Source organism: Triturus cristatus, chromosome 4_1 (assembly GCF_964204655.1).
Source record: "Triturus cristatus chromosome 4_1, aTriCri1.1, whole genome shotgun sequence".
NCBI lineage: Eukaryota > Metazoa > Chordata > Amphibia > Caudata > Salamandridae > Triturus > Triturus cristatus.
Genome location: NC_140585.1, coordinates 1,240,702,164 through 1,240,846,342, shown reverse-complemented (window position 1 = coordinate 1,240,846,342; position 144,179 = coordinate 1,240,702,164).

Sequence of the window (144,179 nt, the reverse complement as noted above, 5' to 3'; positions counted from 1 at the left end):
TGCCAGGTGTGCTGTGCAGTCTCCTAGAGACTGTGGGGTATATAATCAAGAATGGCATTACAATTATCGCTGCTTTAGCGGCAGATAATGGGCTTGATAATATGCCCTTGTGAATTCCCATAGAAGCTCAGGTTCACACCAGAACCTGGGCTGTTATGTGAATTCACAAGGGCATATTATCAAGCCCATTATCGGCGCTTTAGCTGCAGTTTCCTGCCACTAAAGCGGCGATAATTTTAACGCCGTTCTTGATAATATGCCCCTGAGCTTGTGTATTGCTAGGATGGAACTTATCGTCCCGCTAACGTCCCTTTACAAAAGTACATGCGTCACTGCATTGCTGTTTCCTTCCTACGGAAGGCTGAGGAGATCTGTCAGTGTAAATTATGTATTCATGCTGATCTATAGGCATTATTTCATTCAGGAGAGGATATTCTTGTTCATAATGCAGGAAGGCCTGTGTTTTTAATGTAGAATCAAATTCGTAGTCTACATCTGTTGCAGTGAAAGAATTGGCCCATTGTATTCATTGTGGATGCAGTGCTTTAGTGTTTGGAACACTTGCTTTTGTAACAGCCTCTAAGGTTGGTACTAGAGTCAAAACAATTATATGTTTCCCCTGAGCGATTGCTCTTTCTCTCACTACAGCAGTCTGTACTGCTGTTAGCATTTTTTCTGTTGATGCAAAACACATTTCAGCGTTTGTGTACAATAGGGATTTATGTGCAATAGGTACAGTTTCGCCTTCATTGAAGGTTAGGTAAGTGTACCCGGATAGACACACTATTACAAAGATCACCAGATTTGTGGAGTTTACACGTGTGTGCAAGTGTTTGGAAGCTATCATGTCAGCTTGTACAGAACAAAGAATTTCTGTGTGTTTCCGTGTCCAATGTCGAACTGAGAAATCAGGTCTAATTAAGTCGTAGAAAGATTTTACTTTTTCTGCGTAATCCAAAATTTATGTTCTGCCAAAATGAAGGAATCCTAAAATGGATTGTAAGTCTTCGAAGGTTGGAGCAGTGCACATTTTTCTAAAAAAAATAGCTGCTAGGCTTTCCCTTTCACCTGAGAGCTCATATCCTAAAAATAGGACATTGAGGTGGGCAATTTTTTATTTTTCAAAGTTAAATTTGTAGTCCTCAGAGGCAAACCCCAGAATTATGTTGTTCACCCTGTGCAAGTGATCCAATAATTCATTGCCCGTCAGAAAAATATCATCTACGTAGGACAATGCCTCCTCATCACAATTTTGCAGTAAGTCTGATACTCTCACAGAGAACAACCTTGGGACAGTCTACAAAATTGATGTTGAGAGCCTCAAATATCTGCTTTCAGGTGTATATTTTTGCAAAAGAATCCATTTGAGATCTCTAATGTTGTTTTCCATTTCTTCTGCACAATGTTTTCATCAAGGCGGCACCGTGTGCATTTTGTACTGCAAGTGTTTTCGTGAATGTGCTCAAATGCCTGTAGTCTAAAGCTAGATGGAATGAATTGTCGGGTTTCATTGCCAGAAACAAAGGGTTATTCATCGAAGAGGTGTGATTTTCAATAACACCTTGGTATTCAAGTTGATCTAAGATCTCCCTGACCTGCTTTTTGTGTCATGTTTTATTGGGTACTGCCTGTGTGGCGTTGGAGTAGTTTTAACTAGGATTTTATGGTGAGGTGACTCAGCATCCCACCCTACATGATTGTGGTATAATGCAGGAGCTAGTGCTACCGCCCACTCCTGAGTGTATGTGTGTTTAAGTGATTCTGGAATGAGGTCAGAGAAGGCCGGTAATATTATGGCTTTTCCTCTTGGGCATTCTATAACGAACTCAGGCGGCCAATCTTTTTCAGTCAAAAGGATATCGTATCAATAAGTCAGGTTCTCCCAAAACAGACCTTTCACTTTTCTTGGTATGCCCCCCTCCATTTGTAGAGTTATTTCATATAACTGATGTTGGACCCTAGTATCGGGGGTTTCCAAAGTGATAAGTTCATTCAATGCTGCTGTCACCAGAAATACCATCAGGTTCTAGCGAGCTATTGTTACTTCTGCTGCGCTGTCTAGCATCGTCAGAGCCCATTCGCCGTTCAGAAGTTGAGTCCTCAGTAGTCTGGACATTTCTTATTTTAAGGCCAGCTACCTTCTTCTTCTTTTTAAATTGAGGTTTTGATTTCTGTTTATCTTCTTTTTTGATAAGGTAGTCTGAAGTGCGATGTGTGTCTCTTGGTTTTGCTCGCTGTTCTGATCGGCGTTCTGACCGTCCCTCCCTCTCTGAGTTTTTGGATGAACCCTGAAGGGAACATGGGAACGTGTACCTGTCAGTTTTTTTTAAAATATTGTCACGGTTTCTAAGATTAGATTTCCTGTCAGAGGGCTCATGTTGAAGAGACCCACCCAGTGATTGTGATGCATTCTGCTTGTTTTTTGATTGTTTATTATCCCATTTCTTTTTAGAAGAATCGGGTGCTTGCTTTGAGTTGTCCTTTTCACGATTACCCATTAATTGTGGGTTCACAGGTCTAGCTCTCAAATTATCTCTACCCAGCGAAGCATAAGTTTCTTCGATAATCTTAGGTAGTTCTCCCTCCTGTTGAGCAGGAGTGCACTCCCTCAGGTGTTGGTGTATAGCCACCACTGCTGCCTCCTCTTTTATGTTGGCTAACGTAATTGTGGCTAAATGTGCAAAATTGCCTATCAATTTCATCCCTAAGTCAAGGGCTGGTTCTGCCTAAGTCCGGATGGAATTCGAGTAGCCGCGCAACGTGAACCTACGCAGAGTTTCTTGTTCTGCATGCTCGTGCATGCTCGTGAGACTTTTCTGACGTTCGGCAACGCGGATTGCGTGTTCGGGGGGAAATATCGCCCGAACTTCACCACGCAGTCGCCAATGGGCGAGGCCATCTTCTTTTTCTACTCTTTGCATGCTTTTGGGGCCTGTTTTTTTATCCCTCTCCAATATTTTCAATCATTTGCTTCTTACACTGTTTTTCTGATCTTTTTATTTATTACCTATCCCTCTCTCTCCCTGAGTGTATATTCTGCGTTTTATTTCTACGTTTGCTGCATTTTTTGTACTTTTTCTATTATTTAATTTTTATTTTTTTTACTTTCCTACTTCTTCTCTGGACTTCATTTTTTACTTCTACATTTTCTTTTCTGCCCCCCGCCCCTCCCACCCCCCAGAACCACGGCTAAGGCTAGTAAGAAGGGGAAGGCCAAGCTAGTGCGACCAGGAGTTGCCTTCCTTGCGGAAGACGGCGCCCAGAAGGGGTGCAGCCCCGGACCCTGTTCTACGAGTTGGAGGTGGCCACACTTGTGTTTTTTTTGTACAGTGCCACCTTCCCTTAACCTTGGCAGCAGGCGGCAGGCCTGGCTCTGGCTATGGTACCCAGGAGCGCCACTGCCGGTCGGTGAGGGTGCGCTGAGCAGTGTTTCACTGCTCTGAGGTCCGGCGCACCCACAACCAGCTGATTCACCGGTGATCCGACATCTTGGACCTGGAGCGGGACCTGCTGGACCTGCTAGGTGTTGAGGTCGTGGGGCTTGGTGAGTAGCTAATTATAGTACTATTGTGTGTTCTGTTCTGTGTTATTTCAAATATTTTTTTTTTTCCAAATAGCAAGAATGCTGCTGCTTACATGCAGGTAAGTTACGTTTAAAAATCTTATATTATGTGATTGTTATTCTTCTAGACACTAGATAGGTGCTCAGCGCTACTAATCGTACTTGTTTGCAACTTTGCGCTTGCTTGGGCTGATTATGTAAGAGTGTTAGAGAAGTTAGGTAATGCTAGAGAGACTCCTTTCCTTTGTCCTGTCACTAAGATAGTGGTGGTAGGTAGGTAGTTTAGTTATAGTATTAGTTGGTAATTTTTTGACGGTCCGCGTGACGCGTCCTCCGTCACGTGCTGCTGACTCCAGTCCTTAGTAGAACCTTTTGTAGTTTGTTAGTGAGTGAGTAATATAGCAACTCATCAGCACATTAGCAGCAACCAAACAACAATTTGGTGTATGCAATATGCATGCATCCATCTATGCATTTTTGAGGACTCAAGTAAATGGAAATGCAGACTTAGTGAACAATTGGCCTGTCAAAGGGGGTTGATTCATTGATGATTTTGAATGAGATTGAAACTTAGAAGAAGCAAATATATTTTTGGGGAATTCATTTTCAATTTCTTTGGAATAGGCGGGCTAGGTGGTACTTAGGTTTAGGATTCTGGAATTGGAATGGCACACTTGATTAATAAATAATAACTAGACGGTCCGCGATACTACTAGTCAATCAGATTAGATAGGTCAATTTTATTGCAATTGTTGTTTCCTGTCCAAAAATGTTTTAGAGCGTTTAAAAAAATATTGTATTTGTTTCACACCAATCACTTTTTGTCTCTTTATTATATCTTACATGATTGGCATCCAGGGGCAAGAAGACGACTGGGTCTGAGGCGGGAGCTGGAGATGCCTCCCGGGGCCAGATTCGCTCCTCTACCGAGGGCTCTGCTGGTGGCCCCAGTAAGTCCTCCTGTTGTTAATATTAATAACAGCCACAACAATCTGCACAAGGCACTTATGTCCCTAGCAGGGGGACATGCACGCTGCACTTTAGTGCAAGGACTTCACTGCCCAGAAGCCTCAGCGCCTTGAGGCGCTATCGTCACTTCCTTGCCTCCCGGTGGTGCTTAAAATCACTGAGGGACTACCGCTGCACTGGACGCCAGCCACAACAATCTGCACAAGGCACTTTTATCCCTGGCAGGGGGACACGCACGCTGCACTTTAGTGCAGAGACTTCACTGCCCAGAAGCCTCAGCGCCTGGAGGCGCTCTCGTCACTTCCTTGCCGCCCGGTGGCGCTTAAAATCGTTGAGGGGCTACCACTTGGAACATTGAATCGAGCCTGTTGCACACTTGCCAGTAACTGGTATCGTATTTGGGGTATTCATCGTGATTATTGTGTTTTGTGGTACCTGGCTGCACATGACTTTCTCCCTAGTGGGGCAAAGAAATAAGAGCGAGAGGGAGATTACGGGGCTGTCTGGGCGGTGTATAAAGACTATTTGAAGTGTCCTGCTGTATTAAGCTCTTTAATTTCTCCTATCAGTGAGGAACTGTATTCCTTTTTATAATTACTTATAACAATTTTAGTTGAAGCACTTAGAAGATGGGGAAAAGGAAGAATCTCGATAAGGCTCAGGGCTTGGAAAATTAAAAAAAAAAGAAGTTGCTTGGGTCAGTCTGTCATGACACTATGGATAGAATTGAGTTAATATTATTAGAGTGTCAGGAAATAGTGGACCAGGCTCCATCAATTTCCCAAGCTAATGTGAATGATGATGACAATCCTGTACTAATACAGGTACAAAAAACTCAAGATTGGGTAGTGCCCAAAGATAGTACCCCTGGGGAGTCCCGTACTAAATGTATTCCCATTATGTTCACGCAGGGGAAGAAAAGGAATAGAAGAGCTCGGGAGTCCCGACAATTATCACCAGAAAATGATCAAGAAATACAAGCCCAAAAAGGACAGGCAAATGTGACACTAGACTTAGCCCAGACAATCACGGTGGAATGTCATAACTGATTTGAGTCGCTATGAACGACAGACCCAGAGTCCTTGGAGGTGGCCGCTATTGTGTCTGAGCCCTTACATAATATCCCTTCACTAGAACTAACAGCACTAAAACAATCTATTGAGACCCTTAGAGATGAGGTTGCTGCACTCAGAAAGGAGGTTGCCTCCCTAGCTGTAATGAAAATGGTACCATCCAGGAAAGAAGTCTGTCTTGGTCTGCCTGGAGCCCCTCAATTATTGACATATTCACAAATGGCCAATAGGAAGGAAAGGGTACCTGAGAGAGGAAGAGTGGAGGAACTAATTACTGAAACTAACTCAAGGGGTACTTATTATACATCAACAGAGAGGTTTCCCCGGGTCTCGCACATATAAGCCCCTCTATGCTGAGAACCCAAGACATGCACCGTCAGGTGCCTGTGTTGGGAGTAACTTAGGGGGAATGGATAATAACAAAGCACTACTAGATGGGAACATTGCACTGAGGTCGGTGAGATATGGGATCTACATGAAGCATAAAGATCACTGTGATGGGAATGTGATCTATCTTACAAATGTACCAAAGCTTGCTCGGGTGGGGACCGAAGGCCTTAATTCTGGAAAAAACAAGGTCATACATTGGTGGTGAAAAGGATAGAAAGTGACCATCATGCTCTTGCCCTCACCCTACTAACAGAGGGCATTTTCCAGTCAACCCACAGGGTACATCCTGATGTGGGTTTACTAACTGCGGCAAATAATGAGGAAGCTTTAAAATGGACCTGGGTAGAGAAACATCCAGAAGCCTTAGAAGTAGTAAAAACCAAAGCAAGGCAGCTGATTAAGGATCTGAGTGGTCTTTGCCCTAATGATGCTATTACAACTCTGGGGCCCACCCATGAACTCTTTTTCAGCGAAATAAGGTGTGTACTGAGCCAACCATTAAAAACTAGGAGCAATGAGGGTCAACATATTGCCCTAAAGCATGATAACGAGAGTTCCTGGTTTAACCAGGACTGTAGGAAGGCAAAGGGGACACTCATTGGGGCAATTAAAAGAGGGGTCCATGTAGAAAATTCTACCTGTAGAGCTGGATACAAAAAGGCCATTGATAAAGCAAAAAAGGAGTGGGAAGACTCACTCTGGGAATCTCTGCATGTGGCCCTGTCGGAAAGTGACCCCAAAGGGTTCTGGAGACAAGCGGCATACTGGTTAAAAGGGGAAGGACCCACACTGGAGTAATTCATACAACCGGAGGAGTGGGTTGCGCATTTTGGTCCTCTCTTTGGAGATGATCCTTATATAGCTAGTAACACATGTGTGGACATGGATCTCTCCAGGGGGCATGAAGAAGGAAATTTGGTCATCTCACTAGAGGAAACATTAACAGCAATATCCTCTTGTGTGTTGGCACGTGCCCTTGGTCTAGATAGAATCCCTAATGAATTATACAAAGAAGATAAAATGCTATGGTGTTTTTATATAAATTTGATATCCAACCTGATACTGGCCGGTGCCCCTATTCCTGCCTCCTGGCAGGTAGCTGAAATAGTGCTCATTTTTAAAAAAAGGAGATAGAGCTGTTCCATTGAATTATAGGCCTCTCAGCCTTATTGACTCCCTTAAAAAAAAAATTGCAAGCAGGTCTTAGGAAGGGTCCAAAATTGGATAAGGGAAGGACAGATTTTAAGTGATTTTCAGGCAGGTTTTGTTCTAAAATCAGTACGCTGGACCAGGTGTTTCGATTGATTTGTATTTATTGGAAGGAAGTGGTTGTAAAAGGTGGAAGGCCCTATGTGGCTTTTGTGGATCTGCGTACAGCTTTCGATCTTGTTCCACGAAAGAAACTATGGGAGGTGTTACTAGGGATGGGCGTCCCCAAAACTATTTTAAACATTTTAATTCGCACAGGTTAGATGGGGTGCCAGTAGTCAAGTCACTGAAACCTTCCCAGTTAAGCGAGGAGTGAGACAAGGGTGTGTGCTCGCTCCGACACTTTTTACTTTATTTATTAATAGAGTGGTAGAGTACTTAGATAAAGATGGCTGTGACGCACCAAAAATAGGGTTAGGTAGAGTCCCGGCATTGTTATTTGCAGACGACACTCTTTTAATTTCAAAATCACCTCAAGGATTGCAGCAACTCTTAAACGATTTTTTAAAGTTTTGTAAAGAAAGAGGCCTCAGCCTAAATGAGACCAAGACTAAATTTATGATCTTTGAAAAAGGCAAAAATGTAGCAAAGACCAGACCAATGTGGGCCAGTAGCACTAAACTGGAGGGGAAGGTCGAAGCTTTTGACTACTTGGTTATTCGCCTTACCCCTTCAATTAGCTGGAGCCCACAGCTAGAAAAAGCAAAACTCCAACTGATTCAACAATGTGTTCACATAAGTAAGATACACAGGAGGACAGAATCCAGGCAAATAGCCCCCGCTCTCCATATTTACAATACTAAGGTTTTGGGCGGGGTCCTTTATGGGGCAGAACTTTGGGGTGTTAGTTCTCTGGCCTCTTTGTCTACAGTTGAAAATCGATTTGTAAGATCACTTGTAGATCTCCCTGCTAGTTCCCCTCTGACTCCTTTTTATTTTGATATTGCTCATAAACAGATAAAGCATAAAGTAAACTACAAAAAAATATCATTTTGGTTTAGACTTTGGACAATAGACGAGCTGGATCCCTTTTGGGATGCCCTAAGGGACCTTCTAAGATTCCCTCAGGCTGCATCTATAAGGTGGTTTTTCCACTTGCATGATCTACTAGGGAAACTGGGGATGGGCAGCTTCTGGTCTAGCCCAGGAACCATGAGCATGCTGAAAAAGATGTACTGGGAAAAAACAGTACAATTGGAATTGACAGAACATGTCTCAGGCCTAACCAAAGATTTTTTAACTTATAAACATGATCCACGTTTTGAAGCGGCAATAGACGAAATTACCCCGCCGTTGGCCCGCAAGCTCTTTTTGCAGTTCAGACATATGACCTTACCGACTAATCTTTTCTTCTCAAGATGGTGCATGTATCCACCTGTAGTTGATTTATGCCCTGCGTGTAAAACCTCTACAGAATCTATTATTCATCTACTCTTTTAATGTCCCTATTATGCACTATTGAGAAAAAAATGGATAATACCATTATGTAGAGCTGTTGGTCCAGGTCACTATCTTGAGTTCCTGAGGCTGCTGTCTACGGATACCTGTAGATCAGGGGTCTTCAAAGTATGGGGCGCGACCCCCAGGGGGGCCGTGAAGTGATGGAAAGGGAGTTGCGCATTCCCGGTCACACTTCTGCCCAGGTCCATCAGGCAACAAGGGATTCAGCCCCCCTCCTCCCCCGTAGTGTGTCACAAGTCGAGCTGCTGTGGGCTCCGCTGGGCTGTGTCTGCAGTCTTATCTCCAGCACAGCCCGGCACGCCTGAGTTTTTCACAGGCCGTTAAAGACCATTTGCATGTTTACATACCTTTTGTAAACTGGTTACTGAGGCTTAGTTTTTTTTTCTAGTTCCAGTACCCCCTGGGCCCCAACTCTGCCTTTTCCTTACATTTGTATTTTACATTTACTGCAGTATTGTGTTACAATGCATTTCATGATAAGAAATATAAAGTAGGGTTGCATGAAGGAAAATACCAGCCATTTGATGTTTAAAGAGCCTGCAAAGGCCTCCTCTTGACACTAAATGGGATTGTAAATAAAATCATATTCATTCAGTCGTAATGTGACTTTTCTGTCTTTGTTCCCTTTAATTATCAGTCATGGATCATTGAGGCAGCCCTAGACCACAATTAAAAGTGCTTTCTATTTATATTTGCTGTTCCAAGTACGCACAGATGAGTGCTGAAATATACAGCTTTAGGTGATTGCTTATTTTTGTACAGTCTGGGACATCACAATAATGAGCAGGCAACCCTAACCATAGGACTGGAACTGTGTTGCAGGATCAGCATATTATTTATTTCCTCCACCCTCGAGCCCTGATTAATGTCATAATAGCAATAGTTTAACTTATATCTTTAAACCCTACACTGCCGTCAACAATATGCTGAGTTACTTCAAGTGTCTGGGAATGCACCCTGCATTCAGAGAACTCACTTGTCATTCTCGCACTTCACTTTCACGCTCACCCTGCACTCACAGCGATCACAATGCACTCACACTGATCACCATGCACTCACATCATTCACCCTCTCACCCTGCACTCACAGTGATCACTCTGCAATCACAATGCACTTGCGTTGTTCACCCTGTACCTCAGCCTGCAGTCACACTACTCATCTGCACTCATGTGACACCTCATTCACCTGCCCCCTCACTGCTCAATTTGCAACTCGCTCAAACAAGCCCATAAATAACCATGCATTCATTCGTCCCACTCTGCACTGACATCTGCACCCGAATTCATATGGTCACCTCACTCACCCTGCAGTCACTCTTCTTTCCCCACTCTCACACTGTTGCATCGCTCACCGTGCACTCACATGGGCACTCTTCTCCTCCACAGAGTGGAGAGGGTTAATGTGCCTGCTACAAAGAACATGTACTATGCAGATAACAGAACTGAGTGTGAGTAAACCATGAGTAGCACTATAAAAAAAAATGTTTGTCAGAAAGGTGCTACAGAGAGATCAAGGGGCATATTATCAAGACAGGCGATAAAATTATCGCCGCTTTAGCGGCAGAAAACGGCCGTTAAAACGGCGATAATGGGCTTGATAATATGCTCTATGGAATTCCAATTGAAGCCCATGTTAGATGTCCTTCACATCTAACATGGGCTTCAATTGGAATTCCATAGAGCATATTATCAAGCCCATTATTGCCGTTTTAGCAGCAGTTTTCTGCCGCTAAAGCGGCGATAATTGTATCGCCTGTCTTGATAATATGCCCCGAGGTGCTTTGTTGGTGAGTGGAAGTGAGGGAATTTATGGAGAAGGAGGAAAAGGGGGATGGGGCACCAAAAAAGACTATTGCGCCGTGTGTGACCAGTGCTATGGCCAGCCCTGCCTGGGAGTGTAGGCCCCCCACGAAGGTTGGGTCTAGTGGCTCCCATGCTTCTGCCTATTACTATTATTATTTACATTTGTAGTGCGCTGCTGTTACCAAAAGGTGTGCTGGGGCTAATAACCATCTGCTGCCTGAAGGCAAATGAGAAACATACAGAAGGGGAAGGAGAACCAGCCAAATGGGGTGACCTACAGAGCATAGAGCCAGGTTTTTATATCTTCCTAAAGGATAATAGATTCTTGGTGGAGTGAAGCAAAGGAGGGTGCACGTTCCATAACTGTGTGGCCTGCACCAAAACAGCAAGACAGACAATTCATGCCTTCCTAAATTAGGGAACAATAAGCAGAGTGGCACAGACCAAGAGGAGCATATGGGTCCAACCTGTGTGCTCGGTGTGGAGAGATGAGGATGAGAAAGGACAGCAAGGGAGTGAGAGAATTTGATTGAAGAGGTCAGGGATGAGGAGAAATGTGAAGTGCCGAAGGGAAGTGCGGACACGCAAGAAGTGAGTGTGAGGGAAAGTTGAGGGCACAGAGGTGGGCTACTGTCAAACTGTGAGAGAAGATAGCTGAGAGATGATCTGTGACCTAAAAAGTAATTTGATGCGACAGGGGTGAGAAATAGCAGCAATAGGGGAAGAGAGGGAGTACTGGAGTGGGTGCTGAGCAGTGATTAATTTGTAATAAAACATGTGCCAGGGCCCTCACTTTGCCTGTGCGGACAATGACAATACCTATGCAACTACCAACCATAACGCTGTACAAGTGTGACTATTTCAAGCCCCCAAAGCTATAAGAATGGCATGGATGTCAGGAATTTATCGTTTTTAATGTATATTGAATTAATAAACAGCTGTTCTGCTCATCTCTAAATTACACAGACAGAGCCACCATGTGGCAGACAGTCATAGTGCCAGTGTGCACAATTAGGTGCCAGTGCGGAGCACCGGAAACCACCTGCTCAAATTAAGCACTGGTGCTGAGGTAACAGGGGAGAGGGACATTGGTTCAAGAAGGTGTGAAAAAACAAAGGAGAGATGTGAAAGATGAATGGGGGGACTGGAGAGGTGTAAGATACAAATAGACAACAATTTGAATGGAGAGACTTGAGGTGAATGAGAAGTGCGGATGGGCACGGGAGGTGACGGGGCCAGAGAGGCCATGAGGTAAATGCAAGAAACTGTTAGAGATGAGGGCAGTGAAAAGACAGAATGGCAAGAGGTGATTAAGGGTGAAGTGAGAAGTTGAATGGGGAGAGTTCAGAGTTGTAAAAAGGGGTGAAAGAAAATGGCCTGCAAAGTGAGAGAGGGATCCGGGATTGGGAGAGGAGGGGAGAGAGGGATGGAAGGGAGGGGTGAGAGGAAAGCGGCATGGGTAAATTGCTTAACTCTGCACAAGACCGCCAGGGTTTTAAGGGACCCCTGCTGCTTCCGGCCAGGGCCAGGTGAACTTCTAATGTGGCAGCACGTATTCCTGCGGATTGAAAGGCCCGTCACAAAGGTTGACTAGACATCTTTCTGATGTTAATTGCTGTATTTTGGTTATAAACTGGTACTGATGGGGTGAAATCTTTCCTCAGTGTTACTGTGTGCAAAAAATGTCAAAATAATGAAGCAATTCTATCCCAAAATAAGGCGGCATCACATAACATTATTTACATTTTCTTCCCACACAGTTTAGTCAAGCCTGTCGTGTAATTTGGTCCTCACCTGCCTCGTAATTCCAGAAGCCCTGCCTACAGGTTTAGAAATGTTTGTCAGGAGGGGGTCCTTACGACTGAAAATGTGGACAGGGGGTCTCGGCACCCAACAGTTTGAAGACCTCTGCCGTAGATTGATAGTCTTTGGTATCTCTCGCTTTCTGTATGCTATGTGGGTCAGGCGGAGGAAGCTAACACCCTGATTTCTGCTTTTTTATGCATAAACTTGTGCTTATTGTATAATGAATTGCTTTAACGTGCACTGATAATCCTTCTTTTAATGATTCTATTCTATGGTTTTATTGTTCTTTTTTTTTTAGTGGAACTGGTGCTGTGATGTACTTTTTTGAATCTCTGAGATTGTAATAAAGTTTATATGATGATGATGATTAATAATTATATTTCCCTAACTTTTACTGCACCTTATTTTTCCGAACTATTATTTCCGTTTCCTAATTCTATTTTTTACCAAATCTTTAAGGGTGGCGACAATTTCCGTTCCGCTCGCGGAAAGTGCGAAATTTCAACATTTTCGCGTTCCGCGCGGAACTCGAAAATGTCGAAACTTCTGCGATCCGCGGGGGAACGGAAATATGCAGGGCAGGATTCATTCTGGCACGATGCTCCTGTCATTTTAAACCTCAACAGGAAGCACAAACAGATTTAAAGCAGGTGCCGAGTTGAAGGTCACTTTCAGTAACGCATTAATCAGCACAAAAGATTCGTGAGCACGGAGGAGGCTAGGCAGGTGTGCTTTCTCCCCATATCTACCGTCAACAATTTGCTGTAATCCTTGATGGAGGTCTGTGCATCCATGAGTTTCTCGAGCGCAATCCCCGTGCAGTTCTTGACACCAGGAGATTCTGTCTCCTCATTTGCTGCTCTGGTCGGTCTCTGACCCTTTATAAACAAGAGGCATGTTAACTGCATAAAAGCCCTGCCGTTTGGCCCCAGCCCACACACCAGTGGTGTGCAACGTCTTCCTGCCCTTTCCCCACTATGATGGACAGCTCAGTCGAGGGACCCCGGCGCCCATCGGCGCAGTGGCAAAACTTACAGACACACATGGTCGCTGGAGACAACTCTTCTGGCCCTTTACGCAGCTGTAGTGTAGGAAAAGCACTATACATTTCATTACCCACCGAGGTAGCACTTACTGATTATTAGCCAGTAGAAAGTACTCCAGTTGAGTATTGCACAAAACAGTGGCATCTTCTTGTATGCAGGGCAGGATTCCTTCTGACACGATGCTCCTGTCGCAAAAATTAAACCGCAACAGGAAGCACTTACAGATATAAATAAAGCAGGTGCCCGAGTTGAAGGTCAAATTCAGTAACGCATTAATCAGCACAAAATCTCCGTGATCACGCGAAATTTCGCGTGATCGCAGAGATTTTTTGCCGTTTCGCGATATTTTGCGAAAGGCACTGTTGCAAATTCCGCCCACCCTTACAAATCTTCTTCGATCTAGCTGTTTCTAAATTCTTGTTATCCCTGCATTACCTACCTACTTAGTTATATTATTTTCTAGTGTCTGTTTTTTTGTACATCAATCTGACTGCCTCTGACTCTGTACTACTATTAGTCTGTTTGTAGCTTGCCCAGTTGGCCACTCTTTATTTTTTTAAAGTTTTAAAACTCATATTCACCAATAGCTCTAGCCACTGAGTCCAGTCCTTTGGGTTGTCCTCTTTTTAATCTTGAGAGGCTTTTCGACAATTGCCACCAACAAAAGGCCAAACCAGATGTTTTACTATTTTTGATAGGATAGGACATACTACTATCTACTCTACACTAGTACCTGATTTGTACTAGTGATGTATGTAGTGTATGTATGTATTGTATTTTCAATCTTGCTAGTAAAACAAAATAAATAGGGGGAGGCATATATGACATCTACAAAATGTGTAATGTTTTTTCTAGGCGTACCGCCCACCAGTGCCGGGGCTAGCGGCGGGGCAGGTGACGCAAGCCAGGAGGAAGCAGATGCGGCAGCTGCTACAGGGGAGGGTGAGCCAGCAGCAGTGGAGGCAATGGTAAGTTATACTTATATTCCTTACTTATTGACAATAGTTACACACTTGCTGCAAGGGTGTACACTGTACTGTTGAGAGAGACTAAGTTGTTGCGAAAAACGGTTGAAGAATACACCCTTTACTTACATTAGCAATAGCATTAGTGGCGGGAACTAATGGCCTCTTCTATCTGACTTCAACTCAGCTGGGGAAGTTTTATGAAGAAGACTAAGAGTCAGATGACCTTCATGGATGGGTTGAATGAAAAGGGAAAGAAGGATGGAAGGAGGAAGGGCGGGCGACATAAAATATATGACTGGCAAAGAAGGATGCATGGGATGCATAGATGGCTGATAGGAATCGGATGTATGGATGGTTGAAGGATGGGTGGAAGGTGAAAGAAAGGTGCCTGCCTGGGATGGTGAAACTGTACGGGTGATAGGAAGAACCCTCCAGGGAGTTTCATGGGTCAAACTCAAAGGCAAGCAAGAAAGGACGCATGGGTGGTGGTTTAAAAAAAATTACATATATTGTTGGTGAAAGCTTTCTTGAGAGATTAAGAAGAATGATGGCCATGTTTACTTTGAATGGATGGATGGATGGTATTCAATCATCATAGCATAGGTGGAGACTGACACTGGATGAAGACAATGTAAAAGAAAAATTACCGTGCCAGAGTAGCAAAGCCAAGGAGAATAGAATAAGATTAGAATTAAAAAATATATAATGCTAGAAGAGCAATTCAATGATAAATGGAAAAATCACTGGTAAGAGAAACAAGGACTGTTTTTTTTCAAGGTTTTTGATTCAAGGTTGTATTTCAGAATTCTCCCTTGACTTACAGTAGTTTACAAGTACAGCATATATATTGTGTATGTATGTACCCATACCCACCCATTATCAAACGCCTTCCTCCGACTCTGAGGCCCACTCCCTACCTATGTCATTTTCAACGGTGTCAGCATGCCATGGGTGGCCCATCGGCTGCATGGTTACACAATCAAGCAATAGTACCTCACGTCATCCCATATATAATCAATTACCATTTGGATCAGATTTCATCTGCCTTGTTGTAGTAGTCAGGGTGAAAGTGAAATTGAGCAGGTGCCATTGATATAACAGAGTATGGCCAAAATAGAAAAATAAGATAATTGTGTAGTTGTAGACTACAGCTGCCCCACCTGCAGGCAGTAGTAAATGAAAATAACACAAGTCTGTGACACAAGTATGTCTGTCTAGGGCACAAGCTGACTGAGCTGGCATGCCTACCTCAAGGTTAATTTAGCTAAACAAGAGAGAGAGAGAAGAAGACTTGTCTACTCCATAGTGCCTAGTAGTAGTAATGCCTGAAACTCCCACAAATGTTAGAGGCCGATGAAGTGGGAGGATACCACAAATGTTATGTACTGTGCTTGCTAGTGCTACTGTGCCACTATGTGTAGAATTAATTTTGTGTTACTCTTTTGCTAAGAGTATTGGTTACAATTGTCTTTTTTCTTTCATGATATAGCTACTCCTTCCCAACCAAAAGCACAACCAAACAGGAAGGAGTTAACAGCCATGGCCCGGCGCCTGAAGCTGGAGGTTATCTGCACAGAATATCAGCGGCTGGTGGCCTTGGCGGAAGAGGAGGAGGAGGAGGTAGAGGAGGCAGCAGCAGCTGCAGCCTCATCCAATGCCCCGGGCCCCAGCCAGGCCCCCCCAGTGGTATGGCGCCGCGGTCTGGCAGCCGCCCGCCGCACTTCATTGAACACTGCTGCCCCCGTGGATGCAACTGTAAAGCATTCAAGCGCCACATGCTCCTCCGTATGGCGCACCTAGAGGAACGGATGAAGGTCCTGGAGAGTAACCGGTGAGGCCGCCACTAGAACTCTGTCGCCTTGCCCCTTTTAAAAAAAATGTTGCGTGGGTGGGAATAGGGCGTTGGGGAAAAGTTGGGGTTTATATTTATGGACATGGACCTTGGACTCTTTATATTTGGACATCGGTTGGGGTTAGGGACAGGGGTGGGTCAGGTGTTGTGGGTTTTTTCCATTAGTTTATTTTGCTTGGGAAATAAATTATTTATACTTAAAGTTTACATACGATGTAAATGTTTTGTGGGGGGGGGGGGGTTACTCTTTCATTTCACACGGTTTCCTTTGCTGCTGCAGGGCTGCAGCCAGTTTTTGATTGAAATAATCTGCTGATAGTGTAACACACCAACAGATAGAAGCGGTACCTTCACTTGTGACTTCTCCTACTAGTACTGTCAGTCTCCCCTCTAGTCTATGCAGCCTGCAACTGGACTTGGAAGGGTGTGGGTGTGTGAGTTAATGAATTAATTTCCATATTGTTAATTATGCCTCCCCCAAACTTTCTTCTCTTACCCGTGATTGATGTTTATTTATACTTAGGCAAAGCGATGGCTGCATGGTGCTGAGGGTTTGGTTTCCCAAGATGCCATGGTGGTGGTGGTAGTAGTATTAGACACTGACAGTAGCATTTGTGAAAAAGAAAACGAGACAGTCAGTCGCCTGAGGGAGACTCGGGAATGAGTAGTAGAAGTACAGTACACAAGAAGACTGCCAAACAAGAAACCATGATGATGATAAGCGATGCTAAAGACATAATGATCGTGGATAGCCTAGTACAAGTTACACATTGAAGTTGACTTTACCTATGAAGTGGACACGCGTAACCTTTAGTGCTGGAAGGATGATGAATCGATGCCGCAAGTAATTATGATGGATTATGTTCCTCTGGAAAAATAATTGACTTGCGAATACTGAGCATGGGTGGGCATGCAGAAGAAGTTCCTCGCCCTGCCTTGAGTTAGTGTTGCTTTCACCACATCCGCCCAGCAAGTGTGTGATCAATTACTGGTGTAAATTTAATTTAGTCACACCTCAATATAAATCACACAGCCCAGGGGAAGAGGGTAAGGGTTTGATGAATGGTTGGGAAGGGGTGTTTGAGGGAAAGGTTTGACAAAGACAAACATTACACATGGACAACACACAATCTTGGCAGACGACCATCATAAATCTGTTAAGGAAGAAAAAGAAAATGCATGCATGATGATGACTTGATGAGTAGTACTACAGCAGAAGTACAGGGCAGTAGTACATTATTATTATTATTAAGTAATTGCCTTGCCTGCCTGCCCCCAGAGAGACCCAAGTTACAGACATTTTATGTTCTGCTGTTGTACCGGGCTTCTTTTTAAAGCTAGCAAAGAAAATTAAAAAATATCTGTAGGGGTCAAATATAGGCAAACATAATAAACAACAACACGCACAGTCGTAATGATTGAAGACAAAAAAAAAATAATCAAATGAAATGATACTATAACTATGTTGTGGTGAAATTGGGAGTTGTATCTCAGCATTCCTCTTGCTCCTTCCTTCCATGGACTCTCCATCTGTCAATCTTGGGTGCCTGCCTGGCAGATGTGGATTGGTAAGGTAAGTGTGAGTAGTTTTTCCCAGTATAGCTCAGGGTAAAGGCCGGCCTGTAAGTGTAGATGGAAAAACAAAAGGGATATTGAAAAATCAAGGAGAAAAGTAAAGTTAACTGCATAAATTAAGGAGGAGAACAACAAGAAAACTTTCAGAGGCGGCATGGCTAAATCATGTCTACTCTGTTTCCAGCATTTACCTACAACAACACAACAGGAGCAGGCCCACGGCGCCCACCCAAGCTCAACTTAGCTCAGATTTGTTTTTTGAGCCAGACAGCACTGACAACACATACACAGCAACATAGCATTTTCTTAAATTAAGTAACTAAATCAATGCACCGCTGACAGTCATACCATTATACTCGCCTCCACCACTACAAAGACATGTAGGTTTGGTCTGGTGTTGTTGGTGTTGTTTACCTTTTAGGCCACTTCATGAAATGCCACAAGTTATTTAATCAATCATCTCTGATCCTACTGACTGACTGCGAGTATGGTATGGTAATCATGGTATCCAACTCTGTAGTGTACCGAGTGAGTCCAGAATCAAAAATACAATGGATCGGCCTGCAGCAGTACAATTTTATTATTGAACAACAAGAAGGGAAACATTGACTTGAGTCACTTTTTTGTATGTAGATTAAATACTAGTAGACATGCACAACAACAACACAAACACCATTCACTCAGAGTCAGCGTCCAATGCATGCCATAATTTACCTGTTCTTACGGGGCAGTCTCTCCAAGCTTGGTAAGGAGTATAGCTATAGTCAGATTCTTTGGAGGGACTCGATGAGGCAGGCACACGTTTCACATTTCTTGTACTATTCTCCATCTAATGTCTGGCTTGAGCGAAATGGATTTAGGGCGAGTCAGGACTGGAGCAGGACTTGGAGGAGTGGACTTACTTCTTCACTGAGTGCACACAGTTGCAACTCCAATCTGGCAATAAAAGAGTAAGACAATGGTAATGGATCTGTTGTGATTCGAACCAGAAAGACAGTGACACACACAAATTATAAAAGTAAATAATATTCCTTAGCTGTATCTTTTGGGAGGGCTTTTTTGGGGTGTCAAAGCAAGAAAGAAAGTAAGTCGAAAGCCTAGTTGTTGTCAGGGAAGTAGAGCTCGTCCTCAAACTCTGGTGGTTCACCCAGAAGTAGGTAATCTAATACACTACTTCCATGACCTAACTCTCTGTCATCATCTTCCTGCTATGCTATATCAGGTATGGTGTAATCCGGTGGTATAAAGTGCTGATTCATTTTGATCATGGTTAACCTCTCCACATTTTGGGGCGAGAGACTGGTCCTTCTCACTGTCAGAACAGCACCAGCAGCACTGAAAACATGCTCAGAAGAGACACTTGCGACAGGCCATGCCAGATAGTTTATCGCCAGCCTGCTGAGCACTGGCCATTGTCGCCTTTTCCCATACCAATACAGCAATGGGTTTTGATCAATGTATACCTCTGTTGGGTCATCCAGATAGGCATGGACCATCTGTTCAATGCTCAGGTATGCTCCGCTTTGCTCTGCCTCTTTTGCCTTTGCCTCAGCACTGGACCTAACAAGCCCTTGCTCTAGAAACCATTTTTCTGCCAATTTTGGTGAGGCTGGTGTTCCTGTTCTTGTTGTTGTTGATGTTGTTCTTGGTGTTGTTGGTGGTTTTGGCTGCTGTGAGCCAACCGCACTGCCCTCAGGCTCTGAAGTTGAACTTGATGCCAGCTGCCCTGCAGTACTTGTTGTGGCCTGGAGTTCTTTTTCTAAGCGACTGGCTTCCACAGCTATCCATGTTTTCTAGTTGGCAACATCCCCTTATGAAAAAGGAATCAATGTGTTCATTTCTGGTTTGTACCGTGGTTCCAGATTTGTGGCACAAATGTAATGGCTGCATGACACAATGCCTCTTTGCACCCTTGTGTTTTCAGATAAGCGAAGGGTTAAGCTCTCCACCAACTCATATGCTTCTTTTATTCTTCCACACCTGCGTACATTGCAGACACCCCCTTCAGCTGTTTCTGTACCATGTGCAACAATGGGATACCTTGGCCCATAGTACAGTCCTCCTTGCTGACTTCACGTGTAAAGAGCTCGAAAGGAAGCAGCATCTCTGTCAGGCATTTAACTAGGCCACATTGGTCCATCTCAATGATCATGCCTTTCACAGTTTCTTTGTGTGACACATTCATTGATTGGTCTGTACTGCTCAAGCAGACGTTCAAGCATGCAATATGTTGAGTTCCAACGTGTTGGCACCTCCTGGATGAGTGCTTTAACTGACATTCTATGCTCATGTTGAATGATCCTCAGCTGCCTCCGGCTTTAAAAGAATGGCTGAAATGTGTTTAGATTCTTCTGCAGGTGGTCAGTAAGTTGCTGACTCGGACTTCCTTGTTCAGAAAATCTTGAACAATGATGTTAATGCAGTGAATCAAACACAGGACCCTGAAATAGCCACCATCGGCCATGCCCTTAACTATATTACTGCCATTGTCCGTGGCAACAAAACCACTGGTAAGCCTTCTTGGTCGCAGCCATTCAAAGACCTTGCTGTCAAAGTCTTCCAAAATGTTTGCAGCAGTATGAGATTTCTTCATGGCAAACATGGCTACAGTTGCATGTTTCCGAGTGGCATTACAAATCTCAGCAGTGTCAACAACACCTGCTGCAGATATCTTTTCTCTAACCCCCACAAAAGAGATCCAGTGTGCAGTGATGCACATGTAATCAGTGGCTTGGCAACTGGTCCACATGTCTGTTGTCAGGTGGATAGTGCGAACAGCACTCTGCTGCAGAGCTTGTCCAAGCAATTCCAGCACGTCGTGATGTAGTGCTGGAACAGCAGCTCTGGTGAAATAGGACCGGCTGGGAACCTTCCATTTTAGGCAGATGGCTGTAACAAATTTAAGAAAACCCACCACTTCCACAAAAGAAAAAGGGAGGAGGGCCAGCGCTAACATTTTAGCCAGCTTTGCATTGTACAAACGTGCCGTTGGGTGGTTTTATTCGTACTGCCCCTCTGACCTAAACATACTAAGAATGGTAGCCTGGATTTTTTTCTTTTCTGGTGCCACTGATGCAGGTGACATCTTGACGCCAGATGTTGTTAGGCTCAACGCACATTTTTTCGTTGCAGTACTCTCTTGCCTGGGACCCCTTGGTGTCTCAGCTTGACTCTTAGTCTTGTGCCACTGCGATGTTGCTGATGAGGATGTGGGCAGTACCACTGCACTGCTGTGGACAGGGCTACTTTGTGTACCAGAGAAAATGTCTCCCTCTTGTTCACCTTCCACCGTGATTGGATCTTCTCCTTCTTCATCCCCACCAACAACAATGGGTGCAGTTTTTAGGGCCGCTAAGGTGCGCCTCCCACTGGATCAAGTGGTGTTTTTTCAGATGGGTTGTTTGGCCTCCGGTACCATAGTTTGTACCAAGCTTACCCCGACTTGCATTTTGTCCACAAATGGAGCATATAGCAATGTTCACCTCCTTCCTGCTAACAGAAAAGAAGTCCCAAACTGGGGAGGTCAACTTTCTGGCACTGCTGGTGCCACTTGCAATGCCGGATGAACTGGTAGGTGGGCGTGAAGTTTGACTCTCTGCAGTACCTACTTCTACTGAGGTGGCTGTGGTGGATGTAGGTCGCTGCAGGCGAAATATGGAAGCTCGAGGTGGTGTTGGTGGCATCATCTGTGTTGGTGGTATCAGTGCCACATCCTTCACAGCAATTTGGGATGGGGTAATGTCGGTCTCCACTGGGGCGGGACTAATGTCCATGATGACTGGCTCGTCATCATCATCATCCTCTTCTACATATACCTTCAGAACTCTAAGGCTTTCTGGAGCCCTCATTTTTCCTAGCCTTGTCTCGTGGGTGTGGCGTGTCTCCAACTCAGACAGAGGCGGGATCCAAGTGGTGTCTAGATCATCAGAAAGGGGGCTTGGAGAAGAAGTTGATGGACTAACCCTCCTTTTCCTTGCTAGGGATCTAGAAGATAATGGATCTTCTGAAAGAGTGGCTTGCTCTTCTTCTTCCTCTGTAGGAATCTAGATCTCCTGAACTGCCCCTGCTTCGGGAGGAACAACTACTATTGGGGGTGGTTGCTGCTGTTGTTGCCCACTTATCTGAGTTTCCTGCATTGATTGGGTACTACTTTGCGATAAGTCCATTTCAACATCACTGCTCGTCGGCGTTGGACTCGTGGTTAGACTGGCTGCCTCTGCAACAGACATGGGCTTGGGCCTAGGTTGGTGGGGTAGGTCCACTGATGCGGGGGTGCTGCTCCCAGCTGCTGCAGGCGCAATTTTTGTTTTCCCAAAAAAGATCTTGGGCGACATACCGGTCTTGGTAAGTGACAGTGCCTTCTTCTCATTGGCAACTTTCTTGGTATTGGACCTGGTACCTTTCTTTGGGGCCATCTTGAAGATGTCAGGAGCACGCAGTGGCACAAGTTGAAGAGATATCTGTGGTCACACGTCACGTGATGTCGTGCGCAGCAGGAATTCTGTCTGTCAGAACAATGGGTGATGACGTCTCCTCCCCTTTTGTGCACCTAAAAGGAAAGAAGCAAAAAGAACATCAGTGAAACGCGACATTCATTGTTGTGGTTCAATTACTACTAGTACAAACAAACAAATATAATATATAACTTAGTGTGTGGTCACAATTGTTAGTGTTATTAATATTATAAAATGTATTACGTAAGTTAAAAAAACATAGCAATACACTGTAGAGATGTGTGAGACTTTGACAAAAACACGGGCTTTCATGTTTGGAGTACTAGTGCACAGTACACTGAGGAAGGATAGGAAAAAAAAAGAACAACAAAAATACAAATGAAACGGACCCGGTTTGGCATTGTGCATCACATGGGATTCAGCATTCGGGGAGCTGCAGCTGACAGTGGAGAGAAGCAATAAGCCAAGAAGAACAAAGAAAAAACATGCAGGCCTAATGCAGAAGCACACTAGCTGCCTTCACAAAATGGCCGCCAGCCACATGGCCAGGCAGGCCACCCACAACAAGAAGCAATAAGCCAAGAGGAACTAAGGAAAGAAGACATGCAGGTCTATGGCAAAAGCACTATTACCACCACAAAATGGCCACCAGCCACATGGTCAGTCACTCACAACAGCAGCAAGCAGGAGGCCTGGAAAACAATGAACTCAAGCAGGCCTATATGGACAAAAACTTTACAAAATGGCCCCTGGCCATACGAGGAGGCTCAGCCAAGACAAATGTTGGCCCACTATTACAAACACACTCACACACTGGCCAGACAAAGGAGGCATGCAAAACAACACAGCTTTAATACAACAATGTCAAAAACGAAAATCCACAGGGCTAAAAAAGGTTTGCAAGTTACCACACACATCCAACGAAGGCATTTATTTAACACAAATGAAAAAAAGTGAAATACCCAAAAAAAACACATTTAGCATTTCAATCTAACACCATCCATGCCCTAAATCATGTTTACATTCAGCAGACACCACAGAAACAATTGATTCATGCACCCATGATTAGCTCTGGGCATACTGGCTGAAAGGCCTATTGGCAGACTACTGGGCTAGTGAATTAAATAAATATTGCAAATTGATTTCAAATGTTGTATAAAATGTAGTGAACTGTGCAACATGTTTCCTTTATAAAAGAAGACAAATTACTTACAATGAAACAACTAGGCCCCTACTGAAACTACAGGTCACCCACCACAATAAATTTAAAAAAACAATGAAAAGTACAAAAAAACAACACCAATTTTCCAACTTACTTGTGAAGTCTCAAATTCAAATGTCCTCAAATCCAATTATATATGATGCAGCAGACACAAAGAGGGATCCTTCCGGCTTCAAATGAAAAGTGAACAGTAGATAGACAAAACACTGGGAGGAGTCTGCTGGACAGGAACAGGAAGTTGGAGACTCTGGGACACTTCCTCTTAAAAAAAAGTAAAAAAAGAAAAGGGACTCCTTGCACAACAAAATACAACCAAATGTCAATCTGAGGAGTTTTTTTTTATCCAAATCATCATTTCGAGAAGGTTTTGATGCTGCTCGTGAGAAATTCTTCTCCAGATTTCAAATTCTACGTGTTTGGGATCGCGATCTTCACAAAGCTTAGGCTGTAAGTCCGATGACGCGCCCAAATTACGTGTTCGCGATCGCACACTCTCGCGGGACTGTGTGGCCGGCTATCAAATCTCGTGGCGCTCGCATAGGGATGGGAAATCTGGTTGGCGATCACAAGCACCAGGTAAGTCGCTCCCGCGCTCGCGAAAACACATTTTGGGTGCGCAAACACAAAAAACTCCGCTCCGGTGTGGAGCACGGAGTTTTTGGTAACTCCACATTCTATGTGGGACGTGGAGTTACCAACAATCCGCAAACTCTGCGAGCGGAGCAGAGTTTTACACCCAGGGTTAGTTCTGCTCCGTACTCATTCTGTGTTGGTTTCAATACTTCTGGTATGACTGCTAGTGAGGGGATACCATAAGTCCTGGTATTAATGGCAGCGAAAACTGTACCCCAAGTGGTACAATCCTCTATCAGGGGAGCTATCCCCATTGGCAAGCAAATTTTCAGTATTCTGTGTTTTTTTCTTGCGGGCCAGTGTGTAGAAAAACTGCCTCAAGCTGTGCTATTTTCGGTGCTATCCAGAATGATATTTGCTCACGTTTAGTGGGCATTCTTCCCATAATTGCATTCAGCGTTTGTGGGGTGATTTTTGTTGAAGTTGGTCTGTGTGAGTGACCCTTTTAGGTTGGTGTGAGTGTTCGCATTACGAACTGTGTAAGATTTCTGTAAAGTTTTATTATTTCTTTGTGAAGTGGGCATAAGTCTGCTGCTGGCAATGTGTCAATCTCTGGATGTGGTGTGTAAGCAGCTAGAACCGGCTAAGTTGCTCCGTCTCTGCTGAGCGGACCGAGTCTCACTTTACCAGTGGTATAGGGAAGGGCACCTTTAAACCAATTTATATGTTATATGTTAACAGGACTTCTATGTCCTTGTATGGAGAGTATTCATCTGGTATTTCATCCGGAGTGTAAAAATGAAATGTATTTGTGTGTGCATCTGCAGGTGGGAATTTGACCCAAGAATAGAACACCTCTGTTCTGTACACCTTGTGTGCCTCACTCACGAAGGTAACAGTCCCGCATAACCCCGGGAGACCAAAATATTCTAGTTTTACAGCAATTGCATTTCTGCAATCGTCTGAAATGTTTATAGCCCCTTCCTGCTCAGCTTCCCCTCTACTAGCACTAGCATTACTACCACCATCAGCGTCTGCGGGTGGAGACATTATGGGTAGAAGTTCTATGGAAAGAGAGATGAGGTTTTGCACAATGTGAGGCACTATATCCTTCAAGCTTGAATAAACCTACAGCCAATACATAGGGTATACCTATGCATCTGTGGCAAATGTTCCCTCCCCACTCTAGACGTCTCTGGGTAAATGTGAGTAGGGGTCCCTGAGAAAGCACAACTGAACTACTCAGATTTGACCGTTAAATAAGAACCAAACCAACGTTGGCGGCGCCATGTCGTGTAGTTACTACAAATCTATATAGGATCTGTGAGTTTAAACAACATAAACTTTGGGATTGGTGTCCAGACTTATTCCAGACACCCCCAAAGGATATTTTTACCTGTAGACCAGCAAGCTCACAGTGCCACTATAAACCCCCAACCTTAAACAGGAGTGAATAGTTTCTGGCAACTTTTTCGATAAGTATATATTGAACCAGCATCATTCTAGTATAAAATACGTATGCTGCAACAACCATTAGACAGAAACAGATATATACGATTACAAGCACCAACAGAGTAAATAAAAGGTAGAATTCAACCATGGTGCCAAAACAGTGAATATATGCACGCATATAGATACATGTCAGTAATCAGGTGTCCTCCTAAGATACAAACACTATAACTAAGTGTACCTAGCGTGTATGTAGTTGTGAAGCCAAGAATCCCCCTAGGATAGAGCCAACCACATTACCTAATGGGAGAAAACGAAGTACCCCATTTTGGTCTCGAGTTGGAAACCCCCAAGGGATGTCAGACCACTGCGTGTTGGAGTGTCTGCGTGCAGGGACTTCAGCGTCTCGTATCAGCATGGTATCTTCGCCTCTGGTTTGCCCAGCAAAGATGTGGTACTTATATACCCGAGGTGTAGCCTCAGGGGTTCTACCTAGATGTGTCATAGTACAGTGGGCCTGTCGTCCAAGGATGACGATAGTGGTGACTTTAATGCACAGTTAATATACAGAAGATGGTAATCCTGCTGTGATACTAAAAATCCTCATGCATAATAAATTAGGCTAGTTTTTTAAGAAAACCAACCGACATTTATTCAGCATCTAACTAGGTAATAGGTCAGCACCAGAGCCGTTATGAAGAGCAAGGTAGGACATATGTAGGTAAAAGGTTGTTTAGCTGCCAAGGCCTATATTGGGGTACATTGAGGATCATAACACCCTTAGTTCCCTAGCCATGATTCTGTAAGTGCATTTTTTCACAGAAATAAAAATGTAAGGGTAATTTACTCAGTTGTGTTTACAACACTACAAGTCCCAGAATACCTTCAAAAATCAGCATTCCAATAGCTTTAATGATGCATAGACTTTATAAGTATTTCAGCCATTACTCTGATAATGTGAAAGTTGACAAAAGAAGACACATGATGGTACATCTCTCTCACCACTCACATCATACTTCAAGACACATAATGCAGTTCATGCGCTTACCAAGTCTTTGCTACACACTCCTCCAAGTGAGCATGGAGGGTCGGCCAGGCTGTCTTCAGGACCCTCCTGTACAGTTGGATCATGCGGGGTCGCCGGGGTCAGGTGGATATGCTCATGATTTCCTGGGCCATAATCCTGACCCAGCTTCTCAAGTCTTCTCAAGCCAGTGCTTACTGGCCCTGTTGCTGGTACACACCCAATTTATTAACTCGGGCGGAGATTCCACACTTGTGCCGGAAAAAATGAACATACACAGGAAGTCACATACATGAAATAAAAAACAGGAAGTTGAATACAGGAAGTTGCAGGCAGCCATTTTATGGTCATTCTGTGCCATCCTCACCTCATAGCAACATCTTTCGCCATCCTGCTACTCTGTTTCTCAAACGTGCCCGCAACATGGCTGTGGGACTTGAGGACAAGGCATCCCCTTTCAGTGAGACTGAATGAAACACCCTAACTGAGGGGGTGTTTGATAAGTACCCTCAGCTTTATGGGGGCCCTGATGAGCAGCTGAGTAATTCAGCGTACAACCAAATCTGTCAAGATATTGCTGCGTGCTGCAGAGCAGTGGGTGTGTACCAGTGGCGGGGCAAGATTTGTTGTAAGCACTGGGAGGATATGTTATGTCAACATTAGGAACTCAAAGAGTGCCAGCCACTCCTTTTTTTTAAATTAATTAATTAATTAATTTTTTATTGAAAGTGCAAAAGCTAATACAGAGTAGAAAACAACAGAGTTAAAACCCCTCCACCCGTCCCCACCCCCCACGATGCAACAACAGCAAAAATAATTTGTGGTGATGAAAAGTTCAGGTTGGTACAGACACTTTCCAATTATTACCTATATCAACAGCGATAAAAGGATAAACATATGAGAACTACATTGTACCAATTAAAAAGTTTGTAAACACAACTGTCAAATTCCTTATTAATACAGTTAAGTAATACCCGGCCTAGAGCTATTACCAGAACAATTCTCCTATCGAGTAGTTCCCAATGGTCTAATAACAACAGACTTTCCTATCCCCTGATATCTTTAGATAGCACACACGTGCAGGATCCGAAAAATCAATAGGTCTGAGTCAGAGCGCCAGGGATCGCTAGGTATTAGAAAGGATAAAAACACATAGGTCAGTGCCTATTATTTAGGAGTCCCATGCTTTATGTCTGTCCGAGCCATATGGTTAAGGGTTCCCACATTTCGAGGCCCTTCTTTTCCCCCGGTTACCCTTCTTAGAGAATATGGCCTTTTCCATATGACAGGTCGATATCAATCGGACTAGCCAATGAGAAAATAATGGTGGATTCGGATCTTTCCAAGATGAGGCTATACAGATACGTAGTATAGTCATAGCCACAAATATGAGTTCTCCTCCATTCCTTCTATTGATTTTATCTTGCATTCCTAACAGAACAGTCAAAGGGGTTAGCTGGATATCTTGAGCAAGGACTTTAATAAAGAAGTCTTGCACCTGTTCAAGTAGGGGTGCCAATTGGGGACATATTGCAAACATGTGTATTGAGTCTGCACTAAACTCTTGACATCTAGGACAGAGTGTTCCAGTCCCCGTCCCCCATTTTGCAACTCTACTGGGTGTAATATATAAGAAAAGGCAGTCTTATAAAATTGCGCTTGCAATTTAGCAGACAATGAGTCGCTCTTGGAATATTGCACAGCCTGATGAAAGATGTTACAAGACATGTTTAATTTAGCCTGCCATTTGTTAGCTATAATAGGCATGTCATCGGGCAATAAGCTAATTAATGTGGCATAAATGTATCCAATCCGAGGTATGGTGGAATTTTTAAATTTGTCAATAAGATCCACCTTTGAAAATCCCGCAGGCCCCCCAGTCTTTCGGGTCAAAAAGTCTCTAATAGCGATTTACTTGAAGGTCTCTTGTTCCCTCAGATGATATTCAGCTCTGACTGTCGAAAATGTTTTTATACCTCCAATGGTTATCAGATCACCCATTTTTTAAATCCCCATTCTATACCATTCCTGAAGATAAGAGGTCCCAAAAATCTCTGGCAGATTAGAGTTATTTTTGATGGGGGAATAGTAGTTCTGGATGTGTTCTGTCGTGCTTTTTTGGGGGATGAACCCATGTTGCCACTGCGAGACCAAGGGCTCTATTCTTAGGGACAATCTCATTGCAAACATTTTGGCATACATTTTTTAATCGCAATTTATCAAAGTAATTGGTCTAAAGGATCCCATTTCAAGTGGTGACTTGTCCTTCTTAGGGAATATTACAATTCTAGTGTTAGACCAGGAAGCAGGTGGAGATGCCCCATTAAAAATAGAGACTACGAGTGATGTAAAAAGGGTTTTTAACAGAGGGGCGAATATTTTGTAGAACTCAACCGGAATGCAATCATTATCGGTCCCTTTCCCATCAGGTAAACTTGCTAGTGCTTTGTCTATCTCATCCCATGTTGGAGGATTCTCTAATTGATTATGATCTTCTGTACTGAGTTCTGCTAGAGTGATCTGGTCGAGATATGCCAAGCTTTCTTCCTCTCTCACATTTACTGGCCCCACATTATCTTCAGAGTAGAGATTCTGGTAGAATTCACAGAATGCCCTCCGGATTTTCATTGGATCTTTCGTAACATCCCCTGAATTAAGTTGTATAGCTAGGATTTCACTAGCAGACATCTGCTGTCTAATTCTGAGGGATAATTGGTGACCAATACGATCCCCACACTCATATATCTTCTCACTGGCAGAAGCCCATTTGGCCACAGTTTTCTCCGCAAAGATAGACTCTATTTGAGCCTTACTGGCTATTACTTCCAATTGAGCAGTTTCAGTATCGACACCCAATTTAACTGCTAAGGTTAACCTCTCCACTGCCATTTTCATCTTGTCTTGAAGCTTCAAGAGTTGCTCTTTCTCTTTTCTGGTCTTCCTTATGGAGTACCGCAAAGTCTCCCCTCCAATGCCCGCCTTCAATGTGTCCCATACCATTCTCACTGTTGCGGACCCTGTATTAAACTCCAGAAACTCTCTGATCCATTCCTGCATATGAATTCTATATCCCTCGTCATAGAGCAAAGCTTTTTCAAAATTCCAGTTTGAGGTTTCCCCTCTACTACCCAGCCCACTAATAGTTAGAATGATAGGGTTGTGATCTGACATGAATCGAGGGGAGATCTCTATAGAACAATCTTGGAGTATGGAGGAAGAGACCAAAAAATAATCTAGTCTCGCAAGGGAGAGGTGCGGAGCTGAAAAGTATGTATAACCCGGCTGAGTAGGTTTCAAGGTAGCCCACACGTCACTAAGCCCATGGGTTTGCATTAGGTTAAGTAAGGCCTGATGTACTTTAGGTTTCCTACATATATAGGGCTAATGGTCATTTGCCTTCCAATTGCTGGGTAAATTGATGTTTAAATCACCACAGATGATAATTGGAAGTGGCCAGTGAACTAGTTCTCCTGTGATCCAATTGATGACCTCAGGATCATCAGAGTTACTTCCATATATAGAGCATAATGTAAAAAACGAATTGGGAGGAAGACTGCACTCCGCAATGAACCAGCTAACTAGGGAGTCAGATTTCACTTTATTTGAATTTAGTGGATGTCTATTTTGTAGGAGAACCCCTACCCCTCTTATCTTGGAACCCTGTGTTGTTCCTCCAAAAACCCTATATCCCGGAGAGTTCAGCAGGTGCTTCTGGGAGCCCTCCACATGTGTTTCCTGAAGAGAAATTAATTCCACCCACAATAGACGCAAACCCTGGGATACTTTTTGTCTTTTAAGGGCATTATTTAGACCACAGATATTTAGTGACCCAATTTTTAACGGGTGCTGTTTATTCATATTGGATATTTTTTGTTATTCTCGAGTCAAACCGGAATACCCCTTGAGTGTCCCCTGTTGTTATTATTTTGTTTTCTATATAGAAATATCCCAGAAGATTCAATGACCTCCTGTCTGCTGATGCCGTTTATCTGGTACATTTCTCTTTGTCCTTTTCTCATTCACTTTATTTTATTTTTTCCTTTCTTTTTCTGTGTTATGGCATATCCTAGTGGTATTGCCTTTTCAAACTCCGTGATCCCCCCACCCCTGAGCACCAACCCACTCGACCCCACCCGTCCCACCCTCCCCCCAAAAAAGAGCAATCAGGGAGACCCTGAATGATGGTTATCAGTTAGCGCACCTAGCCACTTAGCCACATCATACCTTTCAACAAAAGGAGATATCGGCTTACATTCTTAATAACCTGTGTGATTAGACCCAAAAGAAGGGAAGGAAAGAAAGAAAAGTGTCAACAACTAGCATCTCCTTATATGCCATAGGGAAAGAAAAAAAAACACATTCCATTGAGCAAGTGCTTACTCTCTAGAGGAGGAACTTCCCTTATTCAAGTATATTTCCTCTATTCTTCACTTGTTCCCCTTTTAGCCTTGACCTTCTCTAGAAAATATCCCCTGCTTTAACCTCAGATAGAAAGACCCGGGTGGATCCGTTTAAAATAACTTTCAATCTGGCGGGGTTCATTAAAAACACTTGGGCACCTAGTTGTTGGAAGGGGGTAATTAGTTGACGTAAATGCAATCTGCGCTCAACCGTTGTGTGGCAAAAATCCGGTTTGGCAAAAAACATCACACCATTAACCCCCTTCAATGAATTCAGATGGGCCTGATCATATACAAATTGTCTAAGGAGAAAGTTCCCAAAAAACACAAGAAATGCCCTGGGTTTCTCTCCAAATGCGCCACTACCGTTTCGTCGCTGTTTCAGATTAAAAGGGAAACGATGTGCTCGTTGGACTTCTTGATCCCATTTCCAGTTCGCTTGATCTGGGAACGATTCACTTAGAAGTTTCACGATGTAGCGCCTTGTATCGTCTCCTTCGATTCCTTCTGGAATGCCTTGCAGGCAGAGATTATTCCTGCGCTGGCGATTTTTCTGCACCTCCATTTTCTGCCTTATGTCCATCAGGCAAGCGTCATGATCCGACCCTTGATCTTTTAGGGCAGCTACGTCCATTTCTAGATTCTCTGCATGGCCTTCAATCATGCTGACACGATCACCAATATCAGTACAAATTTTATTTAGCTTGCGCAGGCCCCCTTGTAGCTTTTTTGCAACCCCCTTAGCTGCTTGGTTATCGGAGCGAACCTCTGCATGAAATTCTTTGATAGAGGCTAGAATTGAGGTTAAGGATGGTTCTGCCATAAGTTCGGTTGCTGATCTGGCACTCACACCTGCTAAGATCTGTTCTCCTCCTTCACAGTGGGAAAAAGACATTTGTGAGTCGGAGTAATCCCATTTAAGTTGACTGTGCCTCCTAATCTGCTTCTTGACTTTCTTCTGACGCTGCACAGTTCCAGTGCCCCTAGAGAAATCCATGCTGATATCTTCACTTGAGCTGGTTTGGTCTCCTTCAGAGGTTGTCAGAGATCCATCAGATACAGAGTAAAAGTTCTCGCTATGGACCTCTGGGGTCCTGGGAAATAATAAGCCGGAATTGGATGCAGCGTTAAAATTACCATCCCTAGTAACTATTACTTGGCAGTACGGTCTCATAGCAGATTCAGCTATCTGTAAGGTAGAGCCGGAAGTTAAAAAGGCTGAAGAGGCTGAGTCCAGTGATGGCATTAGTGGAGAGAATCATAAAAGGTAGATTGACAGAGGTTTCCTCTAGAACCGGCAATCCCTCCGTGCTACTACTTTGCCCTTCTGGCTGCTTGCTAGGGTGATGGATTACCTCGTTTAACCCAGGGGAGCCACATCCCTTTAACACAGTAGGCTTTAATTCAAGATGCAGGTCTCATTGTATTTCTGCAAGCGAACTGTCTAAATCAAGCGCGAAGGGGGGTGTAGAGCCTACCACAGTGTCTAATGCTGGTGGAGGTGCCTTGGACCCAGAAATTATTGTGGCTATAGTTGGTTGCAAGCCCTCTTTAGCAACCCCACCACTCCCACATCCCCGTGCTTTTTTTTAGCCTGTTAGTCTCTCGTTTACCTTTAGCCAGGCTGTCCGATGTTGCTGTTTCCCCAAGAGCAGTGTTAGCTTGCACAACTTGGGCTGCCTTCGGTTTGTAGTTTTTCGTACGTTTGGCGCCTCTGAAGGCCATACTTAACCTCCGTCGCCGTCTCCTTGCTGGTAGCAGAAGTGTGAGGGAAACTAGAGCAAGCGTGGCGGAAACAAAGTAGCACGAAATCCACAAGCACAGAATGAAATGTAATGCTCTTCCTAGAGCGACAAATCCACTGAAGTTAATCGTGTCAGATCGCCTCTGGTGGTTTGCAAGCAGAGCCGAATTGCTTGCATCCTATTCTTCCCCGAGGTCGGCATCACAGGGCAGTCCGCATAGCCGATGGTCGATCATGCGCGGTGTGCGCAGCTGAGCGGTGTAGGTTCGCGCTCATGCTGACACCATCTTTGCCCCTACCAAGTGCCAGCCACTCCTTGCAAAATATCTCAAATGGTACCTGAAATTACCCATGATACAGTGATATATAATAATAGGTGAACATTAGACGTGTGTGTGGGATGCATTCAGCATTACACACACAATACAAAATGATTTACCTTTTAGTTAGATGCATGAAGAAGACTGTTTCTGAGCATGGACAATCCAGGTCATTACACAGGCACACCACTTAAACCATGGTGTATGTATGACAGACATACGGCTACAAAGACACATGAGTAGCAGCACACACAAATACAAGAGGCTGTTTCAAAAAGGGCCTCCACACTCGTGGCAGAGGCCCAGTAGCAAAGAAATAGAGAGATGCTTGGATCTTGACATAGGCTGGGATGGCGTGGGAGTGGCATGTCTCAGAGTCAAGAACCTGCTCCCATTCAGAAACCATGTCCAAGATGACATCTGGGTGAAAACTGAATCTGAAGCTAACAACTTGGCTGGACATTCCAAAGAGATTGATCCTTTGCCTAAGAGATTCTCTCTGCTCTACCCCTCCTCCTTCTACTCAAATCAATTTGTCGCATCAAAAAGGGGCTATCCAACAAACACATTCAGTGACACGTTGCAAGGTCTGAAAGGGTTAGTGTGTGACAGCTCTGATTTGTGTAGGAGGCCAGGCTGGAATTGGCTGTTGGGCTGACTATTTTCAGCTGGAGCTGGGTGGGGGGATGGTAAGCACTGACACAGGTGTACATTCCATTCACATTTTGTCTGTTTCTGGAGGACATTGCATGACACATAAATAATAGTTATATGTGCAACTGTAATAGGGATATTGTATAATCATGCTTGTGATGTTCTAGTTGCCACTTGAAGGGTTACATGTAAAGGCCTCAGGTATTTTTTCTTACATGATATTTCTACACTGTTGTTGTGATATATGTTTTTGCTATCACATTTACTCCTCCAATACCCTCTATACACATACACATATGTAACAGCCCAGTGCCTACATGTAGCTTTTTTCTATTATAAGTGAGGTATATGCACTATGTTGGTTGTACATCTAAATATCATGGATCTCAGGATGTGTGTGTATGTTTTGGGGAATACATCAGGGAACTCTTCTTTCTCTGTGTTGTGTTCCGTACCGATAGCGGAGTCTCCACCCTGCGTGCGAAACCACCACAGTCATAAAGATATTACTCATACGTTCCTTTGTGAATGCTAGAATGTAGTAAAGTTGGACATTTGGTCCAAACTTAGGGGCATATTAACAAGGCGGCGATATGAAATTATCGCCGCTTTAGCGTCCGTTTTCGGGTGAAAAGCGGCGATAATTTCATCGCCTTATCAGCAAAGACACGCTATCGCGTGTCTTGCTGACTTAGCGCCTGTTTGCAGCACGCCTCTGATCGCATCGCTAATGAGATGCAAAGGAGGCGTGCCTGACAAGACTCCCTTGGGAAAATATCGCGAAGGCAGCTTCGCGATATTAGCAAGGGAGGGTAGCGATTTTTAAAATCGCGTTAAGTATGCCTTAACGCAGGAATTTAACGTCTGTTAAATTCCTGACTAAGGCATACTTAACATGGGGGGTGGATTTCTGGCTAAGACCACAGGCCCTATCATCTAGGTTATCGCCGTTTTCCACCATGGAAAACGGCGATATCCCAACTATCTCTGGACTTTTTATCGCCTCGGCGATGCACGTTGTTAATAACACGCAAACCTTGTGATAAATTCCAGAGATAGCCGGCGATAAATATGCAAGCGCTAAGCGCGCTTTGCGATATTTATCGCCGGCCCTTGTTAATATGCCCCTTAGACTTTTGGTCTTAATTTACCTTTGTGAATTGGGCCCCAAGTCTTTCAGCATAACCAACCCTGGAAATACAAAAGCACTTTAGGAGAAGGTCATGATCTCAGGTTCATATGCCGTGCTAGTTAAGCTACACTTCCAGCACCAGAATGGTAGAGGTGGAGAAGACTTGGTTAACTTTTAAACACATGTTATTTCTGTATTACTCGCCCTTCAGACAGCTGTCCCCACAAGACAAGGACTTGTATCTTAATGTCAGTCCAAATGCACTCCCAGACCTGCACAGCAGATGCCCATGTCAGAGCACTACTTGGCTCTCCTTTAAAATCCATGCTGAGCAGGTGCTGCTTTTAGACATCTCTTCTGACTGTACTGAAGTCGTTATTCTGTCACTGGTTATGAGTGCCTGTTTTGCGGCTGTAATACATCGTACACCTCAACCATATTGTGTCCCTTCACAACTCTATGTGGCAAGAGCAGCACACAGAAATAAATAAATACATATCAGCCTGTGGTCAGGCTTCTTTCATGAACGTAATAAGCTCCTTCCTCTTACCACAGCCGACCTTCCCCTTCCGATGATTCAAGAGTCTGGTGCCATCTGACACTCAGTCTGTTAGGTCAGGCTGCGGGAAGCCTTGACAGACGTGGTTTAGGGGATATTTTACATCAGATGTGTGAGGACAAGGAACACTAAGATGGTTACTTATCCACAGTCTTCGAAGATGAGTTCATCTCATACAGGAAATTGAAAGTGCCCATCAATAGCCCACACAGCGAAACATCTTTGATCGTACACTCGGTAGGAGCTTGAAAGTAGAGGCAGCTAAGCGCCTTCTTCCAGTTCATGCTATTCCTTGCAGGTGTTGGGTGCTATGCCTTAATGTAGTTGAGGTTTTGACTTTCTCCTGTATGCGTGTGTTTTTCTATCACCCCTTCTTTTTATGTTTATATTTTAAATTACACATGGTTCTAAAACCCCGGGCACAAAGATAATAGCATGGAATGCTGACACAACTCAGGAAAGGAACATTCTGGAATGAATAATGGAAGAAGGTACCAGACAACATATAATCCATGTGAGAAAGTGCCATCTTTCTTGCATGGTATGCCCCCACTTTTTGCTGAATTGCTGAATGTACTTTGACTGAGTGTGCCCTGGACTCCTGCCAATCAGGTGCCCAGGGCCTATGTTCCTTCCCTAAAACCTAAAATCCCAAATTGGCAAACCCTGGCCAAATGCCAGCCCCTGGTAAATGGTACCCTAGGTACACAAGGCCTTGTGACCAGGGAAGACCTCTAAGGGCTGCATCACTTATTGTGCCACCCTTAGAGGCCCTGTACCCTAACACAACCACACTGCCCTCGCAGGCTGAGTGTCTGGGTACAAGGCAAAACAAAGAGTCGACATGGCACACATCCCTGTGTGCCATGCCCACAACCTACACTGCCCTGGCATACATCAGCCACCCCTCTAGCTGGGTGCCCTATGCCAGTGGTGTGGACACGGGAGCATGAGCCATGTGCCCCTACAGTACCCAGGTCCATTCCTGGGCACTTAAAGTGCAGTGCCGCCATTTAAGAGTATATGGTGCTGAGAGCCTGTCAAACACGAATTCCACAGCACCATAATGGCAACACTGAAGACTGAGAAGTTTGGTATCAAACTTCTCAACACATTAAACTCACACTGATGCCAGTGTGGTATTTAATGTACAAAGCACTACAGAGGGCATCTTAGAGATGCCCCCTGAAACCTAACCTACAATCCACGTCTGGTCTGGGAGGCTGCATAGGCTGCCACACAGCAGACATGTTACTGGACCCCTGGGTTGAGAGCCCCCGCTCTCCTGGGCCTGCAACAATGCACATCCTGGGCAAGGTGCTAGGTCTCCTCCCCCAGGATGGGCAGGGGGAAGCTACAAAGGCATGCCGCCTCTGTGAGCTTCTCCAGGCCACTTGCTGTACCCAGCAAACTGGCCCCCACCGGTTCTGACCCCCACTCTGGCGGGAAGACTGGCCGGAAACCCCAAGTAAGGACAGCGGATGTGCCAGCCTGCCAACCCCACCCCTCAGGTGGGGGAGGCGAGGTGAAGCACATCTCCGGGCGCTCGCCATCTTGAAGATGGGAGGCCCTGCCCAACCAGGACTAGGCTACTGCCCCCCTCCCACAGTATAGTGACAGGATAGGGGGTGTACTCACCCCAGGGCAGGGACCCATTGGTCCCTGCCCTTTACCTACCTATAAAGCCCCTAAATCTAGTATTTAGAGGCACCCTGAACCTTCCTTCTCCAGATTCCAGATTCCAAAAAGGCAAAGAAGAGCAAGAAGAAAGAAGACACGCCGTGCAGCTGCTAAGAAGAGGAAGACAGCAACTGCTTTGGCCCCAGCCCTACCGGCCTGTCGACCCTCAAACCTGCTCCTGTTAAATCCCGGCACTTCTTGTGGCCAGCGACCTCACAAACCCCGGAGGACCTGGCTACCTTGTGACTCCGCGCATCTGGGACTCCCATGAGCAGTGGCTCTGCTCAAAACAAGTTTCTAATCCCTGGCATCAGCCCGGAACCGCGAACCCTGCACACTCTGCACCTGCCAAGCCTTGCCTGTGCCGGAGTGGACAAAGACCCCGAGGACGTCCCCTCGGCGACTGGGACCCTGAATCCGGCACCCAAGGACTCACCTCGACGCTCCTGACGATGCCTGCAGCCTCAGAACCAGGGAACCCCCAACCACGATCAACAGAGGGTAAGATTTCCCGACACTAAAAGGCACCCCTGCACTCGGCGCCCTGCGGCCCCCTTTGCCCGACTCCTGGGTACCTACCTACCCTCCAACTACCCAACTTACCCCTCGAAGTGGTGGTGGCACCTGAAGCATCTTCGTCCCCGAGCTTGCAGCCTTTGTTCAACCTGGAGCTTTCCCATTGAAATCCATTGAGCGCCTGAAGGCTCAATAGCACCCTGCACCCAGCCGCCCGAGTGGCCCTGGCAGTGTAACTTCTACTCCTACCTACTTCCCCATTTGCCCTGAGCAAGTGACCAGGAGCACAGCTCCCACAGCCGCGTGGCCTGCTAGTCAGCAGCCACCAACCAAGGCCCCCCTGCCTTCCATAGGATAACATTGGGCCTAACTCACTCTGCACCCGGTCGCTCCAGTGCCGCTGAGAGTGTAACGACTGTACCAAACTGACCCTCGGAGACCCCTGAGTCTGTGCCCAGAACCTTAACTCTGCCAGTCGAGTACCTACCCAAAAGCCGATAACCCAATTTTCTTCCATAGGGTAACATTGACTGTTTTTTTCTGAAATTTCTACTAAGTGTGGAGTTTCTAAAACTTAAAATATTCACCTAAAATCACCCGAGAAACGAAAACGGAAATACTCACCTGCTATTAGGAGAGATCCCAGTGCTGGATCTTGGTGCCCAGCACTGACCCTGAAAAGTACTCACAATCTTACTTACCAGTAACCCAATTTTCTTCCATAGGAAACCATTGACTGTTTTTCTGTGAAATTTTTTCAAAGTGTCGATTTTTGCAAATTACAAATATTCTTTAAAAATCGTACCAACTGTGAAAACTTAATTACTTACCTGTTTTAGATAGATGTCCCAGTACTGAGCCTAGGAGCCCAGCCCTGGATTACAAAAGTAACGAGAACATACTTTACCTGTAACTTGAATTTTCTCCCATAGGGAATCATTGACTGTTTTTTATGAAATTTCTTCTGCCAACTTTTAAAATAGCAAAATATTGCCTAAAAATCATAACAGTAACTGAAACGAATTTACTCACTTGTTTCCAAGACCTGTCCCAGGACTGAATCTAGGATCCATTCCTGGAATTAGAAAAGCAATCCTGAAAGTAATCTATTGCAAATAACTTAAAAACTCACATTGAGCTCAATGTATTATTGTGTTTGAAATTGTGTCGCCTATTGCAACAACCTGTAACTATTGTCTACAAAAGTCAATTGCATATTGCAAAAGTATTTAACTAAAGCCTCTCATTCTGAAAAAGTATATTTTAAAACCTATTGTTGGTTCTAAAATAAAACAAGAATATATTTTTTATATAAACCATTGGCCTAGAGTTCAGTTCTTGAGTGTGTGAGACCATTTGCTGACTGAGTGTGTTAAACAAATGCTTTACACTGTCCTCTGATACTGCCTTACTGCTCGACCAAGCTACCACTTTAGAGAGTAAGGTTATATCTAACTTTAACCTCTGCCAAACCACTGGGGACTGTGGACTCTGTACACACTGTACCTATTTGGGAACAGTATATACAGATCCACTTTCTCACAATCCACAAATACAGAAAGACAACAGTCAAAATAGGGCTCAAAACTCTGTGCATAAAGTGCAGAGCAAACATTCTTCATACAGCCAGGTCTTGCAGAGGCCTGTAGTCCCCACAAAGGCCCTTTCACGAAGAGTAACCAGATCTATTTAAACAAATAGTACACTTGTCTCACCAGGACCACGACTCACCGGAGCACAAGGCCAAGGGGGGCAAACCAGAACTGCATCGATTCGCGCCTCGATACCTCCAGGACTGCAACAGATGCCTTGGAAATGATCGTTTCAGCGGACTCCACGCCTGGCGATTCTACGACAACCTCACACTGGACCTGCGAGAGTCCCGAAAAACAGCTGTTTATAGTCAGTCATGGCAACACTAGGACAGAGGAGAAGCAGGCACAGAGCGAATTACGATTGCCGTTTCAAGAACGTAATTGCCTGACCTTAGGATGGCCGTCCGTGGCTTCCATACGGAACTCTCCCTGACTAGAAAACTGCTTCGATGAGTAACAGAACAATCCAAGAGAAAGGGTCCTCTCAATAGACCTCCTCAGCAATCCGCCTCTGACACACCGGCCACGGTAAGGAAGGAAAACTCGGATACCTGACCCTAAAATGGCGGCTCCTCAAGTTCATTTACCTCCGACGTGTGATCCTTAATTACTGCGCGAGGAGAGGTACTTTGTAACTTCACACTCTGTACCATGAGCAGAATCGCAAACAACTTATTCTGAGTAACACTCGTGGCCCTGAAAACACTGGGGTGCCTGGCACTTAGATGGCCACACATCAGTACATAAATGCCTGACCCTAAGATGGTGGTGCATCGAGTCCTCATACCTCCGAAGCGCTTCCCACAATAACAGCGCGAGAAGCAATACTTGAAATTTAAAAAAACAAACGGGGATGTGGAGGACAAGTGGAGGGGAGTTGCTTGATGAGCTGCAAAGAGTTTGAATGTGAGGAGTACTCGCGTCCCCTGTAATCTTAGGGACCCGACAAATCAGGAAGCAGATCAGGAAATTACAAAGACTTTGTAGAAGTGCCGGGAAAGCTTGGCAAAGTACTAGTATAGTCAGATCTCTGTCGGGGCACACCGAGAAAGGGTACCAGTTAGGGGCTACGGTGTATATATACCCACACTCAGGACTGAAGAAACAACAAAAACCTTCTTAGGTTGATGGCCGATTGGAACACATATGGAAGACTGAGGAGATGATGCGGGATGCATCCCATTTGATGATACTTACTCTAGCATACTTTGATTTAGAGTCTGTCCTGGAAAAATCATCCTGCCTCACAACTCCCGTAGATGGTGGTTCATCAGGTCACTAAGGGAGAGGGAGCGAAGACCAACTGGACACCTCTTCACGATGGCAACGGCTTCGCAGCACAAAGACAGTTCTTGGCCTGACCTCTCTTGAAGAACAATCCTGTACTAGACAGAGAAAACAATCAAAACTCCCACCCACTTGAATAACCACAAGACTAATCCAATTGAGAGGTTCAGCCCCTCATTAGCTCAATTAACAATAGAAGAGCAAGATTCAACCCCAAGAGACCTGGGAGGTAACCTACCCTGCTAACTGAGACAAAATGATACCTATCACCTCAACTTCCCTCCACGCCCCTGCAATGAACTGCCTGAAACCCCATGGCCCAAACTCTTTTTCAATCATCTTTCCCACTAATCTCTCACTCAGAGCGAAAAGAAACTTTAAACACAGGCTGATTAGACAACACCCGGAAACATTATTCGCTGATATTTACCATTGCTCCTCCAAAGGCCGGCAGAAAATGGATCTAATTTTTCACACCCAGAGCTCTACGGATTGGAATATCATTCTTAGTACCTACCTTCACATTTCTAAAACAACCAGCAAGCCTCTTATCTGCAAACTGACGATCTCAATCTAAAACCGCCAGAAGCACAGCGGCAACACCTCTACGACCATTTACAGCAGTGCTTTCCAAAGTGTGTGTCGCAACATGGTACTGTGTCGCCTCCCATGTGTGGGTGTGTCGCGCAACGATGGTGTCTGCGGGATGATTAGGACGAATGCTCTCTTGGGCTTCTGCCTTCAGTGACGCAGTACGGCGTACGCGGAGGAAGGAGAAGCATTAGGTGAGCGTGAGTTGAGCACGCGGCTTTGTTCCCTTTGCGACGCAGTAACTACGGAGCCGCCTCTGCTCCCCAGGCGCACAGGTAAGGTAAATTTTCGATATTTTAAAACTTTACATTGAGTGAGGATAATTACACACTCCATGGTTTTAGTTATGTGCGATTGTGACAGTAGCCATACCGCGGAGGTTACTAATGTACTGCTCTATCAGACTCACATGTATTGTACGAACACAGGGTTTATTTGACGCAAAAGAGGTTCTGATGACAGGATGTAATTGTGTCTGTACATACGCTCCTTTGTGCCTTTTGTCTTCCATCCCGCAGGTGAGGGGTGTTCGTTTGTGTGTGTTTGTGTGTGTGTCTGAGTGGATGCCAGGATGTTAGAGAGCGTGGCGTGAGTGCATGATGCCTTATGTGGCAGTCACAAAAGTGTTGTAGCAGAAGTGCTTGTTCGGCAGCCCCCAGGTAAGAGGTCAAGGGGCATAGTATGGCTGCCGTTATGTGGGGGTGGGAGGGGGTACAATGCTGCCATTGCCTTAACAAAGGCCTTGGGGGTCAACAGAGGCATTATTACCTCTGAAGGGTTTTACATGCCAGTGATCTGTGCAGCAAGCAAAGGACATTTGGCAGGGCCAAATGATCTTCACAGATTGCCATTGCATGTGCATTTCATTTGGTGTTGGGCAAACATTTTACTAGAAAATAGCATCGATTTAGGTTACCCATTTCATTTATTTATTACAGCAGAGCATTTATTTCTTCAACTATGCACACACCCTTTTACATACGTCTACCCCCTCCCCTCAGCACACCCATCCTCCCAAACGCACACCGATATCTTTTCATTTCCACATCATCACCATGCTTTTTATCTGCTCTCTCACTTCAGCCATCCATCGAGGCAGCCCTACCCCTTTCGTCCAAGTATTCCATGTATCCACCATCACTAAATGTATTCAGCCCCGCCCGTGCATCCATCCTGTACGATCCTACTTCTGTTGATAGTGACTCGGGGCCCGATTCACAGAACTAACTTAAGACAAAATCCTAAACTTACTACCATTTTGGTATTCACAGAAGGCACTTACTCATTTTGGTATTCACAGAAGGCACTTAATCATTTCGGTATTCACAGAAGTTAGGAGTCCTAACTTTAGGACTCCTAAATGCCTTCTGTGAATACCGAAAGTCTTAAAATTAGGATTTTTCTCAGTTTAGTAGTAGTATAGTTAGGACTCCTAACGTTAGGACTCCTAAATGCCTTCTGTGAATACCGAAAGTCTTAAAATTAGGATTTTTCTCAATTTAGTAGTCCTAAATTTAGGACTCCTAAATGCCTTCTGTGAATACTGAAAGCCTTAAAATTAGGATTTTTCTCAGTTTAGTAGTTGTAAAGTTAGGAGTCCTAACCTTAGACTCCTAAACTGAGAAAAATCATAATTTTAAGGCTTTCGGTATTCACAGAAGGCATTTAGGAGTCCTAACGTTAGGAGTCCTAAATTTAGGACTACTAAATTGAGAAAAATCCTAATTTTAAGACTTTCGGTATTCACAGAAGGCATTTAGGAGTCCTAAAGTTAGGAGTCCTAACTATACTACTACTAAACTGAGAAAAATCCTAATTTTAAGACTTTCGGTATTCACAGAAGGCATTTAGGAGTCCTAAAGTTAGGACTCCTAACTTCTGTGAATACCGAAATGAGTAAGTGCCTTCTGTGAATACCAAAATGGTAGTAAGTTTAGGATTTTGTCTTAAGTTAGTTCTGTGAATCGGGCCCTCAATGTGTACTGACATTCGTGTTGTCTATGTGTATTTGTGTTTTGTTTTCAGCGAATGCATAGACATCTGCATATGCTGTTACACCTGTTGGCCTGTGTGCATAGTTGTCTGTGTTGATTTGTGTGTGCAAGGTTTTCTGTGGATATCGCCTGATGTCTGTGTGCCTTCTGTGTGCATTTGCCCTTATTTTAGCAGTAGTAAACTTTGTTTCGTCAATAAACCCGCAACAACTGTGTGCAAATAGCAAATAAATATGCAATATAAAGGAATAGAATTGGCTTTGTCCCATTTTCCTTCCCTGACCTGACCCACTGCATTTGTTAATGTGCTCTGTTTGCTGGAGTTTAAAGTTTGGCTTTTTCAGTGAGCCCTTCTACCCCATGTGCAGACGACCTCAAACTGTCCATTAGTCATTGCGCTGCCTTTTGGCAGCAGGCCTGCTTACTGTCTGTGTATTATAGAATGCAAGTTCGTTCTGTGTGGAGCAGAGTCTGCAGCCGTGTGATGCTGTATGCGTGCAGGAGGCTTGAGTCTGTGTGAACAGTGTAGCTGTGCGCAATGCTGTGTGCGTGCAGGAGGCTTGTGTCTTTGTGCACAGTGTAGCTGTGCGCAATGCTGTATGCAGGAAGGAGGCTTGTGTCTGTGTGCATGGATAGCATGCCTCAGGCCTCATCTCTCAGACTCTGCCTACATGAGGATGGATGTTTTTGTGTAGCAGGCTTTCCGTCAGCATACAGTGCGCCCAGGCCTCAAACTCTGTGTGCAGCACGCCTCAGATTTGGCATTATTAATCCCATGGCTTAGACTCTACGCTACGTGCATAAGACCCCTGTCTCTGTTTGCTCCAGTTTAACGCTTTCGCTGCTCAGCAGGCCTTCTGCTATCTAGTGCAGCAGGCCTCATGGTTTAGCATTCTGAGGTTCGGTCTCCAAGTTACACGTTTTTAGAATTACAAAGAACTATACAGAGAAGAAAACCCTCGCTCGCATTACCGGTGATAATGGGCTTGATAATATGCCCTTCAGAATTCCCATAGAAGCCCATGTTTTGGTGACAATATGGGCTTCTATAGGAATTCTCAAGTGCATATTATCAAGCCCATTATCGGCGCTTTAGCGGCAGTTTTCCGCCGCTAAAGCGGCGATAATTTTAACTCCATGCTTGATAATATGCCCCATAAAGGACAACGCCAAGAGTGCTTTTCTAAACCTAAAAATGCTCAACAAAATAAAACCCTTCATCCCGCCCAATGACCTCAAACAAGCTACTCAATCCCCGGTATTGTCCAGATTGGATAACGGGAAACCAACCCTCACAAGCACAGCAAAATCTCACTTAGCTCCCCTCAGAACAACTCTAAATGCAGCAGCTAGGATGGTCGCTGGAGTAAAGAAATACGAACACATCTCTCCTGCTCTAAGAGAGCTAAAATGGCTCCCAATCGAAATGCGCGCCATCTTCAGAACCGCCTATCTCACACACAAAGCCCTGCATACTGGTAAACCTGCATACCTGGTCTCCAAACTCATCAAAGCCAGTCAAACAAGGAACCTCAGGAGTACCAACACTTTACTTCTCATCCCTCCGAAAACTCGCAAACAAAAAACCTTATCACGTTCCTTCTCTGGCAACGCGCCCAAAATTTGGAACACCATCCCAGTCCATATCAGGACTAACCCATCCGTTCCAAAATTCAAAAGCCAGCTCAATTACTTATTTCTCAACCGAACTCTTACGAATGGATAGCTGGCGCGCAACATTGAATCTCGCCTATTGCAGCACACTATCACTTTGACAAGAAGGCATCTACTTCACCTACCTCTGGTCTCACTCCTTTCGCCTCCTCCCGTACTGGATTTGACATGAATCAATGTGTGTATTATTCTCACTTTTTGTGTTTCAATTGGATTCATCATGAATCAACGTGTTTATTATTGTTATTTTTGGAATTTGATTGCACTATGATACATGCAGTAAAGCGCTTTGATACCCTCGAGTTTGGCTAGCGCTATATAAAACTCTTAAAATAAAAAAAATTCAAAAAATTTAAAACTTGTGAGTGAGCTGGACGATACTTGAATATAAGTAGACTAGCAAAAGGACATTCACCTAATCCTGGAGACACACAAAAAATGGTTGCTGAGATAGGACGTCAGCTCTATTATAAAATATGTTGGTTCACTGACAAAATATCAATGTCAAAAATGTAGATGTCAAAAATATAGATGAAAAAATATAGAATGCAAAAATGTCAACTCCCTATACTTAAACAGGTAAGTATAAAAATATCAGAAAAAAAACATTGATGTTAAAAATATAGTTGTACAAAATATCGATTTTTATATATATATATATAAAATAAAATAATAAATGTTAAATATATTTAAAAATTCTTTTTAAATAAAGTGAATTTAGTATACATTTTAACACATATGACAAATACACGTAATTAAAAATTTAAACACACATACATAATAATAAATATATATATATTTACTTTAAAACAATTATTAAACTATTAATTTTAATTTATTTTATCATTTTAAAATGTACAAATATATATTATTATTGGTATATATATATATATACCAATAACATACAATCTATTAAAAAAAATATTCTATTATAAATTAAAACATTAAGGTGCACATGCATCAAAGTTTGAAATAGTGATTCCTTAATAGCGATTTTTAACGAATAGCTATTAAGAAATCACTAAATTCAATGCAGTAACAATTTTGGAAATTATTAGCGAATCGGTAAACTTCGTAATCGCAAATAGCGATGAAATGTTACCGAATCGCTAATAAAGAAATCGTTATCTGCGACATCGCTCTTAGCGATATCGCATATTGCGAAATTGCTAATAGCGAAATCGCAAATTGCAAGTCGCTTTTGGTGCAGGGTGATGACATCACAATCAGGAAGTGATGCATCCAATGCTTTTTCCAGTACACTGAGAGAGTCAGAGGAGGAGGCTGAGTGTAGGAGCACAGCAGAAGAAAGCAATTTTGGGCTTGCAAATACTGTCCTGTGCCAAACACATGGAATCAGCAGCACCAGGGAAGAAAGCAGTTACAAGAAAACGAAAACTAAAATTTTGTGAGAAGGAAATAGAAATCCTCATTGAGGAGATTGTGAGGAGCCACGATAGGGTTTTTAGAAAACTATCTCTCCAGGTCCCGGAGTCAGAGAAGAGAAAAATCTGGCTGAGGATACAATCAAAGGTAAACGCAGTGGGGGTCACCCACCGCAAAATTGAAGAACTGAAAAAAAGGTGGTAGAATCTGCGCCGCCGTGCCAAGGAGAGGATTGCAAACAGGCTCAAGGAGGCAAAGACGACTCGAGGGGGACCTGCAACACTGCCTGGGAATACACCCCTGGAAGACCTAGTCGAGTCCACACTCCAGCCTGAAACTGTAGTGGGAGTGACGCAGATGGACACCTCAGCAGCGGCCAGTACTTCGCAAGGTAAGATGCATGCATATCTCCATTTAAAGCTGATTATTAATTTAGAAACATCACGTCAGTTCAGCTCTGGTGCTCAGAATCAAACTCCAGTCCACATTTTACTTGCAACATCCAAATGCATTATGGGAGTAATAGGCAGGGAAGGCAAGTTGGTAGGCAAATACAACAAGGGAGTAAAACACGAGAACACAGTGAGTCAGATAGTAATTTAATGAGACAAAAAATATGCTGAATGTGACACAACATTATTTTGAGAATTACTAAAGATTGCACTGTTTAACATCACAGATGCAGCAGCAGAGGAGTCGGAGGAAAATGAAGGCGGACACACACAGGAGACTACAGCTGAGGCAGATGTGGAAACATCTGTGGCCCTACAAAGCACAGACCCTGCACCCACTAGACACAGGTTCCCAGTTGCACCACTTCAGCTCATGGAACGTGAAGAGGAGAGTGAACCAGCTCCCCTGACAACCCAGACTGGTGGTACAGCCTCAACAAGACCCCAGTCACAGGTCCGGTGCAGCACAAACCCGAGCTGGAGGCGCAGGTCAAGGGCACTGATGTTATCACAGGAGGACGAAAGTCCAAATGTCTTGGGTGGGCTGGAGAGCCAGATGCTGAGGGTGCAGCGCCTGCAAGCAAAACACAGGAGATCAATGCAGGCACAACTCAGTAAAATGGCGAACAACATGGCGGAAATGAGAGACTGTGTGAAAGAGCTGACTACAGCAGTGGTGGAAGGCAATAGGCAGTCCAATGAGGCCATGCAGAAGCTATGCAGGGTAATGCAGGAAGACCAGGTGTCGCAAAGAAAAAGGCATCACCAATTATTAGTGCGCCTAGATGGCTACACAAAATCCAACAACTACCTGAGCAACAACACAGCACTACTGCCCCGTCGGTCTGTGGCCATGCAGCTCGAAATCAGCCATTGTTGTGGGGATGTGACCAGGGCACTGGTCTAGGTTACTAATGCCATTGAGCAATTTCAGACTGTTACTGCTGGTGGCAGCAATGTAACGAGGGAGACGGGAGGGAGGAGGCATCCAGCCTCAGTAGTCTGTTGGTGCCAGTCACTACATGCAGGAGGCGCACCACTAGGAGCACAACACCTTCCGAAGCCTTCATGAGGGACGAGAATGAGGCCAGTGAAAGGCGTTTGGGAGTGCGTGGTCGAAACACATAGTGTGGCCTTGGCAGACTAACTCACAGATGGTGATGTAACCATTGAAATGGTACAGTAGTGACTGACATACAAGTCTGATGATGAGGTCTTGTTATTTATGTTGTTTACACTCACTGTGCTATTTTGCACCGGGTATGTGTGCTTAAACACAACCACACTGTTAAATGCAAATACATGCAGTACAGTTCAAACATCCTGTGTCGTGTCTCATCATTGCCCATCTGAAAAATAATGTTGTGTAATTTCTGCATGTCTCCTTCTCCTTCTGCTAAGCTTGCCCCAGCTGCTGCTCATAGTTGTGGCCCTGGCTGGTTGTCCTCCTCAGGCTCGCTGTCTGACAGTTCCAGGGGTATGCATCTCCTAGTAGCGATTATGTGCAACATGGCACATGTGGCCACTATTCTGCAGCAGGTGTCTGGTCGATACTGTAATGCCCCGCAAGGCTTGTGGAGGCAGAGAAACCTACTCTTCAGCTGCCCGAAGGTGCGCTATATGACGTTTTGGGTTGCTATGTGCGCTGCATTATAAAGCTGCTCATTTGGGGTAGTTGGGTTGAGGTATGGTGTCAGGATGTAGTTGCGCACTGCGTATGTGCTGTTACCTACAGGGTAGTAAGAAAATGGTTAGTAACTGATATGCATTTCCATTAGGCCATAGTGTAAAAGCGAATGTAACATTTTTTTACCAAGCAGATGTCCTTCTCCAAATTCACCCCCAAGGAGCCGAGTGTGTATGCCACTGTGTCTAAATATGTACGAGTCATGTGTGCTGCCAGGGTATTGTGCCACAATGTCAGTGATGATATTTTTTGCATTGCAGACTACTTGGATATTCAGTGAATGGTATGATTTGCGGTTCCTAAAGATGCACTCATTCACTGATGGTGGACAAATGGCAACATGAGTTCCATCTATGCAACCTATTACATGGGGAAACTGGGCTACCTGATAGAAGTCTAGTTTAGTGTTAAGCAAATCTTGTGGGGTTGCGGGGTAGCTAATGTGGTGGTGTATCCTTGTCAACATGGCCTGCAGGAATGCTTTGAAGAAACGTGAAAGGGAACTTTGTGACACCCCTCCAGCTACAGCTACTACACCCTGGAAGCTGCCTGACGCTAGTAGGTGCAGGGATCATAAGACCTACACGTGAGTGGGAATGGCATGCGTCCTGTGAGTCTGCCGCTGCAGTAAGGGATCCAATTCTGCAATCAGATCAAGGATCATGGCAGCATTTAGCCTGTACTTGTCATAGATCTCCTCCTCAGTCAGCCCCAACAATGTGATGCGCACTCTAAAAATGCGCTCCTGTAATCTCCTTCTTCTCTGTGCTGCTCCTCGTAGCCTTATCCTCCTCGCCATGACGTAAAGCGCTGCCATAGTGAAACATTCTGAGTCCTCCTGAGCCTGTTTAAATACTTTGCTGATGTGCTGCACCTGATGAGATTGTTTTCACCTGTTTACCACCTGCCTGTAAAATTCGGTAAATTGCGAGCACTAAATAGCAATTTTGATGGAAATCGCTATTTGCGTTTTTTGTGCATAGCTTTGCAATTCCTTATTTGTGATTCGCAAATAAGGATTTCATGACTCGCAATTTTGCGATTCTTTATTTTTGCGAATTCCTTGTAATTTCGCTATTTTGAGTTGGTGCACTGAAAAGGGCTATTCTCAATCGCAAACGGCCTTTTTTTGCGATTCACAACATTTGCGATCGCAAAATAGATTGATGCATGTGCCAGTAAACAATTTAAAAATCTTTAAACTCAAATTTCATTACAAGACCGGAGGCTACATTATGCATTAATCCTTTAATGCAGTCACAAGCAGCCACACTACATCATAAACAAAGAAACAGTTCTAGAATGTAGAGAGTAGGGTACAAATGGCATGAGGCACAAACAGACTGCCTCTTTTAAATGCGGCTCACAGGCAGATAAGTATCATTCATTTCTCTTATTGGATGTACTCTCTTTTGATACTGTTTATAAAAAAAATTTAAAAAAACGCTTTACTACTTTGACTGCTTATCATCTGTAACTCCCTTCTCGCATGCCTTTTCAAATGTTATGCCAACATTTGTTTATAATGTAGCCTTGCTTCCACGCAGTTCCCCTTTATCCCGTTGCCGTTTTTATGGGGATTACACCCCCCTCCCCTGTTCCCTACCCATCGACTTCCTATTGAGGTCGTCGATCATTTTACCCGTTATCACGCATATTTTTCCTAACCTAGGTTCAAGAATCTTCTTTCCCACAACATTTGTTTTTGGTACCCGTTTGCTCACTGCTCTACTCAAGGCTTACTTTATACATATTTATCAAGGTTCTTGAGTTTTTTCGGGGTCCTCCGACGCGCTCGCCTAGACCGAGCGAGGGCGTCACAACCACGAAGGAATGCACCTTGGCAACAGCCTACGCGCACAGCCCTACTCCCGAGGACCTTTCCTCTAATTCCGACGCCTCTCTGACAGCAGCTGAGCTCGAGCGAGAGCTTCAGTTAATCCGCTCGGATCAGCTGATGCCGGAGATCGCGTCTGGATTTATTTTAACGAAAATTCATCCTCAACACCTGAAACAAGCCTTAAGGCTTAATTCCTGCCAACTTTAATTAGTTCTTTCCCCTAATAAAGACCTCCTAGATTATTTATTCTTTGCCATCTTTAGTTCCCTTTAAAAAAAAAAAAAAGTGGAGGAATTTATTAACATTGCTAAAATATATTTAAAAAATATATATATATAAGACATTTTTTCTAAAATTAATTTAAATTCAGTAATCTATTTAACTACAATTATTCAACTACTCCTAACAGAGTTTATTCTTTCACTTACCCAAAATGTCAGACCTTGACTCTGACGATGCCACAGCTAGCTCTCCCCTTCACAATAATGACTCCTTCAAAGAATTCTTGCAGAAAGAAATGCGATCCTGCGTGCTTTCCACACTAAAAGAAGTGATGTCTACCAAAAGACCTCTTCCCTCTGACCTAGATGACCATTCCATCGACACAGTAACTGAGGGCAAGAAGATTAAAAAATCTAAAAACTGAGAACATCCTTACATTATGGGAGGTCGTGGCACCTCACTTGACATGGGAGGCCCTCGCGCCTCAAATGAGAACGATGCCCCTCGCGGCACAAATCTGATGGGTGTCCCTAGCGGCACAACTACGATTAATGCCCTCCGCGGATCAACCCGCTACGGTACTAAGGATGTCGCAGACGTAGACTCTGATTCAGAGGAAGAACATTTTCAAAATCCCTATGACGAATTCGTCTTGGACCTTGACGACCCAAACCAAGACCTAGACCTTAACTTTCCTTGTGAAGGAGAATCCCCCTCCTCTTCTGACAATATTATTCTTAACCCTCTAGGAGAAGAAATGTTCTCCCCCCTAAGTATCTCCCACCCTAACAGCTCAAAATGGTTCCCTCAGGAACACGTTTCCAAATTTATTAAGAGATGGTTAAGGAACTCCCTTGAAAGGGAAACAAGGAATACCCTCAAATCAGAGTGTCCGAGACCCACTATTCACGAGAAGGTCTCTCATACTCCCAACCTTGACCCAGACTTGATAAAATTCTTATTTAAGCTAGGGAAAGACCCTAGAAGAGGTCTGGAGAGAGCACTTAAGGGCTGCCAGGACCGCCTTCTTGACGTCCTCGGCCCCCTCATCAGAATCCTAGACCTGGCTGAGGAGTCTCATATTTCCAGAACGCCTCTTGACACCAATCTCATCCGCGGATGGAGTCAAAGAGCTATTGTCCTCCTTGGAAATGCCAATTCGAGTCTAAACATCGAAAGGAGGAGAACTATCCTTACGAAGATCAACCCCAAACTCAGTGACATGGCGGAAAAAGAACCATCTGACAACCCTAAAAGCCTTCTTTTCGGAGAGGACATGATTAAATCAATTGGGAAATACGTTGCCACCTTTACCGCCCTTGATAGGGCTCAAACGAATATCAAGCGTGTTTTCAACACAAACCTTTTTGGACAGTAACCAGCGGCCCTTCTCGTCCTTCAGAGGTTCCGGTAGAGGCTTCTACCCCTCAAATCAACAATTCTACCCTCATCGAGCCAGTGGACCACGCAACAGAGGCTTCAGATCCCGCGGAAACCCGAACGCCTCCAACCTTCCAAGTAAGTCTTTCTCTTTCCTCTTCTTCCCAAGTAGGGGGCAGACTAAAACTCTTCTACCATGTTTGGGCGTCGCTAACTCAAGACCCCTGGGTTCTCGAAACCGTCCAGGGTTTCAAAATAGACTTTATAGAGACTCCCTTCCAATCTCACTCCCCAAAACCCTTATCTCTTTCAGTCGAACACGAGAAAATTGTCGAAGAGGAAATCTCTTCAATGCTCAAGAAGGGAGCTATCGTACAGGTACCCTGGTCCTTAAAAACTTTTATCAGCACCCTTTTGTTAGTTCAAAAAAAGGACAAAGGTTGGAGACCAGTGATAAACCTTCGAGAAGTGAACAAATATTTAGTTTATAGACATTTCAAAATGGAAGGTATTCACCTCCTGAGGGATCTTCTTCTAGAAGGAGACTGGTTAGTGAAACTAGATCTCAAGGATGCCTACTTTACCATCCCTATGGCTCAAGAACACCAGTGTTTTCTACAATTCAGCTGGAAAAAACTTCTCTACCAATTTCAAGCTCTTCCCTTCGGCCTTTCCTCCGCCCCCTGGTGCTTTACCAAAATCATGAAGACTATTGTCTCTATCCTCAGAGAGAGAGGTATTCATCTCATTATTTACCTAGACGACATCCTCATAATGTCCCAAGTCTATTCCCAAATTCAGAGAGACCTGAATACCACCATCCATCTCATCGAGAGTCTCGGTTTTATTTTAAACAGAGAGAAATCTATCCTCACTCCCTCCAAATCTCTAGAATTTCTCGGATTCACTGTAGATACCTCCAGTTGTCTCCTCCTTCTTCCTGCCAAGAAAATCGCCAAAATCCGGAAAGAAATCAGGTATGTCCTAAAAAAGGATTCTGTAACCTTAAGAGAATTAGCCCGGCTCATAGGTCTCCTCTCCTCCAGCATTCGAGCTATCTTCCCGGGCCCACTGAACTACCGTGCCCTTCAGAGATTAAAAGGGATAGCTCTCAAGTCTGGTCTCTGGTACGAGGACTCTGTGACCCTGGACCAAGAGGGCAAATTAGAACTTTCATGGTGGCTAGAGAACCTGGACGCCTGGAACGGGAAAGCAATTTTTGGCTCTGCCCCGGAATTCGTCCTGGAATCAGACGCCAGCTTCCACGGTTGGGGCGCTCGCCTCCTCGACCAAGACACTGGTGGTGCATGGTCACTTGCGGAGTCTTCCCACCACATAAACTTCTTAGAACTTACAGCCGGTTTATACGCCCTAATGAACTTCAAACACTCTCTTTAGGGCAGATCCGTTCTCCTCAAGATGGACAACATCTCTGCAGTATCTTATATCAACCGCCTCGGCGGTACGAAATCAGCAGACTTGTCGGCTTTAGCCAAAAAACTCTGGATGTTCTGTTTGGAACACAAGATTTCTCTGAAGGCAGAATACCTTCCCGGGAAGTCAAATCTTTCGGCAGACTGGAACTCAAGATTCCTCTCAGATCGGACCGACTGGAAACTCGATGTGAACATTTTCAATACTCTCTCTCTTTTTTGGGGTCCACTAGATGTGGATTTGTTCGCCAGCAAACTGTCATTCCAACTCCCAAAATATTTCAGCTGGATGCCAGACCCGGGTGCTCTAGCAGTGAATGCCTTTCTTTAATGCTGGTCGAACCTTCAGGGTTACGCCTTTCCCCCCTTTGCCAAGATTCAAAGAGTCCTTCATAAGGTCAGATCAGACCAATGCTCCCTGATTCTGATAACCCCATTCTGGCCCTCTCAGGCATGGTTCCCGACTACTCTCGAACTTTCTTGCGACATTCCCTTCCTCATTCCTACGAACAAGGGCCTGGTCACCAACGTAGACGGAGAAGATCACCACCTAATCTCTTCAGGGAATTTGAACCTTCTTGCTTGGAAAGTGTCAGGCAATCCAACAAACTGTCTGGCCTTTCGACATCAGCTCTTTCTCTCCTTGGAGAATCTCGGGCTCCCGGAACACACTATAGATACATCAACATTTGGAAAAAATGGGTTTGTTGGTGCGTGGAGAGGAACTTGGATCCCTTGGAGGCTCCTATCGTCAATATAGTTAATTTCCTTGTCGAACAATTTGACAGAGGATTAGCCTATAGATCCATTAACTGCTACAGATCAACAATCTCTGCTGGACATTCCCTCGTCAATGGTAAGACGGTAGGTAAGAACAATATTATTTGTAGAGTTCTGAAAAGTATTTGACTAAAAAGACCTCCCAGACCCAAGTACCAATACATGTGGGATGTGAAAGCTATCCTAGACCTTTTCTCTTCTTGGCCTGATAACGCTTACCTTAACAGGAAATATCTCTTGCTTAAACTTGCTACCCTTTTATGTCTAATCTCTTGTCGTAAAGTTTCAGATGTGAAGTGTCTCGACATTTCTTATAGATCCTATGATATGTTTGGAGTTAAATTTGATATATTCAGAAGGACTAAAACTATGTCAGACTCGATTTTTTATCCTCGTTTTGACCTTTGCAAGAAATTGTGCGTCATAGACTGCATGAGAGAATATGACTTGAGAATGAAAGACCTTCGTCCCTGTTGGACCCGGCCTCGTAACATGGCCCTACTGGTCCCCACACCACCTAACCTGGTGCCGGCGGCCCCAATCCCCCGGCCTCACCAAGCCCTTCCACCAGAACACACGCACTCAACCCGGACACCCTCGTCCATGGCCTCTCTCCTTTCGGCCACCCCGGGCCCGCGTGCCCACCTCATGCACCAAGATGGCCGCCCAGCCCCAGCGCGACCCGGGCCTAGAGGCGCCACTCCGGCTGGAGGACATCACGCTTCCAGGGGATGAGAGAGGGAGGAGCAGTTTCTATCGCACCTCTGAACTCCCCTGGGACGATGGGTTTCGATCGGCCCTCCGGCCTCCCCGAAGGCTGGCTCCACGCCTGCTGGGTGTCTGGGACTCCTCCCGAGCCGGCCCTGAAAGGATCAAAAGACAATGGCAGGAAACCCCCGACAAGCGACCCCCAGGTGACAAGACCCCTACCTGCACAGACTCCGGACATCAAAGAGGGGTCGACCTATAACAAGGGGTGCTCTGGGACTGTCCGGCAGATTCGACGCTGGAACAACGAGAGCCTGCTGATGCGGTCGCGGCTCCTGGAACTTGGAACTACCTGAGCCCTGCTGAGTGACTCGCGGCTCCCCGAAGATCGTAACACCTCCGAACTTGTACCTGAGCCCTGCTGAGTGACTCGCGGCTCCCTGAAGATCGTAAGACCTCCGAACTTGTACCTGAGCCCTGCTGAGTGACTCGCGGCTCCCTGAAGATCGTAAGACCTCCGAACTTGTACCTGAGCCCTGCTGAGTGACTCGCGGCTCCCTGAAGATCGTAAGACCTCCGAACTTGTACCTGAGCCCGCTGAGTGACTCGCGGCTTCCACAGACTCCACTGGTCCCGCCGGACCCCACGACAACCAGCCTACCCCCCAGCTCGAGGATTGTGAGCTGTGCGCCGGGTACCCCCTTACTGTGAACTTTAGTGCCAAAGACTGTCCCGCTACCCCCTATCCCTTCCGAGACTCATTGAGCCCGCGCTCTCCTTGTACATATTTGCAGTGCTAACCTACTTGATAAAGATTGGTTCCTAAGAACGCACGGTGTGTTGTTTCTGTGCCGCGTGGTGCCCGAAGTACAATCCTCGATACGAGACTTCTCCTCCTGAGGAGTCTCCCGCCAGTGCCCGGCTACGATACTTGAGGGTGGGTCTCAGGGTAGTCAGGACTCCCTTCCCGGGCTCCTCTGAGGTCGCCGTCTAACGTTGGTGGCAAGCGACGGGATTCGGGCCCATCACCGAGAGATCGTACTGTGAAAGACGGACGCACTACCAACAAAGATGGCAGAAGGAAACACCGTGATCCCCGCAGAAATCAACGCCAACAGGGTGTTCCAGGTGGAACAACTAGAAGAATACACACACAAAGAACTAAAGCAATTCTGCAAAGAACTTAGAATCGCTACCACCGGTCTCAACACCAAGGAATATTTGCAGAAAGCACTGAAAGCCTGGGTGGATACCGGGGCCGCCCACCCGGAAAACACGGGGGAGCGCCCCGACGAGGCCAAACCTCCCCAAGGCGAAAGCAGCAACAATCAGGTGCGAAACATCGTACCAGACGGGGGCCTATCCCCGGAGGAACACGCGGACAGAGAGAGAAGCCGCAATCACGAACTCGAGTTAGCTAAGCTCAAAATCGAAGGCGAATTAAAGTTAGCAGAGAAAAAGCTAGCAGTAGAGCAAATGTGCGTGCAAGGCGAGCTAGAAGAGAAGAAGCTCCAACGGGAACACGAAGGAAGGAAGCTCCAACTGGAGCACGAGCGCAGCTTGAAGGAAATCGAACTCAAGGCCAGAAGTGAGGAAGGGAGGCCCCCGGGAAACCGGGAGGCGACCTCCCCAGCGGAGCAGAAGGTCCACATCCCCAAAGATGTTGTCAAGGAATATTATAAAAACGATGACATTCAGCAATGGTTTAGGGCCTACGAGGTCGCCATGACCTCCCATCGGGTCCCGCAGAAGGACTGGGGGGCAGGGTTGTGGGGACGATTTCTGAGCGAAGGAAGAGACACCCTGCTCGACCTACCCCTCTCTCTGCAGACCTCCTACTGCCACATGAAAGAGGCTCTACTCACAAGGTACGGTCTCACCCCCGAGATGTACCATCAACGATTCCGGGACTGCAGGAAAATCCCGGGCACCACCTGGGTAGAATATGTAAACTTTTTTAGTCGAGCCTTCGATGGGTGGGTCAAGGGCAGCAAAGTCACCACTCTTGAGGAGCTCACCGACCTCCTATTGTGGGAACACCTGGCTGCGAACTGCTTTGTGGAACTACGCCAGCATCTGCTCGACAGCAAACTCACCGATCCCAGGAAACTGGCGGTGGAAGCAGACCGCTGGACCAACACCCGGGTCACCCGGGGCATGGTAGGAGAATACCCCCGAGCCAGTCAGGGACCGCCCCGCCAGAGAGGGGGGGGAACCAGGGGGGCCAGAGAGAGTCCCAACCTAGTCCTCCGAAGACCCAATCTCCACCTTTCCCAGCGCCCCCCCCACCAGTAACCGGACCCCCCGGGAGACGGGGACACAGGGTAACTGTCACTTGTTTCCGTTGCCAGAAGCCCGGGCACTACGCCAATGACCCAGAGTGCCCCATGGCCACCCAAAACACCCCTGCAAGACAGATAGCCAACATAGCTCTGGGGGAGGAGGTTGAGGAAGCCGGGGAATGGGAACCCGCAGCCATGGCCCTAGTATCCCTGGGAGATAGGGAGATGGTCCCTGGTAGCCTCCTGCCCTCCAACACGAAGAAATACGGGCAGCTCCTTAAGATCAATGGCCACCAAATAGAGGCCCTGTGGGACACCGGGGCCAGCATCACCGGTGTCCTCAGGCACTTAGTCCCCGAGGAGCAGATCCTCCCCAATGTCTTTTGCCCAGTCATTTCCGCCGATAATAGAGAGAGTATGTGTCAGGTAGCTCTGGTGCCGTTTGAGTGGGGTGGAGTAGTAGGTAAACTGAGGGTGGCCGTAAGAACCTCCCAGCCGGTCGACTGCCTCCCAGGGAACGACCTGGAGAGCTCGCCCTGGAAGCACGTCGAACGCAAGGCCCACCTAGGGATGATGGGGCACCCCGAGTGGGTGTGTGCCACCACCCGATCTATGTCAGCCCGACTCACCCCCCTGGGAGAAGTCGAAGCTGAAGTCTCAAGCTGAAGTCTCAAAGATGTTGACCATGGGAGTGATCGAGCCATCTGACAGTCCCTGGGCCAGCCCCGTGGTCCTGGTCCCGAAGGCAGCGGCCCCCGGTGTCGCCCCCGAGCTCCGGTTCTGTGTGGACTACCGAGGGCTCAATGGCGTCACCCGAGCCGATGCCCACCCCATTCCACGAGCCGACGAGCTCATTGACCGACTCTGGGCAGCACGGTTCCTCAGCACCTTCGACCTCACCTGCGGTTACTGGCAGATTGCGCTCACCGAGGGGGCCAAGGAGCGGTCTGCCTTCTCCACCCCAGATGGGCATTACCGCTTCCGCGTAATGCCCTTCGGAATGAAAAATGCCCCGGCCACCTTCCAGCGACTGGTAAATAGAGTCCTGGCCGGGCTAGAACAGTTCAGCGCGGCCTATCTGGACGACATCGCCGTTTTCAGTTCCGGATGGAGTGAGCACCTCCAGCACCTCCGGAGAGTGCTAACCGCCCTGCGCCAGGCAGGCCTGACAGTAAAAGCCAGCAACTGCCAAATTGGACAAGGATCAGTAGTCTACCTGGGGCACCAAGTCGGGAGTGGCCAGGTCGCCCCTCTACAACCAAAAATCGACGCCATCGTGGCCTGGGAACCCCCCACCACCCAAACGGAGGTCCGAGCCTTTTTGGGCCTCACTGGCTACTACCGCAGATTCATCAAGGGGTATGGCAGCCTTGTCGGCCCCCTCACAGAACTCACATCCAAAAAACAGCCAAAAAAGGTTCAGTGGACACCCGCCTGCCAGGAGGCGTTCGATGCCCTAAAGAAGGCCATGTGCACGGCCCCCGTCCTTCAGGCTCCCGACTACTCCAAGGAGTTTGTAGTCCAGACCGATGCCTCCGAGCATGGCATTGGGGCCGTCCTGTCCCAGATGAATGACCAAGGCCTGGACCAGCCCGTCGCCTTCCTCAGTCGGCGGCTGTTACCCAGAGAACAGCGATGGAGTACCATTGAGCGCGAAGCCTTTGCCGTGGTCTGGGCACTCAAGAAACTACGCCCTTACCTGTTCGGCACCCATTTCAAAGTCCAAACCGACCATCGGCCCTTGCGATGGCTTATGCAGATGCGGGGAGAAAACCCCAAGCTACTGCGGTGGTCAATCTCCCTTCAGGGGATGGATTTCACCGTGGAACACCGTCCTGGGACGGACCACGCCAACGCCGATGGCCTCTCCCGGTTCTTCCGCCTCAGTTAAGAGGACCCCCAAGATGATGGGCAGTTCTCTCCGGCTTTCAGCTGGGGGGGACGCGTGTTGGACCCGGCCTCGTAACATGGCCCTACTGGTCCCCACACCACCTAACCTGGTGCCGGCGGCCCCAATCCCCCGGCCTCACCAAGCCCTTCCACCAGAACACACGCACTCAACCCGGACACCCTCGTCCATGGCCTCTCTCCTTTCGGCCACCCCGGGCCCGCGTGCCCACCTCATGCACCAAGATGGCCGCCCGGCCCCAGCGCGACCCGGGCCTAGAGGCGCCACTCCGGCTGGAGGACATCACGCTTCCAGGGGATGAGAGAGGGAGGAGCAGTTTCTATCGCACCTCTGAACTCCCCTGGGACGATGGGTTTCGATCGGCCCTCCGGCCTCCCCGAAGGCTGGCTCCACGCCTGCTGGGTGTCTGGGACTCCTCCCGAGCCAGCCCTGAAAGGATCAAAAGACAATGGCAGGAAACCCCCGACAAGCGACCCCCAGGTGACAAGACCCCTGCCTGCACAGACTCCGGACATCAAAGAGGGGTCGACCTATAACAAGGGGTGCTCTGGGACTGTCCGGCAGATTCGACGCTGGAACAACGAGAGCCTGCTGACGCGGTCGCGGCTCCTGGAACTTGGAACTACCTGAGCCCTGCTGAGTGACTCGCGGCTCCCCGAAGATCGTAACACCTCCGAACTTGTACCTGAGCCCTGCTGAGTGACTCGCGGCTCCCTGAAGATCGTAAGACCTCCGAACTTGTACCTGAGCCCTGCTGAGTGACTCGCGGCTCCCTGAAGATCGTAAGACCTCCGAACTTGTACCTGAGCCCTGCTGAGTGACTCGCGGCTCCCTGAAGATCGTAAGACCTCCGAACTTGTACCTGAGCCCGCTGAGTGACTCGCGGCTTCCACAGACTCCACTGGTCCCGCCGGACCCCACGACAACCAGCCTACCCCCCAGCTCGAGGATTGTGAGCTGTGCGCCGGGTACCCCCTTACTGTGAACTTTAGTGCCAAAGACTGTCCCGCTACCCCCTATCCCTTCCGAGACTCATTGAGCCCGCGCTCTCCTTGTACATATTTGCAGTGCTAACCTACTTGATAAAGATTGGTTCCTAAGAACGCACGGTGTGTTGTTTCTGTGCCGCGTGGTGCCCGAAGTACGATCCTCGATACGAGACTTCTCCTCCTGAGGAGTCTCCCGCCAGTGCCCGGCTACGATACTTGAGGGTGGGTCTCAGGGTAGTCAGGACTCCCTTCCCGGGCTCCTCTGAGGTCGCCGTCTAACAGTCCCTTAGATGCCAAACAGCTCCTTATATCTTTTGTTAAACCCTTTAAACCAGTTACTTCCTCCTCCATCGCTAGATGGGTCAAATCAATAATGAATCTAGCCGGTATTGATCTTTCTAAATTCCAAGCTTATTCTCTCAGAGGCGCTATGGCAAGCAAATCCTTCTGGTCTGGAGGTAAGTTGAATGATATTCTTAAAGCGGCAGATTGGTCTAACGCTTCAACCTTTGCTCACCATTACTGTAAACCTATTGAACATATGTCTGATGTGGTACATCATGGCTACCAACATGCATAATGTAGCCTCCAGTCTTGTAATGAAATTACGATTCTCCTATTAACATGACCAGAGAATCTGGATTTCATTAAAGACACGGAGGGTATCATTATCCCACCCTTAGCCACTCCCTTGGTGGTTTAATTTCGAAATTTGTATGTTTATAATCTGTATTTTGATATGTTGATATCAGCCCATGTCTTTAACATACGATTATTTTTTCTCTCGTCATTTTACATTTCTCCTCTCTTTTTCAGATAAATCTGGATAAACACCTATCTCCAGCTTTCTTCACTTCGGACCTCTCGTTACCTTCAACTTCTAGTTCAACCTGGATCTCATCTCTGAACTTTATCAACTTGTTTGCATTTAAAAGAGGCAGTCTGTTTGTGCCTCATGCCATTTGTACCCTACTCTCTACATTCTAGAACTCTTTCTTTGTTTATGGTGTAGTGCGGCTGCTTGTGACTGCATTAAAGGATTAATGCATAATGATAGCCTCTGTGTCTTTAATGAAATCCAGATTCTCTGGTGATGTTAATAGGAGAATCGCAATTTACCACTACAGTCAGTGCAACAGTAGGGAAAGTGTTGGATGGGGGAGGGGTAGAAATTACTATTCCCACTCCAGTCAGTGCAACAGTAGGGAAAGTGTTGGATAGCAGAGGGGTAAAAATTACTATTCCCACTCCAGTGAGTGTAACAATAGGGAAAGTGTTGGATAGCGGAGGGGTAAAAATCACTATTCCCACTCCAATAAGTGTAACAGTAGGGAAAGTGTTGGATAGAGGAGGGGTAAAATTTACTATTCCTACTTCAGTGAGTGCAACAGTAGAGAAATTGTTGGATTGCGGAGAGATAACATTTACGATTCCCACTCCAATAATTGTAACAGTAAGGAAAGTGTTGGATAGCGGAGGGGTAAAAATTACTATTCCCACTCCAATGAGTGCAACAGTTGGGAAAGTGTTGGATAGCGGAGGGGTAAAAATTACTATTCCAACTCCAGTGAGTGCAACAGTAGGGAAAGTGTTGGATTGCGGAGGAGTAACAATTAATATTCTCACTCCAGTCAGTTCAAAATTAAAAACAAACAAAATGTTAACAACATGTTTTTAAAGGAAAATAAATAAAAAATATATGAATATGTTAAAAATTAAAATACAAATATTTTTTATATTACAAATTAAAAAAACATTTTATAATGTTAAATGCATATGACACATACCTACAAATATTATATTAAATAAAATAAACAGAATTTTCAAACAAATAAATATTTATCATTAGAAATTATTTAGAAACAAAAACAATAATTATTACATAAATTTACTTTTTTTATTTCATACCCTATACCACCACACAATTCACAACACACAACTTAATTTAAAAAAATGTACTTACATAATTAACATCATTTATTACCAATTAATGAAATATTATTGATTGAAAAACAAATTAAAACTCATAAAAATTAATAAACCTCCCACCATTTACCCCTATAACTCCCACAAACCACAGCTAAAACTATAGCCGTAGCTTGTGCGGCCATCAGTGGGGGCAGAAGCGAGGACTCTAAGGCCCAGAGACCAGCGGGGCCTCAAGCTGACCGGCAGCCCCTCCTCCTCAGTATCGGGGGCTACATCAACTTCTCGCGTCTCCCGCTCTGTGGGAGACGTATCGCGCCATAGCTTGTGCGGCCATCAGCGGGGGCAGAAGCGAGGACTCTAAGGCCCAAAGACCAGCAGGGCCTCAAGCTGACCGGCAGCCCTTCCTCCTCACTATCGGGGGTATTTAAATGCCGGCAGCCTCCCGCGACGTGGGACGCGCGCGGGCGGATGCCGGGCTAAGCCCGGGCAAAGGGGGGACCGTCTGTGGCCGTCGGAGACTGAAGGAGGCCGGGCTGGGCCATCCCTCTTAGCACCTCATTAAGGTGAGTGATATTAAGCACTATGGGGAGACGTAGAGTTACATCAGGTCCAAAGACCTCCACTACCACTACCATCGAAAGCATGCTCAAAAAAGCTGTTAGCATGGTCTCATCGAAGATCGAACGAACTGAGAGGAGACTTTCTATGGGCCAACCGGCACCTCTACTGCATTTGTCTGGAGGATCAGTGCGGGGTAATTCAATTGCCCCTCTCCCACTATCACCCAACGTATTAATTACAATTTCCAGTAATCGAGAAATGTTGCCTGTGGGCCTTGAGATTGATAAGGATGATGTGGAAATTTCTGACTGTCAACTACGGCCTCAAGTTAATGCTAGTATTGGAAATTTGGCCCCGGTCACTAAAGCAGTGGGGGAAAAAAGGTAGAGAGGTACGTCAAAACTCACTAGCAGTAAGAGGAAACAGCCACCCTGCCTAAAAACCCAACCTACACCCTTGAGTTTGTGGAGACGAGGAACCACTGCCGTGACTGCGAGCCCCATTGAGCAAACAAATGATAGCACCGTAGACTTGACCACATCAGAAGCAGCAGTTAACTCCATCCATACTCACACTGAGCATACAACTGCCCATGGTACTCGTGAAAGGTTGGGTGATACCCTGATCGACACTATAGTGGACTCTGTTTATGATTGTTTAAAAAATTTGGTAGATAAACAATTTAATGCTCTTTTTAAACGTCTGGACAGATTGGAAAACCTGGTTAAGAAACCGGATATTCATAAAAAAGCTGTCACTGGTGTTGATAAAATCAGGGGGGAACAGCACCCAAAATCAATGGAGACAATTGATGAGGGTATATCAAAAGGAGAGTGGTGATTGTATGCTTCCTATTGCTAATACTGCATGTGATAACTCTAAGAGCAGTTTTTTCCCCAAACCTATCCCCAGTTTGATGCCCTTGTCAAACGCAGCACTTGGCAATAGGTCCATTAGCAATAGTGTGTCTCGAAATTTAGTATCAGCCACCCCTGTGTCATTGGCCCCCGTTCTCACAAGTATGGCAACTGCTCCGAAAGTTACATCTATTTTTGAAAATCAGGTTAAGAATCCATCTGAAGATGTTCTTCACTTACCACCTGAAGCCTGCCCCTATGTTGTAATTTTAGCTGGCGCTCCTCCCTTGAAGAAAGACCAATCGGAGTCCTGGGTACAACTCAAGAATAAGAGTATTGATTGGTTATCGAAGCATAAGGGCCTAGGGATGGCGAACGTCAATGAAATTTTATTGGTGCGACGTGTAGGATGGGTAGGACCCGCAGATAAGAACATTACAGATGACTGTATAGTCGTGAATTTTAGATGTCCCTCCGTGGTGAAATGGCTACTGCGAGCACAAATGCATCACAATATTGCCCCAACCCTCATACACTCACTACCTCTGGGCTTTTTCTACAAACCTCCTCTGGGCACACGTAATCTTACTATCCCGACACACATTACACAGAATCGGTTTACCGTTCTGTCTAGTCTGGAGAGCCAGGACTGACTATCGAGTCAACTATCGACTACTGCACCAGAGTTAGTGGAACCCTTAATAGTCTGTCCGGTTGTTACTGAACCCAGATCCCTAGATCCCAACTTAAATGTGCTAAGTTGGAACATCGCAGGACTGAGATCCAAATTGAATTCTATGGAGTGGGTCGATCTGGTTAGTAATTATGACATTCTGATGTTCCAGGAGACATGGTGCAAAAATGAATTGTTCCTTGAAGCATTTGTATGTTATAATAGCATTGTGCCTAGCCCCAAAACAGGTCGTCCATGTGGGGGGTTATCAACATGGATAAAGATCTCAGCCGGGGGTAGTATAAAACCCCTGGCGACAAATAACGAGAACTTCCAAGCCACGGTCTACTCACAGGGGGCCTCGATATGTTTAATTAATTTTTATAATAATGATCACTACCAAATAGGAACTTTATTAATTTGTTTGAATTTATTGATAAACTAGAAGACGAGCAGAGGTATGGTAAATTGGACGGAATCTGCCTAGGCGGGTACTTCAATGTACGATTGCATAGCGGTATTGACAATATTACCATTGCCCCGGTTAGGGCCAACCTATGTAAAAGAGGGGAGGAACTTTGCAATTATATATCCTCCTGTAATTTAATTAATGTAATGGAAAAGGCAGGCGTTGACTCAAATAAGGGTCCACTGCCTACCTATAGAGGACGTGGCTATGTGGAAATTTAGTTTACAAATGAACATTATCTGCGCCATCTTGCCTCTCCCCAGCACGACACACAGGAAAGCGCACGGCAACCATTTTAGGCACTTTGGTCTCTCCCTGCTCATTGCCGATCGCCAGCGCGTCCCCCTGGCGCTGCAAGCATTCCCCCGCGCGCCGGCCACCCCCGCTCTCTCATACACGGGCCATAAACCCTCTCCTTCTGCGCGACCCTGCCATGGAACCACATCCCACGCCTGACCGACATCCCATACATGGTCATGCATCTCTTCGACAACCCCCTTCCTCTGCGCCCCATTGTCCGAACCGATCCCAGGCCATCACCTAGCCCTGCGGATGCAGTTTATTGCCCCTACTGTAAGGGAAACACCCCACATCAAAGGGATTACAGTAGATCAAGGCCCCCCACCCCCTGAGACCCGACCGGTCGCACACACACACCCGGGAATTGGCGGAATGTCCAGCTGTGTGATAGCCATCTCCTACTGTGGGTGGGGTGGGGACTTCCACTGTAGATATGTGTGGGAACGAGCTCGAAGTGGGGATTCCGAGGATGTTCTTTCATGTATCAAGACAATCTCAAGAATGTGCCATGTATGATAAACCTGCAATAAAGTCATAAACCTGTGTATAAGAGGCCAGGCCTCAGAGATGCAGTTAGAGCACCTCGTGACGATACTTCGCTGTCTGATCTGATGTGTTCCACTCCGACGGAATAAAACTTTGTTTCCTGCCTTCCAGTCTCCGGCGCCTGCCTCTTTATTGGTTTAGCATCGAATGGTATAAGAGGCGATTACCGCCGGGCAATACTTGAAAGGTTATCGACTACGACTGCCGCTACCATTTAACAATTGGCGTCCCAAGCGTGGGGCCCATCAGCGACACGTGGATCCAGTGGGAGAGGTCCAGACGACAGAGTGAACGACTGCAACGATCGGGAGAGCTCCTGCCCGATAGACCCTCGTCTGGCAGCCGATCATCCGAACTTCACTGGTTCCGAGCAGACCTCTCTCGAGTGATCTACGGTCCTGACTGGGAACCATCAGGAGTGCCGCGGCAAATACGGAGAGTAGAGGACGATCGGGCGCTGGAGGCGGAAGACGAGAAACTGTCCACGCGGTCCGGGTAAGGTCGTGAAACACGACAAATTGCGAAACGATTGATTGATTGATTGAAAAATACTAGTATTGCTTATTGATTGTTCTCTTTGAGATATTCGCTGTCTACAAACGGGGAGGAGTAGAAATACTCTCTCTCTCTCCCTTTGCAGATAGTGAAGGGTAGGTAACGCAGACTTTTGTCCCCGTTGTAACCCGTCGTGCCTATCTTTATCTCCCCACTGATTGATTGTCCGAACATTGATTGTTTTGAAGGATAGTGCTCTTTGAGATATTCTCTGTTTGCAAATAACGTAGAATAGAAATATTCTGTCTAGTCTTTGCAAATAGTGAAGGGTAGGTAACGCAGACTTTTGTCCCCATTGTAACCCGTCGTGCCTATCTTTATCTCCCCATTGATTGATTGATTGTCCGAACACTAGTTGTTCGATATTGGTTCTTTGGAGGTATTCTCTGCTTACAAATAACGAGGAATAGAGATATTCTGTCTAGTCTTTGCAAGCAGTGAAAAGATAGGTAGTGCTGACTTTTGTCCCCGTTGTAACCTGTCATGCCTATCTTCTCCCCACTGATTGGTAGTTGGTTCTGCCCGGACCGCTTATTAGAGGTGGACCATCCGGCTCCACTGGAAGGCACCCCTAATAAGGACATGTTCACTAAATATGGACTAGTCGCCGTAGCTTATAGCAAGCTATGGCATAAATATACAAAGGGGGACCCCGAGAGTCAGTGGCCACTGGTGGGATCCTTTTTGACCCTACAAAACTAAAAAGACGCTAGGAAATAGCCCTTTGTGGGATATATGAAACTAGGGGAAGGAGCCAAGCTCACGGTCAAGACGGCCACGAGGTAGCTCGGCTCCGTCGCTCTCGCTGCCTAAACATGTCTGCCCTACCACCCACCCCGCCCAGTAAGCACGACAAAAATCCCACACAACCGGAAGCCTGCTGATACCCACCATCGACGTCACCGAACTGGACTAGAATCACGCACAATTGGACTATGCCATTTTCCGATTACACAGTAACTAGATTGCAAATATGTACAACACTCCAACAAAGTAGTATGATTAAAACATTTTAATAACTTATAGGTATAACAACATTCCGACAGGGTGAACAAGTTAAAACACGTTTTAAACAACTATTTACATGACAGTCTGCTGCAACCTCCATCCCAAAGCATTTACGTCCGCGTGACACCGTCCTCGCCTCTCCTTCCTCAAAGTTGCAACATTGGCTTGTTTTGGGCGGTCCTTTTAGTCGGCTTTGGGCTATAAAAGCCATGCAAAAATCCATCGACATCAGTGGCGGACGATTGTGCGAATAGGCCGGAGGCTACACGCAGCACCGAGGCCCTGGCAGCGCCAAGGTGGAGTCCACCATGTTGTATTGGTCTTCCCGTTCTTTGCTTCGACCGGCAGCGAAGGGTGCCCTGGCAGGGGGGAAGCGACGCGGACGGGCCTCCCCCGCCTCCCCAGGTGGAGGCTCGCCAGCAGATGAGGGCACCCCAGCCGTTTCTTTCACCGGCCAGCTGAGTTGCACCCTGCCATTTTACTCGCCGGCCAGCTGAGTTGCACCCAGCCATTTCACTCGCCGCCCAGATGAGTGGGCCCCCCTGCACTCACCGACCGGCTGCAACGGGACAGCCATTCAAGTCTTGCCTGCCGGGTAGCCACTCAGGCGCGGATCCACTAAGATTGCCATTAGCGTTTCACAAATGGGCCCCCGCAGCCGAGGGATCGAGGGACCCACCCCGGTGGCTGTAACGAAGAGCTGCTGCTGCTGCTGCCTTTGGACTCCGGCGGTCGGTTCTTCGGATCCAGGCCTAGCCCACCGTGAGACGGCCCTGGACTCGGAGGCTTGTCTGCTCGGGCGTGGGCCCCACCCCTTGAAAAACACCCTCTCAGCTTTGCAGGTTCTGCGGGAGTCATTGACATTCGACTCCCGTGGGCCTCCGGTGGGGACAATTGCCGCTATTTTTATTGATTATTCCACGATAACTTGTCCTTGCCCCGGGCGGCAGCCATCTTGCCACCGTTTGGTGCCGTAAAAGAAAGACTGATTCAGGGCGACGGCGGAAGAACCCGCCTGCTGTCCCGCCCCAAGGACGGACCACGGCATCGCTACAAGACCACGGTGACGCCATGCTGACGCAAGCTGACGCAGACGAAAAGTTCTCGAACTACCGAAGGGGATTCTGGTCCGGCAGCTAGTCAGTGGAAAGACTTAGACTGTGCACTAGACCCACCCGACCTCGCCCCAAAATGGCGCCGAGACACCTCTCACACCGTGGCCGGCATGAACGGTTGTAGGCCCGTATTTGTATACTGACATTGTTTTAAATAAAGGGCTTCTTAACCCCTTGCATGCCCGCCCCTTTCCCCGCCCAGTGCCGCGCCTTCCATTAGCGGGCGGAGTTCATGACGAGCTGGACTCGTCATGGGCACAGCGCCACCGCAGCCCATGACGAGTCCAGCTCGTCATGGGCACTGAAGGGGTTAAAGGAATTACGGAATCAGTGTCATGACAAATCATCTAGGTTGGTAAAGGTTTTTTTTTTAATAAATGATTGTTACTCCCAAGCAATAGAAAACAGATAATGCAGACCCCATTTACCTGAATCTTTTTGATTAACGGAATTTGTACCCGTCACACCTGTCTTTTTCCAAGAGTTGTCAGAAAATGATCGACTATAGCTTAAGGTATATGCCGAATGCAAGGTATGGTATCTTGCACCATAATATACGACTGATTGAGAAACACATGTACGACCAGGGAACCCGAATTTAGGAGATGAATGAAATAGAGCATCTTTGTTTCGGAAGAAAAGAATAATAGGTCTGTGGTATTACCCACTCCTGCGGCTAGCCTGGTACGTGGTAAGTAGAACTTTTTCGTGTCTACGCGCGCTAATGTACTTTGAATACTGCACATCCCCTCCCCTCTTTTCCCTCTATATGTCACGACGAAGTTCCGACTGAAGAATGGAGTGGACATGGAGCGCACCATGTTCAATATAGGGAAAAACATAGACAAACGTTGTGGGATAATGCGCAAAGTGCAGACCACCATTGGGAACATGAAAAACTGTATGGTATGATTGTGCGTGTGTGCTACGATTATGCGGCATGAATGTGTATGCATTTCATGCTTGGGTCGCTTGAAGAGAGCGTCATCGTATGATTGAAATGCTCGTCCATCGATCAAAGGGAGGGGAGTAAAAGGTCCGACACCCCCCAAGATAAACTACAAAATACTGAAAATACGCAGCATGCATAGGAAAGAGGACAGGAAAGGAGAGGTCCCCATACTCAACGTAGCCCTGTGTCTCCGTCTTAAGTTTCTGCGCTTGATGCATGTACTGTCACGCCCTATCCGGTATTTGTGTGTGCGTGATCACCGAATTTCTGTCTTTCCCCCGCTTGTGTTTTCTTACATAGAACTGACCCATGCTACTCCATGTTGTGTGTACACCAAGTAGCCTATTATCGTACACATGTCTCTCTCTCTCTCTCTCGTTTTGTGTCGTACGTATGCCAAATAGCCTACTTGATGCGCACGTCTCTCTCTCTCTCTCTCTCTCTCTCTCTCTCTCTCTCTCTTACTCTCTCTCCCACCCTCGCTGAAGGCTTTCTTGCCCTCTTTCTTTTTGAATAAATTAGCGACACATACCTCCTCAGTATGTGTATAATTGGCCTCGAACGCGGCGGTGTTCGAACAAATTGACAGAAACAAAAACGACCGTACTTTACCACGTTACTACCTCTCCTTTCTGCAAATGTTGAACTTAATTGGCTGAGAAAGAAAGGACAGGTAAGACGACTGATGTCTCCCAATTTGGCCCTCATCACGGGGACTATATGTCAGTGGTTTTCGTTTTTAGAGCTTTAACAACACCATCTCCACCGCCCAGAACTGCCCCCGCCCAAATGTTCCGAACTAGAATGTCCAAGCACCCCGTCCTCCCAGAATCACCCCAGCTCTGTACTAGCCGTCCCAGAGTATTCCGAACAAAACAGCTGATGACTTTATTTTCTAAAGGTACATCGCCTAAGCTGATGAGGGTTACCTATTGTCTCCAGCAAGAAAAATGTTTAGCTTATGTCCCTCCCCGAAAGAGATACCTGTGAACCCATGACAGTAGCACCTCGCACTTTTTTTTAATAAACTTAGCAGTCCTCGGAGGAAAATGTGTATTAACAGAACTTGTGTTAAGATGAACGAGTCTCTACCAGAGAAGCCGGTTCAAATTTTTGATAAACCAGAAAGTCGACAGATGTCAAGGCTTCCTGCAACGATTATAGGGCACAGGAATCGACACCTAGCAGGCCAGACGATGAACAGGAACACCCACAGAAACCTGCACCACAGCAATGATTAATAGATTAGTAACACACACCGACATAAGAGTTAATAGACATCAATCATGCAGCGACCGACAAAAGCATTTCCCTAACTACTCGGTGGTTGGGAGAGAGGATGAAGTGTGTAAATGTCTTCCCTGCCAACTCTCTAAGATTTTGTTTCTTGTACTCATTCAAAGATAACCTGCGGCCATCGGAAGAGAGGGGTCGGACGTGACGCACAGCCTCACTGCGGACCATGGAACATCTATGGCAACGACCAAGGGGAAAGCAACGAAGCAAAGAGGGCGTGAGACGAGGCACCATTATCAGGATGATAAGCGATAGAACGAAGGGCTATCTCGAGGCCCCCTGCTCGCTGACCAGCGTGCCTGAAGTCCCAACCCGTCGGGCCCGATTGATGGGCCCAGTGCTGAAAGATTCTGCTCTCCTTGGTCCGCTTTTTGATCCGATCCCACTCCACCCCCTCTTCCCTCGGCATCCCAAAGTATGCCACACCCCTTCTCTCTCTCTCTCTTTTATATGGATTTTGAATTTGACTTAACTACAGAAGAACAAAAAGCGGGTACCCCGTCTCAAAGTACCTATGATAAAATGTGTTAGGGAACAGGACTGTGATCGGAGAACAACGAATGGTCACACCCTGCTAGGTGAAAACTTGGATTCGAGCTGGACCTTAGCTCCACCGCCGGTGCTCAACAGTGCCAACAAAAGAAGAAGAACAATAAGAGCTTACCAGTGATGGCTCATTATAATAGGACACTGGAAAGAAGAACTCCCTTCCATGACTGTAACTCATGTTAAGTTGAATTCCTCTCCCAACCACCTTTTTATATTGACTATCTTCCAATCGAGTTTTCATGATATTGCATCAGTCACTTCCAACTGTACACTGATAAGTTAAGAAACTCTAGCTTTGTATGATGACATTTGTATAACACCAGCCGTGCACATGACTATGCTGACTATTTTCGATCCACACGAAGTCTGGGCCTTAAGTAATGTACAAAATATCCCTTGTTTTGCCAGAAACATTTTTGCTTTACGGTATCATGTTTGCGCTCAAACAAGCTCCCATCCTCCTATCCCTGGGTCTGACATGCGGCGCAGCGGATGTAATTTTGTATGCACTACCTCCTCGCCTATTTTTTCAACTACATGTAACTATGTACAATTGTGTCAGATTGCTCCTGCCTGTCCTAAAGACTCTGTACTTTTAAGGAATGCATGAAAAACATTTACGGTATTATAGCTAAAGGGTTAACGAAGGTGAATGTCGGCCAGGCAAGCTGGCGAGATATGTTAAAAGGGAGGACTGTGGAAATTTAGTTTACAAATGAACATTATCTGCGCCATCTTGCCTCTCCCCAGCACGACACACAGGAAAGCGCACGGCAACCATTTTAGGCACTTTGGTCTCTCCCTGCTCATTGCCGATCGCCAGCGCGTCCCCCTGGCGCTGCAAGCATTCCCCCGCGCGCCGGCCACCCCCGCTCTCTCATACACGGGCCATAAACCCTCTCCTTCTGCGCGACCCTGCCATGGAACCACATCCCACGCCTGACCGACATCCCATACATGGTCATGCATCTCTTCGACAACCCCCTTCCTCTCCGCCCCATTGTCCGAACCGATCCCAGGCCATCACCTAGCCCTGCGGATGCAGTTTATTGCCCCTACTGTAAGGGAAACACCCCACATCAAAGGGATTACAGTAGATCAAGGCCCCCCACCCCCTGAGACCCGACCGGTCGCACACACCCCCGGGAATTGGCGGAATGTCCAGCTGTGTGATAGCCATCTCCTACTGTGGGTGGGGTGGGGACTTCCACTGTAGATATGTGTGGGAACGAGCTCGAAGTGGGGATTCCGAGGATGTTCTTTCATGTATCAAGACAATCTCAAGAATGTGCCATGTATGATAAACCTGCAATAAAGTCATAAACCTGTGTATAAGAGGCCAGGCCTCAGAGATGCAGTTAGAGCACCTCGTGACGATACTTCGCTGTCTGATCTGATGTGTTCCACTCCGACGGAATAAAACTTTGTTTCCTGCCTTCCAGTCTCCGGCGCCTGCCTCTTTATTGGTTTAGCATCGAATGGTATAAGAGGCGATTACCGCCGGGCAATACTTGAAAGGTTATCGACTACGACTGCCGCTACCATTTAACAGCTGTTCATCTATTATAGATTACGTTTTTATATCATCTTCATTGGTAAACTTTTAGCAAAGGCTGAGGTTTTATGTACTAGTCAAGGTGACCATAACCCAATTTTAACAACTATTAGATGTTTCTCTAAATTTATTACCCAAAGGGAAATAGGGGCCAAACATTTGGAGGCATCAACTGACAAACTGAGAGTGATTTGGAAGGGCATAGATAATAAAGCCCTGTTCGCACGCATGATAAAATCGTATCCCCTACTGGTAGAGACGTGCCTATCAAGCAGCACCTTGGGTGCAGAGATTATTGAGGCCTTTAGTGATTTGGTTCCAAACTACATGTTACGGAGGAAGTTCTATATCGTCAGCTTTCATAAGCTTCCCATACCAGATGGACACTTCTTTCTTTTTACGATGGGGAGTCTGCAGGAGATGCTCTATTTCCCAGTCTCCACTTATGTCCCCCTTTTCCGTTTAAACCAGGAGATCAGCTGCAAATATTTAAACCTGGAGAAGTCACTTCCAACCCTGGTCCTCAGTGCCTCCCAGGGGTGAACCCCCTCCTCTGAAATAAGATCTGACCAAATAGTAATACCTGCCCTTTTTAATAGGATTGCCAGGCTATCCTTCAGATAGATCGGAGTTCCCGGTGAATCCCATATAGGTGCAAAATCTAAATAATACCCAATCCCCCATCTACATCTCACCTTGAACCAAATATCCAGGGCAGCCCTAAATACCTTCAAGCGCACTCGTTTAAAAAACCTTGGCGCCCCAAACTTATACATAAAGCCCTCCTCCCCACAGCCGCCCTCTGTCATGACCATTTCGCCCAATAGTCTCCCCCAGGATGACTCCTCCGACTTTACAAGTAGCATCCTAATATTTTTAAACTGGAAAGCAATAGAATACCACCTAATATCCGGGAGGGCCAACCCCCCACTGGCAAGCCTACGTCTCAGCTTTTTCAAGGACAATCTGGCTTCCTTGTTGGCCCAAATGAAGCTTCCAATCTTGCTTTGAATTTTATCAATGTCCTTACTGGGAAAAGATAGAGGAATTGTATTAAAAAGATATGTCAATTTAGGCAAGATGACCATCTTCACCAGGTTTACCCTACCATAGATTGTCAATGGGAGATTCCTCCACCTGACAAATATACGATCTATCTCATTACTAGTCCTAGTTAGGTTAATCTGGGGAATTTTGTCCAGGTTTTTAATGATAGTGACACCTAAATATTTGAATTCTTCACTTGCATGCCCCTCCCACCCATCAATATTCCAGCACATTACCTCAGTTTTAGAGGTATTGGCTAAATAACCTGATAATGCGCCAAATTCGACCAGCAGTGCTTCGACTCTTGGTATGGTCTCCCCTGGATTATTTGTGTATAACAGCAGATCATCTGCTTAGAGGGCCAGCTTGCTACTATATTGCAGTGATCTAAAGGGAGTAATTGAGTCATCTAGTCTTAGTGCTTTCGCCAATGGCTCGATATAAATGTCAAACAGCAGGGGAGAGATGGGACAACCCTGTCTTGTTCCTATTTGGATGTTAAAGCTAGCTGTCACCAAGCCATTCAACAAGATCTTTGCAGAGGCCCCCTGGTAGTAATTTATCATGGTCTGTACAAAAATTGGTCCAAAGCCCATCTGCCTAAGGACTTCCCACAGGTACACCCAGCACACTCTGTCGAACTCCTTGGCTGCATCAAGAGCGACTACGGCCAAGGGGTCCGACCTAGCCACCGCCAAGTCTATGTTGCCTATTAGCTGGTGTGTCTGCTCCTGGATGCATCTTCCAGGTACAAACCCCTTTTGGTCAGCATTAATCAGGCTGGGAACAAACTTGGCCAGTCTCCCTGCCAGAATACCCATAAAGATTTTATAATCGGCATTCAGCAGGGAGATCGGTCGATAAGAATCTGCCTTTAGGGGATCCTTCCCCGGTTTTAAAATAAGAACAAAAGTAGCTTCCTTCAAAGTCCCTGGGACCCTTCCTGTTGTGCTGTATACTGAATTAAATAACTCACACAGTATCGGGACCAACTCGTCTGAAAGCAACTTATAAACCTTGCTTGGGAGCGCATCTGTACCCGCAGCCTTATTATTCTTACATTTATTCATTTGATCTTTGATCTCTTCCTCTGTAATTAGAGCATCTAAGGCATTACTGCCATCGTCCGTTAACGTTGACAGGGATTTACCTTTCAGCCAGGCTTGCAGGCGTCCAGGGCTAGGGATCGTTTCCTCCTTATAAAGCTTGGAGAATAGGGAAAGGAGCCAGACCTGCATGTCCTCTATATTGCTTGACTTCTTCCCATCTTTATTTATGATTAATTAATTAATACAATTTTGTGAACGGTCGACTCTTGCTTTCCAAGCTAACAGGGCACCTGCCTTCTCCCCATACTCAAAATTCTGCATGTTTAACTCATCCATTGAGCTCTGCACTTTTGGCCCAATCTTCCCCTATACTCCTGCCGAGCACTCTCGAGGTCCCTCAAAACTTGTACCGACCTACCAGGGCTCCCTTGATTGAGCAGATCTCTCTCCCGCTCTAACTGTTGGATTTTCCCCTCGATATTCTGTAATTCCTGTGCATCCATCCTATTCCTAGAACAGATGTGACTATATAGCATGCCCCGCAGGTAAGCCTTAAAGGCATCCCACACGAAATTTAAAGAGGTTGAACCAATGTTCGTGGAGAAATAATCCAGAGTAGCTGCTTTAATGTGCCTCCCTATCTCAGGATCGGCCAATATGGATCTTTTAAGCGTCCATCTAGGTTGTAAATTGTGGCTTTTCCGAAAGTAAAGAAACAGCACAGGGGCATGGTCAGATAGATGACTTGGTAAGACCGATATATCTGTCATATTATCGATACTGGACCTACCGATTAAAACATAGTCTATTCTTTTTTTTTTTTTTTTTTTTTTTTTTTGAAACCGTTTATTACAATCTCAAATAGTTACAGGGATGGGCCTACAACCGTCTGGCCGGCCGCTAGAGTGGCAGAAGCATATGACATATATACAGAAAAATCTCTTGGCGGTGCAAAAAGGTAAATCAGGAGATATCAATAGTGCAGGCCACATAACTCCAAACCCACAATACGGTTTCCTTTTGTCAAAACACAACAACACAAAAAAAAAAAACCACACCCGCAAGGCAACCCGCAATCCCAAGTGACAGCACGCGCTCCTTAAGTGGGGGACCCCAACCAATCGCCAAACTCTGAAGAGGGGAATGAGAACAGATCAGGGACTGGGGAACCACGTGCCCGTGGCTGGGGGAGGGGGTCGGCTAGGGGGACGGAGCTGGTGAGGCAGCCGGCAGCAGTGGCGGCTCGCAAATACCCCCGCGATAGACGTTCCAGGGGCCCCAGATTTTCACCCACGCCCCAGGCTTACCCCTCGCAACATACACCACCTTTTCACGAAACATACACCAATCCATGTGTTCTTTCCAGGCCGACACCGCCGGGGGCCTCTGGGATCCCCACAATTGAGCAATGTCACGCTTAGCTATCATGTATCCCAGAGTCACCCACCGCGTCTGCGGAACCGAGTAGTCAGTTGGCTCCCACACATTCAGCAAACATCTCCTCGCTTCAGGCAACAGCGCGACACGCGTAACCACTCGCAGGACCTCGTGCACACCACGCCAGAATCGCTCCACCTTTGGGCATTCCCACAGAATATGCAAGAAAGTTGCCAATGCACCACAGCCACGCTTACACAGTCCATCCTCAGCAAAGCCCATACGTAGAAGCCTTGGCCCCGTCACGTAAACCCGGTGGAGGATCTTAAGCTGGACGAAGCGAAGGCGAGCCGGGATGGCCACCTCCTTCGGAGAGGCCACCGCGGAAATCCAGTCCTCGTCGTCCAATTCCAGCCCATCGGCAACCCAGGCCTCGCGGAGGCCAGTCAGCAGGCCCGATCGGTCGTTGATCAGTTTTTTATATATAAGGGAGATCGTGCTGTCTGGGACATGGCCATCCAGCACTCTGTCCTCCAGGGGGGAAGACTCCGGAATGGACGCGACATCCGGGAAGACGGAGCCCAGCGCGTGGCGGACTTGTAAGTACCGAAAGTACTCACTGCCTTGCAACTGAAACTCCGTCTGCAGCGTCTCGAAAGTTTTGAATCCCCCCCTCGTCCAGAGATCTCCCACTGTGCTGATGCCGATCGTGTCCCACTTCTCGAAGCCCTTCGAGGTCCACAGGGAGCCCAACCTCGCAGACGCATATAGCGGTGACGCCCGGGTCAAACGGTCCTTCCACCCCATAGCTGCGTTAGCCGCGTGCCATACACGCACCATGACACGCGTCGGTCCCGTCAGGCGAGGGTCCGGCGCGCCAGAGTAGAGCGCTCGATTGTAGTCGCCACCGGGCAGGAGCAGCTTGTCCATTTCAAATGCCGGGTTCAGGGCGGGCCCGTAAAGGCCATGATTAATCGCAGCTAGCTGGGAGGCCCAGTAATACCGTTTAATATCCGGGAGGGCGACCCCCCCATCGTACCACGGGAGCGTCAATTTAGCCAAGGCAATACGTGGCCTCCCGTCCCAGAACAGGCGACGCTGCAAACTCTCCACCTCACGGAAGTAGCGCGCCGGGACCAAGTCCATAGTGTTCTGGAGAGCGTACAGAAAGCGCGGCAACGACATCATCTTAAACAAGGCCGCTCGGCCGAGCGGCGAAAGCGGCAGATGCCGCCAACGCACCACGTCCTCCTTCAAGCGCTGGAGGGGGGGCAGCAAATTCCGCTCGTAGCGGGCCTCCGGGTCCAGAGTAATATATATACCCAGGTACCGAAACCCCTGGGAGGCAATCTGGATCGGACAGTCCCGTGGTAGGACCGGAGCCTCCCCGGCAAGCACATATACACAGGATTTCGCCCAGTTGATGACGAGGCCTGAGTTGCGACCGAATGAGCGCAAAACATCAACTAGGACGATCAGTGATTTACGCGGGGAGGCGAGATATAGAAGGATATCATCAGCGTAGAGGGACACACGGTCCTCATGCTCGGGGGTCCAGCGGAGACCACGGATGGAAGGGTGCCACCGCAGCCACTCCGCCAGGGGCTCCAGGGCCAGTGCAAACAGGAGAGGCGACAGGGGGCAACCCTGTCGCGTGCCCCGTCCCAGTGCGAATGGGGCCGAAACTCGTCCATTCACCACCACCTGCGCCAATGGGCCGGAATACAACAACTTGACCCAGCTGATGAAGCCCGGTCCGAAGCCAAACTTCGCCAGCATCGCCCAAATGTATGGCCACTCGAGCGTATCAAACGCCATGGTGGCGTCCAAGGACGCCAAGATGGCCGGTTCCCGCACGAACGGGACACGCGCGAGCACCCCGTGCAAGCGTCGCAGATTAAGGGCCGTGTTGCGATGGGGTATGAAGCCGGACTGGTCTTGGTGGACCAAATCGCCGACCAGCCGGTTGGCCAGCACCTTGGCGAGGATTTTGGGCTCCGCGTTCAAGAGCGAGATAGGCCTATAGGATGTGACCCGCTCACGGGGTCTCCCCTCCTTGTGGATCACCACGATCGTGGCCAGACGCTGGTCCGGCAGAAGGGAACCCCGCGAGCGGGCCGCCAGGAACATCGCGCGCAGGTGGGGCGCCAGTACATCCGGTCGCAGCTTATACAGCTCGATAGGGATGCCATTGGGGCCCATGGCCTTGCCAGATGCGACCGAGCGGATAGCAAGGGCAATTTCGTCCGAAGTGGGAGGAGCATCCAGCGAATCCCTGTCCTCCACCGAAAGGGAGGGCAGCGCGATGTCCCGAAGCAGGGCATGGGAATCCTCCTCCGAGCAGGGAGAAACCGGGGAATACACCTCGCGGAAATAATCCGCGAAGCAGGAGACAATGGCGTCCGGCTCGGTGACACACACACCATCCATCCTCTCGATCAACGGAACCACACGACTCGCTCTCTCCTTTTTGTCCAACCACGCAATCAATTTACCAGCCTTATCACCCACATCATACAGTCGCCCCTGTTGCTCTCTACTGAGGCCCCTGGCCGCCTCCGTGACGAGGGCCCTATAGGCCGCCTGCTTGAGGTGTAGAACATGCAATGTGGCATCCGTCACCCCGCTCCCCAGGTCACCCTCTAGTTCAGTAATTTCAGCCTCCACCCGGGTTACCTCCTCCCGCTCGCGCCTCCGGGCATGGGAGATAAAGGAGAGGGCCTCCCCTCTGAGAACTACCTTAAAAGCCTCCCACAGGGAGATAGCCGAAGGGACAGACCCCACATTCTCCTCAAAGTACCGCTGCAAGGATTTGATCAATTCGGCTCGAATAGTAGGGTCGCGCAGGTACCAGGCATTGATTGGGGCTACCCTGCCCTCCCCCCTCGGGAAGACATCAAAGTGCAACAATAGTGGGGAGTGATCTGAAATACCCCGCGCCAAATGGCGCACCTCTCCCACTCTCACAGCATAGGCCGCAGGGACCAGGACATAATCAAGCCGCGAGAGGCTACCATGGGCACCCGAGTGGAAGGTGTATTGCAGCTGCGCGGGATGCTTTAGTCGCCAGCAATCCACCAATCCTAGTGTATCTAAAAGGCCGGACAGCCACGCCTGTGCCCGGGGGAGGTCCCTGGGGGGATGACGATCCATAGACCCAGAAGCCACCGCATTGAAGTCCCCCCCAACTACCAGAAGCCCACCCGGGAGGTCAAGGAGGAGGCGCCCCAGGTCCGCAAACGTGGTAGATTGCAACCCCGGCGGAACGTACACTGATACAAAAACGACCACTCTGCCCTCCATTCTACCCACCAAGACAGTGTAACGTCCCCTCTCATCATGGCGCACCTCATCAATCTCCAATGGGAGCGAGTTCTTAATCATGATGCCCACCCCCCGCGAGCCCGAAGTGAAGCCCGAATGGGCCACCAAGCGATAGCCTCGCCGATTCATGGCATGAAAGGAGTTACCTATAAGGTGTGTCTCCTGCAGGAAGACCACATCTGGTGAAATTCGTTTCAGATACTGCAGGACCACACCACGCTTAATCCTATCCCCCAGTCCGTTAACGTTCCATGATAACACAGTCAAATCCCTACCCCCCATCATACATGGAAGCCATCAGTCGTCCCCCAAAGAGCATCTCAAAAACAACAATACAGTAAAGGGTTCGCCTTGCGGTGCAAACAAACAACACTCCACCCCCACCCACCCATCCCAACAGAACTCCCCCCTCCCTGCACCCCTGCATGAGCCCAGACAGCCCCCCCAAAGTGCAGTGTGCCTGTCGCCCCATAGACAAAAAACTAACTAGTCCCCCAGAGGAGGAGGGAAAGCCCCCAATGGACCCCGTACGACCTCCATAGGAGGGGAACATACACGATCAGTGAATGGTAGCCGGAATGTTGTCCAGAGCAAGGCCTACTATTCACCCCTCAGTTCTGATCCGGCAAGCCCTCCCCGCCAACCGCACCCCCCCCACCCCCCCGGCCCCGGTCCCCAGGCAGAGTATCCAACCAGTCCCCAGCCGCCTCGGGACGGTCAAAAAAGTGCGTGCGACCATCCACCTCCACCCTCAGCTTAGCTGGAAAAAGCATTGAGTACTTAAGGTTCAGGTCCCGTAAGCGACGTTTAACTCCGAGAAAACTCAGTCTCTGCTTTTGGACCGTCGGAGTAAAGTCAGGGTAGAAATTCACGTCCATATTATCGAGCTTAACCGGTCCCTGTAGCCTGGAAGTCTGCAGGATAGCGTCTCTGTCCCGAAAGTTAAAAATCCAGGCAATGAGAGGCCGCGGCGGGGCTCCGGCCTTAGGTCTTCCTCCGGGGACCCTGTGAGCACGTTCCACCGCAAAAAGTTTACTCAGCCCCCGGGGCTGGAGACGGGTGAGGATCAGGTCTTCCACAAACAAATCTGCCGCCTCCTCCTCCCGTCCCTCCGGCACCCCGACAATGCGAACGTTGTTCCTCCGGGCCCGACCCTCGGAGTCCTCCAATCGACGGTCCATCAGGGCGCTCGCCTGGCCAAGCCGGTGCACCTCCTTTTGAAGGGCCGCCACGTCTGTAGTGAGACTCGAGGTAGTGTGGGCCAGGGAATCGACCCGGTCATTTGTTTTAGACAAGTCGGCTCTCACCAGGCCCACATCCACCAGGGCCGAGTCTATCTTCTGCGCCAGAGTATCAAAGCGCTGGTCCACTGAGGCCTTCATCTCGGCAATGGCGCCCATGACGTCCCGGAGGGTCGGATCCGCGGGCTGAGCAGACGCCTCAGCCGGGCCCGCGGGGGATGTGCGCGGTGACTCTGGAGATCCCTTCTGTAGGGTGTAGCGGTCCATGCTGTTAGACTGATGTGCCGGGCCACGGCGGGTCGATTTCACCTTTGCCCGGTCGCCATCTTGCTTTGCGGACATGTCGCACTCCCAAAGTCGTGCCAATCTCCTCGAAAGGGCCGATAAACCAGTTCACGGGCTCCGGGGGGGGGTGACCACTGGACCGCAGGACAACTCACAGCCGGCGGGTCAGCCGGGCACCGGGACAAGGCCACACCACCGCACCCCGCTCCGCAACCCTACCTCGCTTGAGGGCAAGGAGGGCGCAAAAGCGAAAGTGAAAGCGCGGGGTACGCGAGTCGCCCAGCCCTGCCCGCCGCTGTTGTTCGCTTTGTCCCCGGATCGCCCCACAACTCCAATCCGGGGGGCCGGCGCGGAGAAGGCCGCAATCTTCGATCGGTGCTCCCACCGGTGTCCGGGGTCCGATTCGAAAACGGAAAACGGGTGCCGCCTCAGCTCGGGTACACAGACACAGTCCCCTCATCAAAGACAGGATATAATCAGGATTAATTCAGGAGGTCGCGGAGGTCCTCGGGAGCTTCGCACCTACGCGGCCATCTTGGTTGCGCGCTAGGCTCCTCCCTCAACATAGTCTATTCTTGAAGACTTGTTCATCACCCAGTTTTGCCCTCCAGGCATCAACGAGCCCCAAATCACGCAGCATGTTCTTCATAGCACGACGGACTCGTAGTGCCCCTATGTAGTAACTTTGATTAGACCTGTCTTTTCGAGGGTCAAAAAGGACATTAAAGCCTCCTACGATTATTAAAGGGGTGACGACTTCCATTAATTTGGATTGCAGTCTACAAATATAGGCTGGGTCATCTGTATTAGGACCATAAAACGAGGCATAAGTCAGCTCTAACCCTCCAAAGTCCAACACGGCCACTATCCACCTCCCAGAATGGTCAGACTGGACAGATTTTATAGTACAGCCTGACCCCTGTTTCATCAATATAGCCACTCCCTTACTGTGGGCTGTCTGTTCAGAGGAACAGAAATATTTCACCCAAGCACACTTTGCAAATATACTACAGGATTCTACGTAACTTAGATGAGTCTCCTGGATGAAGCAAATGTTGGCGGGGGCAAGCTCCAAATATTTTAGTTCCAGTCTTTGTCTGCGGGGACACCTTAAGCCATTGACATTCCATGAGATAAATTTTACCTCACTTGTCATCATACCAATTCCTGCCATCCAATTTCAATTCCCAGAGAAAACGGTTTAATATTAACATGAGAATGAGAAAATTTTGTTTTCATTTTTAACCCGCTGCTCCCCACCTTGTGCTTCCCCCTTCCCTCCCACCACCCACCCAGTGACCCCCTCAACCCACGGGAAACCCTCCCTGCTATTAGGCAAAGCCTATTTTGCCTCAACCCGCTCGGGCATTAAAGAGAAGAGAAAAAAAAAAAAAAAGAGAAAATTACTCTAAGGTTGAAACTATAGTCTCGCTGGTAGGAGTCCCTCCCCACGCCACCCCTCCTTACACTCCACCCCCATTCTTGATTTTAACAATAAGGGCATCGACCTCCTCCACTGTGCGATATTGGTACATGTGTTTGTTCTACATTACACACAGTAACACGGGAAATCTCAATTGAGCCTTAGCCCCCAGACTAGTCAGTTCTTCCAATCTCCTCCCCATTTCCCACTGACTTGTTGTCGTAATGTGGGATATGTCTGATCTAACGGAGAAGGAGAAAGGACTGGGGGAAGCTTTAGATGTTAATGTTCTCTCCCTGAGAGCTGAAGATAAAATTTCCTCCTTCACAGTATATGTCAAGAAATTGACCAAGATCTTCCTGTGCTTCTGCTTAGCCAAGTTCCTCTTATATGGATCACAGTGTACACGCTGTATCTCGTTCGCAAGGTCGACACTGGGGGAGTTCTTCAACACTGTTTCTTTCAGTAAAGATATTACAAACCCCTTAATATCCGTTCCCTCCAGCGCTTCAGGAATATTGATAAGCCTCAGGTTATTTTTCCTTGAATGATTTTCCAAGCGCTCAATTTCATCTTTCAGCTCTTTATTCTGGGCCACTAACTTTGCCACATCTGCCGTGGTGCTATGAAGGGCCTCCTTGATTTTTGGTACCTCTGACTCCAATGCTTCAGTTCTCAGAGAGACATCCTCAAGTTTTTGGGCTAAATCCACACATGATGACTGAATCACAGCCTGGTTTGTCTCTGAAACTGTAAACCTACTTGCCATCTCTGAGAACCTACTAGCCATCTTATCTTTAAGAGCCAATAGTATATCTGCCAAGGATCTAGACATGGCGCCCGTCTCAACAGACTCTTCCGGAATCTTTTGTTGCTCTTCTTGTTCGTCTTGAGATACCATAGGGGAGAATCTATTACATTTACATTTCATTAGTCTTTATTTCGACTAAAAAAATCATAAAAGACATTACAATCAATTCAAAGTTATAGCAAACTAAAAATACAAAGATAAAGGGAACTTTGATCAGATCGAAACTGACATTAGTGTAGAAGAACCACAATAGGATCTGCATGAGTTTGTATATTAAAAAATCAAATAACATGCTCTAATAGACTATAAAATCCTTAATTAAAAATAGAGTAAAATATAGTATAAAATGTATCGCCCCAACAATAGTTTGCGGACAGAGCAATATTATGATGCCAAAACACCTATGGCAGTAGTTATGACAACCAACTACCCCGGTTTGTGATGAAATCACTAGACCCTACATCAAGCCACAGCTAGATGCCGCGGTCGACCTCCCGCACATTCCTTAAGTTTGTGTAAGAGTAGGGTTGAAGCAACTTAGGGTTGCCTTAGTTTGTTAGCCCGAATGGCCCATGCCCAACTCCAGGAATTTTGACATAGCAGCAACAATAGATTCCTGAGTACATGTCTGCAGGATCCTTAAGGCCTCCAAGACAGATCTTGTACCGAGGTTGGTGCAAGTGGGTTTGAGCCATATCATCCTAGGCGATCTATAGGCCGAACAAACAAATAAAATGTGGGCGATTGATTCAGTCTGTGCTAAACACAAAGGGCACAATTCTGACGGGGGCGGATACCATCTGCTGGTAAAAGCTTTAATCGGGAGGGAACCTACTCTAAACTTATGGTATAACTTACTGTCAAGCGGTTTTGAGACAGAGCACCAATATGGTTTGAACCTAAGCTCATGTTTCAACATCAGGAAATTCCTGGACAATGTGAACCTTGTAAAAGAGGCAAAATATTTCATCTTCACCATGTCCAGGTAAACTGCCTTAAATTCTTTTTTTGACGGAAATGGGTTGACTTCTGGGTTCTCCCACAAAATGCTCATCCCCATTTCAGTCGGAGTGTTTTTTATATACTGAAGCAATTTGATCTTACCTAGGCACCCTACTCCCCTGAAGTCCAAGAGTGCTTTAGGATACAGGGAGAGCTCAGGGGTAACCCAAAGCCTTCTCCAAAAAGCTATAGGCCTGAAACGAGCCAAATCCTTGATGCAAAAGCAACCCAGGTCCAAAAATAAGAGCAGCAGCGGAGTGGATTGCGGCAAACCCGTTAGTGCCATTATACATTTATTTTGGCCAATGGCCAGAGGGGTAATATACTCATGACCCCAAAGTTCAGCCCCATAAAGGATTGCACTAGCAACTTTAGAGTTATATATCTTGAGGGCGGGGCTATTGGCTTGATGAAGGAAAGCCTATGCTCTTTTATAAGAGCCCCGGCCAACTGGGCATGTTTTAGGACTAGCATGTCAATCTGTAGCTTCCAGTTTAGTTTTCTATTGAGGGTTATCCCCAGGTAAGTGAACACTTCTGTCAGTTCTAAAGGAACATAATTCATGTTCACTTTACCCTTAATAGCTTTGCACTTATGGAGAACCATAAACTTTGTCTTGTCCACATTGACCACCAACTCATGGTCGAGACAAAGCTCCTCAAACCGAGACAGGGCGACCTGTAGCCCTGCTTGGGTCTTAGATAAAATCAGGGTATCGTTAGCGAACATGAGTAGGGGGATCTTCAAGCCCGCCAAGGTTGGAGCATCAGTGGGGCATGTGGAATAGTACTGTACGACCCTGTCAATGAACAAAGAAAACAGGATGGGAGCAAGGACACATCCTTGGCGCACACCCTTTAGAACGGGAAATCTATCTGTTACTTCACCGTGTGTGCCCCAACGAACATGTGCATAGTTGGAGTCATATAGTTTGACTAACATTGCTAATCTATTAGTTAGCACCACTGCAGGGTGAATAGTAGATGAGGCGCCCTCGTAGCTGCCTATTTGTACTTTCAGGGGGTCAATTAACTTTGTATTACTCTGTGGGATACTTGGCATAATGGGCGTGTCAAGTACCTTACTCTGAATGGAATCCACCTGGATTTCTCCTTGTGATCTACTAGTATACCCCCCCGAGAGCGCCCAATTGTGAACCTCCCTTTTTGGGGTCCCTTGTAGTCGAGGAAGACATCATCTTATAAAATGTTTTCAATGAGGGAGTTATCTTCACTTTTGAAGCGAGTGCTCTCTTACCCCTGCCCCTGCTTCCCTTTGCGACAACACTGGGGTCTATGTTTCCCCCCTTATGATTAGGAAGTATGGATGAAACTCTAACTTCTGAAATTGGGGGGGAAACTCTGAGGGGCAAGATAGGGTGGGTAATAGCAGTGTTGGAGGAGGAGTGGGCTGCTCTGGCTCGCAGGGTGTATCTACTGACTATTGGAGATACTGTAGGCGGTACAATTGCTACAGTCTGTGCCTCACTTGTCTCCATGCAATGAAAGTGAATCAAGCCTGCTTCTTCCTTTCTTTTATTGAGCATGTGAGAAATCTCGAATTTCCCAAGCACATGGACGCCAACACACTCTTTCAACTTGCCAAACTCACCAAACTTGCCCTTCCCTCCTCTCCAGGTGACTACCGCGACCCTGTCAAGCAAATTTGCATCTATACCCTCTACCTGGGTAGCAGCCTCTTCATTCCCTTCAATTTTGCTGCCTCCTCCGATCCAGGCACTTGTGTAGGCTCCAGCGCTGACAGTGCTGACTCTACCACCTGTGACCCAGATCCGAAAACAGGCAGCACCACTTTGCTGCCATTCGCGGGACACTTCCTCCCACCACGAATATCGGAGCGCCACCGAAGTGCCCCTAAGGTCCGGGACCATACAGGAACCTTCACACGCCGAGCCGGCTGTGCTCCGGAGACACGGAGGGAGAAAGAAGGGAGAAAAAAAAAGCCCCGAGGTAAGTGGGGGGTGGAAGGTGGAGAGTACCCTTTCAATTGGCTTGGGTTCTGAGACCCATATCAGCAAACCCACAGGGAAAAATCATGGAGTCATTGGTAGCCGAGCGGAGCTGCGACTGCGACCGTTTAGCTTGCGGCCGCCATGTTTCCCTCTTGGCTAAACATTCACATCCAGCAATTAATTAATTAATATTGATTAACAACCAATTAATAATTAATTAATAATAAATTACTTCCCACAATTAACACTATAAAATCTCAATTGAATAAATATTACCACCGATTTAAAGGGAAGGATAGATGTGAAAATGTTCCCACTTGATTACTCGCTCAGGCTGTGATCATGTCATATCTATCTAAATGAACATCAAGGGCAGACAAAAAACAAGCCATATTAATGATGCTGAAGAACAATTTGGGTAATGTGACACAAGGCGGTCGGGTGGGATATTTTCAGGACAGAAGAGTAAAGTATATACGTTATGAGTTCTCCCCTGGGACTGAAAGTCCTACGCTGCCCCTCAACCAAATACTTATTTGATTCGTCCACTTAGACAGTCCTGTTCACCCTCGACCTGTATGCTCTGACTACCAGGGTCGTGGTTAGCAATTCTCAAGCTGTACCCCTTTTTACTTAGGCGCGTACCCTTGCACAACTAGTTGTGGAAGGACTTCCTCTTAGAAGACAGTTTTATGAGTATTTCTTTGGTACAAACTGATGGCTTTACCTGGTGGTGAGGTCAACTGGGAGACATCGCTTACTACGAATGTGCTACAAAGCATTCCATTACAACGCGGTCGTTACAACGACCGCGTTATTTCGATGCGAACCATTACATCGCAAGTCATTTCAACGACTTGCTGTAGGGGGCGTGCTGGTGTTGGATTTACAATCCAACACCTTCCCTGCTGTTGCACAAACTGGAATAGTAAATAATACTATTTCTATGTCCAGCGCACCCCTACAGCAAGTTGTTTTAACGACTTGCGATGTAATGGTTCATGTTGAAACAACGCGGTCGTTGTAACGGCCGCGTTGTAAAGGAATGCGTGAAAAATGCATTAGTATTAAAGAGACATATTCGATCAACTGCCACCCTATTTCTATATTCCAAGGATAGCTAAAATGTTGCAGCTTGCTTTCTTTAAGGCCCCCAAACATTTGAATATTAGCCATATGCAAAAGCTGTGCGCTGGTTCCAGTGGTGCAACGCAAAATGACAGCCCCACCTCTGCTGAATGGGACGATGGCCCCCTGAGTCTCTCATATCTTACAGTTATTCATTAACATTCAGTTAAATAAGGGATCCCCCTCAAGGGTTGAGGGCTCCTGGAGAGCCAGGGGGAACCCCCTGCGCCACAGGGGTAGCGGGGGGCCTGCATTACGGCCCCAGCTGCCTCCATGTCTCTTCCCGAATTAAGTTTAAGATTTGTTCAGGCCCCATTTGGGTTGTCCGTAATCTGGCGCTCAGTTCAACAAATATTCTTGACTTTCTGAGAAGGGCCAATAATTCTCCCTCTGGTAACACTTGTTGTGCCATACTTCAGCTGGCAAATTATTGATGTTCAGGGTATTTTTGTCATTGACCCCAAATGGGGACAGCCTCTCGTTTACAACCCCTAATTTTACTAACTTGAATCTTTTTCGTACAGGCACTAAAATGTGGCTTTTCTGACATTTTCTCTATTCGTTGGTTTCCTAGGAGTTTTGCTTATTGCTTCCACAGTGACAAGGCGCCTATTAGCTGTAAGGATACATTAAAAGTAAACTAGTAAGTAGCTGAATAATAAATGAAAGTGACAATGAACAAGAGCAACAAATCCACAAAAGGTACAACTTTGGTGTATTGAAGGTGGCCTATGTTGGTTCCTTCCATCTACAAGTCCACAGGAGGGTGCACCCTGGCGAACTGCAAAGAACATTCTGATTAAGGGCTGGTGGACGAACAGCCATCAATGTGGAGAAGAAGTCCATACTTCCCGCCCCTTTTTGTGATGATGTTCATGAAAGGGCTATTTATACACAGTCATGCACACTACCATCCTCCCGGAATAGTTCTTATCAGTTAATTTGGTTCCTGCGTCAAAATAGGACAAAAACAATAGAAAGAATTAAGGAGAAAGTGAAGTAAAGGAGATTGGGAAAACAGACAGAAGAGAGATAGGATAGAGTTAAGACAGGAGGGCACACTGAAGCCTACTGGACCTTAGTACAGTGAACCTCTATATTCACAGTTCAACACGAGAGCAAATCTGTTTCTGGTAAGTATACATTTTTCATGCCACTGTATATTTTACAGAATTGAATATTACTATTTCCAGAAAGAGCTGGCCTCATATCATCTATATAACACAGAGAGAAAAAAAGCAAGTAGGAGGACAGGGAATTGAAATTGTGAGTTGATAAAGCACTGATAAAAAAAAACGTTATGGTTAAATGGCTTAGCAGTGTAGTTGAATCTTTGACTTTTTATCCTATATGGAATCCCCTTTCAATGTTTGCATTAGTCACATAATAAGATCGGCATCACCAAAATAATTTCGGAGCAGTAAGCAAAGGTGTGGACCTAAAATTACATTGCAAGATAAACCAGCTAGATGTATGTAAACGTCTTCTGCAGCAAAAGTCAGACCGCAAGCATGGTGAATGCATTCACAGAAGGAGGGTGGACACTGCATAGATATTTAAGTTCTAAATGCCTTATATGTCTGGCTTCAGTGACCGTGGAGTAAAATATTTGCCTGTTGGATAAAAAAATATAATCAGAAATTCTCTTAAAGAGGATTCTCCATTATCATTCAAGAACTATTTTTGGAGAAGTGACTTCACGAGGAAAGATTAGGAGGCTTGAACACAGAGCTGCCGCCCACCGGCTTGCTCCAATGGAATCCTGATCACTACATCTTTTAGTTCAGCATCCGAGAGCGGAGATTGTGATCAGGGAACCTGACTGCTTGCTTTATAAGCAGATTGAGTAATTGGTGGGCTGTTATGCAAGATCTTAGCAGCGCACATAACAGGTCGAAGATGGTGGCTTGGAATGATCTGTGGCAACGCGGTGCATCAGGCTCACCCTGGTGGGGTACCCCCACGGCGTGGATCTGGTGTACATCTCCATAGCTTGCCCCTTGAGGAAATGTGAGAATCTGGGGTTTGGCTGTGCTCCGACGGGGCCACGGGGCAGCCCAGCCATATGAGAACCTGCCCAGAGCATCAAGACAGTAGTTGGACGCCCTTCAGCTGGATGGCAGCCTCCCCAGCCTACCTTTGCTTTTTGCAGCTTGACGGTGCGACCACCAATATGTTTTGAGTGTCTTCGAGGGGTGATGGGAACTGATGGTCACAGGGATGCTACCACAGCTGACAAGTGAGTTGGGCGCCCTCTGTTAGCCGGTACCGGACATCTTACATGTCGAGGTCGACAAGAGGGGGCTTTGTGGGACAATGCCACCTCTGATTTAGGACTGGCTGCCGAGGTGTGTTTCACAGAAGAACCCCCGCCCCCACCACCTTCATAAAAGTTCATTGCGGCCTTTTATGTTTTCCCCACACACCCTGTGAGGTTAGCCTGAGGAGGGAGGCATGTCCCAGCTCTCCATGAACTGCTCCTGCCTTGCGGGAGCGACTTTTAATTCAGCACTGCTGTCTAGCTCAGTACAGCGTTGGCTTCTCCATTGGAGACTGGGTTCCCAGTGACATGGGATGACTGATCTGAGAATGTCAGACTTCGAGGGATCATCTTACTAACACTCTTGAACTGCAATTCTCTGGTGCTTTTTTGGGCTACTGGAGAGCCTACTTTTAGTTTGGCCGCTTAGAACAGTGTTGAGACATGGGCAAGAATACTAACAGGAACACCAGACATGGCAAAAGGAGGAGCCCCGGACTGTGGGGACACAGGCAGAAAGCCGCACTGGTCAATTACCACCTAATATAGAGGGAACAACGAGCACTGGTGCTCCAGATAAACCAGACACAATGCTCCAGGCTATCCTTGAGACTCGCACTGCCTTGGAAACAAAAGATTGATGCTGTGACACGATGTAGGGCTGCTGAGGGCTGACAACAGAAAGAATCTAGCGGCACAGACAAAATCGATCACAGACAGTGATCAGCTACCATAAGTACATCTGCTTCACGCTATCACAGGCAGGTGATGGAACTACATAACAGGGCTGAGGACGCTGAAGGACACTCCCACTCTAACAAAGTTTGGATTGTTGCATTTTCAGAACTGGTTGAGCTTCTATCTGCTGAACTTTGAAGAGTGGTTCATGGGGACAGTTCTTTCTGGTACATACACCAAGTCATTTTCTGTCGAAAGGGCACACAGGGTTTTGGTGCTCTCCTCCCCTGAGGGGCCTCCTCACCCACGGGTTGCCAGATCACTTAATTACTAGGCAGAGACAACATTTTGCAACTAGCTTCAAAATATGCTACGCGACAGGTAGAGGGAAAACGGTGTATATTTTCCCTGACTATACTATGCTAGTGCAACATCAACTGCAAGTTTCCTGGAGGTTAAATGTGTCCTGGAATCCTTGGCCATGCCCTATGGCCTCATCTTTCCAGCTAAATTGCGTGTATTCTCCGAGAATAGATCATTCGTCTTTATATCCCTGGATGAGCTTTGATCCTTGTTGGACTCGAAGGGACACAATGTTCCTGACTTTTGAAACTGGGCTGGGGGACACAGCGGAGGCGAAAGGGGCCTCTAGGCGCTGTCTACATAGTCTACTAAAGAAGAGTCTGCCACACAATGAGGTACTGGGAGGGGGGGGAATCCGCAAGCGAATTAGATGAGGAAGACACAAGTTCAGAGTCCTCAGCTTCTGGTATGGGTCCTCCTTTTCGGGTGGACCGCAGGTGACACTTATGACTACGGATTCTGTTATTTGACACTGCTTCTTACCTGTTGTGAGATAGGTCTGCTTCAGGTCAGGTTTAACGTTCTCTTTTTCCTGACTGCGCTCACAGCAATCCCGGTGATCTGTACATACCACAAATGAATTAGGTGCACTTTCATCTTCGCACTCTGCCTATTCATGTATGGAGATGGTCGGTGGGTCGATGCCTTGAGAGGGAGGAAGTGAGCGAGGGTCTTGACCCTCCCCCACAATGTTTTTGCAAATAAGCAAATTTTATTTCTTTATAGTTATTTATTGTTTCCTGCTCTTTACTGTCTTGATTGTGGTTGTGTCATGTTCAAACATGACTTGCAAATGCGGGATTACCTTGAGCCAGATCATATATCGTACAGGAGAGGCACTTAAGTTGTGTTCCCTGGTGGTTGGTACCAGACGAGCTACAGTCACAGTCAGGATTGTACTGTTTGAAGCCCCGAACCGATGGTTCACCCCTTAGATCGGCCCTTTTGAGTATATAATGGAAGGTTCGAAATATCAGTCTCCCCTAGGTTTGTCCCCATTTTCACATTTCCATTTGCTACCCTTGGTGTTTGCTCCGTGGAGTGGTCCCTGGGAGGATAGAGAGCTGTGTGTCGTTCTCTCAATGAGTAGATTCCGCCATGAGTTTCCAGTATAAATTACTTACAGGGAACGTTAGAGGGATGGGATCATATATGCAGTTGTACCATATTTACTCATTACATAGAAGTAAGGGAATACACATTGCCTGTCTTTAGAAGACCCACCTGGTACTGCCTGAACTTCATAAATTGTGTAATAAATGGAGAGGACATCTGCAGGATACAACATATTCTGCTTTCTCACTTGGCACATTACTCTGGAGGGCCCCCGGGATTCCATATGTAATATCTTGCACCTCTGTTGCCAGTCAGGGTGAGTATATAATAATAGAGGGATTGCTAGATGGTTCTCTGCTAACCATCATCAGCATCTATGTTCCTATCTATCTTCAGCTACAGTGTTTGGATGCACTATGGTTGCATCAAACAAGAGCCTTGGAGGTTCCCAGTATAAGGGGGGGGGGTTATAACTTAGTTCTTGACAGTGAAATGAATTGCTCGCTACCGCCCTTGGTGGTAGATCCCTGTAGAACTCAGTCCAAGCGTTTCAGTCGATGGCTCAGGCACTGGGGCATGTCAGATTATTGGAGGGAGCTGCATGCTCAGAAACGGAGTATTCATACTTTTCGGCAGTTTAAGGGGTTATAACTAGGTTAGATATGTTTGTCGGTCCCCTGGCCTCTGCGCATTGGATGACTGTGACAAAGTATTTCTACCGCCTGGAATCTAATCATAATCTCCTGATGTTACAATTAGCCATTTGAAGATCGGTCCCTGCGATTCCTGTTTGGAAACTGCAACCTGATGCTCTGTGAGATCCTTTGTTCAAGGCCACAATCAGTGAACCAATAGAATATTATTTTAGTGATATTAAAGGCCTTTAACACCCCAATGTGGAATGGGATGCTTTCAAATCTATGATTACGAGTGATAGAACGCCATGTGGTTTTGAAAATTGTAGGGGTGCATCATAATCACGTATAGTCCACACCTACATATGTATCTTATGTTGTATTAACAGATGATCATTAGAGGAGTAAATGACAGTAGTTGGACGCCCTTCAGCTGGATGGCAGCCTCCCCAGTCTACCTTTGCTTTTTGCAGCTTGACCGTGCGACCACCAATATGTTTTGAGTGTCTTCGAGGGGTGATGGGAACTGATGGTCACAGGGATGCTACCACAGCTGACAAGTAAGTTGGGCACCCTCTGTTAGCCGGTACCAGACATGTTAGATGTCGAGGTCGACAAGAGGGGGCTTTGTGGGACAATGCCACCTCTGATTTAGGACTGGCTGCCGAGGTGTGTTTCACAGAGGAACCCCCGCCCCCACCACCTTCATAAAAGTTAATTGCGGCCTTTTATGTTTTCCCCACACACTCTGTGAAGTTAGCCTGAGGAGGGAGGCATGTCCCAGCTCTCCATGAACTGCTCCTGCCTTGCGGGAGCGACGTTTAATTCAGCACTGCTGTCTAGCTCAGTACAGCGTTGGCTTCTCCTTTGGAGACTGGGTTCCCAGTGACATGGGATGACTGATCCGAGAATGTCAGTCTTCGAGGGATTATCCTACTAACACTCTTGAACTGCAATTCTCTTGTGCTTTTTTGGCCTACTGGAGAGCCTACTTTTAGTTTGGCCGCTTAGAACGGTGTTGAGACATGGGCAAGAATACTAACAGGAACACCAGACGTGGCAAAAGGAGGAGCCCCAGACTGTAGGGAAACAGGCAGAAAGCCGCACTGGTCAATTACCACCTAATATAGAGGGAACAACAAGCACTGGTGCTCCAGATAAACCAGACACAATGCTTCAGGCTATCCTTGAGACTCGCACTGCCTTAGAAACAAAAGATTGATGCTGTGACACGATGTAGGGCTGCTGAGGGCTGACAACAGAAAGAATCTAGTGGTACAGACAAAATCGATCACAGACAGTGATCAGCTACCATAAGTACATCTGCTTCACGCTATCACAGGCAGGTGATGGAACTACATAACAGGGCTGAGGACGCTGAAGGACACTCCCACTCTAACAAAGTTTGGATTGTTGCATTTTCAGAACTGGTTGAGCTTCTATCTGCTGAACTTTGAAGAGTGGTTCATGGGGACAGTTCTTTCTGGTACATACACCAAGTTATTTTCTGTTGAAAGGGCACACAGGGTTTTGGTGCTCTCCTCCCCTGAGGGGCCTCCTCACCCACTGGTTGCCAGATCACTTAATTACGAGGCAGAGACAACATTTTGCAACTAGCTTGAAAATATGCTACGCGACAGGTAGAGGGAAAACGGTGCATATTTTCCTGACTATACTATGCTTGTGCAACATCAACTGCAAGTTTCCTGGAGGTTAAATGTGTCCTGCAATTCTTGGCCATGTCCTATGGCCTCATCATTCCAGCTAAATTGCGTGTATTCTCCGAGAATAGATCATTCGTCTTTATATCCCTGGATGAGCTTTGATCCTTGTTGGACTCGAAGGGACACAATGTTCCTGACTTTTGAAACTGGGCTGGGGGACACAGCGGAGGCGAAAGGGGCCTCTAGGCACGGTCTACATAGTCTACTAAAGAAGAGTCTGCCACAGAATGAGATACTGGGGGAGAGGGGGGGGGAATCCGCAAGCGAATTAGATGACCAAGACACAAGTTCAGAGTACTCAGCTTCTGGTATGGGTCCTCCTTTTCGGGTGGACCGCAGGTGACACTTATGACTACGGATTCTGTTATTTGACACTGCTTCTTACCTGTTGTGAGATAGGTCTGCTTCAGGTCAGGTTTAACGTTCTCTTTTTCCTGACTGCGCTCACAGCAATCCCGGTGATCTGTACATACCACAAATGAATTAGGTGCACTTTCATCTTCGCACTCTGCCTATTCATGTATGGAGATGGACGGTGGGTCGATGCCTTGATGGGGAGGAACTGAGCGAGGGTCTTGACCCTCCCCCACAATGTTTTTGCAAATAAGCACATTTTATTTCTTTATAATTAATTATTGTTTCCTGCTCTTTACTGTCTTGATTGTGGTTGTGACATGTTCAAACATGACATGCAAATGCGGGATTACCTTGAGCCAGATCATATATCGCACAAGAGGGGCACTTAAGTTGTGTTCCCTGGTGGTTGGTACCAGACGAGCTACAGTCACAGTCAGGATTGTACGGTTTGCAGCCCCGAACCGATGGTTCACCCCTTACATCGGCCCTTTTGAGTATATAATGGAAGGTTCGAAATATCAGTCTCCCCTAGGTTTGGCCCCATTTTTACATTTCCATTTGCTACCCTTGGTGTTTGCTCCGTGGAGTGGTCCCTGGGAGGATAGAGAGCTGTGTGTCGTTCTCTCAATGAGTAGATTCCGTCATGAGTTTCCAGTATAATTTACTTACAGGGAACGTTAGAGGGATGGGATCATATATGCAGTAGTACCATATTTACTCATTACATAGAAGTAAGGGAATACACATTGCCTGTCTTTAGAAGACCCACCTGGTACTGCCTGAACTTCATAAATTGTGTAATAAATGGAGAGGACATCTGCAGGATACAACATATTCTGCTTTCTCACGTGGCACATTACTCTGGAGGGCCCCCAGGATTCCATATGTAATATCTTGCACCTCTGTTGCCAGTCAGGGTGAGTATATAATAATAGAGGGATTGCTGGATGGTTCTCTGCTAACCATCATCAGCATCTATGTTCCTATCTATCTTCAGCTACAGTGTTTGGATGCACTATAGTTGGATCAAACAAGAGCCTTGGAGGTTCCCAGTATAAGGGGGGGGGGGGGTTATAACGTAGTTCTTGACAGTAAAATGAATTGCTCGCTACCGCCCTTGGTGGTAGATCCCTGTAGAACTCTGTCCAAGCGTTTCAGTCGATGGCTCAGGCACTGGGGCATGTCATGTTATTGGAGGGAGCTCCATGCTAAGAAACGGAGTATTCATACTTTTCGGCAGTTTAAGGGGTTATAACTAGGTTAGATATGTTTGTCGGTCCCCTGGCCTATGCACATTGGATGACTGTGACAAAGTATTTCTACCGCCTGGAATCTAATCATAATCCCCTGATGTTACAATTAGCCATTTGAAGATCGGTCCCTGCGATTCCTGCTTGGAAACTGCAACCTGATGCTCTGTGAGATCCTTTGTTCAAGGCCACAATCAGTGAACCAATAGAGTATTATTTTAGTGGTATTAAAGGCCTTTCACACCCCAATGTGGAACGGGATGCTTTCAAATCTATATTTAGGAGTGATAGAGCGCCATGTGGTTTTGAAAATTGTAGGGGTGCATCATAATCACGTATAGTCCACACCTACATATGTATCTTATGTTGTATTAACAGATGATCATTAGAGGAGTAAATGTAATAATAAAATGTGAATGTAATGTTAGAAATGTAATTCGTGTTGGTTGAAAGAGTTCATGGGTTTCAAAATGTAACTGCGTAGCGTAAAGTGCTTAGTAAATTAATTCGTGTGAAATGTAATGCATTAGATTTAATGTGCACCCTATCAAAGTCTGCACGTGTAGAAATGATTACTCATATACTGAATGTAATGGAAATAATGTTTGTAGATGCAATGTTATTAATGTGTGATTTATAATGGGTGAAGGCCTGATCGAAGGTTTATGTATTGCAATGAAAGGCCCATTCGTTTCTTATGTTAGCTGAATATCGTAGGCCCGAAATCTATTTCCTTGGGAAGGCTCTCATTTAGAAAGTCAGCAAGAAAGATGTGCGTGCAAGGATTTTATCGGGCATATCAGAAACACCCGGCGATAATTATCGCTCAGCGCTCTTAGCGTGAGGATAATTATCGCCGGGTAACGTGGATTTTTATCGCTGAGATAGCGTGCTATTAGCAACGCTTATCTCCTCAGCGATAAAAATCCTCACGCTAACTGCCTAACGTGAGATTATCGCTGGAAACCCAGCGATAATCTCACGTAGTGTGACGTTAGCTTGTTGATAGGGACTCACAAACTTTGCCATGATATCCACCTTCCATAGGATATCATGGCTAAGTCAGTCCTGAAGCAGGCGTAAGGAAAGTAGCGATAACAGGGGTTATCGCTACTTTTCCTGCCGCTATGCTTCATAGCGTGGGGCTTGATGATAGGAGAAGGAGAAATGTCGCTTAGCGACATTTCTCCTGTCATGTTAGGTCAGGAACGCCCACTTTGCATCTCATTAGAGATGCAAAGCTGGGAGTTAGGAATCCCCACGCTAAAGCAAGGTTCCACGCGTTAGCGTGGCCTTGCTAATTAGGCGATAAAATTATCGCCGCAAACGGCCGCAAAAGCGGCGATAACTTTTTATCGCCAGCTTGTAAATATGCCCCTTAGTTTCAAAGCTTCTGTTGCAGGTGCAAGGACATCGTCCTCATTAGCAAAGAGTAACCTTTTGTTTTAGGAGTTAGGTATGGAGGAGAGTTGCTACAAGTGTCTCCAGGAAAGCCGATAATGAGAAGTCGATAATTTCGGTGCTGAGGGAGCCTGGGACTCAAGGACATTTTGACCGTTATTGGACGACGTACAAGTTTCAGTGGAAAATCACCTCCAGGAGGTGTCCAGCCAGAAGAGGTGGAACTAAGGTGTGTCTTCCATGTTGTGCATTTTGTATTAGGGACAGTGCCCTGAGGGAAGAGTTAGGAGATGAGACAGTGAGGCGTTAGAGGTCAGGTGTAAGTGATCGATACAGAGGTAGAAGACTTAGAATGATGCTGTAGCTTTGGCTACTGACCCCTTCAACGCGAGTGTACTTCTTAGGAAGTCTTCACAAGCTGATACCTTTTTCTGATCTTGCCTTAGGAAATGCTAAGTAGGGATGTCACTTTAGTGGTAGAGTAGAGACAGACTAATCAATTTCTTTGTAGGTATCCATGAAGACTGATTTAGATATTGGAGCAGTTATCTTTTGCTTGATAATGTTAGAGTTCATTCTTCTTTTTATGCTTCATCGAGTTAGAGTGCTGCATAGATTATGTTGGACTTGGCCCTTCTGGCAGGTTCACCCCTGAACTTTTTTTTGCTTTTTACTGGTGACTTGGTGTGGTGATTTTTTTGGTTTCTACGCACTTTCCCTGTGTCCCAGGGTAAAGTGCGTGCGCGCTCTGAGTGCATGTGGTGAGATAGGCCTGCCCTCCCATAGGAATGCATGGGGAATGTATGTGTCCCTAGTAGTTCCTGATGCGTGGGGTGTGCAGGCCCGAGTTTGGTATGTGCGGACTCGTGGGAGTGAATGCTGCGCGATGATGTGTGCGGCGTGCATGTACCTAGTGTGGAAGTGCCACTTCTAGAAGTGGGCACTTCTGTGTGCAGTGTGTCTGTCGCGTGATTGGCTGGTCATATCATGTGACGGGCTAGGGATTCCCCAGAGTCAGGATGAGTCACCCAGTGGTGAATGGGGAAATCAGCAGCTAGATGGGTGGGAGGAGTACACCGGGGTCCTGAATAGGGCAGGGTTTTCCACACACAATGCTGGCCCCGCCCCCTGTGGTGCGACTGACGACCCTAACCCTGCCAGTGAATAGAGTGAGGGGCTGAGCACATCAAGGGTGCTCCCCAACCAGCTGCGACTGGTTTTCCCCCTCACCCTGAACCAAGAACAAAGACTTTTACTGTATAAAAAGGGGCTGTGTCCCCTTAGAAGTAGTTCTCTTCTTGGATCCTGACAGAGGGGGGCTTGCTGCTGGTGGGGCCCAGGAGGGACCGCCATGGGGGCTACCTCCCTGCTGGAGGGCCCTGTGTGCTGGCCCCTGGGCCCTACCTTGCCCCCTGGATGCCCTCAGGACCGTGGGGACCTTTTTGCTGGTCCTTTTGCTTTACCAAGGCTTGTTAGCCTGCCCAGCGCCCGGGGAGCGCTACATGGCTTTATTTTGCCCTAGGAAGCGCTGGAGCTCCGCAGCAATGCGCTGCTGTCTATGGGGGGGGAATCCCCACGGGAGGGATTCCCCGTGCAGCTGCCCGGCGGGTGCCCACCCCGCTAGTTGTGAGCCAATGCGGGTGCCACCCCACTTATGTTCATATTATTTCGGGTGCCCACCCCGCTGAACTGCTTTGTTTTATTGCGGGTGCCCACCCCGCGATTCTTGAAGATCACGCGGCGGCCCGAGTCGCGGCCAAAAACGGAAGTCAGGCGAGAATGTGCCTGGCGGCGGGCGGGACTTCCGGTTTTACAAAGGAAGTCCCGCGCACGCCGCCGCCTGAGAAGCTGCCCGGAGTGAAGGTGATGGTGCCTGCCTGTGCGGGGCTCCCATGGCTGAGGGAGAGCCCCGCGGGCACCAGCAAGTGGAGACTGAAGGCGGAGGGGGCTCGAGGCACATTGCCGGTGCCTGCCCCCACCGCATGCGAAGAGCGGAGACCGGAGTCCTGCCGCTGAAGAGCCCAGGTGAGTTGGGCTCGCATTCAAGGGTGCCTGGCAGAGGCACACGGTCAGAGCGGCCCCGTTTGTGCAGCGGGCCGCTCCAACGTGGCGATATTTATTTTAAGGGCCCCTGTGGGGGTCCCGAGGTCCCGTGCTGCCCCACGTTGAGCAGTATTCTCCAGCTGTCCCACTTTGCAGGGGTCAGCTGCAACGATGGGGAGTGATTAGTTTCCGAGCCCAGAGAAGGCTCCAACGGGGCCATCATTATTTTAGAGCCAGAGGGCTCCAATGCTCGGGGTCCTAGTTATTCACGGAGCCAGTGCGCTCCAGAGGGGCTACGTACTTCCAGAGCCAGATGGCTCCAACGAAGGGGGCATTATTGTTTCTGAGCCTGCGAGGCTCCAACGCTTGGGGACACATGTATAGTTACCGAGCCCAGGGGGGCTCCAGCATGTTGGCAGGATGATTTCAGGAGCCAGTGTGCTCCAGGGGGACATGTTGCTTTAGAGCCTAGATGGCTCCAACGTTCTGGATATTGTTTTAAGGGCTATTGAGAGCCCACGCCTTATTTGCCTTCCCCCAGCTGCGCAGCACTTAGTGCCAGCTGCAGCGTTTAGGCCCTGTGCTTGTCCCCAGCGGCCCAGCAAGTAGTGGGCAGCTGCTACGTTTAGGTTCTGGCGCAACCTGGACTCTAATGCGATTTTGGTGCTAGGAAATGTACGGTGTAGTATGTTTTGCGCACCTTGTGTTCATGCTTATGGGGTTGGGAAATGTACTGTGTATAGTATATTTTGCGCTCCCTGTATTTCATACCTCTAGATAGGATTTCTGCCTAGGAGGTTGTTTTACCTTGTTTAGGTTGATGGTAGGGAGAATGTACTTCCCTGTGTTATGTACGCCCCTAGTGTAGGTATACTTAGGTGGCTAGGTCTAAGGCGTTAGACTTGCGAGAATTGCATAATGTGATTTATGCCCCTGTGATGGATGCAGGATAGGTTTTATACCTGATGCTAGTGTGATGACGCTGAGGTCATTATTGCGCCAGTAGATACTGGTTATGTTCTACATGTACACTTGGTAATTTGTGTTATGTTCTAAGAGTGCTAATTCCTGACAGTGGTCCATGTGGCCCTGTCCCCTGTACATATAATCCCTTGTAAATTCTGCCCGTGCCTGTTGGCACATTGTAGAGTGTGTGTTTTTATCTAATGTGTTGTGTATAATACAAAGGTTATTTTTATAGAATACCTTGTGTGGAGTTTCCTTTGTGGTGGGCCTTGGGTGTTGTTGCTGGGTGCGCGCGCAAACGCTTTACACATCGCCTCAGAGATAAGCCTGACTGCTCGAGCCAAGCTACCAAGGGGGTGAGCAGGGGTTATCTTTGGCGTGTAACTCCCCAGCCCTGACTAGAGTGGTGGTTTCTGCCTGGCTTTGGCGCAAGCCTCAGCCAACCAGAAATCCCATTTCTAACATTGGTGATCAGCGGTGGGATTTGGACTTGCGTTTGCGCTGTACCGCAGCGGCAACTGGCCGCACTACAAAACTCTGCATTTAGATAAATCACATGGTATAGGGATTATTGTTCTAAGTTTTGTTTTTAATTGTCATTTCTTTGGAAATGTGGTTTTGTGCACTGTGAGTTAGGTGTCCCTAGCTCGGGAGGGTAGATCATCCCCCTTAGTGCATTGTGTTTCTGGATTCACCAGAGGGTGGGATCCAGTGGTGGCAGCGTAATAGTGTCCTGTACATTTGTCCCCCGCCCTGCGCCCAGAGTTGGTACCTGTGTCACGTGGTGGTCAGGTTGAGGAATCAGGGGTGGTAGAAACTGCCTTACCAGTCCGAGGGGAGGGTTGTGTGTGGATGAGTGGTGTGTTAAGCTCAGACCCCTAGGTTCCCTGTGTGATCTTTTCTCAAGAACGTCCGCCAAAATGGAGCCAGCTTTTGATTCTTGTGATCTGTTTGGGTACAGTATGTTGGAGTTGGTAAGGTTCTGTGAAGAGAGAGACATAGGGGTGGATGAGTCAGACACTCAGTCCGAACTTAGAAGCAGCCTGATCCTATGGCAAAAGGGTCAATGGGGTCTTGAGCGCAGTAGGATAAGGGCCCGGGCCTCACACCAGGAGGGTGGTGGGTCTGTAGGGAGCCCTGAAGATTTAGAAGAGGAGGAAGGAAGTAACCTGGCAGGGACGCCAGTAGATAGTGGAGACCCCATAGATAGGGAGTCCCTTGCTGGGTCCAGTGTCAGGAGCAGCACCCCATCCCTTTCCCTGTCCCCAGAGGAGTGGGTAGATAGGAGGGAAGAAAGGGAGCATCAGCTGGCCATGGAGAAGCTCAGGATAGAGCATGCCAAGCTGGAGACCGAGAGGGTCTTAGCTCAGAAACAGATGGCGGAGGCTGAGCGGGCCTTTGCCACAGAGAAATTAGCTCTGGAGGGTAAGTTGTCCCCTGAGCGCAGTTGTAGTTGTCTGGGCTCCCCAGGGAGGGTTGAGTCCAGTGGTGACAGCGAGATAAAGTCCAGTGCAGGAAGTCCCATTCCCAGTTTACCCAGTCTGGTACCTGTTTCCCAAGAAGAGGAGTATAGGTTGAAATTCAGGGGCAGTAGGAAGCTGTCTCACCAGTCTTGGGACACGTTTGTGGGTGAATGCGAGGATGCACTGGATGATTGGGTAAGAGTAAACACGAAACGGGATTTTGAGGGACTGTATGCTCTGGTTATCAAAGAGCAGCTACTCAGTAGTTTTTACCCCGGGTTGCGCCAACACCTGTTGGGATATTACGATTTGGATGCTTGGGACCTTGCAAAAAGAGCAGACCGATGAGAAGGGGTCCCAAGTTCTGATGAGGAATGGGAGAGTGATTCCAACAGTAGTGGTTCAGAGATCCTCCAGCCCAGCGTGGTGGAGGAGGCTCAGTGTAGCCCAGCTAGGTCCCCGGATAGCGAGGAGGGTGTAGGGGCTTACGGCCTGGCTCAGTGGAGCGGGAGTAAGTGGGTGACCGAGGGTCCCCAGATGCACGAAACCCTGCCTCATGACTTGGATGGTTTCATGAGGGAACACCAAGTCTGGGACCTAGGCTGTCCTGTTAGTCCATTTGAGGAGGATCACCTAGTGTATGGAGGACCTGGAGCGTCTGTAAATAAAGCTCCAGTGGTTCTGATGTCTGGCAGTACCGCTCCAGTAGGGAGGGTACAGAAGTCCAGCGAGAGGAGTGGCATGGGGCGGTGTTCCCCGGTGGAGGAGCCAGTGGGTCAGGGACCAGCCGGGAGGGCTGAGTCTCCTCGAGGTGACCATGGTGACCACACGTCTGTCCTGGGGGATCTTCGCGCACTGTCAGGTGGACAGGGGACGGGAGATCTGCGCAGGCAGACTGTCATGCAACATATGAGGCATATGTTCCTCTTGGGGGGATGGTGTGTAAGTCCCCCGAAGTCCTGGAGTGCCAGGCAAGTATTCCACCAAAGGTTCTAGACCCGAGGTTGGGAGGCCAGGTTCAGGATCAGCCTGACCTGAAGGGTAGGACGACTGTAACCAGTGTCCTGACCGGTTCTTCTTCCAGAGGTACCGCCCCAGTTGGTAGGGAGCAGGACTCTGGAAGGGGGTGCAGAGGGTGGGAGAGCCCACCTCTGACCCCAGTGCAACCTGAGGGGTTAAACCCTAGGTTGGGAGACCAGTTCTCAGGGAGGGGTCCTGAGCTGGTAGGTGAATTGCGTTACGGGGTCGCCTCTCAGAGGAAGAGAGGGCGGAACCCCAGAAGAAGAGGTAGGGGGAGGAGAGCCTCACCCGTTACTTTTGGTCAGCTTGAGGGTACAGACCCTAGGCTGGAGGATCAGTGGCAGTTTAGAACTGCCCTGATGAGGGGTAGAGTGGAGAATGGCCGCTATGTGCCAGGGGTTACTACCCCCCACTCTATGGTTAGGCAAAGACCGGTGGCACCTGGGTGGCCTAGGGCCTGGTCTTGGCCGCGGACAGCTTGGGAGTACCAGTGGGGTAGCCCAGTTGGTCCAGACAGTGGTGTTAGAAAGAATTCCATGGGTTCACCGTGGCGTAGAACCGGAGGGTGTCCCTGCAGTTGCGGGCCCGCGTCCGTGTTCTATCGCCCCAAGCAGGGAAGTCCATCACGGTGGTGATTGGTCTGCCCTGCGTTTTGGCTGGAAGGGGGTTGTGTTGGACTTGGCCCTTCTGGCAGGTTCACACCTGAACTTTTTTTTGCTTTTTACTGGTGACTTGGTGTGGTGATTTTTTTGGTTTCTACGCACTTTCCCTGTGTCCCAGGGTAAAGTGCGTGCGCGCTCTGAGTGCATGTGGTGAGATAGGCCTGCCCTCCCATAGGAATGCATGGGGAATGTATGTGTCCCTAGTAGTTCCTGATGCGTGGAGTGTGCAGGCCCGAGTTTGGTATGTGCGGACTCGTGGGAGTGAATGCTGCGCGATGATGTGTGCGGCGTGCATGTACCTAGTGTGGAAGTGCCACTTCTAGAAGTGGGCACTTCTGTGTGCAGTGTGTCTGTCGCGTGATTGGCTGGTCATATCATGTGACGGGCTAGGGATTCCCCAGAGTCCGGATGAGTCACCCAGTGGTGAATGGGGAGATCAGCAGCTAGATGGGTGGGAGGAGTACACCGGGGTCCTGAATAGGGCAGGGTTTTCCACACACAATGCTGGCCCCGCCCCCTGTGGTGCGACTGACGACCCTAGCCCTGCCAGTGAATAGAGTGAGGGGCTGAGCACATCAAGGGTGCTCCCCAACCAGCTGCGACTGGTTTTCCCCCTCACCCTGAACCAAGAACAAAGACTTTTACTGTATAAAAAGGGGCTGTGTCCCCTTAGAAGTTGTTCTCTTCTTGGATCCTGACAGAGGGAGGCTTGCTGCTGGTGGGGCCCAGGAGGGACCGCCATGGGGGCTACCTCCCTGCTGGAGGGCCCTGTGTGCTGGCCCCTGGGCCCTACCTTGCCCCCTGGATGCCCTCAGGACCGTGGGGACCTTTTTGCTGGTCCTTTTGCTTTACCAAGGCTTGTTAGCCTGCCCAGCGCCCGGGGAGCGCTACATGGCTTTATTTTGCCCTAGGAAGCGCTGGAGCTCCGCAGCAATGCGCTGCTGTCTATGGGGGGGAATCCCCACGGGAGGGATTCCCCGTGCAGCTGCCCGGCGGGTGCCCACCCCGCTAGTTGTGAGCCCATGCGGGTGCCACCCCACTTATGTTCATATTATTTCGGGTGCCCACCCCGCTGATCTGCTTTGTTTTATTGCGGGTGCCCACCCCGCGATTCTTGAAGATCACCGCTGCGGCCCGAGTCGCGCCCAAAAACGGAAGTCAGGCGAGAATGTGCCTGGCGGCGGGCGGGACTTCCGGTTTTACAAAGGAAGTCCCGCGCACGCCGCCGCCTGAGAAGCTGCCCGGAGTGAAGGTGATGGTGCCTGCCTGTGCGGGGCTCCCATGGCTGAGGGAGAGCCCCGCGGGCACCAGCAAGTGGAGACTGAAGGCGGAGGGGGCTCGAGGCACATTGCCGGTGCCTGCCCCCACCGCGTGCGAAGAGCGGAGACCGGAGTCCTGCCGCTGAAGAGCCCAGGTGAGTTGGGCTCGCATTCAAGGGTGCCTGGCAGAGGCACACGGTCAGAGCGGCCCCGTTTGTGCAGTGGGCCGCTCCAACGTGGCGATATTTATTTTAAGGGCCCCTGTGGGGGTCCCGAGGTCCCGTGCTGCCCCACGTTGAGCAGTATTCTCCAGCTGTACCACTTTGCAGGGGTCAGCTGCAACGATGGGGAGTGATTAGTTTCCGAGCCCAGAGAAGGCTCCAACGGGGCCATCATTATTTTAGAGCCAGAGGGCTCCAATGCTCGGGGTCCTAGTTATTCACGGAGCCAGTGCGCTCCAGAGGGGCTACGTACTTCCAGAGCCAGATGGCTCCAACGAAGGGGGCATTATTGTTTCTGAGCCTGCGAGGCTCCAACGCTTGGGGACACATGTATAGTTACCGAGCCCAGGGGGGCTCCAGCATGTTGGCAGGATGATTTCAGGAGCCAGTGTGCTCCAGGGGGACATGTTGCTTTAGAGCCTAGGTGGCTCCAACGTTCTGGATATTGTTTTAAGGGCTATTGAGAGCCCACGCCTTATTTGCCTTCCCCCAGCTGCGCAGCACTTAGTGCCAGCTGCAGCGTTTAGGCCCTGTGCTTGTCCCCAGCTGCCCAGCAAGTAGTGGGCAGCTGCTACGTTTAGGTTCTGGCGCAACCTGGACTCTAATGCGATTTTGGTGCTAGGAAATGTACGGTGTAGTATGTTTTGCGCACCTTGTGTTCATGCTTATGGGGTTGGGAAATGTACTGTGTATAGTATATTTTGCGCTCCCTGTATTTCATACCTCTAGATAGGATTTCTGCCTAGGAGGTTGTTTTACCTTGTTTAGGTTGATGGTAGGGAGAATGTACTTCCCTGTGTTATGTACGCCCCTAGTGTAGGTATACTTAGGTGGCTAGGTCTAAGGCGTTAGACTTGCGAGAATTGCATAATGTGATTTATGCCCCTGTGATGGATGCAGGATAGGTTTTATACCTGATGCTAGTGTGATGACGCTGAGGTCATTATTGCGCCAGTAGATACTGGTTATGTTCTACATGTACACTTGGTAATTTGTGTTATGTTCTAAGAGTGCTAATTCCTGACAGTGGTCCATGTGGCCCTGTCCCCTGTACATATAATCCCTTGTAAATTCTGCCCGTGCCTGTTGGCATATTGTAGAGTGTGTGTTTTTATCTAATGTGTTGTGTATAATACAAAGGTTATTTTTATAGAATACCTTGTGTGGAGTTTCCTTTGTGGTGGGCCTTGGGTGTTGTTGCTGGGTGCGCGCGCAAACGCTTTACACATCGCCTCAGAGATAAGCCTGACTGCTCGTGCCAAGCTACCAAGGGGGTGAGCAGGGGTTATCTTTGGCGTGTAACTCCCCAGCCCTGACTAGAGTGGTGGTTTCTGCCTGGCTTTGGCGCAAGCCTCAGCCAACCAGAAATCCCATTTCTAACAGATTACATTTTGTATTAGTTCCTATGTATTTTCTTAACCTCGTCATGAGGTGCTTGTATGTTCAGTTATTTTTGGCTTTGTTTTAAACCCCCTAAACTTAATTTAATTTAATTTAATTTAATTTAATTTAAAAAATATTTCTAAAGCGCAGCGTACACCTTGCGGTTTCTTGGCGCTAGGGGAATTGGCAACTGAGGGAGAAGACCAGAAGAAAAGGTAAAAGGGGATATTAAGAGAGTTTAAGAGGGGAAGGCCTGGCTGAAGAGGAACGTTTTCAAGTCTCTACGAAAGGGGAGGTACTGAGTAGCAAAGCGGAGATGGTCAGGGAGTGAGTTCCAAAACGTTGGAGCCAGGGTGGAAAAGCTGGCCCCGCCCCACTTTTTACGTGTGAAACGAGGGGTCAAAAGAAGGGACTTAGAGGAAGACCGAAGTACTCTTGCAGGTACATACGGATTAATTAATGAAGATATAAAAGCGGGGGCAGTGCCCTGACGGGCCTGGAAGGCCATGCAGCTGATCTTAAAAAGGGAGCGTTCTTTTACAGGGAGCCAGTGAAGCTCCCTGAGAAGGGGGGTGGAATGGTGATATCGGGGAAGGCCATACACCAGCCGAGCTGCCTGGTTCTGGATAATCTGGAGTCTACGCAAACAGTACGCGGGGATACCATGGTAAAGAGCGTTTGCGTAGTCCAGTCGCGATATCACTAGTGCGGCCATGATGATCTTAAGTGCCTGGGGGGAAAAAAAACGGGAAACAGTGCGGATCGTGCGGAGAGTGAGGAAACAAGAGGATACCACGGAACTAATTTGTGAATGGAGAGTGAGCTGGTTGTTTATTTTGACACCGAGCGTTTTGACCGTGGTGGAAGGGGTAGGTGCGGGACCGAGAGAGGGGGGCCAAAAGAAAGAGTTCCAGGGGCTGGATGAACCACCAGTGAGAACCAGCTCAGTTTTATCCGGGTTCAGCTTAAGGTGGTTGTGGTTCATCCAGTCCCTGATGAAAGTCATAGTTGACTGGAAGTTAGAGACAGAAAGAGGAGAGGGGGAGAGATCAAAGATGAGCTGGAGGTCATCCGCGTAATTATAAATGGTGACCTCCAGCTGTTGGAGTGCGAAAATGAGAGGAAAGATATAGAGATTGAAAAGCAACGGAGAGAGAGAGGAACCCTGGGGAACACCGCAAGTGACAGGGAGAGGGGTGGCCGTGAAGTCGCCTAGCCGAACCGCCTGAGTGCGGTCCCGCAGAAAGGAGGAGAGCCAAACCAGAGCTGATCCCCCGATACCAGCCGCCTTGACACGGGTAAGTAGGATGGTATGGTCCACCGTGTCAAAGGCGGCGGAGAGATCAAGGAGGACCAGTGCCTTAATTAGGAGTTAGTGATTCTTTAGAGTTGTAGTTATTCGGTTATCCGTCTTGTTTGAATGGATTTATTTCTCCCCATTACATTTCACAGCAGGTAAAAAGATCCAGTTGGCTGAGGATTCTTAAGAGTGGTAAGAGATGGTAAGATAAGATAAGAATCCGGCGTTATCAGGAGTATGTGTATAAAAACTGCATGAAATACTGAAAACACCCTCATCTGAGAATTTACATAGGTCAAAGATAATCTACATATATTAGAACACTCTGTAGGTATGGGGCGGACTGATAGATCACAATTGTTGGGTCCCTGTAAACAGTACCAGATCCTTTTAGACCATCTACGCTGTTTAAACTATAAAGAAAGCCTTGCAAGCCAACACAGAGAAGATTATCGGGCTGGTAGAGTATTGGCATGGCTGTTTTGGTCAAAGACCCCTCATAACCTATCTGCACCATATGGTCTGATTCCAGGGACCTGGCACACACGCACACGCCAAATTTAATAAAAACTTTGACTACCTTTTATTGCATGATCTATGGCATTTAAACCCTCCTGCACCCACACTTTCATATATTGCAGCCCTACTGGACACTTTCCGCATGTCTAGGCTTTTCCCAGAGGAGAAAAAAGCCCTAAATGCAGAACTAGATGTATAACAAATTAAAACAGTTATAGGCCAACTCTCTAGGAAGAAAACACTGGGGATACATGGCCTGCCCTCGGAGTTTTATACTACTTATAGGGCAACTCTATCCACCAATTCCTTCACAAAAAACACGGACCTGACCCCTAAAGGTTGAATCATATAGGCCACTATCATTGCTAAATACCGAATGTAAAATCTTTGGTAAAATTGCTACTAATCATCTGCATCCTTATCTACCAAGCATTGCTCATCATGATCAGTGTGCCTTTGTGCAGGTAGGAACCCACATATTAACTTGAAGAGACTGTTTCATGACATGAGAAGGTGATCGAACTGGTAGAGTACTGGCATGGCTGTTTAGATCAGAGATCCTTATAACCTATCTGCACCATATGGACTCCTTCCAGGGACCTGGCACACACACATGCCAAAATTCATAAAAGCTTTACTACTTATTATCGCATGATCTATGAAATTCTAACCCCCCACACCTCATACTTTAGAATATTGCGGCCTTCCTGGACACTATCTGCATGCCTGGGCTTTCCCCAGAGGAAAATATATCCCTAAATGAAGAACTAGATGTTCCAGAAATTAAAAAAGTCTTAGGCCAACTCTCTAAGAAGAAAACACTGGGGATAGATCGCATGCCCTCTGAGTTTTATACTACTACAGGGCAACTCTATCCGCCAAATTACACGCTATGTTTATGGTGGCATACCAGTTGAATGCCTTGCGAGAATCCACCAGTGAAACAATAACAGTCCTTCATTAAAAAGGGCTCTGACCCCTAAATGTTAAATCATACAGGCCACTATAATTCTTAAACACTGAGGGCCCGATTCACAGAACTAACTTAAGAAAATCCTAAACTTACTACTTTCGGTATTCACAGAAGTTAGGATTTTGTCAAACCTAAGACAAACTTAAGACAGACTTAAGACAGACTTAAGACAACTTAAGACAAACTTAAGACAGACTTAAGACAGACTTAAGACAGACTTAAGTTAGGATTTTGTCTTAATTTTGTCTTAAGTCTGTCTTAAGTTTGTCTTAAGTTTGTCTTAAGTCTGTCTTAAGTCTGTCTTAAGTTTCTCTTAGGTTTGTCTTAAGTCTGTCTTAAGTCTGTCTTAAGTTTGTCTTAAGACAAACTTAAGACAAAATCCTAACTTCTGTGAATACCAAAAGTAGTACGTTTAGGATTTTGTCTTAAGTTAGTTCTGTGAATCGGCCCCTGAATGTAAAGCCCTTGGTAAAGTTATTGCTAATCATCTGCATCCTTATCTACCAAGCCTTGTTCATCATGATCAGTGTGCTTTCATGCCAGGTAGGGACACTCATATTAATTTGAGGAGACTGTTTCATGTCATGAAGCTTGACTGGCACTCTCGTTGCAGTGTCCTTCGATATCAAAAAGGCTTTCGATACCCACCTATGGCCTTACTTGCTTGTAGTCCTGACTGGGTTGGGTGTGACAGGGACTTTTTTGCTGGATCCTACTGTTGTATAATCAATCACTGGCCAAGCTGCACAAGGATTAATCTGATTATTGGTGGCTCCATAGAGGGGCTAGGCAAAGACGCATCTTTCTCCGTCCTATTTGTACTAGCTTTAGAACCCCTGGCCTGCTTACTTCCAATACAGGGCCAAGAGTGGGGAATAGATATAGCAGATAGGTGCCATATTGCAACATGGTTTGTAGATGATGCATTATTGTTTTTTAGAGATCTGATATTCAGTATACCTCATATCATATTGTTGGTGTTTGACTTCAGTATGGTCTTGTATCTTTGGATTCATTGTGATAAGTCCTGTTTCTACTCCCTGCAAACCAAGAGACCCTTTGGCCCCACTGCCCACTACGTTGGACCCTGATATCTTAGGATAAGCCATTTATATTTGACACTAAAACTAATAAAGAGCTACTTAAAAACATTCATCACTAACTTTACTTAAAATCCAATTGCCTGAGATGGGAGGGCCACCAGGCACACAAAATAGCCAACGCTTATTCCCAAGGCTCAATCCTGGCACCAAGAATATGCAAACCATCAATAAGCAGAAAATACCCAGAGGGGCCCTGAAGAGAAGAGGCTGCTTTCAGGGGTAGTCCAAGCCAACTGGTCGTACAGACTTACAAACAACGGTCAGTGCTTGCTGAAACAGTCGCGGGGAGCTGGCAACACAGTATATGCATCAAGATGGTAGCCACCTAGCAGTAAACATTGACAGAGGACGGCTGACAACTATAAGTTCCACCACAGTGGTCCCGGGGTAGGTGCTGGGCGTTCCTGGATACACATGAGCATAGAATCAAGGAAAGAACCTGAAGGGAGAAGTAGGAGCACCATATGGGCTTTCAGAGGTAGAGTGTTAACAAGGCCTGGTATGGAGCACCGCTCGAGAAAAAAGCCTGCATTACAATCAGGGTGTTTAGACCCTAGCACAAGTGCTGGAATCCAGGGGGGCATGGAACAGGTGTTACATGGTTCCTATGAATGTAGTGGACCTGTGGATAAAATCAACAAAACGTCAAATAATAGGGACTGAGTCTACATATATCATCAGTAAATGTTGGACCGGCTACCTCACAGTACCTCACAGTACCACATCTAATCTCCTTAACCTCCAGAGTTATAGATGCTGTTGGCAACCTCGAACATGACCACCCTTATTCCAAGGAATTTGTGGAGACAGGTCTAGCACTATCGTTTGTCACATTTGCTTGCCCATGGTTTCACAAAGAGAAGAGACAATTATAAATTTTCAAATGTTTATTGAAAAGGTCTAATAATTGTATATAAAAGATTAACTGCAACTATTACTCAGATGAAACACATCATTGTTAGAAGCATTACTAGTATGGTGAAAAATACAAATATTTCAACCATGTTGATTATTCCTAATATAACTTCTATCCATCACGAAGGTGGGAGTAACCTTCAGCCAGAGCCAGTTGGAATGATTTAAGCTCACACCTTGGTGTGATGTCTCAGGAAGCTGGCCTCAGTGCATTAACGAATGCATTCCATCTTAGTGTGCAAGCCAACACACCTTTGCCAGCGCAGCTATCTTCCTTCTTAGAATGTGTGTTGGGCCTGCAGAGCTGCATCTCATTCACAGCTCTCCAGAGCATCCATTATAACTTCGGTGTGAAGTGCCTCTTGCTTAAATTCAAAACGGGTGCTCTTTAAATAATAAAACAAAGGCCTTATCTCATTCTGCACAAGAGGCAGAAAATAGCTTTACTTAGTCTTTGGAAAAGAGACTTCTCCTACGAGTACAAAACAAAGCAAGGACATATGTTTTAGTATGGGTTCCTGAAACTGACAGTGCAGACTACAGAACAACAATGTCTAACTATAATAAATGTGTGCGTGGCATTTTGTTGTGTTCAAACCACCATCTTGTAAAAACGCTAAATTAAAAAGGAAAATCAAAATGGAGACAAAATGTATTCCCTATAAGACAGGCACCACATATAAGTTGCTCAGATGCCTGGAGTGACAGGCGTGAAACACAGAGGGTGATACTACTCTCCCCGCCCAACAGAAAATTTCTTACGGGCTCGCTCTGAGATAGTGTAACACAGACATTGGCAGCACGGTTATTGAGGACCCTTTTATGACAGAGCAAAGTGGAAACTAATACACCATACAGAAAGGAAATAGCAAAGACAGTGATTACAAAGGCAATGACAGAAAGAGGTTTCCGCAACCCAATTAAAGCAGCAGAGATTTTGGGCCTGGTACCTCAACAGGCATAGGGAGTGGTAGTCTTGTGGGATTCCCATAGCATATGGAGCATGACCCATAAGAAGATGCAAAGGCTCATAATCATCTAGAGATGAACATGAGCATGGATGTCGCAACGGGTTGGTAACCAACCTTGATATAGAGTGGGCCTGGTTGTCATCAAGTAACCTCAGGGACTTGGAGCAAGACTTCCTGCAACAGAATTGGCACGTGGACATCTGAAAACAGGTGGGATGGAAGCACTGCCTTTTAGGAAATAATGGAACACAAAGCAGAAACCCCATACGCAGACCCTGCTGCATGGCTAGACACCTGGACCACATCTGAGGGGAAATAATGGAAATGCTGATAACCTGGGTCATATATCAGGCAGTTAAGAAGGGTAACATCAACTTCGGTTACCAGCTGGCACTGCTGATCATCTCTAGTGTACCCCAAACTCAATGGCATCATAACAAGTGGTGGGGGCAAACAAGATTCAAACATCAACGAACTCCTCCATCATAATGCAAGTTGAAAATCTGGAGCGACTTGAAAACCAGGAAACAACAAAGCAGGGGCAAACAAGATGGACTAGGGCAATGACTCAGAAGACCAATGTGGTTGTCAGGCCAGGCTGTGTTTGTTGTTGTTTTTTTTTTTACTTTTTTAATTGAATGTATTTACTTCTGCTTTTTGTTTTTTCCTGTTTACAACAAATAAATTGCAATCATGAGCTCCTTTATAATTGATGCATTGGATGGCTAATAATTGGTGAATATTTGAGAGAGAAACAAATAGGAGTCATTACCAAACATACTTTTTTCTTCGTTGTACTTTTACCACGCAAAACCGACGTGTGTATATTTATATAACATAGCTGTGTACATCTATATGTACTATTTATTTAAAAATAGGGGGTCTGAGAGTCACATACATATGACTCCTAAACCCCACCTCTTTTTTATGAAAAAAAATTGCAAAAAGTGGTCATCACAGAGCACGATCCTTGACTCAGATCGTGAAATCACTACTCTCTAGCAGAGCCTTAAGGGTAGGGCTGCTACCAGGCCAAATGTGTCTCTGTGGCAGAAAGGAACTAGTGTCCCCAGCCAGGTCATAAGCCTGAAAATGACCCCTATGCAGCTCACACAGCCACATAACCCCTACAGTGAATGGTGGTTGTCTGTGGAAGGTCTACTTCAGGACAACCTGCCTGTAACTTTGAAATGCATTGTTGGGACGAAAAAGTCCTTTGCATTTTGATTGGCGTGTTATTCTGCCCTGAGTGCCCCAGCTACAATGATATCTAGATAATTGATGCAGATTTTTTTAGTTGTGAATGAATACGTATCATGCATATTTGCCATGAAATATTCGAGTCTCACAGGTTGCAGCCTTGTTGGACCAGGAGGGGCGCCCAAAGTGTTACCCTTATGGTGCTTAAAGGCTACTGCCATTACCAGGAGTTAATTAGCACAAGTGCAGTGGTCGCAGCATCCCGTGTAGTGATCAGTAGGAGTGAACAAGCCTTTTTACTGGTAACACTGGAGTGAGTCCTACATGCCAACTCCTATAAAGTACCCCTGCTGTGCGCTTAACTCACCCTTTGCCTATGCCAAGTTGGTATGTAGTGCTGTGCAACATGTGTGTGGTTGCATGTGTGTGCTGGGTGGACGTGTGCCTGTGAGTGGTACAATACATGGAAGACTCTGGATTCCATTTAGGGAGACCCAGTTCTGACTGGTAGGAAGAGCCAGGCTCCTCAGTACAGCTCAAAGGGTTTCTTTCATTCTGAGAGAGGTGACTGTGAAGGGGACTTGTGCAAATTTCGGGAAGGAGATGGGGCCAATAAGAGACTAATTTTATTTTTTGCAATCTGTTTTTATCAAGTTTTACATTTTCAACATTTCGGCAACCGTACACACATACATTGTAAACAGATCATTAAAGTAGTTGACATGCAGTGGAGATTGTGGCAGCGAGCACTCCATATCAACAATACTTGCAGTTGCAACCGAAACTGTAATTTACAGCATATATAGAACCGAAATATGTATATAAAGATCCTTATCAATAGTTATTAGTTTCCAATTGCTGCCAATAGTGCTCATTTATACAATGTGTATCGGCGCTATATGTCTAAGTTACGTATTCTCTAATGTAGTTTGGAGGCGGATGATAATGTAACAGGGCAACTCAAAATATAACAGGTGGGTGTGTAACTATTTTGAGACTTTACACTGATTCCCTCGCCTGGCGTGCTTCGTGTATTATTTTACGCGGTGAGTACTTCCGTATGTGTCTCAGGGAGAGTGTTAGGTTATGTGTGCTCCTAGTCATTGTCGTGTCTGTTCACTCTATGTCCTGTTTCGTACCCTTTCTGCACAGAGAGTGTGCTTCCCTATGGTCTAGGGCTTTCTGAGGATATGGTTTCCATACTGATGTTGTGAATGTGTAGCAGCGCAGTTAGCATCACATCCCAGCTTGAAGCAAGTGAGATCTGACGTATGCCCATAGTATCTTCTCGGCGACTCACAATACTTTCAGCCTTTGCCCATGTAAGCATGGATCATCTCCATGCCAGTATATGAGGTGGGTCTGTTTTTTCCATCTTTTTATGGTAAGTCTCTTTGCGTCCGCCATCCCCAGGTATAAAAACCTGGAAGTCACTTTATTGCTTTGACGATAGAGATGCAGGATGTAGATGTGCCAGTCAAATGGTAACGTGCGGTCCGTGCAGCGAGTCAGTATATCTGCGACTCCCCCCCAGTAGGTGCGCAGGCGCAGGCAGTCCCACATCATATGTATTATCTCTGCATCCCCAAGGGAGCAGCGGGGGCAGGCGGCATCCGCACAGTTGAAAAATCTATTGATTTTGGAGGGTGTAAGATATGCCCTTTACGTGACATAATACTGTATTTGACGTAAGAGCATATTCCTGGCGATGTGCACAGAACTTTGGAGCCCTAAGGTCCACTCTGAGTCTCTAAATTTGCTTTGCATACCTCCTTCCCAGCGGAGCCGAAGGGGCGTTAGGATGCCTGCTGTGTGGTGTCGCAGTGGATCAGCGAACCACCGTATAAGATGCCCTCCCTGTCCCATGACATGCACATATTGTACAGTGAGATGCGTTGGGCGTTCACTAGTCTCATCGCCCCACCTAGATGAGAGAGCGGCCAACAATGATCGATGCAGTAGGAATTGGCCTGAGGGCAGCGGATTCTCTTCTATTAGTGTCTTGTACGGGACCAAGGAGTCCTCCCGATATAGAGCTCCTATGTCTTGGATTCCAGCTTCACACCAGCTTCTCAGTTCGGCGGCTGTAGTCACAACCTGACCTCTGGGTGTGCCCTCCAATGGTAAAGCAGAGGCTTACGGTGTAACATTCCGGGTAAGATATAGGCTCCTACGGAAGCATCTGTATGCTACGCTAAGCAACAGCAATTCTGGTGGCTTGGTCTTCGCACAAGGGTGGAACAGTCGCCGCAATTCTGCCAGGGTATTAGTCGGGTATGTAGCTGCGGTGTCGTCACGATATAATTCCGCCATCCATCTGGCCACTCACTGCAGTTGGGCAGCCAGATAATACTGCTCCCAGTTCGGAGTTGCAAGGCCTCCCCTATCTGTGGGCAGGCAGAGTTTTTTAAACGCTTATCTATGAGGGTTGTCTCCCCATATAGAGTCTCTAATCAATTTGTCCAGCAGGCAGAAGAAAGAGGGGGTATATATAATGGCAGGTTTGCAAAGTAGTAAAGGAACCATGGGAGTATCACCATTTTAGTGACAGCTACTCTACCTGTCACCGACAGCAGAAGCTTACTCCAAAAGGTCATTTGGGAGCAAATAGCTGTCGATGCTCTACTTAGGTTCCCATCATGCAGGTACATTGGATGCCTATATATACTTATGCCTAAATATCGGAATGTGCCCGCCTTCCATTGTATGCGCACCCTATTGAGGACATAGCCTGGGTCTCTACTTGCTTCATTAAAGGGATAAAGTCAGGATTTAGAGACATTGACCTTCAGCCCTGAAAAGGAGGTGAAGTCTCTCAGGAAATGTGCCAGTTGTTGAGGAATCTCACTGGTGTCTCTAATGTATACCAACAGATCATCTGCATACAGCGATATCGTATGTGTGGTTTCCTACTGGGATGCCATCTCTTATCTGAGTGCGAATTATTACTGCTTGTGGGATTTTTTAGGCTTCTTTTATTTGCAGGGCTTTCCAGTCTATGGACGCGTGTCTGTACACATGTGTGCTTCTTTGTGTGGCCCAGTTGTGTTCTCACACGGGTCTTCCGTGGCCACTCTATACAGGTTGTAAGTAAGTGTTGACCCAACGGCACAGGGGAAATGTCCACTCACCACCATGAGGCCCCGGCCTGCTTCCACTCTGGAGCTCCCACTAGCTCTAGGCTAGGCTGCTGATGTCAGGCCTCTCCTACTGTGTTTTTGGGCCTGACGCTGTCTCCAGCATCTTCTCCTCCATGGTTTTTGCAGGGTTTTCTCCCCAGTGACAGGTGGGCCTTCTGCGATTGGGTCCACTGGCGCAGCAGGCCAGCACGGCTGACCCTTCTCCTGTGGTATAGGGGCAGCGTTTATTCACCACCACGCAGCTCCGGGTCCGTTCTTAAGCTTCTGCCAATTCTGCGCAGTGCCGCTGGTCTCTGGTCTCTCCTTCAGTGCTTTTTGGGCCCATCTCTGACTCCCACGTCTTCCCCACTCTGATTTTCCATTTGAGCCCGGGTGCGCCCACAGCCTCATCACGCAGCACCAGTTCATTTGGAATGCGGCCCCCGGGGGAAGTGAGGTCGGCAGACCAGTCTTCCCCTGGGGTGTTCGCACGATAGTAGGACAGGGTGGGTGTTAGTTAGCTTAGGGGGTGGGCTTAGGAGTGGAGATGTAGGGTAGGGTTTAAAGGGGGCAGGAAGGGAAGTTCTTCCTCTTCCTGTCCCCAGCGCTGTTAGGGAAAGGTTAGAAAGTTTGACCACCCTACATGTTTTAGGAGTGGGGAAATGGTGTTTGTTTTGAATAGCGTGCCAGTTTAGGGTGGGTTGAGGTGTGCGCTAGCAGTACTTGAGAGGGGTGGAGAGTCTATGGCGGGCATACTCACCCTTCCGGGGAGGGGGATACAGGTGCATGATGGGGGTGCGACATGCAGGAGTGGGATGGCTGGAGATGCTGGAGGAGGTTGGAAGAGAACTGAGGATGCGAATGGTATAAGGGAATGAGGTCGCTGAGTGAACCGGGAGTGAGTAACTGGTGTGTGGGAGTGGATGATGGAGGAAAGACATGAGGTTGGGGTTTGGTAAATGTTTATTGATGTTATGTTTAAATATGGTTGTCAACCCAGTCCTAATAAAATGGTCTTTTACGCTAACTATTAGCGTGGAATGGTTATTGCGCGAGCCTCCACCGTTCTGGACAGGGCTGATTGTCTCAGTCCTCTCTATCTGTGCTACCGGGCCCGTTGCTGGCTCCTTCATCTTCTCGTCTACGATTTTGGGCCTCCCGCTGTCTCCCACTCCTTCACCTCCCCAGTTCTAGCTGCATTTTCGCCAGCTTGAGTCAGAGTGCAATCGCGGCCTCCTTGACAGCCGGGCCTTCCACAATTGGGCCCACCGGCGTAGCAGGCTTGTGCGACCGGTCCCTCTCCAGTGGGGCAGCGCTCATTCGCCACAGTGTGATTCCACCAGCTCTGGGCAGTGCCTCCAGTCTCCGGCCTCCGGTCTCTCCTTCTGCACTCTCGGGCCCGTCTCTGGCTCAGACGCCTACTCCACTTCGATTGTTCGTTTAATTCCCACCCATCTGAGCCCAGGTGCGGCCGCAGCCTCTGCAGCGGGTGGCGTATCCGCAATCGGGACCGTCAATGCAGCTGGGCTGTGTGCCCGACACTTCCCCACTGACACAGGGGCGGCGTCCACTCACCACCGTGCAGCCCCGATTGCTCTGAAGCCTCCATCAGCTCTGAGCAATCACCAGGCTGGAACTACCCGTGATCCGGAAGGAAGTCGGCTACAGGTTATAGATTAATGCGGTGGGATTACTCGTCTTTTAACAGGATAATCGAGGGTGCGTTCACGAAGATTCAGAAGCTTGCCTCCACCATCTAAGCCGGTTGGCCACGCCCCCTGGCAGGCCAAGCTGTTACTAAGAATTTCCTTCTTCAAGTTTCCAGGTAGAGTAAAGTTATAATAAAAGCAGTCTAGACAATAAAAGCAGTCTAGACAGATCTACAGCATGACCTGATAGAGCTGTGGACGAAACTAAGGAACTGGAAGACAGAGTGAACAACCTTGAAGGAAACCCGGATGAACAGCTCAATGACTATCCATACATAAGGGGCACCCTGCTAAGTCATAAGCAGCAAGCTCCACCAGTATGTATCAGATCTGTTCAATGCCATACTAGAAAGTTCAGCAGAAGAACCAAATAAACTGGATAGGGCTTTTAGAGTTTCCTCAATTACTACTTTCCTGACGATACAGACAATATCAAACTAACATGTCAGAGATTACAGCATAGCAGAGGGAGTTATCCATCATTTGTGGAAGGTCATCGGGGGCACTCGCACAGTTGCTTCAGTCGAAAGAGTTGTAATGCAGGCAAGTGCTGATTGAACAGGGCATCAAGGTATGAGTCGAGCCCCTCTAGGACAAAAATAAGACTTGTAGGAAATGATTGGGGTCTAGTAGTGCCTGTAACTGAGGAGGCGGCTATCCTGGATTCCTGGATCATGGATGAGCAGGAGGCTATCCGATGTTGACCCAGCCAACTACCGGTGAACTCCACTTGTTCTCCTATTGTTCCAACAGACCTGGGTGAGACATGAAAGATTAGGTGGGTGGTATACAGGACACCGCACTTTAGGGTCCTGGTCAGAGAAGTATTACGTTGAAGTAGTTACATAGTTGTCATTTGGTTAACAATGTGACGAGGTAAAAGGGATGGTGGGTGAGAGATTCCCTCCTTCTAAGCAACTCAATACCCACCTGCTTGTCACCACTCCAGGGATTAGTGCTAGGTCACCCAGTTATATCAGTACTGTTTGTCATACATTGTGTGGTGTTGTGATTGTTTTTGCTTTGGAAAACGTATATGGTTGTTTAGCAGGTTTATTAGTGGTTAAAGTTACTCAATGTTTGTGTCGCAGGGGTGGGTTGTCTCATAGGTGAAGTGTTAGGGATTATTAGTTGAAAATGATTTTGCAAGTAAAGGTTGCTTACCTGAAAATCCAATGCTATGAAGATACAGAGTTTCTGGCCCTAGGTCCTTTCCAGGCCGAAACAGGCAACACCCTTAACCCGTCGCGCTTTACCTTAACGCCCCGGCTAGATGTCCTGAGTTCTAGCGTTAAATAGCACCAATGACCAGGTAACCTTGGCCGTATGGGAACCCTGGCCCTAACTCTAATCGACCAGAACCCTATGCCTAAACCCTACAGCGAATAGAAGCTCTAGACCTAGGAACTAATCAGAACGCTAGCTCTATCAACCAATCAAAATCCAAACCTTAAGCCCTAGGTCCAATAGGAACCTTAGCCCTAGGAACCAATCAAAACCCTAGGATTATCAGCTAATCAGTACCCAAACCCTAAACCCTATTGGCCCAAGGAAACAATCAGAACACAGTGCAATGACCAATTAAAACCTTATTCAAAGAGTGCATGTGACCTTAAATTTAAGGGGCTGTTCAAGGTGTGAGGGGAGGAGGAAGGCCTGCTCAGGTGAAATGTTGCCCAATCACTTAACCAAAATCTGGTGGGGGGGGGGGGGTTGCAGGAGAGGCTCTTTAGCCAACAACCTCTCCTTGGATACAGACAGGCCTGATACACACTTTGCAGTTCCTGTTCAACCCTGCAGGTAAGGCCAAAATCTAGCGCCACTAAATAATGCTTTTGATACACTTAAAAAACCTTGTTTTAGAAGCCCAGAACAAGTGCTTCACACACTTCCAAACACATTTTATACCACAAAAACAGATGGAGCCGCCTCTATACACTCAGGTTAGGATTTGGTTTTCTTTTGTTACCTTTTTTTAGTTTGTAATTTTTCGGGGACATGGCCTTATGTAACCTTAGTAGACTTTAGGGGAACAAGGAAATACATTTAAAGTTTAAAGAAAAACAGCAGATTTAGAGTCACACTGTACAACAAAAAGTGCCTGCTCTTCCCGCCTTTACTTTGGCCTTGCTCTCTGGGATGTTCAGGACTCACAGAAGCTGGGGTTACAAAATTGAAGTGGCTACCTTGGAGTTCCTTCCTCAAATTTAAGGGATGGTGTAAAGTGTGAGGGGAGGAGGATGGCATAAGGGACTTTAATTCCACATAGCTGCGTATTGTCCTGTAATCAAAATCAGGTAGGTTGTTTGAGAGGATACCTGTTTAAAATAGGTTATTGTCCACACCATATCACTATTGAAAAGTTGTTCTGGGATTCAAAGGGAATAACTATTTCCTGTATCATGACATTGTAGTTGTATCAGTGTTTTAACCAACTGATATTGAAATTCATTGTATTTCTCTTTATCTGCAGTGAAGTCAAACTATAGTTTGGGAATCAAAAAATACACTTGCACCCTATGGTGTTATGGGTCTTGAATTGTGCTGATTTGTATGTTGTTTTTCTTTTACATGCAGGACCAGCTGTCTCTGTTTATTTATGTTGTGCAAACCATTTAAATTCCAACTTAACATTTAATTTGATGAAGAGTTGGTATTATTAGTGTCACTGATTAGTTGCTTATTTGTAACCATTTAATACCAAGCACTGTGTTGTAATATTATTTCTCAAATCATTTTTTTCTTACAAATTATAGCCAATTCTCTCCAGTCATACCCACACACCCATTCTGTCGCATCCTTCGCTCCCTATCCAAAAATTCTCAAACCCTCAAAGCCCCTGAAGAACTTCTGTATTCTTGCAGCAAGTTGTTTTTGCAGTTCTCCCTCCCAGTCCTACCTCTTCTGCAAATACTACAGTTATTTTCTACAGGGCAACTAAATATAAAAAGTGTCGAAAAGAAAGTTAGATGGATATGCTACCCCTAAAAACACTTTTCACAACCTTAATTTTTAGTGTATATCAGAGTAGGAGAGAAAAATTAGCTATCAAATTAGTAGTACTTTCTCTTCATCCAATTTTTGTTTGGTGGCAGCTGAAGAGTCCATGAGCTTCATTTATAAATTCCAAGCCACTTGGGAGGTGATTTAATAGTAACTTTCAGCTGAGCATGGTTCTAAAGGTATATTTGCAAACCTAATTTTTTGAAAGAATAGAATATATATTTTGTTTCCAGCAACCAGCAGGCATCAGCAGATGTCTGGCTTAGCACAAACTGAAGTGCTAACTAGGCTTGTTTGCACATGAATTGGCAAGCAAAAGCTCACAAAGAAGGAAGAACTGTGTATACCTATGATATTAACTCTGAGGGTTACATTTTAGAGGTAGCTGATGGGCTTGCAGGACTTCTCTATCAAAGTCCCAAGTAGGAGGTTCAGAAAAGCTAGAGCAATTTAACTATCAGACTCTGTGGATTATCTCCATCCTCTCCCTCCAGGACCCCAAAGCACTTATGACGAGCAATGGCGGCAGTATAAAGGGTATAAAGGGGCATATTATCAAGCACGGCGTTAAAATTATCGCCGCTAAAGCGACGATAATGGGCTTGATAATATGCTGCAGAAAATTCCAATAGAACCCCATGTTGACACCAGAACATGGGCTTCTATGGGAATTCTTAAGGGCATATTATCAAGCCCATTATCGCCACTTTAGCGGCCGTTTTCTGCTGGTAAAGCGGCGATAATTTTAACGCCGTTTCTTGATAATATGCCCCAAAATGCTTCCCATTCATTAGGTAAACATCAAAAATGTCTTTATGTGTGGCTAATTTCTTTCTTATCATTTGAAAAGATAAATCCCTAATAAGCTAGGAAATAGATTTAGCATCCATACTCGCCTGGCTTACTTCCATCCAGCTTTACTTCCAAAGCCCCTAAACATCCTGGGTTTCTCAAGGAGTCCCTACTCAAACTCAAGCTTCATTCTCCATCCAAGTCATAACTCCTAACGCCCAACCGACTCACCCAGAAGCATTATCCATAGCAGTTTCCGCACAGACAAGTACGATGCGTACTTCCTAAGCGCCGGACGGGTCGCCACATACGGCACATCAAGGAATCCGGAAAAGAAGCATATCAGGTACGATTCGCGCCACAACTCAATCCACGGCTGCGAGGCGGACCAGCTTGCAACGGGTACGAGACGGAGCAACAAGCAGCGTGTACGAGACGAACACATCATGAATCCCATCGCGCAGGTCATACCGGTACTCTACATCTATGACCGGATCAGGAACAGACACGGACGGCACAGACGGTAAGTCAGACACCCACCACACAAACAAACAACACGTACCCGCAAAATATCACACACACACAGGGGATCCATATCCTGGCCACTAACAACAGGCCACCATAGGGGTTGTATGGCCAGCACCATACCACCCCCACCCATAGGGCTCATGTTAACCATCACTACTGCCACCCCCACCCATAGGGGACCTGTTGCCCATCACTCCTGCCACCCCCACCCATAGGGACTATGTTGCCCATCACTCCTGCCACCCCCACCCATAGGGACTATGTTGCTCATCACTCCTTCCACCCCCACCCATAAGGACTATGTTGCCCATCACTCCTGCCAGCCCCACCCATAGGGCTTATGTTGCCCATCACTCCTTCCACCCCCACCCATAGGGACTATGTTGCCCATCACTCCTGCCACCCCCACCCATAGGGCTTATGTTGCCCATCACTACTGCCACCCCCACCCATAGGGGGCCTGTTGCCCATCACTCCTGCCACTCCCACCCATAGGGGACCTGTTGCCCATCACTCCTGCCATCCCCACCCATAGTGGACCTGTTGCCCATCACTCCTGCCACCCCCACCCATAGTGGACCTGTTGTCCATCACTACTGCCACCCCCACCCATAGGGGACCTGTTGCCCATCACTACTGCCACCCCCACCCATAGGGACTTTGTTGCCCATCACTCCTGCCACCGCCACCCATAGGGACTATGTTGCCCATCACTACTGCCACCCCCACCCATAGGGACTATGTTGCCCATCACTACTGCCACCCCCACCCATAGGGGACCTGTTGCCCATCACTCCTGCCACCCCACCCATAGGGACTATGTTGCCCATCACTCCTGCCACCCCCACCCATAGGGACTATGTTGCCCATCACTACTGCCACCCCCACCCATCGGGACTATGTTGCCCATCACTACTGCCACCCCCACTCATAGGGTTTATGTTGCCCAGCACACCTGCCACCCCCACCCATAGTGGACCTGTTGCCCATCACTACTGCCACCCCCACCCATAGGGGACCTGCTGCCCATCACTCCTGCCACCCCCACCCAGATTGGACCTGTTGCCCATCACTTCTGCCACCCCCACCCATAATGGACCTGTTGCCCATCACTACTGCCACCCCCACCCATAGGGGACCTGTTGCCCAGCACTCCTGCCACCCTCACCCATAGTGGACCTGTTGCCGATCCCTCCTGCCACCCCCCACCCATAGGGCTTATGTTGGCCATCACTCCTGCCACCCCCACCCATAGGGACTATGTTGCCCATTACTACTGCCGACCCCCCCATAGGGGACCTGTTGCCCAGCACTCCTGCCACCCCCACCCATAGTGGACCTGTTGCCCATCACAACTGCCACCCCCACCCATAGGGGACCTGTTGCCCATCACTCCTGCCACCCCCACCCATAGGGCTTATGATGCCCATCACTCCTGTCACCCCCACCCATAGGGACTATGTTGCCCATCACTACTGCCACATCCCACCCATAGGGACTATGATGCCCATCACTACTGCCACCCCACCCATAGGGACTATGTTGCCCAACACTACTGCCACCCCCACTCATAGGGTTTATGTTGCCCAGCACACCTGCCACCCCCACCCATAGTGGACCTGTTGCCCATCACTACTGCCACCCCCACCCATAGGGGACCTGCTGCCCATCACTCCTGCCACCCCCACCCACATTGGACCTGTTGCCCATCACTTCTGCCACCCCCACCCATAATGGACCTGTTGCCCATCACTACTGCCACCCCCACCCATAGGGGACCTGTTGCCCAGCACTCCTGCCACCCTCACCCATAGTGGACCTGTTGCCGATCACTCCTGCCACCCCCCACCCATAGGGCTTATGTTGGCCATCACTCCTGCCACCCCCACCCATAGGGACTATGTTGCCCATTACTACTGCCGACCCCCCCATAGGGGACCTGTTGCCCAGCACTCCTGCCACCCCCACCCATAGTGGACCTGTTGCCCATCACAACTGCCACCCCCACCCATAGGGGACCTGTTGCCCATCACTCCTGCCACCCCCACCCATAGGGCTTATGATGCCCATCACTCCTGTCACCCCCACCCATAGGGACTATGTTGCCCATCACTACTGCCACATCCCACCCATAGGGACTATGTTGCCCATCACTACTGCCACCCCACCCATAGGGACTATGTTGCCCAACACTACTGCCACCCCCACTCATAGGGCTTATGTTGCCCAGCACTCCTGCCACCCCCACCCATAGTGGACCTGTTGCCCATCACTACTGCCACCCCCACCCATAGGGGACCTGTTGCCCATCACTCCTGCCACCGCCACCCTTAGTGGACCCGTTGCCCATCACTCCTGCCACCCCCATCCATAGTGGACCTGTTGCCCATCACTACTGGCACCCCCACCCATAATGGACCTGTTGCCCATCACTCCTGCCACCCCCACCCATAGGGCTTATGTTGCCCATCACTCCTGCCACCCACACCCATAGGGACTATGTTGCCCAACACTACTGCCACCCCCACCCATAGGGGACCTGTTGCCCAGGACTCCTGCCACCCCCACCCATAGTGGACCTGTTGCCCATCACTCCTGCCACCCCCACCCATAGGGCTTATGTTGCCCATCACTACTGCCACCCCCACCCATAGGGACTATGTTTTCCATCACTACTGCCACCCCCACCCATAGTGGACCTGTTGCCTAGCACTCCTGCCACCCCCACCCATAGGGGACCTGTTGCCCATCACTCCTGCCACCCCCACCCATAGTGGACCTGTTGCCCATCAGTCCTGCCACCCCTACCCATAGTGGACCTGTTGCCCATCACTCCTGCCACCCCCACCCATAGGGCGTATGTTGCCCATCATTACTGCCACCCCCACCCATAGGGGCTATGTTGCCCATCACTACTGCCACCCCCACCCATAGTGGACCTGTTGCCCAGCACTAATGCCACCCCCACTCATAGGATGTGTGATGCGCTACACATCCATCATACACCAACATTAGGTAAGTCAGCAACATACAACCCCCCTAACATCATGACAACAGTGTGTAGTCTGTGACAAATGCCCACAACAGTTATCATGACTTCGAACATACAATGTAACTACCATCACATGTGTGACCAAAAAGGCAAGCATCACTAGCACTGTGGCAATGTAAAAATAACACCCCCTCACTGTGTAGAACAAAAGTTAAGTGTGTGCTTCCAAACTGCAGCAGATGTTGAGCATTGTGGTGATGGGGTCCAAAACACCCCTCATCACAGTGACCAAAAGGTAAGTGTCATCATGGACAAAGCTGCAAATGCCAAACAGCATGTATGATTTCTGGTTCCAACACATGAAACACTTTTGGGCCAAAGTAGTGGTTGTGTCCCATGCCCACAGAGATGTGGTGAGGCTAACAGTGCTGTGATAACCTAACATACTCTCGGCCATGTGCAGACAAGCACCACCCATGGGGGCTGACAATGCATACAGTGTACAATGACATAAAAGCAGAGGTGACCATCACAAAGCATACACACATCTCGAAAATAGACACACTAATCAAAACAACCTGTGTAGGCTGTAGGTGTCAGGTCACAAACTCCCATTCCATGTCAGCAATGGCACCTGACAACCAGGATGAATGTGCACAATGATGTGATATGACTCACAGGGACAGCAGGGTAAATCACAAAAACAACATCCAGACAATGGCCCACAACATCAATACCAATGCACTGGTGCAGATGCACTTACACAAACAGGCAACCTCACACTGCACACCTGACACAACATGTGTGTGTGTGTGTCTCAGTATCCCCAGGCAACCACACAACACATGAGGGGGGCTGAACCACAGTGAGACAGATGTGGACACAGTGCCATACAAAAGTAACCCATCAATGGGCCCCCCTTAGTGGGCAACCAGGCATTGTGAGATGAGAGGGAGCACAACAGACACATGTGACATAAGCTGGAATGAACAGCAACTAACACAGCAAGAGACTGACACACAACAGCACTACCCCCAGGGACCAGACATTGGGGTGACACAAGCATGCATGACACCTCCACTGTGCTGACAAAGGTAGGTGTCGTACAAACTGTGAAACCCAGACATGTGTACTGTGCCACAAACGTACATCCCACCTTCACAAACACAAATCACTCAGCATGGCCCGTCATCCATGGACAAACGGGAGCTAGGGGCCCATCCATGCAAACATTTACATCAGTGCACCCTCAACACCACACACCCTGAACTGCACTAATGTGCATCTGTGAAGCCCACATGGACAGGTGACATTGCACATGCACATGCACCCATGACAAACACAGTAATGTTGGGAGGAACTAATGTGCACAGACTCATCACACAAGGACACTTTACAACCCTGGTGAATGACAGACATAGTGCACAGTATGCGGTACATAGCCATGACGTCAAAGATGTTTGGTCAACACTGACCCCCAACACCCAGAATCCAACACCAGTGTGGGAGTAGTCAATTGCCATCAAGTGATGTGCCACACACCCCTGGACTTCAATTCTCAGACACTCCGTGACCGCGTGTCCACCGTAACGTACAATTCCTTGCAACTATTTTTGAATAAACATGTTGCTGATGTGTAATGAACCTGTGCTATGCTTTGTTAGGTGCGTTGTCTGTCTTCCCACATCTGAGTGACATTTGCTTACCTCACCTGTGGACTTGTTATCATTGACTGTGGATAGGTGTTGTGTCTGTGCATACCAATGTGTTTCAGGTCAACATCATTGTGTGGGATGAGTAACACGGCCATGGTGAGTATGTGTTGTGGTTTCATAGTGGTGTGTCTCCCTCACATGTGTCACATCACCATGACGCCCATAACGGTGGTCACATTGTTGTAGTATTTGGCATGTACTGTGTTGTTTAGCAGATCAACATCTCCATGACACATGACAAGTTGGAATCACAACAGAGGCAAGTATGGTGTACTGGTGAGTTTATTTACGAACATGTGTGAGGATAGTGCACAGGATGGTGGGTGCTGTACATTGGGTTTTGAATCCAAAGTTCACAGTAGAGTTGGAAGTGTTGGTAGATGAAATGTCCAGAGTAAAGTCCACAGTCATCTGCTACATTGGACCAACATGAACCCTCCATGTCATGTGTGGGCGAGTTGTGTCCGATCGGACAAGGTGAACGGGTTGCGCACAAAGAACATTGTCCAAAACAGGTTTAGAGGCCCTGGGGGATGTGCAGGGACATCTGCGTCTCACATGTCCTTCTTCGGACGACCACTCATCTTCTTGGGGGGGACCCTCAGGTGCAGGTCTCTGCGGTGCAGGGGACTCTCCGCCAGAGTCCTCCTCCCTCCCTGTGGCACTGGCAGATGGTGTGGCAACAGATGTTGTGGCCACACAGGGAGGTGTGGACATGTTTGTGCTGATCTGGCAGAGGCATTGGAGTATGTCCCGATGCACCGCAGTAAGTGCATCCCACTTTGCCTCCATGTGGGCATGGTGGGCAGCCTGCTCCTGTTGTATGTCCTTGAGGATCCCCACTACCTGGTCAAATACTCCGGTGCTTTCCTAGTATGCATCTATGATGCGTGCCAGTTGGGGGTCATCATGCAGTCCAGACCCCTCTGCAAGGCGCGCCCTTATCCTCCCACCCCTCCCAGCACCCCTATCCACACGGGCAGGACCAGCGGCGACATGCACAGGTGACACTGGGACCCCTTGGGTGGTGTTGCTGGTGGTGTTGGCTGTAGCTTGCGGGGGTCCTGTGTCCCTGTGCTGTTGGTGTTCTGCGGCCTTGGTCTGTCTGTGTTGGCGGGGGTGCCCTGTCTGTTTCCAGATGCTGGAGGCGTGGGTACAGGGGTTGCAGATGTTGGTGCTGCTGGTGCTGCATGATGACTCACACCGGAGGTGCCAGGTTGTTCGTCGTCATCCGAAGAGGACAGAGACAGAGTCAAACCAGAGAGCTCAGTGTCCACCAGAGTCTGGGACTGGGAATCCTCTACATTTGGTGCTGTGTCCCCAGCACTACCTGTGTTTGGAAGAGACACACAATGTAAGTTATATTTCTACAGTCATCAATGGTTCACAAACATGACATTTTCTACTGTACGAACGGATGCCTGCCTGTACACTGCTTTGTTCCGGATTGTCACGGACAGAGATTGATATTGTTGTTGCACATTGCCCAGCCAAAATGAAACATTTCAATGTGCATGTCGAAGTGTGTGCATGCCCAGCTCATGGATAGATTTGTCTGTAAATGACCATTACTACTCAAGGGCCATCACGCTGCTGACACAGGTGTGTCATCCCTGTACACATGTGAGATTTAACAAGGACATACGTGCTATTCCACTGGGGATATGTTGTACTATTAGGGCATGTGTGGTAGCAGAGTTTGCTAGTCTTTGTGTGCCACATTGGTGTATTGGTACGACATGGTCACAGTCTGGTATGCCTGTGATCTCTTTGGGGGAAGTGTTTTTTTTACAATGTTCCTAGTTCCCATCTCATTTCATACAAGTGATGATGTCACCCTCTTTAATGAGTCTGGTGCTGAGTTTTGTACGTGCATATGTGATTTGACTTGTTAATGTTCTCCATGGTGACATGGATTGGGCAAGGTAGCACTCTGGCTTTTCAATGCTCATGACAGTGAGGGCTGGTTGTGTGTGTGTTGCAGTTTGGCTGCTGTGAGTAGCATGTCTCCTCCAATGCTGTCCAGGTTTGACCCTGTGTCTACAGTGTCTATGTCAGTGAGTGGTGTGTTGTGTGAGGGATGCCTATGTTTCAGCACGATGTAGGAGTGGAATGCAGCTCACAACAGCACCTAGTGTGAATGCGAACATGCTATGGTGTCGGCTATATTGGTGTGTCCATTCCATTCACTGTCAGATGTACCCTGTCACTGATGTATATGTGAGTTGCTGTTTGTTTTGTGCAATGTACCATATATGGCTCTCCACATTTGTCATCTGCAAAACACACCTCCCCTGCCCGGCCAGGGGGCACCCCTGGACACTGCATCCCCAGACAATGATTTCGAACATATGGTTGCAATGGCTGTGTGTGCGACCGGGTTTTGTTTGGCCAGTGCATATGTGTGATTGTCAGCCACATCATTTCTCAGGCCCAGTGTCAGACATCTTGTCAGTCCCTTCCCACTCCCTGTGATGCAAGCATGGTTCATTGTGAGCTTGCTGGGCCATGTGGGTGGCTGGGGATTGTCTATGACTGCAACTTCCATCATGCTCTTGGCTACACCCCCCTTCCCAGCATGCCCATACTTCCTTCCTCTTGACTCTGCTTCCCTGTGAGGGTGTGTGACAGCAATGGCAAGATGGCTGACTGTGCAGTCCTGGTGTTTGTTGTTGCCCAGTTCCCAGCATGGCCTTGTGCTCCCCACAACAGAGCCCAGTGTCAGACATCCTGTCAGTCCATTCCCACTCCCTGTGATGCGAGCATGGTTCAGTGTGAGCTTGCTGGGCCATGTGGGTGGCTGGGGATTGTCTATGACTGCAACTCCCATCATGCTCTTGGCTACACCCCCCTTCCCAGCATGCCCATTCTTCCTTCCTCTTGACTCTGCTTCCCTGTTAGGGTGTGTGACAGCAATGGCAAGATGGCTGACTGTGCAGTCCTGGTGTTTGTTGTTGCCCAGTTCCCAGCATGGCCTTGTGCTCCCCACAACAGAGCCCAGTGTCAGACATCCTGTCAGTCCCTTCCCACTCCCTGTGAGGCGAGCATGTTTCAGTGTGAGATTGCTAGGCCATGTGGGTGGCTGGGGATTGTCTGTGACTGCAACTCCTATCATGGTCTTGGCTACACCCCCCTTCCCAGCATGCCCATACTTTCTTCCTCTTGACTCTGCTTCCCTGTGAGGGGGTGTGACAGCAATGGCAAAATGGCTGACTGTGAAGTCCTGGTGTTTGTTGGTGCCCAGTTCCCAGCATGGCCTTGTGCTCCCTACAACAGAGCCCAGTGTCAGACATCCTGTCAGTCTCTTCCCACTCCCTGTGAGGCGAGCATGGTTCAGTGTGAGCTTGCTGGGCCATGTGGGTGGCTGGGGATTGTCTGTGACTGCAACTTCCATCATGCTCTTGGCTACACCCCCCTTCCCAGCATGCCCATACTTTCTTCCTCTTGACTCTGCTTCCCTGTGAGGGGGTGTGACAGCTATGGCAGGATGGCTGACTGTGAAGTCCAGGTGTTTGTTGGTGCCCAGTTCCCAGCATGGCCTTGTGCTCCCCACAACAGAGCCCAGTGTCAGACATCCTGTCAGTCCCTTCCCACTCCCTGTGAGGCAAACATGGTTCAGTGTGAGCTTGCTGGGCCATGTGGGTGGCAGGGGATTGTCTTTGACTGCAACTCCCATCATGCTATTGGCTACACCCCCCTTCCCAGCATGCCAATACTTCCTTACTCTTGACTCTGCTTCCCTGTGAGGGGGTGTGACAGCAATTGCAAGATGGTTGACTGTAAAATCCTGGTGTTTGTTTGGCTACAAGTCCAAAGAGAGCCCCTGTGCTACACACAACAGCACCCAGTACGGTGTATCTTTTGCTGATATTTCACTGAGGTGTGGGTCAATGCATTCAACCCGGTGAGTTGTGTGGAGTTTGTGTTGAGGGGGGTGTGTGTCTCCACATGCTGGTAAGTATGGCCAGAGCTGTCAGTCCTCCTTCCCACCCGGCCAGACATCCCACCATGAAACGTGCTTCCATTGGAGGGCGTGCAAGTTGTCTTTCAGGATGTCAGTCAGTGGTGTCCTGCTTCTGATTTGCATACAAGCCCTACCAGGGCCTTGTGCTCCCCACAGCAGGACCCAGTGTCAGACATCTTGTCCGTCATTTTCCACTCCCTGTGATGTGGGTATGTTTCAGAGAGGTCTTGATGGGCTAATTTGGAGGGGGAGCATTATCTGTGACTACAAAACCCATCATGCTTTTGGAAACACTCACTTCACCTGCATACCCACTATTCCTTTCTGTCAGTCAGCTGCACCGTGAGGTAGTGTGGTTGTGTTGGCATACTGTCTGACAGTGTTTATTTGGCTTTGTGTCACTGCCTTGCTCTATTTGTTGGTAGGTTTGTACATGTCATGATACAGTACCAAGTCACTATGAGATAGCAAGTATTGTGTTTGTCTGACTAGCATACACATCTTGGGATGATTATCTATTGGTTACTGTGGCTTTGCTAACGGTGCATGGTTTCACTGTCCCCTTGCCACACAATGTTGAGTATGTTGTTTGTATACTCACCAGGCTCTGGTATGTCTGCTAGACCATGGATGCTCTCTGGTGGTAGGATGTCCAGCACCTTCTCCTCCCAGGTCCTGAAGAAGACTGGTTTGGCAGGAGGGCCACCGCCAGTGCACTGACTCAAGGTGTGATCTTTCTCAATGAGTTTCTTGACCCTCCTGCGCACGTCATACCACCTGTTCTGGATATCATCCTTTGTGCACCTTGTTGGTGCTTGTGCGTTCACCTTGTCCACAATCCTTGCCCACATCTTGGTTTTCTGTGACTTGGGGGTCCTTTGGACCAATGTACCAAACAAATGTGGCTCTACTCTGATGATCTTGTCTACCAGCACTTCCAACTCATCATCTGTGAACTTTGGATTCTTCTTTGGGGGCATGGTGATGGGAGGTGGTGGTGAGTGATGTGTGTGTGAGGGTCCAAGTGAGGGTGGGTGAGGGTATGTGTTGCTAGCTGTATGTGTGTGTGCTTCTGGTGAGGTGCTAATGGTGTGTGAGTTGTGTGATGGGTGAGTTGTGAGTGTGTCTGTGGTTGCTGTGTGATGGTGTTTGCTGCTGGCTGTTGTCTCCTATTTGCAAAGGATCATGGTAGTGATTGATGTCCTTTATATAGGTGGAGTTGTGGGTGTGTCTTTGTCCCAGGTTTTAAAAAAAAATATTTATTGGCTTTGTCATTGCTTGTTTGGTCCTTTTTTTGTATTTTTTCCTTTTGGTTTTCTAGGCATGCTGATGTTGGCTCGTGCGGGCTTCTCCAGCTCATTCACGCTGACTTTCTTCTGTGTTTCATACGCGTCGGTCGCGGAGATCTCTATTGCTTGGGCTACCTGTTATCTGTGCGTGTCGGTCATGCGGCTTGGGCTCCATGAGAGTCGGTCTGGGTTTACCCGCATTGCATCATACTGCGCGGATCGGACATCGCGGGTACGTGTCGGTAGGGTTCATTCCGGGTTCGTGTCGGTCGGTGCAACTCGTGTCGGTTTTCCAGCCGAATCACTATTTTCCCTACGGCGCGGTCGTACAGCTTGTATTCTGTACGTGTCGATTGTAATTCACACGCGTTGCATTGTACTGCATGGGTCGTACAGCGGCGGTCCGTGTCGGTCGGTCTCCAGTCCAGGTCCGTGTCAGTCGTTAAGTTTTGCTACCGGAATCAGAATCGGCCCCCAAGTATTGAAACTAGTCATTAGTTGGTCCCTTCCGTCTTAGTTTTAGATGTAGTTGTTCATGTAGTAGTCAGAGCTTGATTTCCCCCTTTGAATGATACATATTTCTCCTTCTTAACTAAACATGGGTTCAAAGATTAAACTAGAAAGTTTAACTGTAGGGCTAATGGTATTAAATGTGGAAATAGAAGACTCCTTTGATCTATACAAAGATCAAATAAAGCAATTAACTGACAGTAAGCCATCTGTTATTGGAGTGACATGGGTAGGAATGGAGCAGAAAGAGGTTGTACCATATAGGTAGAGACTGTAACATTTGTTGGGGCAGTAGCTGAGAGAATATTTGCAGAAGTGCTGTAATTGATGAGGATAGCTTAAGCAGGATCAATAGACTTAAACGCATAGACATCTACGTTATGTAAGGCTTTACATTTTGTATCCACATCCTCCAAAGTTGTTAAATCTGTAACAGCCCCCTTCACATTTAACGTATCACACCATTCCTGGTCCTGTAATTCATTCCCTCAGTGTAGTTCTTCAATAATGAAAGCTAAGACTTCTGGCTTCAACCTTTAATCTGTAAACAATATGCCTGCTCTTGTAGCTGCAAAACCCAATCTCAAATAGTTCAGTTTGGTTGGTGTTAGTCACAAGAACCTGAGTATTACACCACTCAGAAATAAATATGTATAGGGTTATGCACCACCAGAGTATAAAGGAGATTAAAGTCCAGGAGTTTACACTATGATATTCACAATTTGCTGTAGTCCCCCCTCCCCAAATATTTCCTGTCTCCCTCACCCTCCAAGGGGGGTTACGAAAGTCAGTACTCAGGATTTTATTAGGTCTGTAAAGTGTGCAAGAATGCAGAGGAATTTATCACCAAAATTGAAGAGAACTTGTCCCCAAACAAGTAAAAGTGTCAGTACCTAAGTGAGGTGCAACCTCCCCACTTCAGTTTGAGCCTGGTCTTCTTTTGTATTGAGTCAGGCCAGTAGGTCAGACAAGGGGTCTTGTGATGATTTTTTCTGAGAAACAGCGGCAGAGGTAAGAATTGCAATTTGGAAATCACAATTCCTAATCTTGATACATCTGGCCTTTCTTGTGATAATGAACTCTCCTAGATTTAAAGCGGACCTCTTGAGAGAACATCAAAGAGTGCATATGATAGGGAGACAATCTTCATTGATAAGAAATCTGCACCACAGAGAAGAATAAAGAAGCAAGTGTAAACCAGCAGCGGCATACCTGCTGCCAAAGGTGTGACAAAAGGAAGCTTGGACTTATATATTAAAATAATATAGGGGCATATCATCAAGGGTTTTATCTCCGTTTTTCTGGCTTTAAAAGCCAGAAAAGCGGAGATAAAACCAACGTCCTATCAGCAAGAGGGTGTTAACATGCGAATACGCATGTTAGCACCCTTTTACACTATGCCTACCTTTGTATCTCTAATGAGATGCAAAGTGGGCGTTCCTGACATACACTACATGTCAGGAGAGCAATAACGCGTCTTTGCGCTATCAGCAAGGAAGCCCTTGCATTTTAGCAGACGTTAGTTTTTGGAGAAAACTGCTGTTTTCTCCAAAAACCAACGGCTGCTAAAATCCTGACTAAGCCACCCCTAACATTGGGGGTGGATTATGCTGATACGACCACAGGGTCGTATCAGCAAGGTTATCACCCTTTTGCAGGGAACATCGCTGGGAAACCAGCGATGTTCCCTGCAAAACGGCGATAACATCGCTATCTCTGGAATTTTTATCGCCCTGGAGCAGCGCGTTGATGATAAAGCGCTACCAGGGTGATAAAAAGCAGAGATAGCCAGCAATAAGAAAATTATCACTAAGCACGGCCAGCGATAATTATCGCTGGCCGTTGCTGATATGGCCCTTAATTCTTTCTTGGCCCGCTATGTTTTTTCTGTGCCTCTTTGAAAAAGCAACGTATTTTGTAGTCACGCAAGTTTTAAAACAGAAAATATTAAATGCAAAGTATGCAAACGGCAGTTAAAGGGGCGCAATTTTCTAGGGAATGAGCAGCGGGGTACCACACCAAACCCACAGCACATTTTCCTTTACCTGGCAATCAATCAATCAAATCCTCATTTTGGTTTGACAAACCCCTAAGAGATAACAATTATTCATTAGACAGCAAATAGAAAAATATCTCACACCGGCAAAAAAATAAAAATAAAACAGTAAACACAGTAAAGAGAGATACTCAAAACAATGTTAACTGCACTGAGAATCACGGATGAGGATCTCATTCGGTAAAATGTAATATTTTCCTTATCTTTAAGGCCTGCTACGTAAAAGATACAACCGCAAAGCAAACTTCATATGACTGATGTTGCAGTAAAAATAATAAAGGTGGTCTGCAATGTCTTAAGGAAAATTAATAAGCAAGTGCCTCAGATAACATTGCCTTATAGAACTTACAAAACTAAAAAAATTGAGAATTGACTGAGGTGAACAGTCACCATATAGACAGAGAGAGCAATCCCTAGACCATACACCTATCCTCAATAAAGCCTCCAAAAGATGTAAGATACTAAGGCGAACACAAGTCAACATAAACCTGTGATTGGAGTTAGTCACAACTCCTAAATTAAATTGCAAACCCTCATTTATAAACAATCGCGAGTGAGTAATGTTAGTTGTTTTGGTTGCCTCCTTCGCTGCCCTAGACTCCTTACAAAAACTTATGAAAAGAGTTTTAATATCAACTCTAGAAAAAGTGCAAAGAGAGCCAAGATTATCAAACAGGTCGAGTCTGCCAAAATTCACACATGATTTCTTGCTGTGTTCTAGCCAGGAGACACGTAAAGCATGGTCAAAAGTTAACACATCATGCAAGACCATCCTATTAAAGGTGTTCTCCGGTTTACACCATCTGCATGCCACAAGAGAAGTGGACAGAGCGGAGCAGCCCGTGCAGGTAAAAGCGTGAGACGGTGGAGATTAGACAGACGTCCATGAGGGAAAATTAAATAAATAATAATTTTTCCCTTGTCGCCGTCTGTCGAAATACCCCACCACCCGGCCCCACTGCTCTTACCAGTACGGGCCACTCTTGGGACAAAGCCTTATCAATTTCTCCCACAAACTCAAACTTAGTACCTTGTGAAATATATAATTGGAACAGCCACGAGTTACTGCCAATAATGTTTTAAAAATTGTTTTCTGATGTTTGTAAAATCACACATGCCCGAAGCATTACCTGCCTCAGAGACACATTTAGATTGATAGATGGTACACTTTTTCTTTAGTGGGCTTCTGCCCCAGTTTCGATGCAAATCTAAACACTCCCTCAACAGATTTTCAAAACAGTTGCTTTCAAGTGTTTCTCAACTGAGCTAATTATCAAGCCTCATCTAATTGGATCCCCAGATGAGAAAATGCACCAAATCTGCCAACTTGGGTACTATTAACTGAATGGTAACAGGCGTTTGCAGCCTTAGACCCACAAATCATCGTAAAGGACTTACTCCAATTCGTTTTCAAATCTAGGTGGTAAATAAAACAAGCATTGGCATAGCCAATAGGTCTCGCCTTTGGGACCTTATAAGTGTTTAGTTATCCAGCACAATATTCTTGGTGCAAGAACATCAAGTGTTGCATGGCTAAACACTTATAAGGTCCCAAAGGCGAGACCTATTGGCTATGCCAATGCTTGTTTTTAATGTGTTCTGCGGCTGTCCTAAAAGCACCCAACTGACACTATAAAGGGCGAAAGGACACGTTGAAAATAAATACAGATGACTTCTTGTAAAGTTCTACTTCAGAAACATGTCCAGGCCTTTGCAGAATCATGCAACGTTAAGAAATGTGCAGCATTTTTCTCTGGGAAGGGTGGCAACCCTATTATGAATTGATACCCTCCTCGGTACTTACCAAATGGGACCGATTCCCGCAACAAGCATAGAACACACACAGATGTTTCACTGCTATTACGATGCAGACTTCCATTCCTTCCATTCCTCACGGACATCCTCGGTCAACGCACCCAAGGCCAGGCCAGATGATTCTGACAAAACTGCGCCTCTGAGCGTTTCCACGGAGAAGACACCACATTTTGCAACTGGTCGGCCCCATACACCATTCAAGTCCATGACCATAACAAGCAATGTGTCTTTTGAACATTTACTTCCCCTTAATGCTGCTACACGGCAGTACAATGGGTCAGCAAGCACTGTCATTAAAACATTTTTAAAGCAACAAACAGCCAGGTGGTGCGGGTTCCAATGGACAACGACGCTCTAGATGAGCTGGCAGGCCTCAATTACGCTAGCTTTGACCGAAACTTCAGCGTCATTGCATCATCCCGCCCAGTGACGGTGGCGTGTCCGTGCCACATGGCAAACTTTTAACTGCGCCACAGTACCACAAAACACTATATCAGTGGACCTTTACTTTCGCAAGTTGATGCGAAGACGAGCAATTTGTCAGAAATGGCAGAGCTCTTAGCCCGCACTTGTGCATCTTCGGTACTGAGTGAATGAGGGAAGGAAGATATTGGAAGTTGGTGAATCTGTGGCGGAACTGCAAGGTAGGGAAGGTAAAATATTTGTTCCTTATTTTATTTTTTCTCATTTTCTCTAGAGGAGTGATGTGTAAATGAGGCTCAGAGTCTATAAACTTTATTGTTTGGGCATATTTGGTTTTCGTATGAGTTATACACACCTGCCAACCTTTTCAGACTGGGAAGTGGGATATTTAAACAAGCGCGTGCCTCGCGCCAAAGGGGAAAAAAAATATGAGGCGAGGAGGAGGCAGCAGGGGGAGGGGGGAGGGGAGAGAGGAGGGGGCCTGCTCCTGTTTCCGTTGTGGGAGCGAGCAGGAACCATATGTTTGTAATTAACACATGGTTTGAAAGCTCGCTCCCGCAAGGGAATCGTCAGACGTGCACACGTTGCATTCAAGCAATGCAATGCGTACACATTTTTGGCAGCAAAGCTGTGCCAATGGCTAAAGGTCTTTTCCTATGTAGCGCATGCGCGCTGCGTAGGCGAGACCTAAAAAGTTAAATCACCCTTGACCTCAAAACTGCACCGTCTGCATAAAGAAGAACAGGTATTAGGTGGCCACCAAGTTGAGACATGCATTGGCTATTACCTACCAGGTAGCTATCAAAATGAATGTATAAATTAAACAGAAAAGGTGCTGAAACACACACCTACATTAACCCTCTCCCTATCACAAAAGATATAGTACACTCCCCATTTTGTCCAAAATGTACTGTGGCTGAAACATCCTATACAGTTGGCACAAAAACTGGGCTAGAGCTTCATCCACCCCCTAATTTAAAATAATGAACCAAAGCTTAGAATGATTCACACAGTCGAAAGCACTGGTTTTACCCATACTGTGTCTCTAGGAAAATGCATTCGTACATATGGCCTAAAGTCCATCAACCCTTATTTAGCCAAGGCGTATTTGAGGACTATTAAGTCCAAATTCAGACACTGTTCCATTGTGCCCAGGCCTTACTTAAATCCATACAGGACACCTGTTAAAACAGAATTCTCCTCAACCCAGCTGGTTATTCTAGCCAAGAGTATTCACCCCACAACCTTGACAAAGGAATCAAGGAGCGAAATGGACTGTAGCATTTCAGATCTTCATGGTACCCTTTTGTAAAGAAGGAGACAATAATTGACTCAGACCACAAACTAGGCAAACCACACTTAGCCAATGAATTTAGGGGCATATCAGCAAGGTGAGGCGATAAAATTATGGCTGCTTTTGCGGCCGTTTTCGGCCGAAAAGCGGCGATAATTTTAACGCCTAATTAGCAAGCTCACGCTAACGTGAGAAAACTTGCGTTAGCGTAGGAATTCCTAACGCCCAGCTTTGCATCTCTAATGAGATGCAAAGTGGGCGTTCCTGACCTGACATGACAGGAGAAATGTCGCTAAGTGACATTTCTCCTATCATCAAGCCCCACGCTAGGAAGCATAGTGGCAAGAAAAGTAGCGATAACCCCTGATATCGCTACTTTCCTTACGCCTGCTTCAGGACTGACTTAGCCATGATATCCTATGGAAGGTGGATATCATGGCAAGTTTGTGAGTCCCTATCATCAAGCTAACGCCACATTGCGTGAGATTATCGCTGGGTTTCCAGCGATAATCTCACGTTAGGCAGTTAGCGTGAGGATTTTTATCGCTTTTGACATAAGCGTTGCTGATAGCAGGCTATCTCAGCGATAAAAATCCACGCTAGCCGGCAATAATTATCCTAGCGCTAAGTGCGCTTAGCAATAATTATCGCCGGTTGTTGCTGATATGCCTCTTAGAACGTTAGTCAGAATAGGGACGCAAAAGACAGTCTGTTACTTGCACATATCCAGAGGGACCTCATCTGGCCAGAGGCTTTACCACCCTGACTTATATTGGGACATATTATCAAGAAACGGCGTTAAAATTATCGCCGCTTTAGCGGCAGAAAACTGCAGCTAAAGCGGCGATAATGGGCTTGATAATATGCCCTTGTGAATTCCAATTGAAGCCCATGTTCTGGTGTTAACACGGGCTTCTATTGGAATTCTCTGCGGCATATTAGCAAGCCCATTATCGACGCTTTAGCTGCAGTTTTCTGCCGCTGAAACCGGCGATAATTTTAACGCCGTCCTTGATAATATGCCCCATTGATCGCTAAGAGGACCTCTGAGTAATCGAAAGTTAAAGATTTACTTGTAGTACACTTACCAGTTTGTGAGATCTTTTTGTCACCCAATTCAAAGGAAAACAGTGTAAATCCTTCCCAAATTATCCATCCAGTTATTCGCAGTGATATGTGCCTTAATAGAAAGAGCTATGGTATTCTTAAATACGGAGAGTTCATAACTTTCCACAAAACAATAGGGGCATATCAACAAGCAGGCGATAAAAAATAATCGCCGCTCTTGCATCCGTTTTCGGACGAAAAGCAGCGATAATTTTATCGCCTTATCAGGAAGGTCACGCTATGGCGTGAAACCTTGCCTGATCGCCATTTCCCTTAATGCCCATCTTTGCATCTCTAATGAGATGCAAAGTGGGCGTTCCTCCCCATGATAACGGGAGAAATGTCGCTAAGCGACATTTCTCTTATTATCAAGCCTCACTCAAAGCAGCATAGCGACAAGAAAAGTAGCGATAACCTCTGTTATCGCTACTTTTCTTACGCCTGCTTTGAAACTGACTTAGCCATGATATCCTATGGAAGGTGGATATCATGGCTAAGTATGTAAGGCCCTATCAGCAAGCTATCGCCAAAAGTTGTGTGATTATCGCTTTCCAGCGATAATCTCACTTTTGGCTGTTAGCGCTCTGAATTGTATCGCTTTGGAGATAAGCGTTGCTAATAGCACGCTATCTCCGCGATAAAATTCAGAGTTGGCCGGCAATAATTATCCTCACGCTAAGAGCGCTGAGCGATAATTATCGCCGGCCCTTGCTGATATGCCCCATAGTATCTTTACTTCTGCTAGTTCTACGAAGGAGGCCCAAGCTTCTTCTCTACTCCCAGATCTAGTCTGAATGGCACGTTTATAATAACATCTGCATCTTTGGACTTCGTCCCTATCTCTAAGTAGTTAAGAAATGGCAGATTTACGTTTTCTACCCTCCTGCGAGCATGACCGGTCAAACCATAATTGAAAGATTGTCCTTTAAGGGGCATTTCCGACCTGTCAACAACCTCTTAAAAGACCCATAAATAACATCGAAAGGACCCTTGATAAACTTGTAAACACACCATAAATTCATGGTAGTTCTTACAAATTAAATCTGAAAATAACTGATCATTTTTTACATTACCTCATTTGATGATGGGTTCATTTGATCTAACAGCGTCAATGTCCTCTATCAGATCCAGCTGTTTAACCCCACAAAACCCAATCTAAACCTAATTAAAAGATGATTATAATCACTGAGGCAATTTGGGCCAATATCAAAATGAAACAAAATATAAATAATCAGTAAATAAAATAAAATCTATACTGCTGACCTTACCTGTGAGAAGTTGGCCTGGTATATGCTGTTCACTAGTTCTAGTGACCACCTTGTACCATGCCAAGCAACCCTTATGGTGTGGTTGTAAGTCAACCTTTTCGGACTAGCTGCCCTAGTGGTAGCGTAGGCTAAGCAGTCTTTGAGGCTAAACTCGTGAAGCGTGTTAAGCAAGCTGTTTTACCAATAGTAACCCCCTTTTATACCAATGAAAGGACACCACACAGATATATATTCAAAATATATATGTATTTATTTCTCAAAGTAACCCCTAGTCTCTTTATGAGCACAGGAGCACAAATCGTCAAACAAGATTATCACAGAATACACAGAAGTTGCACGTTATATGGATAGGCCCTGGTGGCCACTCAAACCATATACTAAAATAGTGGTATAAGTACCACGAACAGAAAAGGGAAAAGGCCTAGGGCCTCTAGAATCGCTGGGCCTACAAGGAGCTAACGTCAGTTAGTGACCAGGAGGTCCACGGGTGGCGTGTGCAGAGCAAATAGTCACACGCGTGCTCCCATAGGTTTCAATGGGTGCGTAAAAAGTACAAAGTTACTGCAAAAGGAATCTTCCGGATGACCTAGGAACTTAAGATTTGGAACACAGGCACTAGAGATGTAATACTACACTTGGGCACAGGTGTGCCAGCTTTACCTCACCCACAGGAAGCGGGTGCATAGGCCTCAAAGTGCGTCGGGTTTCTTCTATCTGTTCCGTGGAGCTTGAAGACAAAGATGCTGCAGGCGGTCGGTCCGGGAGAGATGCAGTGGATCCAAGAGTGGATCGGAGATGTTGAAGACCTGTAAGCAGAGGGGACAGTGTTCACAGTCACTAGCCAGTGACCAGCGTGGCACCAGGTGGGTACCAGGCAATGTCGGGTGCAAACAGGAAGGAAGGTGTAGCTTGACTCTGCAGCCACGTGGTCCCTGAAGGTCGACGACGTCCAGGAGTCGAGTCACGAGCTGTCCCACGCAGGCTCTCGCTGTCGGCGGTGTCGGCGACTTGATCGAAGCAAACAAGCCTTGGCAAAAGCAATTGTTGTAGGCAAGGAGTTTAAGCTGATGGTTCTGACCAGCAAGGTCAGAGGGATTGCTCCTTTGGAGGGGAGCAAGGGCCAGTCTGGAGCAACCAGACCAGCGGTGTTTGTCGTAGATTTCGTCGCCAAGATGGCCACTAGCCAGCGGGCCAGCAACCGGTTAGGCGCGTCGAGTGGCAAAATGCAGAAGGGCCCCACGCAGATCGTGGAGATGCTGGAGGGCTCACCTTTGGTGCAGATGCTGCTCGAGGGTTGGGCTTCTCAGGACCCAAAGCACAACTTGGAGGGAGCCTCGGTTGTTGCACTGGTCAGCTTGTCGTAGTCGTTTCAAGATGGCTGGCTCCACGTGTCTCGGTGCCTCCACGGGTCTCCTCTTTGCAGGGACTGTGGATCGGGCGGTGAGAGGTCTGGAGGTCCAGGTCTTGTCAGTCTCTGGGCTCGGGCTCCGGCGGGAGGCGGCGGCAAAGCAGACGTTGATTCGCTGGATGGTGCTTGCGTTAGCAAGGTGGTCACTCCCTGACCACAGGGGAGATTTTCTTCAGTCTTCTGTGCAGCAGAATGTCGAAGTTCCCGTCTTCTTCTTAGTTTCAAGTTGATTCCAGGATGTCTGAAGTCTTAGGACACAGCTCCTACCTTTATTCGGATTCTAGGGGCCGGACTACCTGCTAGGTCCCTCCCTATGGGTGGGACCAGGAAGGGGGGTGGTTACACCCCCAATCCTTTGTCCAGCTCGCCCCAGGCCCGGGACTGGTGTGCCCCAGGACCGGTTTGAACTGGCATATGCACCGAGGCTCCTTGTGAGCCACAGGCATGTCTGGTTTCTTTCAAGCCCTACCTGACCAATACACAAAATCCTGTCTGGGGTGGTGCATGCACCTCCCCTGGCAGGAAACCCTTTGTCCACACCTCCCAAGCTGGAAGGACTCCCAGCAGCAGGAGGGCAGACTTGTGTCTGTGGTGGCAGCATCCATGTTGTGGAGCTGAGGCTATGTCTGATTTTACCCGGGTTTCAGGTACTGTACATGTCGTGTCCCTCTAGAAGGGTGGAATGCTAACCCCGTCGCCAGAATTGGCGAGGGGTTAGTATTCCAATTCGTATGACACCTTACTCGACATGTTTTGATAAAGCCAAACCAAAGATAGCATTTAACCGCGAGGTTCATAATGCACTTAAGAGTATATGGTATGACGATATCTGGAAACAGTAGAAGGAAGTTGTTCCGACCACTGCAGACAGGCTCAGCTCATGCCAGAGCACCATCTCACATGGAACCAAGCACTCTGCCTTCAGGATTGTTAAGGCCTGCCATAGGAGTGACTTATAGGTTACCAGGTGTCCCATTTAAGGTTAGGTATAGGTATACTACACCTAAGTAAGAGGTGATTACACCAACTTACCCCAGCTGAGTGATCAGCCAGTTGTGTCAGATTGTTAGGCCAAGCCTGGGGTGGCATAATACATGCTTCAGCCCCTGGCAGGCCTTGGATACACCAATGCCCTGGGTACCTAGTGTACACTGGTACAGGGGCTGACAGGGTGATCCAACCAATTGGGTATGTACCTAGGGTACATGGAGTCCATTTTACAGAGAGAGCAGATAGCCTGAGAGCCTGAATGGCAGGATCTCAGGCCAACTAAGTCGAAAAACCAGCTAGACACTAGGCAAAAATTTGCGGGTAACCATAGTCAGATATCCACCTTCCTACACAACCCCCCCCCCAAACGAAGGGAGATAAGGCTGACCTTGACCAGGTAAGCCTATATTGCCCAAGTGGCCATATAAGGAGGAACCAGCACTGGCATGGTTACCCCCTGTCTCATGGTCCACTAAGCAATCCCTCACCCTAAGGGTATCAGAGGGTCTCCACCATAGGGAATCTCTACCTGTGGTGTGTCTTGGCAAAGTAAAAGGCTGGTGTTGAGATGGAGTACTGAAGTGAGTGTCCTCAAAGTGAGGCCTCAGCTTCCTCCAATCATCCTCCACCATGGATGCCTTTCTTTCTTTAACTGAGTTGCACTGTGCTCTCAGGGTCAGCCTCTGGCTACCTAAAGCTGGAGGCTGGGTCCCTTTTGTGGGCTTACTGGAGGGACAGGTCAGGTTTGGGGCCCTAAGGTCCCATGTTTGCCTGTGCCCAACAGAATCCCCCTGGGGGAGGTCCCTAACTACCTGTAAAGGAGATCCCTCAGGAATGTTTTTACCCATCACCTGACTAGGGCTACTAGCCAGGCAATCCTCATTCTTTTGATGGGGGGGTTCTTGTGGACAGGGGCCCTCTGGGGGTCCACTGGCCTCCCTGACCTCTGCAGCCCTGGGCTGACTGAGGCAGGGTAGAGAGAGGCAGGCTACCTGCACCAGACTGGATCCCACCTTGGAAGGGGCCACTGACATCAGAGGCTCTGCCAGGCCAGGCCTGGCTACCTCTGGGGCAGTTCCTTCACAAGGGGTGAGGTCAGATCCCTGAGGAGGCTGACCTTTTCCTAATGTCTGGGGAGAGGGAGACTTTTCTTCCTCCCCACTACTCTCAGTTTGTGTGGAGTGATCCATTGTTTCAGGCTTCACTACACCTATGTCAGTCTGAGTATAGGCTGAGACCATTACAGCCTTGCCAACCTTTTCAGGGGGGCACTCAGTTTGTGTTTGAGCTGTGACTGTCACAGCTCTGCCAGTCCCTACAGGGAAGTCTGTCTGTGCCTGGGCTGTGGCTACCACTGCCCTTCCAACCTTTTCAGGGAGGAAATCTATTTGGACAGGGGTTGTGAATGGCACAACCCCCCTACCCTTTTGTGAAAGGCCTACCATTTTAGAATGGGTGTCTTGTTCAACTCCAGCCCAAGCTGAGAGTTCTAAGTCATTCCCCAGTGAGCAGTCTACAGGCAAGGTTGGGGACACTGCTACCCTTTTAGGGCCAGTGACCCCTCCCCAGCTGAGACATACCTCTGCCATGGGATGACTGTTCTGTTTGCCATCAATGTTAGTCACCTGGTAGGAGAAACCGGGCAAAAGCTGCTCAGAGGGAACTAGCCAATGGGCCACCATTGTGATGCTAGCCCCAGTGTCTCTGTAGGCCTCAGCTTTTGTACCATTGATGTAGGGCTCCTGTCTGTACCTACCCAAAGTGTTGGGACAGGCAGTGAAGTTGGCAAACCCCATGCCACC